The sequence below is a fragment of the Pyrus communis genome, chromosome 14 (assembly GCF_041283825.1).
Source record: "Pyrus communis isolate YQ-2024b chromosome 14, ASM4128382v1, whole genome shotgun sequence".
Classification (NCBI taxonomy): Eukaryota; Viridiplantae; Streptophyta; class Magnoliopsida; order Rosales; family Rosaceae; genus Pyrus; species Pyrus communis.
In genome coordinates, this window is record NC_142578.1 from 20,046,668 (window position 1) to 20,190,846 (window position 144,179).

The 144,179-nt window shown below is 35.7% G+C and overlaps 7 protein-coding genes, 1 long non-coding RNA gene and 1 pseudogene across 11 annotated transcripts; 3 read left to right on the top strand and 6 right to left on the bottom strand.

Annotated features, from left to right (window-relative positions):
- The first annotated feature begins 8,055 nt into the window (after nucleotides 1-8,055).
- LOC137712057 (protein MIZU-KUSSEI 1-like) lies at nucleotides 8,056-9,365 on the top strand. Its single transcript, XM_068451205.2, has one exon. The coding sequence runs from the start codon at nucleotides 8,266-8,268 to the stop codon at nucleotides 9,103-9,105; it is 840 nt and encodes a 279-aa protein (XP_068307306.1). The 5' UTR covers nucleotides 8,056-8,265; the 3' UTR covers nucleotides 9,106-9,365.
- A 10,349-nt stretch (nucleotides 9,366-19,714) lies between these two features.
- Nucleotides 19,715-20,306, bottom strand: LOC148691361 (uncharacterized). The gene is made up of 2 exons (XR_015955487.1): nucleotides 20,127-20,306; nucleotides 19,715-20,038 (listed from the first exon to the last, which is right to left on the bottom strand). It is a non-coding gene; the product is annotated as an uncharacterized LOC148691361 (long non-coding RNA).
- A 734-nt stretch (nucleotides 20,307-21,040) lies between these two features.
- LOC137713940 (agamous-like MADS-box protein AGL18) lies at nucleotides 21,041-26,672 on the bottom strand. 2 transcript variants are annotated; one of them, XM_068453301.2, is made up of 8 exons: nucleotides 26,193-26,672; nucleotides 24,760-24,850; nucleotides 24,573-24,640; nucleotides 22,958-23,057; nucleotides 22,735-22,776; nucleotides 21,958-21,999; nucleotides 21,672-21,823; nucleotides 21,041-21,285 (listed from the first exon to the last, which is right to left on the bottom strand). In XM_068453301.2, exons 1-8 carry the CDS (start codon nucleotides 26,408-26,410, stop codon nucleotides 21,198-21,200), a joined length of 801 nt encoding a protein of 266 aa, XP_068309402.1. In that variant the 5' UTR covers nucleotides 26,411-26,672; the 3' UTR covers nucleotides 21,041-21,197. The 2 variants fall into 2 exon arrangements, with proteins under 2 accessions (XP_068309402.1, XP_068309403.1); XM_068453302.2 differs by having other exon boundaries at nucleotides 24,769-24,850; nucleotides 26,193-26,520.
- A 35,227-nt stretch (nucleotides 26,673-61,899) lies between these two features.
- On the top strand, nucleotides 61,900-69,653 carry LOC137712146 (kinesin-like protein KIN-14L). 2 transcript variants are annotated; one of them, XR_015955898.1, is made up of 20 exons: nucleotides 61,900-62,082; nucleotides 62,198-62,274; nucleotides 62,649-62,806; nucleotides 63,000-63,146; nucleotides 63,234-63,489; nucleotides 64,301-64,404; nucleotides 64,567-64,638; nucleotides 65,068-65,169; nucleotides 65,305-65,379; nucleotides 65,624-65,705; nucleotides 65,812-65,907; nucleotides 66,004-66,177; nucleotides 66,264-66,370; nucleotides 66,561-66,904; nucleotides 67,004-67,254; nucleotides 67,505-67,668; nucleotides 67,852-68,825; nucleotides 68,978-69,153; nucleotides 69,261-69,462; nucleotides 69,604-69,653. XR_015955898.1 is itself a non-coding variant. In XM_088684664.1 (19 exons), the coding sequence occupies exons 2-19, from the start codon at nucleotides 62,208-62,210 to the stop codon at nucleotides 69,335-69,337; spliced, it is 3,426 nt and encodes a 1,141-aa protein (XP_088540790.1). In that variant the 5' UTR covers nucleotides 61,900-62,082; nucleotides 62,198-62,207; the 3' UTR covers nucleotides 69,338-69,653. The 2 variants fall into 2 exon arrangements, 1 of the variants encoding a protein (XP_088540790.1); XM_088684664.1 differs by having other exon boundaries at nucleotides 69,261-69,653.
- Nucleotides 69,654-74,313: 4,660 nt separating this feature from the next.
- On the bottom strand, nucleotides 74,314-77,143 carry LOC137713560 (xylan glycosyltransferase MUCI21). The gene is made up of 3 exons (XM_068452870.2): nucleotides 76,430-77,143; nucleotides 76,278-76,337; nucleotides 74,314-75,800 (listed from the first exon to the last, which is right to left on the bottom strand). The coding sequence occupies exons 1-3, from the start codon at nucleotides 76,668-76,670 to the stop codon at nucleotides 74,485-74,487; spliced, it is 1,617 nt and encodes a 538-aa protein (XP_068308971.2). The 5' UTR covers nucleotides 76,671-77,143; the 3' UTR covers nucleotides 74,314-74,484.
- A 3,321-nt stretch (nucleotides 77,144-80,464) lies between these two features.
- LOC137712145 (xylan glycosyltransferase MUCI21-like) lies at nucleotides 80,465-81,559 on the bottom strand. Its single transcript, XM_068451278.2, has one exon. It carries the CDS (start codon nucleotides 81,542-81,544, stop codon nucleotides 80,465-80,467), a length of 1,080 nt encoding a protein of 359 aa, XP_068307379.2. The 5' UTR covers nucleotides 81,545-81,559.
- A 17,700-nt stretch (nucleotides 81,560-99,259) lies between these two features.
- LOC137712002 (xylan glycosyltransferase MUCI21-like) lies at nucleotides 99,260-103,528 on the bottom strand. Its single transcript, XM_088684678.1, has 3 exons — nucleotides 103,307-103,528; nucleotides 102,786-102,842; nucleotides 99,260-100,692 (listed from the first exon to the last, which is right to left on the bottom strand). Exons 1-3 carry the CDS (start codon nucleotides 103,509-103,511, stop codon nucleotides 99,377-99,379), a joined length of 1,578 nt encoding a protein of 525 aa, XP_088540804.1. The 5' UTR covers nucleotides 103,512-103,528; the 3' UTR covers nucleotides 99,260-99,376.
- Nucleotides 103,529-126,667: 23,139 nt separating this feature from the next.
- Nucleotides 126,668-131,477, top strand: LOC137713534 (transcription initiation factor IIB-2). Its single transcript, XM_068452845.2, has 7 exons — nucleotides 126,668-127,179; nucleotides 127,953-127,977; nucleotides 129,688-129,817; nucleotides 129,910-130,040; nucleotides 130,183-130,271; nucleotides 130,891-130,967; nucleotides 131,176-131,477. The coding sequence occupies exons 1-7, from the start codon at nucleotides 126,827-126,829 to the stop codon at nucleotides 131,307-131,309; spliced, it is 939 nt and encodes a 312-aa protein (XP_068308946.1). The 5' UTR covers nucleotides 126,668-126,826; the 3' UTR covers nucleotides 131,310-131,477.
- A 1,870-nt stretch (nucleotides 131,478-133,347) lies between these two features.
- On the bottom strand, nucleotides 133,348-143,418 carry LOC137712144 (uncharacterized; annotated as a pseudogene). The gene is made up of 11 exons (XR_015955420.1): nucleotides 143,326-143,418; nucleotides 137,851-137,940; nucleotides 137,353-137,563; nucleotides 136,338-136,517; nucleotides 136,011-136,238; nucleotides 135,488-135,672; nucleotides 135,265-135,358; nucleotides 135,100-135,156; nucleotides 134,868-135,002; nucleotides 134,095-134,163; nucleotides 133,348-133,907 (listed from the first exon to the last, which is right to left on the bottom strand). The product of XR_015955420.1 is annotated as an uncharacterized LOC137712144 (transcript).
- Between the last annotated feature and the right edge of the window lie 761 nt (nucleotides 143,419-144,179).

Consider the following 144,179-nt stretch of genomic DNA (forward strand, 5'->3'; position numbering starts at 1 on the left):
TACCTCATCAGGCTTTTTTTCCCTTGGCACCCTTAGCAAGGCCAAGGTGATCACGGGCTCGTGCCTCGGGTACTCTTGCTTCTCCAGCAAAGTTGATGTAAGGGTGGAAGACACGGTAGAAAGAGCTCTTACCTTGCTTCGAGTTGTGACGCCCAAAGTGCCACCACATGCAACAAAGATGTTTTTATTCTTCTCATTGCTTGCGGGAACGGCTTGATCTTTTCTTGATGCCATGTGTGTTTCTTGTGGATTTTAAGATAGAGATGAGAGGCAGAGAGGTCTCACCGAGCATGCTAAATTTGTAAACATGAAAATTATGTAACGAATGAAATGAGAACACGTGTACAAAGTAGATTTGTATTAATAAATTTGTAGGGTTACAATCTCTGTTTACAATTTTCCTCTGATTCAGTTTTCAAATTTGATGTAGATGCGTAGGTTGTTGATCTAAGGGTCGCGATGACTTGAGCAATTGCTTCAAGTTTTGAACTTGAAACAACGCGTGGATAGTCTTCACCTCAAGTTTAGGGCTGCGGCAAAGGTAGTGTTAATGTAGGATTTTGTTCAAGGGTTTTGGCGACTTGATGTTGAATTGAACGTTGTTACAAGTTTTAAGCTTGCAACAAAGTCTTGAAGGAATCAACACAAGTGCTTGTTGATTCTTCAAGGGAGTTCTTCCGCTTTGGTTATGTGTTATTCGAAAAGAGTTTTGGCAGCGTATTAATCTTCAAAGATTTGGCAGATGTTCTTCTCAATGTGAGAATTTCGGCCTTGAATGTAGAAATTGTCAACCCTTTTGTGTGTCTTGGGACCTTGTATTTATAAACTTCTCAAAGTCATGCCTTTGAATGGATTTGGCCTTAATTTGTGTCTTGATTCATTCATAGGAGAATTTAGGCATGTTTTATGTCTTAATTTTAGCCACTTTCCCTTGTTTTGGTCGAAATCTATAGGTTTGTTGCTTATTTTGGGAGCAATATTCAATTTTTGCTTGTTTTGTGAAGATGCTTTAGCTTTCTTTTCATTTTTGGGAGCAATTTGGACCCCTTGCCGATTTTAAGGGATATTTCCCCCATTTTGCCAAATTTTGGGGAAGTTTTAAGCTTATTTTGCTTGATTTGTGCCACATGTTGTCCATTTATGATGAGTCATATGCCACGTGGAGCTTTGTAATGCATCATTTGTATGCAACAAAATTTACATGTCTACAAGAAGATTTAACTCTAGCAGACTTATTCGTTCTGGTAGATAAGCTGCAATTTGGTACTAGGCTTAGTGACCAGACAAGGCACCCAAGTAGCCTCGAAAAGAATCGGCAGTAGCGCAAAAGAAGGAGGACGAGAATCAACACAAGAACAAAAGAAAGCAAAGGCCAAGTGTATGGACTTCAGATTCAACAGATCAAGACATTACACTTTAGCTACTTTAGCTCTCATTAGTGCAGTTAACCTACTTTAGCTCTCATTAACTTAGAAGATGGGCCTGTAAAGCACAATCATAAACCGAGATGAGGTACTCACCGGATTCAACGGACACAACTCGACTACCATCAGCAATATTACACTTGACGTGAGAACACCGCCAATTATCTCAAAGTAGATGTTCACAATAGTAAGCGATCCGTCTCCCTACAATGAGATTCTAGGGCGACCTTGGCTGATAAAGCTGGATGCCATAACCTCCGTCAAGTATCAAAAAATCCAATTTCACAGATGTACTGTGCAAGTACTGAAAGAGTAAAAAAAGAAAACCCTTACCCCCCGTAGAGGCTACCAAGGTCCAAAGGGACGATGAAGCTACCAAATAGCAATTACAGCAGACGAATCAAGAATATGGTGTCTAAATCAATGCGATAGTAGACGAGATGTGATGGAAACTCGAAGAGGACGTCGAACACATTATTTTTATCCGTAACAGCTAGAGAAGACTACTAGAATCGGCTCACATCTGAGCCCGAAGGAAAAAAAGGAACTCACAGCTTTCCTTAGGGAAAATCGTGACATCTTTGCATGTTCACCTTTCGACATGCCCGACATCGACCCTAAGATAGCTTGCCACAAGCTGCATATCGATCCCGTTGCTAAACCAATGATCCAAAAAAGAAGACATTTCGCACCCGAACGAGTGGCAATCATTGAAGCGGAAATCAACAAGCTACTGAAGGCCGAGTTCATAGAAAAGGTAGCACACTCAGCATGGCTTGCCAACGTCATACAAGTAATGAAGAAAGAGATGGGCAAATGAAGAGTTTGCGTGGACTACATCGACCTCAACAAAGCATGCCTGAAGGATCCTTATCCAGTTCCCCGAATCGATTTACTAGTAGATTCAATTTCCAGGAACTAGCTGCTTAGTTTCTTGGACGCATATTCCAACTACAACCAAATAGCCATGCCGGCCACTCCCCTATAAATAGCTTTATTATCGCACTAAAAAGCTAAGTCATTTGCTTCCCACAAACTCCTAAACACATTTTTTCATAATTCTAGCTTTGTCATTGGAGATTCTTCGGCCAAAGGCCCCCCCAATTCATCATGGGTGGGTGAGGCTTTTGGCCTTAATCTTAGGTGTTATTATTTTGTAGGTGCATTTTCGTCAAAGGAGAAGACGGTGGAAATTTCCATCCACACATATCATGGAGATTTATCTCTCCTACACGCCCCGCCATAGGCTTACTCGTTAAGAATGTAGTCCAAAGTAGCACACATCACATCTTCTTTTTTAAAACCACACCCGTGATTTGAATATTTTTTTTCCTAAAGATATGTAGGTAGTCCATCATGAATTCACACCCACCCCAAACAATCCCCGTTCACCCCTTGCTCGTGTTCATGGAGGATTTCAATGTTTATTACAACCATCCGCAATTGTGCGCAAAATTGGTTCCATTACCTTAGTTGGACAAGTGCTCCACCATTGTCTTCTAGTGAATCTCAGCAACGATACCCACATTCAAATCATCCACATAGAATAAGATGATGGGTTGTCATACTTGCTAACAAGATGATGGTCACTTGTAGCAGAATAAGGAGCCATGGATGATATTCTTGCGGTAGGGTTTTTGAGATATGAAAAATCAGGAGCAATAATTTTTTAGAGTTTTTTTGGTTTTCTGCAAATTTCTCCAGAATTGAAGATAGGATTTTCCCAATTTTTCATAGCAACTTACATCATCTTTCACTTCACGGACAACACTATTAAATAGAACTAGACCTAGAGGCTTGAGGTTGGAAAAAGGCAAAAGGGGCCTGGGCATAGGATGCATCCGATTCACAATCAACTGATCAAGGGTGGTTTGATTTAAAACGAGCTCATATTAGAAATGGGTAAAACCAACCCATTTTCAAACAGTTGGATTTTTAGGCTTTTATTGATGCAAAGACCTAATTTCCTCTCTAAGTTAAATTGCATTAGAATATATGGAAATTTATTATAATATAAAAAATTTGACATTACCTTTCCTTTCTATGGGAGATTTTTCAGAGTGTTCAGAACACGGAGTGGTACATTATGTGTCACTATACAAGCAGTGAGATACTTTAGTTGAAAAATTGTACACAACGTTTTACTATACAAGTAGTGAGATAATTCTGTTAAAAAATTAACAACTTCAATTATAAATCTTCTCCCTATTTATTTAATAACATATAGTGTACCACTCGTATACTCACAATGAAAATTTTCTCCATTTTCAGGACTGTTTATAATTCGGTTGAGACAACAATAAACCCAAGGCCACTGACTTCTAGGCTTGTGAATTCATGTCTTAAGTGAAATTCCTCCACTTGCCTTCTGTGGAATCGTGATTCTTGCAATACCTCATTTAAAAAAAAAAGTTAAAAAAATCTCACACATACATAATTAGTTTGTGTTGATGTATGCTATGAACGTAATGACGCTGATTCTGTACACAATGAATACTTTGTGACGAACTTCTGACTCTCAAAAAAATTGTTAGGCCACCAATGTATAGGACATGATTCATGGGGCAACCATTGCTAATTTGGAACTGTCATACTTATTTTAATAAGAAAACTAATGAAATGGAATTGAAAATTTTGAGTCTTAACGATGAGGACAAAATAAAAAGGGTAAAGTGAATAGTACTAGGATTGACTTTTAATGTAAAAATATGATTTTTCGTTAAAATGAATAGTACCAGAAACTTTTCGTTAAAATTCCCTATTTTAATTGGTTGATATATTTAATTGTAGTAATGATGATTAATTAAAAACCCCGCATGTATTGAGGGAGAGATACTTTATATAAAGTATTGTCTGGCTTCCAAATTGATGGGGACAGAGGTGGATTATCTGCCCTCTCATTTCCATACTCTTTTCATGCCTCTCTGTATGTGTTGGTTTCTAAAATTGACATAGTTCTCTAACTTGTTTTGAAATTGAATCAATATAAAACCTTTTCTAAACACAAGTGATATTAAGAGAGTGCAAAATCGAACTATTAGGTTAAGAAGTCTTTATTTTTTTATTTTTTTTGTGGTGTAAGGAGGTTAATAGTTTTTCTATTGTCATTTAATAATTAGGACAGTGTTCCTGTTCCTTTGCACCAGAGTTCGGAGTAGTTTAGTAAAAATGTTATTGACAAATCTACTCTTCATTTGCACTAAAGACCGAAGTAAAAAAAAAAAAAAAAAGTATTAGAACATATTGAAATCATAGGGAACAAACATATAATGAGTGTTCATCTAAGTATTTAACAAGTGTTTTACATTTCATTGGCAAAATAAAATGCAAAATGAAACTTATTAGTTTTTTTTATCTAAATGAGAGTCGCAACCTAGACGGGTTAATTTAGGCAAACTAGGTGGGCTAGGTGGACCCCTAAGCGGGTCGAGGCGCACTTACTTAATTTTCAAACGCCTAGAGACTAATTGGGACGGTGACCAGCCGCCTAATGCCTAGACAGAGCCTAAGCGGCGCTAAGCGGGAATCTTTAGAACAGTAATTATACTCTACCCACCGGCCTCCTGCAGCCTATAACTCAATACAGTGTAGAATCACCTCCACACCTCCATGTTCTTCACAGTTTTTGGTCGACTCCTTCATCCCCAATGCTTTTTACAACACGAATCTTCTTTTAATTAGTTGTATAGTTGAGATTCCTTGTACATATACTCTCACCTACGAACCCTCTACTTCTCCACTACTTGGGCAAACATATCAACGGGTTAGTATCTTCACTATTTGATCATCAAGAGATTAAGAATTAGTTACACAAACTAAAAAAGGATTGAAAAACGATATGATACAAAGAAAGAAAGTTCGTTGGATTTAGACATATTCTGTATGACATATGAGAAGTTTCTTTTGACCAGATATCATACAAGGCTTATAAGCCCTTCTCCAAAATGTCGAAACCATTTAGAAAATTGACACGTTATAAGTACCCTAAAAAAATTCATATTGCTCGCACTACTCTTCAAAGTATAATTTTTCCTACTTATATTTTAAAATAAGGTTTTGTTTGGTGTAGAAGAATAGATTGGAATGAGTAAGACATTGTTAAAGAAAAAAGATGAAAATATTGTGTCCAACTTGAAGAAAACTTATTCATTTCAATCCCTTCCCAAATGGTGGATTTTTTTTTTTAAATTTATTATTTTAAGGGGAGAGGAAGGGTTTGCAATTATTATAATAATATAGGAAATGAGAGAATTTCGAACCAAGACGTATGAGTAGAAACCTACCACATCTATCCGCTAAGATATTGAATCACATGCCAAAAATAATAAGATTAGAAGAAAGAAATTTCATTCATGTCTAATCCTCTCAAAATTAAAAGTGATCTATACTAAACGAGACAAATGCATAATAAACTTCTGGGGTTTAAGGACTGTGCCATGAACTTGGGCCACTACCGCTTAATTAAAAGAAATAAACGAATTAGTGGGTTCCATGAGCATATATTCATTCGAGTTTAGATAAGTTTAGAAAAATGTTTCCTCACTTGACCACTTTTTATTTCTAATTTAAGAAACTCATATCTTAACCAATTTCAATTTAAGCATAGATTTGATTCACACTCCATGTTCTAAGAAATATTTACCATCCGAAAAGGGAAAAAAAAAATCTTTGTCTAAAGAAATGCCTTGAGAAAAGATGAAGATATAGAACCTTTCAATGCGATAGTACTTTTTCAACTCACTTAATCTTCATGATTTTAATTTAGGGAGTTTTAACGAAAAGCCCATGGTATCATTTTAACGAAAAATCATATTTTTACACTAAAAAGTCAATCATGGTATTATTCACTTTACCCTTTATTTTGTCATTATCGTTAAAACTCAAAGTGTCACATCCCGGCCTGGGGCGGATCACTTCCCGGGCCCGCTCCACCACCGTAGCACGATATTGTCCGATTTGGGCTTACCATTCCCTCACGGTTTTATTTTTGGGAACTCACTAGCAACTTTCCAGTGGGTCACCCATCATGGGATGTTGCTCGTGAGTTCCCAAAAACAAAACCGTGAAGGAATGGTAAGCCCAAAGCGGACAATATCGTGCTACGGTGGTGGAGCGGGCCCGTGAAGTGATCCGTCCCAGGCGGGGATGTGACAATTTGGTATCAGAGCCTAACCCTGGTTGTGGTGTGCCGATGAGGATGTCTGGCCTCTAAGGGGGGTGGATTGTGACATCCCACATCGCCCAGTGGAGTGATCCTTATATGTATATTCTCATCCCTACCTAGCACGAAGCCTTTTGGGAGCTCACTGGTTTCGGGTTCCGTAGGAACTCCGAAGTTAAGCGAGAATGGGGCTAGAGCAATCCCATGATGGGTGATCCATTGGGAAGTTCTTGTGTAAGTTCCCAAAAACAAAACCGTGAGGGCGTGGTCGGGGCCCAAAGCGGACACTATCGTGATACGGTGGTGGAGCGGGCTTTGGAAGTGGTCCCCCCCTCCCGGGCCAGGATGTGACACAAAATTTTCAAGTACTTTTCATTAGTTTTTCTTTTAATTTAATCAGTAAACATATAAGCATAAAATCATGAAATATAATATATGTGATGACCATGAAATCATCGAATTCAACCAAGAAAAGATCGTAGACAGCACTCAAATTCAGTATTAAATTTGGGTTGTTTTTAGGATCTATAGTGTTGTTCCACATAAAAAGTTAAGAATCTTGTATTTGCTTATAAAATGTTAGACTTCCTTCTATTGTGACATTAATGTTAAATGAGTTTAAGGTGAAGATCAAACTTCTTTTAGTTGCTTTCTATAAAAAAAACGAAAGGCTTGTTATAAATCGATTATAAATTGAAAAACGAATGGTGTTCAAAAAAAAAAAAAAAAAAAAATTGAAAAAAGAATAGTATTCATTGACACGACAGAAAGGAAAGGACCCATCAATATATAAAATGAAACCAACGAAAAGAAAACAAAAGACGACTAATCTCTTTTGAAGACTTAATTATTTAAGAATATTAAAAAATCTCATTTAATATGTCTTATCTTCTATTCATGTTCAAATACTGGCGGTTGTTCTCTTCCAATGGGAGTCATAAGATTTGGAGACCTATTAATTGATTCTAACAACTGCTTCAACCTGGAGGTGGGATGCTCCATAAGTTCAACTTCCTTCAGTCGCTACAACTAATTATGAACAAAGAAAAATGATAAATATAAAATTGAGAAATCACTTTTTTTCTTTTTCTATTTTTTTTATGAGTAATGCTAGAGAGATTAAATTTGTAAACTAAATTTTGAAAATTAAAGGACATGAAACTTGATAATTGGTTTATTACTTAAACGTTGATAAACGTGCTCATTCTTATGGTAACGCATCATTTAGTTTGCAAATTTAATTTCTAAATTTAGTATCTCTAACATTATTATTTTTTTATTCATAAAAAAGCAGGTAGCTGAAAGTGGTGTGGCTATGAACATATATAATGTGGTGGTTTGTAGGTCCACATGAGGTACACACTATTGAAAAAAAAGTCTAGGATGTGGTCATCATCACAAGCCTCCATCGTCTCCCTTTATATTGGCCACCTCCGAACACTATCATCACTTGTCGGCCAATATTCTCTCTCTCAAAAGAACAGCGCGCTCCCCTCGCCCCCTATTCCTCTCACTCTTTCTATGCAAATTAGGATTAAATGAAATTCATCTCTCAAAAATATTTGTACATTTCGATTTGTATTCATAATTTGTATTCATACTTCAAAGAATTAGAAAGTACAAGCTTACAAAACCTTACGGACAATTTTTGATCATATCAAATTGTAATTTTAAGTCACCATGAAACACCAAGAGCTCAGCCTCCACAGAAGCACCAGTACTACTTCCATATCAAGAAGCACTTCAAGAAAGATCATCCCATCCAACCACTTCAGATCTTCACCATCAACTCTCCCACTTAACCATCTTCAAATCGACGACGTCCCCAACAACCTTTTGATTCCGAAACACCACTCTCCAGTCTCCTTCCACCACATATCCAAAACCCAAACAAAGATCACCTCCCTCCTCCGCTCTTTCCTCAGATTCCTCTCCTTCCCCACCATTATCCCGACATGCAAGTGGCTCGCCCTCCCCTCCAACCTCTCCGTCACCCCCTCCCTAGGCCGAAAAGTCACCGGCACGCTCTTTGGAAACCGCCGTGGTCACGTCAGCTTCGCCGTTCAGCTGGACACCCAGTCGGATCCTGTCTTGCTTCTCGAGCTAGCCATGTCAACGTCTTCACTCGTTAAAGAGATGTCTTCGGGGCTCGTGCGCATTGCTCTCGAGTCTGAAAAGCAACAGAGTTCCGGCCGTGCAGGTATGAATGGCCGGAAGCTGTTTCAGGAGCCTTCATGGACTATGTATTGTAATGGGAGGAAGTGTGGGTATGCGGCGACTCGCACGTGCGGAGAGTCAGACTGGCACGTGCTGAGCACTGTTCGGAGTGTTTCGGTCGGAGCCGGCGTGATTCCGGTGTTGGACGACGGAAAAAAGGGTGGCGCGTCTGAAGGTGAGTTGCTTTATATGAGAGCTAGGTTTGAACGAGTTGTGGGAAGCCGTGACTCGGAGGCCTTTTACATGTTGAACCCTGAGGGTAATGGAGGTCCTGAACTCAGTATCTTTTTACTCAGAATATGAGTGTGAAGAAAAATAAACGGAAAAGAAATTAAATTATTGGTGAACACTACAGAAATATATTGTTTTAAGGAAAAGAAATTAAATTGTTGGTGGTCAGAAATATATTGTTTTTAGGGGATTTAATCGCAACTTGCAAAGTGAATGCTAGCTTAGTGACTACCTTTATCGGTTTATGTGATATTACAGCTTTAAAAATGTAAGAACATGTGATTTTGTATCTTATTAATTATCTTGATATATATACAGTTGGTATGTATACATACATCTTGATATATATACAGTTGGTATGTGTACATACACTGGACTTGATATCATTCACATGATATTATGCATTAGAAAAAGGTGGTGGTGGGTAGCTAATTTTCTCTCTGGTCGGAGCTGTTAATTGGGATCAGACCAAAAAAAAAAAAAAAAAAAAAAGAGATGGATCTTTTATGTTTGTATCCTTCTGTGGGTTTTGTGCGTGCGTGTATGTAGGTTTCGTATGAAAATGAACAAAGTGTTGCATGACTAATTGTTTAATTAACAAAGTATTGCATGACTAATTGGCACGCTTCTCGTTTTGCACTTCCAATACTAAATTTGAAAATTAAGAGGGGGGAAATGTTCTTGAGGAAGGAGAATGGTGTTGGACTCGGAAACCGTGGTCGGTGATCACGCTAAACTATTTTATTTGCAGAACAATTTAGTGAAATTTGGGGTTGTAATTGTTGAGTATAAAAGTATAAATCTTACATATATATATATATATAATTAGATTACTCTTTATATTATTAATTGATTTTAACGTGAAACTTCAACTTCTTCATTAAAGTGATACTCAGATTCAAGTGTATTTTAATGCAGTCCTAATTTAGTTAGGATTTTGATTGTGTAAATCTTAGTAAATTATTATGGGATTTTACATATATTTTAGATAGTGTCCTATTCCAGTTGTAATATCTAAAATATAAGGAATTTACCTTTCTTATTACTATAAATAAAAGTACAATTGGGTGAGATAACACAAATCGCAGAGTTCACCAATTCTCTCTTTTCTCTACTCTTTGCCACACCTTCTCTATAATTCTTCAGTTAAAGAGGCCTACAACACGTTATCAGCACGCTTTTGACGCTACGCTAAAGAGAGTTTGTTCATCTTCAATCATGGGAGTATTACTTTTCAATCATTATTATTATGAATAAAAATTTATTTTATTGAATCAATATACTTACTATTGATTCAATTTTCTCTTTTTACGTTGAACCTGATACAATGCATTGGAGATGAAATTTTGAATTTCCCTACAACTAGCATTCAAAGACTTTATTTCATTTTCAGCCAATTACGTTCTTCTATAACATAGACATTCACCATGATGCATGAACCTACAGTTGATGGAATATAAAATAATAGGTTAGGTTCATGCATCATTAGGAATGTTTTTTATTGTAAACAGGGCCTGATAAAAAAAATCAAGTCTATATTTTAGAAGAACCTGATTAGTTGAAAACGAAATAAAGTCTTTGAATCCTAGTTGTAGAAGATTCTTCTCCAAAAGTCGAGATATCACTTCAAATGTGTTGTACTACATTCAACATAGCCATTGAAAGAATGAATAATTGAATTAATAGCATACGGGTCAATTCAATAAATAAAAGGTTAATCATAATAAGTATGATTGAAACGTAATATTACTCTGATAAGATGGACAAACTCTCTCTACCACAACGACAAGAGCTTTCTGATAAGGTGTTGTATGCCTATTTAACTGAAGAGTTATAGAGAGAAGGAGAGGGGTGTCAGAGGTGCAGAGAGAGATTTGGTGAATTCTGATATTTGATTTATCATCCCATTGTGCCTTTATTTATAATAGTAGGAATGTAAATTCCTCACCAATTTTTTTTAGAAAAATTACGATATTTATTGATGATTAGAAAACCGTACAACTTGGGAATATGGTGCATAATGGGTCTCGATAAAAATCTTGCCGAAAATTTCAACCCAGTCGAAAGAAAAAAGAGCATCCGGCACTAGCGACTTAGAAGTCAACTAAATTAGACTTACATTACAATAAGAAAACTATCTAAAAGATTCTACAAAATCTCGATAGGATTTACACAATCGCATTTCTAACTAAATTAGACTCTAACAAAATCAGATTTTCAAGGTGCACTCCACTATTGTACGTCCCTACAATTAGTGGTGGCTGTCCACATATGAGAAACAAAGTTGACAATTTCAGAAAATTTCAGAAAATTAAGTTTTGGCATAAAAGATAAATTGATTTATTAATTCCGCTAATTTCTACAAATGAAACTAATGATCAAACTAATTAATTGCACCATTGATTAGTTAAAAAAAGTCTCTCCAATAGGAGATATTTTTTAATGTGACCGATACACGGGGTGGTACACTATGTATCACCATACAAATAGTGTGATATGTGTGCTAAAAAGTTAATAACTTAACAAATAAAATTTCCCACCACTTCTATTAAAACACATTGTGTACCACTTATTTTCCCGTCACAATTAAAAATTTCTCCTCGAATAGAATATGTGTATCTTTTCAAACCGAACACACCAATGAAGAAGAAGTGTCACGCCAAAAAAAAATCAAAAGATGACAATATGACACGTCATTTGTTTCTCCTCTCACCAAGAGTAATCAACTACAACATAAGCTAGACTTACCAATCAAAATCAATGAGAATTAGATCAAATGAAGTACCACGGGATGATTAATCCAGACCTAAGATTAATGTAGTGCATCTCTATATGTGGGATTATCAAGTATAATTTACTCTCATTTGTTTATGGATTTGTACTTCATGCATGTGTACAACGCTATTTTCAAGTAAATAAAATTACTTTCGTGTGTTTATGTGTATAACCCCACATCTAATACAAGAGTTAAATTGAAAGAGCGCTTTGTGATTAGAAAATGAAAATACGGAGTAGAAGCACAACACAAAATTATCAGTACTCCATATACCATATTATATCCCACTTTATCCTTTGTGTTCTTCATTTGTGCCCCACTTTACACAATTCCATCATCTGGGTTGTAAAAAGCGTTTGTTTAGTTGACATAGTAGACTGTTTATGTTGTAGGCATAGTTTAATGAACAATTATAGAGATTATAGAGAGAGAAGGGGTGCGGCATATAGAGAGTAGAGAGAGATGTGTAATTGTGAGGTGTGTTTTATCTCACATCATTGTGTCTTTATTTATAGTGGTAGGGAACATTAAATCCTTACTCTAATAGGATTACAACTCTAATAGAATAATATCTAACCCTAGAGAATATTCCAAGATATCCCTAGATACACTATGATTTACACAAACACATTCCTAATCTAATAGGACTGCAACACTCCCCCTTGAGTGTGTAAATACTAAACTAGATGGCACATCAGGTCTGTAGCGATTAAGCAAGTACAGTTGACGAAGTCGTCGGCATAATGAGTGAATGCGAGTCTTAGATCAACAGAAGAATGCATAAAAGGTAAAACTCACAAAACCTCACGAGGTAAAACCTAAGGTGGGAGAAAAACACATAGACTAAGGAGAAAAGTGAGAAGTTGCATTAAGTCAAAACTATACATCTTCTAGACGCAAGTAGAAGAGCTCACAAGGGTATGACCAGCCCAAGATGGGTGCCTCGTCAAAACCTAGTTAGGTAGAGAAAACCCAATGGGAAAAATGCTCCTAATCATAAGGAAAAATAGTACATTAAGATTAAGTGAGTATACTTCTGGATACTCCCCCTGAGTTTGACAGAACTTCCAAATGAGAACTACAAGCATTGCATATGATAGTTAGGTATACCAATTCCTTGGACAAGCTTCTGGAAGGTTGACTTAGGCAATGACATCTTGTAGAGGTCGGCAAGGTTGTCTGGGATTGGCTTGCATGACTTCAATCTCCTGATGCTTTGCTGATGTAGATGTAGACGCAATATGTCTTGGCGTTGACTTCGTTGATGTATCATGTCTAGGTCGGGTTGATACATATAGTATAGTCTTCATGGATCGTCATCGGGACTTAACGATGGATGAAAACAACAAGTACTTCGAATATGCTCAACAAAAGCTCTCAACCATGTCTCATATGTGGCGTAGTGAAGTAAGATGAGTCTTGGAGTAATTCGAAGATTTCTCAACTAAAGTCAAAATTTGGACCTCCAAGATATTGCGATATCCCTAATGGTAAAGACATAGCCATTTAGGGATTTGCCTTATGTGGGTTTGATAAGTAACCAGCGTCAGTATAACAAACAAGGCAAGCATCATTCCAAGGATCAAGGGGGTTGGATATGCTCGAGATGCATGAGGACTAGCCCAAATCCGTAGTACCTTTCAGGGTAGCGAAAAAACGTCTTTAATACAAATTCAGTGGTTGCGTGTAGGCGTAGTGCTGCATTTTTACCAATAGATTAACAGCGAAGGAGATGTCCTATCTAACGCAATAGGCTAAATTCAACAAAGTGCAAAGTTGAACTTAGATATGGAATTTCGGATTCCATAACCTCTTCAAGGGTTTCATTTTCTTATAGCGTATGGAAGATCATAGGTATACTTAAAGGTAACACTTTCGGGGTGTAGTTTGACTAGTAGACCAAAGTACCGTCAGAACAATGCTTGAACTTCAGTTCAAGGTATAAATAAGTTTTTCCAATATCCTTCATCTCAAATTTCATCTTTAAGTGTAAGGCAGTTTTCTCAAGCTCTTCTAGAGTCTTAGTGAGATTCATGTCACCAACATAAACTGCAACTTTAGCAATTTGGAATAAAACTTCATATTTTAACACGCAAGGGCATAATTCAGATTCCTAACTGATCAAATAATCACTTAGACAGGTAATACCACATCCGTCAGATTGCTTCAATCCGTAAGTGAACGCCTCAAACAAGTTGAGAAGGTGTTCCGTGATTTGGAACTATTTGAACTAGTCCATGTAATTTTTCTGGAACTTACATGTCAATCTTTGTATTACTATCTTCATGAAGAACACTAACCACATTTCATAAAGTTGTTGTCAATCATAAGGTGTTTAAGAGAAACCTTGCGTCGTAAGGCGTGCATCATATCGCACTATTTCATTTATCTCATCACACTTCATCTCGCACTTGTAACACAACAAGGTTACCTTCGGCAATGTAGGAACGATAGGTCCAAAACTCAATTTGGTAAGGAATTTAAACTAGATTGTGATTTTTGTTGTCCAATCAGTTCTACGTTGTCACTAATCAGTGGAACACGGTTCGATATCGTTGTTTTCATTTAAGTCGGTAGCTACCATATAAGTGAAAACATCATCGATGATAATCTCATTCTAATTCCATTATCTCATCCAAACTAATATACTGGACCAAGAACTTCAAGTCTCGAGAATAATCTAAATTAATCTCATGAGATGGAAATGATTTGAGACAGCGATCAAGTATAGATTCATTTTGTGTCGTGACCTTCCTCTGCCAGGGAAGTGAATCCTATGAACCGAGTGATCTGTCGTGCTTCAGGTCGAGACAAATTGATTGGCTATCCACCAATGTACCGGGTCGTCCAATAAGGGCAGCCAAACTGTCTAATAGGGGCAGTGCATCATTCGAGGAAGTTGACTCAACCTCTTTTAAGTACGTTTATCCTTGCAGACATGTTTGCAGCTGGTATATGATCTCGTCACTTTAGCTACACCAAAGGAATGCGTTTGGAGCAACATCCTGAAAGCTAGAATTCATTGCACTTGCTTATCACACTTGTACGGTATGGGGATCAAGATGAGATATAGTGGGCAACATTCATGCAAATTCGCGCTATTCTACAGGAATGTTGACGTCCTTATCTCCCCCTAACGGTAGGAAAACTATCTCTTTGAAGTAACAATCCACAAATGAGCGGTAAAGAAATCACTTCCAAAGGCTTTAAAGAGCTAGTGTAAAGGAGAATAGTAATCGACAAAGATTCACAACCTTCTATAAGGACCCATATTGGTACATTGCGGCGACGCAACTTGGCACATGAAATGCATACCCAAAACACGTAAATACGAAGTGTTAGGTTCGTACCTAATAACCAAATGTAACGTCAAAAAGGTTAAGTGGCAATGGGCCTCAAAGCGGACCAACATAGATGCGTACAAGATTGCATAGCCCAAGCCAGAAATCAAAAGCTTGGTGCGTTCACTAAGATTCGGGCGATCATTTAATTTGCGCTTTATGAACACTATGCGAGGCTGTTTTAGGGTGAACATGGGAATTCGATGTCCAATTATAAACCCAAAAGACATGCAATACTTATCGTAAATTGTCGATATAAACTCTCAGGCATTATCTAGTCTTCCAGACTTTATGGGATAAGTGGGGTGGTGAACCCTTAAAATTAGCTAGGAGGTTTAGCAACAATGTGTGTAGGTAAACATGTGAACAGTTTGTTAATTCATCAACCAAAACCATAAGTATTTATATGGTCCACATTTTGATTGAATTAGTCCACATATATTCCCTTGAATCCACTATGAAAAGAGAGTCGTTTTGTATCTTTGCTAGGGATGGTTTAGAAAATCAATTTCCCCAACGAGCAGGCTTGGTAAAGTGTGTTTATAAGCGCAAGATCCTTACTTCGAGTAAGGAGATGCGTCGTGGCATCATTGTTTGACCTAAGTGTCCCAAAAGGTCGTGTCACAACAAGTAGACTACTTGAATCACCCAGCTCCAAGCCAGCCACGTGTGGCGTGTTCCCAGTTGGGAGACAGCCCATTGGCCCAGCAGTAAAGCTTCATGCTCATTTTTGGAGGTAGTGCAAATATATTCCACTCTATTTTCTATCAGTGGTTTAATTCATGATCACTATTCTCTCGAATATTGTTAAAACTCAACGATGTTCTTCTGGAATGGGGAGAATATAAGGTCTCTTAAATGGTAATTTGGTACCATTCATCCAACGAGAAGCATGCCAATGCTCTTAATTAGGTTGGATATACTTGAAGTCATTGCTAGAGATGTGACTTAGGTGTAAAGTTAGTGTGCGTAGTATCGCATTCATCCAGACAACTAACTTTCCCATATTCCTACCTAATCACGTGTTTAATTGAATTCGGTCATATGTATACAAGAAACATGATTCAATTAACTCATATTCAAGAACAATATCACTAAGATTATCCATAACTAAAACAAACACCAAATGTGAATCCAAGAACATAAAAAAAAATGTTCACAAAGTAAATGGTTTACCAAGGGCATTCAACCAACAAGGCCATCTATGTCAAAATACTACTCTTCCAACGATGTTTGGTGGAGCAAAATTAGTCTCACATATTGACTACGAGAATAGTACTCCTCAACAACATTGGTAGGGGCACGAATAGGTGCATAACCAATGATCTATTCCATCAAGATGAAAATAGATTCTGTAGGGTTAAGGTTTGGAAATATTATGACTTATTCTTGAAGTTTTAGGTCTTTTGCACATGTCTATGGTCTTTTGGCAAACAATTATCCTTCAGAAGCATTCTCTTGAAAACCCCCAAAAAGTAATCGAAACACTGGTTCGACATATGATACTTTATTTTTCCGTGCATTAGCTCCATAATGGCCGTGAGAACGGAAAAGCTCTCACACCCCAGGTATAATTCTTGGTTGGTATTTTTTAATAGTTTTTCATATTGTTCGAACTTTACACTATCCATTGGTGTAGGCACGTCATCTTCCCCTTCTTGGTTGGTCTTTGTCGATGCAAATGGAAAAGCATCATTTATAATATCCATGACTTGTTCATTAGGATCTACAATAAGTTCCACAATAGGTTCAACATTGTCTACTCTTGTAGCGTTTGAAGACGAAGCATTGTCTAATTGTTCCTCATGATGGTTCCAAGTTATATGTCTCAATCATTCCATTCCTTACTAAATGAAATCGAACATTTTCAATTGTCTCCCTTAACGTGTTGTTACACCTCCTACAAGGACATCGGAATCTAGTTGCACCCGGGTTGTGTGTACGTGCAAAGTTAATAAAATCCTCGATTCCATCCAAGTATTCATTCGCGCATCTATTCGGTTCTGTATCCACGTCTTGTCCATAATTCTTGGAACCACAATAACAATACAGCAATCACAACAACTTCATACAAAAGGATAATGTCACCTTATGCCTCCAGTAAGGGCCCTATCCTATTCAGGAATGCATAGCCATGTCACGTAATTTACGACTACATCAGATTAGATTTCGACATGGATGAATTTCGGTAGCATCTCGATACAGTTCTTCAGGGGTACGACGCAGATATAAAATACCTATGTACCACCTGAAGAATGTACAGAGATGACATCGAAATCTCCATAACCGAAACCTAATCCTTCAACCATAAACTACGCGTCATAACTGTGCATTCCCAAATTATCCAAATAATGGGACAATTCAAGAATTAATTGAACTACAGTCATGCTTTCGCATCCATGCACGAAATCCAACTAATCATCGAACGGGAAACTAAGTTTTACTAAAAATAAAAAACAAGTACGAAGTTAATTTCAATTAACTCCGTACATCACAATACATATTTGTACGTCACATACAAATTTAACAACATAATATAAATATAATTTCACAACACAATATAAACATAACAAACTAAGTTCAACATAATTTAATTAATTTTATATTTTAAAAAAATAAAACGAAGAAAATACCTTCTCAATCGTTCTCCACCAATCGATAATCACACACAATATCCCTATAGACAACGAAATTAATGGCGTTAGTATGAATTTACATTAATACTTTTACCCTAACGACAAAAAACGCTTACAAGACACACCGAGATAGCTCCATCAACCTAGAGAAGATGGAGGGAGTATTAGATGATGAAATTGAGAGAAAATGGAAATGATGGAGGCTGGATTGAGCAAAATCGAAGGGATGAGTGCAGAGGCACAATCTGCAATTTTTTTTTGCAGTTGGCCTCTGCACATGGCTGAATCCAGATTAAAAGTTCACTTTGGACGAATGGTTTTGCCCGACGAACAAGGTCTTTGTCGCGCAAATGTTATTTGCGCAACAAACAAAGAAACATTTGTCGCCCAGGTTTAGAATTTTTATTTTATTTTGTTTCCTTTACTTTACAATTTATTCTTTTCAACAAATTGCGTGACAAAAACATGTATCGTCGCGCAATACATATTTTTATTTTTTTATTTTTTATTTTTTTCTGTTTTATTTGTATGTATTGTAAATTTTTATTTTATTATAAATAAAAAACTCAAACCTAATTAAACATTAAATTAATTAACAAAACTAATTTACTATCCCAAATAGAAATTATAATTAATGTAAATATTATCCACATAACATAAATTTATTAATTAAATTAAATATGAAGTCCACAAAATCTTATTTAAAAAAAAAAAAAAAAAAACAACCCTCCTTAACTTTAATCGTCCCTCGCTCGTAACACTCAAACTTCCATTGCCGGAAACTTTGCTTGAAAAACCCATCCACATAAACTCGTTGCTTCTCATCGGTTTCATCAACATCCCAATGAACCTACATTAATACCAATAACAATAAATTAGTAATTTAAAAAATATTATGTCACATCCCGGCCCAGACTCCACCGTAGCACGATATTGTCCACTTTGGACCCCTACCACACCCTCACGGTTTTGTTTCTGGGAACTCACACGAGAACTTCTCAGTGGGTCACCCATCATGGGATTGCTCTCGCATGAACTCACTTAACTTCGGAGTTTCGAACTCCGAAGCCAGTGAGCTCCCAAAATGCCTCGTGCTAGGTAGAGATGAGAATATACATATAAGGCTTACATGATCCACTCCCCTGGGCAATGTGGGATGTTACATATTATGTTTTAACAAAAATAATTGTTCATTATTTACTACAAACTTACCGATAAGTCCCTTAACAAGGACTTTTTCAACTCCTCAGGGACCTTTTTCCAAGACTCAAACACGGTAGAACAATCCCTCCACACCAAATTCCCAATGTCATAGCTAAATTAGATGTACGCCTTAGCCATATTTTTGCCTTCAAAGCATGGCACTTGTTTCCGTTGATACCTCTCTGATCGCACTACAAGTTTCTTTTTGCTAGAACCTTCTCCAGAATCGGCCATTTTTTTTAAACAATTTTTTTTTGAAAACTAGTGTTCTACAACTGTGTTTATATAGCACTAGGACACCTTTGCGCGACGAACCCATTCATCGCGCAAATCTCCATGTTCGTCGTGCAAAATGCGTCATAAATGCGCAATAAATGGAAAGGTTTGAACACAGTCTAACCGTGCTTTGTGCAACAAATATATGATGTTCGTCATGCAAAGCTGTCTTACGCGACGAAAGTAGCATCACACAATATATTGTGCGATGAATGAAATGATTGTAATTATAAAGTTTACATAAACATAGATATCTATGTTTACGTAAATTTTATAATTACAAACAAATATTCAGAAAATATTTAATACCTTAAATATTTATTCTAAAAATAATTAATACTTTAAATATTTATTCTATAAATAATTAATACCTGAAATATTATTCTATAAATAATTAATACCTTAAATATTTATTCTATAAATAATTAATGCCTTAATCCATACAATTATTTTTAGCATAAGTACGATATTCATTGAAGATTGAAAACACATATAAACCGAGGACAGGTGCTTACATTAGGTCTTAATAAATAAATAAAACCAACGGAAATTGAAGCCTAATTAAGTTCAAATACATAACTTATATAAAAAATAAAATAAAAACCTAAAATTTAAATATTGTCATACAAAACATAAATTTAAAACTACTATTTGGATGGTCCTGGTCCATTCCGCAAAACTTCATAACGCCACCGATTGTAACCTCTCTCCAACGCATCATCCATCAACTTCATCAACTGTTCGTTCGTATCATCATCAAGAGTATACTTACACTATTACACATATATGCAAATAATTAATTCCAACATATAACTAAAAATTTCACAAACTTAATTATTGATCTATCAACAATATACTTACTAATAGTTCATCCATCACAAGCTTCTTCACATTCCCGGGCACATCTTCCCAAGAACGCCACTCAGCAGTGGGACAATTATTCCCCATGGCTATAGCAATTGCATGCATAAGCTCAAAATGTTCCCTCAAATCATGCGGGTTGGTGTCGCGTACACTCTCATCCTTTTTTTATCCGCCATCCTAGCACGAACAAAATTGTGTAGAATAAGAAGAGCAGAATTGTGAAGAACAAGGACAACAAAAGCGCATATTTATAGGAAGGTTAGTACCTTTGCGCGACGAAGGCTTTGTTGCGCAAACATCTGTATTAAATGCGGTATTTATTTCTCTGATTCACCTGCAGTAAATGGTCAAAACTAACAAAAACTTGCGCGATGAATCATTGGTCACGCAAATGCCCCCTTTTTGTCGCGCAAGTTTTTTGCGCCAAAAAAATTACCCTACGTTTTCTTGCTGACTTTATGCGACGACAACAAGTATTTGTCGCACTAAGTATTCTTATGCGACGAAATATTGTTTGTCGCGCAAGCTATTTTTTCTACTAGTGATAGGGCATATGCTGAGCTCCCTTCACAATATGTCGTGCACTGATATGAGTGCAAGAAGCCTAAAAAACTAGGTTAATTAGCTGGCCTAACCCATATTTTGTTCATATGAAACTTAGTTGTTCATAGTATGTATTGGGCTATAGTGATGGACAAGTGAAGGGTATATGAATATATGAATTTGGGTGTCCAGAAAGAATTCTTTGTTTTTCATAAAAACGCTATTATTTTCCAATATCTGTTTAATATTTTTGCTTATATGTGCGTGTAGCACTCAAGTGCGGTTTGAATCATGAGATCTCATTGTGGAGTGGATATAAATAAGTTGTTAGCGCTTTATTAACTTACTAACCCATTTGCGCTTAGTTATTTTTATGTAGAATCTTTGATGATCTGTATATATGTCTATATGGTTCAAGAAAAAACTTTTAACTCATGAACGGAGAGTTACAAGACTAACAAGGAGAACAACAAAAGTCTAAACTAATGAGAAAAATTGGAATGGGAAAACAACTCTTCAACGGTATTAGTCTGAGGCCACTTGACTTCCTGAATCGTTAGAATTGTGTTCAATCTTAGCTGCCTTCCTCTTGCGATGAACATCTGACGATAACCTATATAACCAATGAAATGTTTGCTAGATAAATATCATGTATTTCTCTGGAACTTTAAACAATTAGAGTTCGTAAAAGTTTGGTATTTTGAGCTCTGTTGTAAAGAGCAAATGTTATATATTTTTTTGTACAATAAAATTTTATATTAAGAACAGAGACTTGTGGTAAGCCGCACACTAACAAGTAAAATATAAAAAAACATGTCTAGCCTTTTAGTCTAATGCAATTTTAATACCAAAGATCTGAATTCTTCCTTTCGTGTATTAGATTTTAGGTTAAATTATAATTTGTCAAAAGAAAATATATTTGTAATAAGAAACTAATATATTTTTAGGAGAAATGTGGGATATGGATGAAGAAATGAAATGAAGAGCATATATACGTACCCTAAATGCAAAGAAGTGTCTGAATGGTCACTTTCTTCTGCTTTGTAACTGGAAACGGCTTTAGAGCTTGTGCAGGAAAACCTCCTCTCCAAAGGATGGGATGCAACCACAATTGGCCAATTCGACCTCTTATTTTGCCGCATCTCCTCAAGCTAATTTATATATCATAAAATTAATTAGTGAAAAATTAAAAAAAAAAAAAATTAAACGATGTAGCAGTTTTATATTATATTCTGTGAAGAAGATTTCGCTATATGTCTATACGTGGATGAAGTTTAATGCTAACCTCTTTGCGCAGATTCTCGCTCTCCTCCATGGCCTTTTGTTCCTGAGAATAATACAAATTTTAATTACAAAAAATAAACATTATTTAACGATGTTTATAAAGGAAGGGAGAGATAAAAAAATAAAAAATAAATAAAAAAAAAAAAAACTTTGGTTTGACCATCGCTTTCTTGTATTGGCCAATATATATCTTCCTGAACTATGCAAATTTCTGTAAATCTTTTGATTTAAGAAAAAGGTACAAAGAAACTAAGAAAGCACAACTAAAAGCACGGAATTCCACGTCGATTATGTGTTGCAAGGTCTAATGGAATGCCACCAATCGTTCCTTACTCTACAACGTAAGGTGGAATTTTTTTTAATGGAATGCCACCAATCGTTCCTTACTCTACAACGTAAGGTGGAATTTTTTTTAATGGAATGCCACCAATCGTTCCTTACTCTACAACGTAAGGTGGAATTTTTTTTTTCTTTTTTTTTGGATGCAAAGAAATTCACTAAAGCATGAAACCTCTAGTACAACCGTTTCCAATATATACAATCAAAATTAAAGATAGGAAGAGCAACATCAGGTGAATAGAAATCCTTCATGGCCGATGTTTAGGATGCATGTCAATACCTTGTCATGCAAGAATGCCAAGGAATAATGAAGAAGGGGAATTTGTGACATCTGAATCTTGCATCCGTACGTCTAGGGTTCTTAAATATGCTGGAGCTAATATTATTGGAAGAAAAAGATAAACGTGCTTAACAGAGATGGTTACTGTGGTTAGTTTACCTGTAATCTGGACTTCTTGAGCTTCTCCATAAGTATTTCCTCCTGCAATGGTAGAAAATGTTCAGTCAAGTCCTATGGATCGAAATACTTATAGTCTTTTCAAATAAAATACAATAAAATGGTTGGCAGGAGTTAAAGTTTGAGACAATCTTGGTAACGTTTCATTTCTCACTAGATAAACAAAGCACTCAAGAATACTTTTCACTTGCTAGGAAAAGTTTACCTTCTTGTCCTTGACACATAATATCCCTTCACTTAGTTGGTCCTCTAGACGCTGCAGGTCTTTCAAACTAACGCCGTCCAGTTCCTTACCCGTCATCCGCCTGTACAAGTAGAAATATCACAAGAGCACGAATTTAAGAGTTTATATTTAAAGCCACTTGTAAGTGAGAGGTTTTAGTTTCGATTTTTGTCAAAAGCAAATTTGAATCACATTATTACTAGTCATTGTGAAGTTTAGCCCACTCCCCCACTCCCTTAGCGTAGACAATATCGTTTGTTAAAAAATAAAAAAATATAAAATAAATATAAAATAAAAAATAAAAAAGCAGTTTACATTCAAATAAAGGGATGTAAATTTAAGATGTAAAAGCTCCATAAATATTCTATCTACAATTTATTTACAATTAAATTTAGTTTTTTTTTAGTATACACGATATTTTACACTAATTTACATTAAGGGAGAGGGATGAGTTGAAAAGAAAGGTAATTCACCACTTGCTTCAATAAAATTTAAATGATCACTTATACCTAATCAACTAAATTTACATATTGAATTAGGAATGCAACTTGGGTTGGGTCAACCTGAAGTGAGTTGATACCTTGCCAGCCCATATCAAGCCAAACTCAACTCTATTATGAGTTTGAATTCAATCATGCACATATTTTTTTCATCCCACTTTATATTATATAAGTTATGTATAAAATTTGAAATGAATATACTTGAAGTTTATTGTCAATTTGAATATGGATAATGAATGATAGTGTTACTTTACACTTTTTTTTTGTTTGTTGAAGCTTTGGTATATGTCTTAACTTTGCATGGTTAAAACATTAGAAATAGTCTCAACTTGTTTACTTTAACTTTTGTGTGGATGATAATGTGAAAATGAAATTTTAATTTAAGATTGACATTATTTGGTTTAAAATTAAAAAAATATGCAAAAATAAAATGGAACTAAATAAAGTTGGTCAAACCCAACCCGAGTAAACACATTAACCTAATTAAAACTCAAACCCAACTAAACCCACATGAAACCATCCCGAATAGTAAATACTAGATTAGAGTTTCCAACCCGCCTAAATTTGTACCCCTATGAGAAACTATTTTCCAAATATAAGAATACATTTTATACTAGCATCACCAGGGCACTGGCATTTTGTGTTAGTGTGTTGTGAATCGTGATTGTCTCGAATATTACTCACCCTAGCCAGACGTTTAATAAGTTGTGTAAACCTACATATATGTTATGAACTAAAGCTTACTCCTACATATCCTTTGCTACATGCCAAACCCATCACTTCAACATATAAAATAAATTCTACTATATCCTATTACTAATAAAACCATAAAAATATCATATGCACAAAATCATACAATACATACTAGTAAATGAGTAAAATGAGTCATTCCCTTTGTATAGTACTGGTCAAACAAGGTTCATCGTTTTGAATTCTAATTAATAGCACATCACATTAATCCAACATGATACTCTGTCTTCAGTATATATAACAGAACCATGACATTTTTTTATTAACCATGAAACATTCAAGTAGTATTAATTCTTAATTTTAATCAGTAAGGTATCTGCAAGTGACAAGATCAAAAAATGACTTACGTGCATGTCAAGCGTAGTGTTGCAATCTCATTCTGTAGTGCATTTACATTACAGTTAGAGTTGGTTGCCTGTTTGTTCAACATCAGAATGTAAGAAATTTCTATTTGTAAAAGTAATAAAAAAATTAAGCACTGTTTGTGCTAAATTTCTAATTGTTGTACACATGCGGCATGCATGCATCGCAAACCTGCATTACAGGTTCATTGTCACCGGAGCGCTCTTTTTGTGGATGCTCTATTAGGCCCCCCTTGTTGTACCTTGAAAGAGTGTGGTCCATGCTACATGAAATAGAAGAGGCGGTAATTAATAATTTCAATCATAAGAAGTAATATTTCCGTAAGTCAAAATATGTGTCTCATTTTATTGGTCACTTGTTGATTAAGGACTCATGATCACCTATTATTGAATTTGATATCATTATATAAAAATTGATATTAAAACGTTAAAAGCAAATCCATTTAGTCATCACCCCCTAATATCAAACTCAAGTATTCTTCACCCCTAATATCAAAACCTAATAGTGTATAATTATAGATTCTTTGGTCACTAGATGACCAAGAGAACATTTCCCCTTTCTTTTTATTTTTCTTTTTTTTTTTTTTTTTTGAAACGAAGGGAACATTTCTTCTAATTAAAACTAGCGTATGGGCACACAAAGTGTGTGAGAAATTTTTTTTATTTTTATTTTTTGAAATAGAAGGAGAGAGGAAGAGAGTGATAGAGAATGTGGGGTGGGAAGTTTTATTTATTTATTTATTTTAATTAGAAATATGTTAGGATTACATGTAGATGAGGCTTTGAAAAAAAATAGTAAAATTTGGTGTTGTGAAATTACATTTTTGTCTCATATTTATTATTCATCTTTTGTTTTAATTAGAGGGTTAAACTGGTAATTTCATAAAATTTTGGTTGACAATGAGTATTTTATTATTTAGTAGAGATATTGTGCGTTACTCAATGTTAATGGGCTTTGATTTTTATAAAACAAAGATTAAATCAGTAATGAGGAGCAAAGCCCCAATCCTCCTCTGCAATCTACGTGCACGATTTATATGTCCCAAAATATATTGGCCAAACAGTCTTTTACTCGATTAAGATTTCTACTCTTGGTGAATTACCAATTTCAGAAAACTTCATCCTCAACCTTATCTTTCCTCCCTAAAATTCAAACTTTTCTAATTTGGGTGAAAACTTCCCAAATTGTTTTGAAATTTTTGTGTTTGAGAGCAGTTTTCGAATTACCAAAAACATTTATTCGTGGAATTTTCAAGAGTATTTGTTGTGTTAATTTAAAGCATTATTAATTGAGAATCGCCAGTGCTTTTAACAATTTTTTTTTTTAAATATTGGTAAATTCCAAGTACCTAAATCTTCTACTGTTTATTGTGCATCCCTAGATCTTCTACTTACGACTGCGAATTTAAAGGGTTTTAATCTTGTTCTTGATGAATACAAAAACTAGAACACAAGGTCATACAAAAGATTAAAGAGAAAATGAAAGGTAGAAAAATCTCACATCGAATCTGTGATTTTTCTATTGATAACATCATTGAACCGTGATAGATAACAGAATAAAAGAAAATCACGAAGTAAAAAATTTATAAAATTCAATAACCAAACCTGGTGCTTGAGAATTCATAAAGTTTTCCGGTGCTGGAGAAAACGATGACAGCAACCTCAGCATCACAAAGAACTGACAATTCTTTGGCCTTCTTGAGCAACCCATTACGCCGTTTCGAGAACGTGACTTGCCTGCTACTCAGATTCTCAATCTTCTTAATCTCAATCCTCCCTCTGCCCAAAGGTTTTCTTGCGGGTGTGCTATTTTCTGTATTCATTGTTTACAGACTTATCAAAGTGCGGGGTCTTTTCACCAAAGAATAAATAAATAAAAGAATGATATAGAGAGAAGAAACGTGTATCTTGTAGATATATAATGCAATTATTACGTTGCTTAAATAGAGAATGGATTTGATAGGGAACTAAGGAAGGAAAGTGGACCAAATTAGGATGCAAAAATATGAATCGGTGACGAATGGAATTACTAAAGGTGGCAAACATCCTAAAAAGGCATGCAAAATCCTTGCCAGAGAAGAAATTACTTCCTTTTTCTTTGCCGACTCTAACTAGAAATATATCAAATTACTTGGGGAGTAAGTTATATATATACACGTATTGCCACTTCCGGAATGTTTCCCAACGAGTTTTGGAGGCTAATGGAATTAGTTACACACTTATCCTTTTCCTCTTATATATATCAAGTATAAGTGATTATCAAAACATAGAAAAAAATATTGAGTAGGATTCTCATCTCCTTCAAATACCCTCCTTTTTCCTCCCCTTGTTTCTCACTTTACTGTTTGTTTTTCTTTCTATATAAAGAATTCAACACAAAATATTGACGTATTTTAATAGCGACCGTTCAAATAAAAGGGGAGAGAAATTTGGAGGGGAGAGAATCATACTCCAAAAAATGCAATCAAAATTGTGCGTGTGCTGAAGTCCTATTAGTTTAAGAATGAGATTGTGTAAATTCTATCATATCTAGGATATTCTTATAGGATTCTACCGTATATCTTAGACTATATATTATCATATTAGAGTTGTAATCATATTAGGGTAAGGAATTTACCTTCCCTACTACTATAAATAAAGGTACAATGAGTTGGAATAAACCCCAGACTACATCTCTCTCTTTTCTCAACCGCTGTCGCACCCTTTTTCTCTGTCCTTTATAGTGATTTAGTAAATTAGACCTTCAACACGTTATCAGCACGCTCTTAACGCTACCCTAAAGAGCGTTTGATCTTCAATTAGGAGAATATTACGTTTTAATCATTCCTTTTATGATTAGTTTATTATTTTATTGAATTGATTTACATGCTATTTATTCAATGTGATTTTTCTTTGTTGAACATGATACAACAGATTAAAGATGCAATTCTGGCTTTCCAGGAAGAATCTTCTACAAATTCAAAGGCTTAGTTGTTTTTTTGCCAATCAGGTTCTTTTACAATAAATTAAGATATTTGAAACATGAAAACATTTCTCATGATGCATGAATCCCTACATTTATGTTTTCCTTCTGATATATATATATATATATATATTGTAAATGTTCATATATTTGTCAATATATATATACACGTTTATACAATATGCAATTATGCTATATGAAATTTTCGAGTCAAAGCATTGAAATAATTTAGAAGCAATTAGGGTGTCCAAACTCTAGATGTCTCTAGATGTCAATAAAAAAAATTTTTAAAAAAATCTTGGATTTTTGCAGCTGAGCCGCGGTTCCACGCCGCTGGCACCAAGCTGAGTTGGCTAGCCTGCAGCCACACCATCACTCTAGACGACGTCGTTTTGATGCCATGGACCACCTGCAGCAGCCCCGTGGGCTTGCTGCACCTACATAAACAACCAATCTTCGGCCTGGGTTAGGTTCCTACACGGGCCTAAAGCCTTGAGCCGACAACCAGTAGGCATGCAGCCTTGCTGGGTTTGTCCACTGCACACTGGTCCACTACCTGCAAGCCTGGCACTTGCTGGGCTTTGTCTCCGCACCTTGGCCTACCTGCAGCAAGCTCGACGCTTGCTAGTTTAGCCCACACCTAGGCTCTCGACAAGAAGCCAGTCTTCAGCTAGGATTCTCGTGTCACAGCCCACTGCCAGCAGCCTTGCATGCTGGGCTTCGCCCCAGACCACGGCCCATAGCCTGCAGCCATATCTGGGCTGCTCTTGTAGTATTCTAGTGGCTCACTGGCTTGCAGACAAGCTGCAAGGCCTTCTCTCGTGTACTGCAGCCAGCCCAAACCAAGCTGGGCTGCATCCTCTTTCGACCCCGATGCCATATTTTGGTATCCCCACTTTATAACCGTACCCATATAATTATTGGGACGTTATTGGTTTACACTTATTAAAATATAATTTTATTGTTGCTTGGCCTAAAGCCAATTAAAGCTTATATGACTAGAATATCATTATTTTGCTCCTGCTATCAAATCTGGATGGTTACGATCTATTGAATTAATTAAAGTGACCAACAATCCACTAATTTGACAAAACATCTAAAATTACTGGCCTGAAGCCCACTTTTTGGCAATTAATGATTCAATAAATTATTTCTTTTTTTTAAACCGTTAACTATCTTTCGTAGTCTCGAAGTACTCACACTTGAGTTCCTGAAACAACCCAAATCCACTACACTTAAATCAGCACCTTGTATTCTGTGTTCTTGCTTAAATCAGTACCTTGTATTCTGTGTTCTTGTAGAAACCTCATTTTTATGAACCGGAAATTCAAACTAAACTCAAACCCGAAGTTTTCATAAAACAATAACACCCATAAAAATCCGAAGATGTTCATATAAACCATGTGTTAGAATCCCGAATGTTCTAACTTTGATGCTTCTGGAAATTTTATTTCTCATAACACCAATCACAATCTTCTTCTCTCCATTTAGTGGATTGTCGAACCATCACAAGTTTGATTTCACTGATTAGAACGTTGCTAACATAAACCACTTTATGTAGGTACAAGACGTGAATCTCCACTTGACCATCACAAAGCTGAAAAACCATTGAAACCAACAGTAGCATGAAAAAGCTGAATAAATATCTGCCATGATCTTCATTCGAAGACTTATGCTCGAAACATTGCAAATGGAAATACCTGTAAAGACCTGTATTTTATATACATAAAAAAAAAAAATTTATTTTGATCAAATAAGTAATAAACTTTTACACCATGATCCTCATCCGCCAAGTATACACACATTTCTTCCTCCAACCTTTTCGTCGATTCTAACATGAATCTTTCCACCAACCTCTCTCTGCGACAAATCTCACACTCTTCCCAGTATTTTCTAGACTTATTCTTTGTGCAGTGCCATTTTTCGTTTGAAAATCATGTTTAGTTTGAAAATCATGTTTAATCAAAGGTCAGGTGATGGTTTGGTTGGATTTGGATATTCAGAAGAAGGCGACGAAGGAGAAGATAGGTTAGAGGGGACGAGGGTGGGTTCAAACAGAGGAGTGAGGTTGGATGAGGAGGTAGGGATGGGATCGGAGGAAGGACTTCAAATATGCAGATTTGCCATGGCAAGGGTAAAGGTAGGTGTATGGTTATCAACATAGCAAAGAGTTTGAGTGAATATTAAATAAACAGGTGTTACAATCTTATTGGGCCACATAATATAGTGAGTAAATTGGGTACTGATTGGTTAGTAACCAGGTATTCAATGATATATTTTTATTAATTAAGCATAGGTCAATGATGATGCCACATAGACTTTAAGTCATTATAAATAGGGAAAATTAGAATGCACTACATATTTTTTTATAGTTGTTAGATTAAACATTCATCCCTTTTAAAGATGGAATTAACTTGGCTGCTGAACATTTCAGCAGCCATCCCTACTTACAACTAATCCCGTGTGGACACGTGTCTAAGTTTTGATTAAAAAAATCAAAACTTAAACACGTGTCCATATGGGATTGTGTGTAAGTAGTCTTTAAAGATTTGATTAAGGTGCTTTGATCAATTGCCACCTCAATAATTTTCTATTTATTTAATTTCCATGTCATTAATTTAAATGCATTTATATAGAGGCATAAGGTAACTTAGCAACTAATTGCCTACAATATAGGAATTTAATTTCGTCAATCCCCTTCTACACATTAAATGAAATTTTAAAAATAAAAAATAAAAAATAAAAAATTAATTAACTAATTCCTCATTACATTATTATCAGTATTTAAAAAAAAAATCTCTTTATATTAAAAATGTCTCAATAAAAAGTCTTCAATACATATTTTTTCATGTATAGATATATAAAAAAATATACTTAAAACTTATGGTACATTTGAGAACAAAAGTATTGACTTTTGGTACGTTTACATTTCAAATGTACCGAGAAATTAAATGTACCAAAAATTTAAATGTACCATAAAACTAAATGTACCCATTGTTATGTAACCCTTTTGGGTACGTTTAGATTTCAAATGTACAGATAAACCAAATGTACCATAAAACCAAATGTGCCCATTGTTAGGTAGCTCTTTTGGTATGTTTAGATTCCAAATGAACCAAAAAAGCAAATGAACAAAAAATCACAAATGTACCACAAAACCAAATGTCTCTATCTGATAACTTTTTTGGTACATTTACACTATAAAACTAAATGTGTCCATATTATAGGTAACTAGATGTAGCTATATAATCAAACAAATCTTTATTATGTGTTGGGCCTTCTAAATAAAAGATTGACAATTTTTTTATTTATAAATATTCTACTATATTCCCAAAAAAAAAGTAAAATTATAACAAACAATAAAAAAAATGCATAGAGATGGATAATAAATGCATAAATATAGCGATAAGAGGAAAAGAAAAAAAAAATGTCTAGGAAAAGTCGTGAAAAACTAAAATTCTAAACAAAATAAACTTATGTGAAAAACTGAAATTAATAACCAAAATTTTAGGAAAATGTTTGATCAATTTTTCAAAAGGATTGTATGTTTAGTTTAAAAAATTAAAAAACGAGGCACCTATATCAAAATGCCCCTTATAAATAGTTAGAATTTGACTACTCTATCATTTTCTCTATTTCTCTCTCTATTAATGTAATATGGGCTTAAGCTTTTATAAATACGGATTTAGATCCTCTCTGGATCAATTTTGTGGGGATCCTCTGGACTGATGAATCCCATCCATTGATACAATTCCAATGTCCAAAATCTCTTATCCTTCCTCTTTTCCCCTCAACTCTCCTATTTCTCCCTCACTTTGAAGCTCTCAACCTCGAACCACCACTTCCCAAATTACAAATTAAATTCAACCCCACCTCAAAATCAACCCCAACACCGCCACAACCCACCCAACCCACAACCACCACTTCCAGGTCCCTCACCTTACCTTTTCCAAAATCAGACCTAGCACCGCCACATCCCTCAATTGCAAATCCCTTGAGCTTAAAATCTGAGTCGATGTTAATGAAACAACAATGAGAGGGATCGTGCAAACCAATGTCTTTTGGTTGTAGAGATTTTTTTTCTTAACTATGGAAGAATTATAAAGAGAGACATCTCAAAGATGAATAAGAAGAAGAAAGAGATGACAAATAAAAAGCTAAACCTGTAAGGGATAGCAAAAAAATAAATCAAACTTAGAGCATGGATGACTTGCAAACGGTGGAGTGTGGGGTTACGAGGGAGAAAAATGAGTGGAGGGGGAAGAGGCTTTGGTCGTTGGATTTCTATTCCAATGGAACTGATCTTGAGATTACATGGAGAAGTCAACTCAACTCAAAAAAAAAAAAAAAAAAAAAAAGGAAATGGACACTGCATTGCAGTGTCAGAATCCAAATGTTAAAAAACATAACCAAGAAACAGACTTTGAATCCAAATGTAAAAAAATAAAATAAAATCAGGAAATAGACACTTCATTACAGTGTCTGAATCTAAATGTAAAAAATAGAGCCAGGAAACAGACATTGCATGACAGTGTTTGAATCTAAATGTAAAACTCAGGAGTTGCATGGGGTGTGAAGTGTGAGAGACGTGTGAGTGATGGAAAAAATGGAACCAGGAAACAGACACTGCAACGCTGCATCTGAATCCAAAAGTGAAAAACAGAACTAGGAATGGATATTGCATAGCAGTGTCTGAATCCAAATGTACAAAGAAACATGTAGGAGGCATGTGAGTGATGAAAAAAATGAAACTAGTAAATGGACAATGCTATGCAATGTCTAAATCCAAATATAAAAAATAGAATCAGGAAACAGACACAACATTGCAATGTCTAATCCGTATTGCCTTATTCCAAATATAAAACTATGAGAGAGAGTGTGTGTGTTAGTTGAAGTCGGTGCCGGTTGTAGTGGCAAATTTTGTAAATTTTTTTTTAATTTTAAATGCATTTGAGTATTGTAATACATGATTGACCTATCTATAATTAATATAAATATTGTTGATCTATTATTAATATTGTAACTTTTTATTATTGTTGACAAAATCACCCTAGATTTTATGTCTTATGAGGTGTCTCAATTTCTAAGGCAGCCATTAGTAGTGCTTACTAAGCACTCTTCCCAGCTGGACGTGTGAAGTTTATAGGTGGCCAAAGAAATATATGGATATGGGTGGCTGGGGTGTTGTCAGCAAGGTGCTCTAAGTGCTTGTTCAGCACCTTATGAAGCTGCTGCCTTCTCCGACTATAAATGGGGAACTGCACATGCATTTCATTTTAGACATTAGTATCTTACGGGGATGGATAAGGGTGGCTGGGGTGTTGCCAGCAAGGTGCTCTAAGTGCTTCTTCAGCACCGTATGAAGCTGCTGCCTTCTCCGACTATAAATAGGGAGCTGCATCTGCATTTCATTTTAGACATTAGTATCTTACGGGAGGGAGGGAGGGATGTAGCATGATAAATATGGGTAAAGAATATTTTCTTTAGTCTTTCCATAGCTCTATATATTGTAGAACTCAGTCGTGTTTCATCTCTGTTGGTTTGTATTATATATGTATGTATATCTGCATAGACGTATGGCTATCAGACTTTACAATTGGGGATCATCTTACCTACACAAAAGTGATAGGACTGAACCTATATATAATTATCACATGCTAAATATTATCTCTTACCTTTATTAGAGGTGGTTGTATAAAAGAGGACTCGAGCATATTAATTCGAACATATATCTTTCTTATTGGTTTTGAGAGAAACTATATATGTATATGCTGGTATTCATGCATGTAACTTTGCACAAGCCTGAGTAAACCGAGCTAGCTTTCTCGGCAAGGAACTATCTGCATATGTTCATAGGTATAGTTTCAACTGTATCAAGTAAAGCATGTGTTTGGAGTTGATCAACATATAGTAACTTGTGGATTAGTATTGCGGAATCGCTAAACTTAAATATGTTAATTAGGATTAGAGTTCATGTCATGCATTTGGTAATTTGCTTATATATGTGGTTTAATATACTTATTCATTAATCATATGAAAGGCTTTATTTAACTGTTGGCTAAAGTTATGTTTCCTCACCCAGCTTATACACCAAGAAGACAGAATGCATATTTATATTTTTATTTCACATGTTCCTTGTTCTCCAATGTTGTACTCATTCAAACGTTCTGTTATGACCATGTGAAATGGGTGTTGTTAAGTTAGTAATCTAAAGTGCTTTGACTGGGATTAAAGTTCTTGTGTTGCATATAGTGATTTGCTTATACTTGTGAATGGGCTTTTATCAAGGGGGTGAATTCCTTAAATAAAGGGTTGGAGCAATGCTTTGGAATCCAAGTAGGGGAAATACGGCAGAGCTTTACAGAGATTGATTATATTAAATTTCATGGAATGCTATATTATTATGGATATTATTGGTTAATTAATGTGATTTGATGCTAATTGGATAAATGTTCCCTTTGGGTGTTTACTTGTTCTTGATTATGGAAACCATTGCTGAGATGTTATTTGTTGGGAATATATTGTGATATGTGTTCGAGATGAATTGAGAATATTTGTGAATCATTCATCATGTGTCATGTGGTTGGAGCTTTCGGTGTGGAGAAATGAATAATGGAATAAGGGTAATGAAAAGGATCTTTTGTATAGTTGAGCCAAACTCTCAGCAGGTACCAACTCTCAGGCGAGCTCACAGTGCACAAATTCTTTAAGCGTAATTTGGGACAGTTGACGAAGGGTTTGGGCAAGATGATTAACAGAGGGGGAAATTTGGGATGATTGAGTTACAGGGGGTTAATTTGTATATTAGAACATTCGAACCACCACTGCAGAGGTAAAATGCACGGTATGAGATGTGTTGGTCCGCATGTTTTATTATGTTAATTAACGGGTAGAGATGAAGAGTATTGCGTTACACTTATGCATTGTTACTAATAATAATGTGATATTTGGTTATGTGATTTCATGACACTTAATTTAGTATTGTCAATTTGTTGTGTTAAGGTTATGTCCCTATTGAGCTTTTGAAGCTCCCCCTCTATTGTTATGCAGGCTTACGAATTAGACCGTTAAAAGGGTAGGCGAGATGAGATCGAATTAGATGTGAGGCTAGAATTTGTATTTATTTATTTTTAGCCTTGTAAAGAATTTTGGATTTCTTTTTATAAGAGGAATTATATTTTTCAGCCGTCATTTTAGCTTCTCTTTATTTATTTATTTTTATTCACACGCCGTATCTGGGTTCGAATTTCTTGTCGACCCTGGGTTCCGAGCGTGACAATATTTCCCTAACAATAATTTCTTGGCTCTTTGGCTCGCTCTTACGGACCATCTAATCATGAAAGATATTGCTTGAAGCACACCATGATTACGTCCATGAATGAGTACGATTATGAAGTTTATAAATTTGATTGAATTTTGACTCGAGAATACTTTTCTCATCCCTCCATGTTTCTAACTCACTCTTGAAACAACATTGTGAAAAGCATAAATTTACCAAATTTTTGGATCTGATTGCTACCACAAATGTAAGCCAACGGTATAGACTCAACTTCCACTGGAGTCTACCAAATGGTGATACCTTGTTTCGGCTAAGGCCAATCGAAAATGGATCATCTACTTCGGCATAGGTGTATTGAACATGCCTCGCCAACTTCGGCCAGAAAGTTTCAAAACCAAGTCTGGGGTTGTCTCTCTCACAAACCAATTTCGAGTTTATTTTCACACATATGGTAGAATTAGGGCCCGCCAAGGGGTGGCATCACAACTCGAAGCGTGATCCTTAGTACCCAAGACCTAAAACTTCAACAATAGGGATAGTATTCCTGAACCTTAACCCTGCAGAATCAACTTCCATCTTGATGGAATAGATCATTGATTATGCACCAGTTCGTGCCCCTACCAATGTCGTTGAGGAGTATCATTTTCGTAGTCAATATGCGAGACTAATTTTGCTCCACCAAACACCATTAAAAGAGCAGAACTTTGACATGAATGGCTTTGTTAGTTGAAATCCCTTAGTAACTTTGGTTTACTTTGTGAACATTTTTCTATGTTCTTGGATTCATGTTTGGTGTTTGTTTTAGTTATGGATAATCTTATCGATATTGTCCTCAAATATGAGTGGGTTTAACAAAGTGTTCTTGTAAGCATAAGATTTTTACTTTGGGTAAAGAGATGCGTCGTAGTGTCATTGTTCGATCCAAGTGTCCCAAACAATCGTGCCAAAGCAAGTAAACTACTCGAATCACCTGCCTGCAGGCTGACCACATGTGGCATGTTTCTAGTTTGGGAGACAGTCCATTGGTCCTAAAATATAGCTTTGGGCTTTGTATTTTGGAGGTGGTGCAAAGATATTTCATTCTATTTTCGTCAGTGGTTTCATTCATGATCATTGTCATCTCGAATATCCTTAAAACTCAACGATGTTTATTCGAAATAGGGAGAATATAAGGTCTCTTAAATGGTAATTTAGTGTCATTCATACAACAAGGAGCCTGCCAATGCTCTTAATTAGGTTGGATAGATCTAAAGTCGTTGCTAGATATATGATTTGGGTAAAAAGTTAGTGTGCATAGTATCGCATTCATCCAAAAAACTAACTTTCCCACATTCATACCTAATCACATGTTAAATTGAATTTGGTCACATGTATTAGAAACATGATTCAATTAACTCATATTTGAGGACAATATCGATAAGATTATCCATAACTAAAACAAACACCAAACATGAATCCAAGAACATAGAAAAATGTTCACAAAGTAAACCAAAGTTACTAAGGGATTTCAACTAACAAAGCCATTCATGTCAAAGTTCTGCTCTTTTAATGGTGTTTGGTGGAGCAAAATTAGTCTCGCATATTGACTACGAAAATGATACTCCTCAACGACATTGGTAGGGGCACGAACTGGTGCATAATCAATGATCTATTCCATCAAGATGGAAGTTGATTCTGCAGGGTTAAGGTTCAGGAATACTATCCCTATTGTTGAAGTTTTAGGTCTTGGGTACTAAGGATCACGCTTCGAGTTGTGATGCCACCCCTTGGCGGGCCCTAATTCTACCATATGTGTGAAAATAAACTCGAAATTGGTTTGTGAGAGAGACAACCCCAGACTTGGTTTTGAAACTTTCTGGCCGAAGTTGGCGAGGCATGTTCAATACACCTATGCCGAAGTAGATGATCCATTTTCGATTGGCCTTAGCCGAAACAAGGTATCACCATTTGGTAGACTCCAGTGGAAGTTGAGTCTATACCGTTGGCTTACATTTGTGGTAGCAATCAGATCCAAAAATTTGGTAAATTTATGCTTTTCACAATGTTGTTTCAAGAGTGAGTTAGAAACATGGAGGGATGAGAAAAGTATTCTCGAGTCAAAATTCAATCAAATTTATAAACTTCATAATCGTACTCATTCATGGACGTAATCATGGTGTGCTTCAAGCAATATCTTTCATGATTAGATGGTCCGTAAGAGCGAGCCAAAGAGCCAAGAAATTATTGTTAGGGAAATATTGTCACGCTCGGAACCCAGGGTCGACAAGAAATTCGAACCCAGATACGGCGTGTGAATAAAAATAAATAAATAAAGAGAAGCTAAAATGACGGCTGAAAAATATAATTCCTCTTATAAAAAGAAATCCAAAATTCTTTACAAGGCTAAAAATAAATAAATACAAATTCTATCCCTCGTAAAGATACAAATTCACCCTCTTTTCATAGTGGAGTCAAGGGAATATATGTGGACGTATCCAACCAAAATGCGGACCATATAAATACTTATGGTTTTGGTTGATGTATCGATAAACTGGTCACATGTTTGTCCACACACATTGCTGCTAAACCTCCTCGTCGATTTTAAGGGATCACCACCCCAATTATCCCATAAAGTCTGGAAGACTAGATAATGTCGAAGAGTTTATATCGAAGGTTTTTGATCATCCCTTTTGGCTTTATAATAGGACATCGAATTCCCATGTTCACCCCAAAATAGCGTCGTAGGTGATCATAAAGCGCAATTTAATTTATCGCTCGAACCTTGGTGAACGCACTAAGCTTTCGGTTTCTGCCTATGCTATGCAATCTTGTACGTAGCTATGTTGGTCCGCTTTAAGGTCCATTACCATCCAACCTATTCGATGTTATAATTGGTTACTGTGTATGAACCTGACTTTTTGTACTTACTCGTTTTGGGTGTGCATTCCATGTGCCAAGTTGCGCTGCCTTAACGCATCAATATGGGTCCTTAAAGAAGGATATGAATCTTTGTCATTATGATTCTCCTTCGCACTAGCTCTCTTAGAGCCCTTGCAAGCAATCTCTTTACCACTCATTTTGGGGATTATCACTTCAATGAAACAGTCTTCCCATCGTTAGGAGGAGATAATCATGTCAACATTTCTGAAGAACGACGCTAATTTGCATGGACGTTACCAACTATATTCTAGCTTTCAAAATGTTGCTCCATATGCATTCCTCTAACCTAGCTAAAGTGACAAGATCTTATATCAGATGTAAACATGCCTACAAGGATAGACGTACTTAATGAACGTCGAGTCAACAACCCTGAAGGGTGTGCCACCCCTGTTAGATGGTCCATACACTGGCGGAGCCAATCAATCTGTCTTGGCTTGAAGCATGACAAATTACTCAGGTCATAAAATTCACTTCCTTAGAAGAAGAAGATCATGGCACAAAATGAATCTATACTCGAACAATATCTCAAATCATTTCCATCTCATGAGATTAATCCAAATTATTCCTAAGACTTGAAGCTCTTGGTCCAGTATACTAGTTTGGATAAGATATGGAATTGGAATGAGATTGTCATCGATAATGTTTTCACTCGCATGGTAGCTACCGACATAATGAAAAACAATGATATAGACCTGTGTTCTGTTGATTAATGACAACATTGGACAATCGAAATTATAATCCAAGTTAAATTCCTTACCAAAAGTTTACTTTGGACTTGTAGTTCCTACACTACCCAAGGTAACCCTGCTGTGTTACTAGTGGAAAAGGAAGCATAATGAGATGAATGAAATAGTGCGATATGATGCACGTATTACGATGCAAAGTTTCTCACAAATGTCATGTGATTGATGCAAAATATGAAATGTAGTTAGTGTTTCTCCATTGGGATATTGATATGAAGATTGACATGTAAGTTCCTAAAGAATTACATAGACTGGTTCAAATAGTTCCAAACCATAGAACACTCTCTCAACTTGTTTGAGGCGTTCACTTATGGATTGAAGCAATCATGTGGATGTGGTATTCCCGTCTAAGTGATTATTTGATCAGTCAGGGATATGAAATTATGCCATTTCGTGTTAAATTATGAAGTCTAATTCTGAATTACTAGAGTTACAGTTTGTGTCAATGACATGAATCTCACTAAGACTCTAAAAGAGCTTGAGAAAACTGCCTCGCACTTGAAGACATAATTTAAGATGAAGGATCATGGGAAAACTCGTTTATGCCTTGACTTGTAGTTCAAGTGTGGTTCTAACGGTACTTTGGTCTAGCAGTCGAACTACACCCAAAAGGTGTTACTTTTGAGTATACCTATGATATTCTATATGCTATATGCAAATGAGACCCTTAAACAGGTTATGAAATCTAAAGTTCCATATCTGAGTTCAACTTTGCGCTTTGTTATACTTAACTCATTTAATTAGACATGACATATCATTAGTTGTTGATCTCTTAGTAAAGATGCAACACCGCATCTAGATGTAACCACTAATTGATATTAAAGACATTTTTCCGCTACCCTGAAGGTACTACGAATTTGGGCCAATCCCAACACATCCTAAGCGGATCTGACCCCCCTTATCCTCAGAATGATGCTTACTTTGCTTGTTATGCTGACGCTGGTTACTTACCAAAACCTGGACAAGGAATGTCCCTAAATGGTTATGTCTTTACCATTAAGGATATCGCAATACCTTGGAGATCCATGATATGACCTTGGTTGCGAAATCTTTGAATCATTCCAAGACTCACCTTACTTCACTACTGCACATGTGAGATATGGTTAAGAGCTTTGTTGAGCATATTCGAAGCACCTGATGTTTTCATCCATTGTTGGTCCCGTCTACGATCTATAAAGACTGTGACATATGTAACAACCTGACCAAGACATGATCTATCAACGACGTCAACGCCAAGACATATTGCCACACCATATCAGCAAAGCCTCAGGAGATTGAGGTCAAGCAAGCTGATCCCAGACAACCTTGCCGACCTCTACACGACATCACTGCTAAGTCAACCTTCCAGAAAGTTGTCCAAGAAATTGGTATGCCTAACTTTTCATATGAATAACTGCAGTTCTCACTTGATCTTAATGTACTATGTTTCCCTATGATTAGGAGCATTTTTTCTACTAGGAGTTTGCTACCTAACTATGAAGGTTTGTGAATGAAGGTATTAGTCATTCATAACTCCTATGCCTTTGTAATAATTATGTAGAGCATCTATCTAACATTTATAGTCCATTCAAGACTAACTTAACCTCATTAATCCCTTGAAATAAGTTCTTTACCCCAATCATTAAAAGGGTGTCAAATACAAATGCAAAAATGAACTCAAATTATTTTCAAAGTCACCAAGTAGAAAGAGACTTAGTTCTCATGGAAGACAACAATAAAGTTGGAAATGATATCATATTACTTCGAAATCACCAACTAATTCAATTCATGTTCTTATTGTTGGACTTGTCTGACATAAATCAACCTAGATATGGTCTACTACACGTAATAGGAGTGTATATTTAGAGAATAATATATATATTGTGATTTGATTACCCAATAGAAATCAATCTTATATATTATGAGTCTTATATAGGAAATAGGATTGATGAAATCCTTATACGATTATGATTATGATATATTACTTGGAGGCCAAGAATGTAGATTTTATGTTTCCTTTATGGATGGAACTTAAAGTTTTTGGCCTATATATATACTGGTCCATATGAACCCTAAAAATACACGACAACAGCTTCCCATAAAGCATTGTGTTAAAGTTAGTAATTCATAGAAGGCTTGGTATTGTTTTCTCTCGGTGCGAGTTATTTCCATTGCTGTTGCAGGCAATACATCAGGTTAGGTTTCTTTCATGTTTACATACTATTATCATGCATGCAGTGTTTTAGTTATTAGTTATATAACCTCAATAAGATAACAATTGGTATCAAAGCCCTAGGTTATATAGTTAAAACCTGCAATCACAGCTATAATCAATGCTTGTATAATCTGCTGAGTGAATGGTACATTGGTGCCTATAAAGTCTGCGTGATCAGTATATATATGTTATCTGGTTAGATCATATAGTCAAGCCCTAGCCGATTATCATGAAATAGCTGAATAATATAATCAAGTTACTGTTCACAATTGCATTCGAAATCCTAACATGGATGCAGTTCATCTGCTTATAGGTGTTGATCGTGTTTTCAAGGTTAGTTTTTGAATGGCATAACATAATATATGCATTACACTGGTTGTGGTTTTTTCTATCTGCTTATATGTGTTAGAAACTACCATGAAGGTAACTAATATAATGTATATGTTAGTGTTAGAAGCAGTTTGATTCATCAGCTCCTAAGTGTTAAATTAATCTTGTCTTATGAAGTTTATTGGGATGTTTAATTTTAAAGTATGCATGTTGTACATTCAGTTATGAATGTTGTGAACACAGTTCAAACCTTAAGTGGTACAAACTACAAAAAGTGGAAGCAAGACATAGACATATGTCTGGGGTTAATGGATCTTGACATAGCTAGAAGGGAAGAATCTCCTTAAGAACCTGTTGCAGATGCAGTTGTTGATGTCAGGGCCAAATACGAAAGATGGTTGAAAGAAAATCGTAATGCTCTTCTGGTGATCAAAAAGTCCATGTCTGACATAGTGAGGGGAGGAATACCGAAATCAGAGACTGTAAAGGAGTACCTGACCTCGATTCATGAGAAGTTTAAGGAATCAGACAAAGCTGAGAGAGGTAATCTCATGAATGAACTCATGACAAAGAAATATAATGGTATGGGATGTGTGAGAGAGCATATACTGGAGCTACTGGACGTTGGTGCGAAGCTGAATGCACTGGATGTTCCTATGAATGATGCATTTCTAGTTCATATAGCACTCAATTCATTGCCTAATGAATACTCACAACTGAAGAGCACATATAATGCACAGAAAGAGAAGTGGAGTATGAACTAATTAATTGCCATATGTGTACATGAAGAACAACATATCAGGTCACAGATTTCTGAGAAGAAGGTCAACATGGTTACTGATTTCAAGAACGATGATCAAAAGACAGATAATGGGAAATGCACATCAAAGCTTGGAGTGAATAACAACTTCAAAAGTGTTAAAGGGAAGTGCTTCTTCTGCAAGAAAACTGGACACATGAAGGGAAATTGTCAGAAATATAAGAAGTGGATTGAAAATGGCAAGGGAAAAGGTAATATTTCAATTTTATAAAGGTGAAGTATTAGTTTGTTTTGAGACGAATAACACTGAATTTGCTAGAGATTCATGGTGGATTGACAGTGGTGTCTCAATACATGTGACTAATTCCTTGCAATGCTTCATAGACAAAAGGGTGCCAAGAAAGGATGAAATCTCAGTGATCGTGGGACATGGTGACAAAGCTGCTGTCAAGCTCATTGGAACAGTTAGAATAAAGCTTGAGTCTGGTTTTATTTTGGATTTGAGAGATGTTTGTTATGTACCTTCAATTAGAAGGAATCTAGGGTCAGTTAGTCAGCTTGTTAAGAAAATTTTTGAATTATCAATAAATGACAGTGGCTTCATTATTTATCAGAATTTGCAAGTTATTGGAAATGGTTCTCATATTGGTGGCATGTTTCAACTTAACTGCAAGGAATCTTGTTACATGGCTAATATGGTTGGACAAAAAGGGCTTAATCTAATTGAGACATCATCCACCCTCTGTCACAAAAGATTGGGTCACATTTCAATTGAGAGAGTTAAGACTCTAAGCAAAACCGGTATATTACCAAAGCTAGAGTTAGATAATTCAGCCACATGTATTGAGTGCATAAAAGGAAAAATGGTTAATTCGCACAAGAAGAATGCAACAAAAAGCACCGATCTACTTGAACTTGTGCACACTGATATATGTGGACCTTTTCCCACTCCAACATATGACGATTATAAGTATTTTATAACTTTCATAGACGACTTTTCAAGGTATTGTCATTTGTATTTGCTCTCTGAGAAGTCTAATGCACTTATGGCTTTTAAAATCTACAAGGCTGAGGTAAAGAAACAGTTGGAGAAAAGGATCAAGGTGGTAAGGTCCGATAGAGGTGGTGAGTACTATGGGAGATACACTGAACATGGCAAAAATCCTGGACCTTTTGCACTTTACTTAGAAAATGAAGGGATAGTGGCACAATACACGAACCCTGGTACTCCACAACAAAACGGAGTATCAGAAAGGAAGAATCGCACATTAAAAGACGTGGTAAGAAGTATGATGAGTGCAACAAGCTTACCTGTGTACTTGTGGGGTGATGCCATTAAGACTGCAAATTATATATCTAATAGAGTGCCTAGCAAATCTGTGATTACAACACCTTTTGAATTATGGTATAAAAGAAAACCAAGTCTACAACACCTTCGAATTTGGGGTTGTAGGGCTGAGGCAAGGGTATATAACCCTCAAGAAAGGAAACTAGATCCTAAGACAGTGAGCTGCTACTTTGTGGGATATCCTTAGGGAACAAAAGGTTACATGTTCTACTGCCCTAACCACTCCATGAGATTTGTCGAAACTGGAAAGGTGAAATTTATAGAAGAAGGATCGATGGAAGCAACAAGTAATGAAATTGAATTTGAAGAGCAAAATGAAGAAATTGCAACTAATTCATTGCATCATATTGCACTAAGTGAAGACAACCATTTAGCCTTGGACCATGTTGCTCCAGTCACAAATGATGGTGTACATGAGATTCAAATGAATGTGAATAATGATGCAGTGAATGACCAAGTGATACATGATGATGCAAATAATGCACTGCAGACACAAAATCAAGTTGTAGAAGGAATTATGGACCAAGTTGCACCTGTACTCAGAAAGTCAACAAGACTGAGAAAACCTGCGATCTCAGATGATTTTGTTGCGTATTTAAATAAGGCTGACATTGACATTGGGGAACCATCGACTTACAAAAAAGCGATGAACAACGTACAACAAGTAGAATGGCTAAAGGCTATGGAATCAGAATTTGAGTCAATGCCGAAAAATGAAGTCTGGGAACTTGCAATTTTGCCAAAAGGATCTAAGCCGATTGGATTTAAATGGGTATACAAAACAAAGAAAAACTCAAAAGGAAATATAGAGAGACTAAAAGCCAGGCTTGTAGCTAAGGTGTACACCCAGCAAGAAGAAGTGGACTATAATGAAACATTCTCACCAGTTTCCACCAAAGACTCCTTCAGGTTTGTAATGGCTTTAGTTGCTCACTATGATTTATTTCTTCATCAAATGGATGTCAAAACAGCTTTTTTTAAATGGTAAACTTGAGGAAGAGATATATATGCGACAACCTGAAGGATTTATCAAAGAAGGAGAAAGGGAATTAGTCTGCAAACTTAAGAAATCCATATATGGATTAAAGCAGACATCTAGACAATGGTATCTAAAATTTGATGAAGTTATGCAATCACATGGTTTTATTGAAAACTCTGAAGATGAATGCATTTATGTTAAGTCTAGTGGGAGAGATTTCATCATCTTAGTACTTTATGTAGATGATATATTAATTGCAGGCACCGATTTGAGTCTATTGCAAGAGACAACAATCTTGTTGAGTGACAATTTTGAGATGAATGACATGGGAAAAGCTTCATATGTCCTTGGAATTGAAATTACACGTGACAGGAAGAGAGGTCTACTTGGTCTTTCACAAAAGGGTTACATTGACAAGATTCTGAAAAGATTCAATATGTCAAACAGTAATGGAAGTGAAGTGCTAGTTACTAAGGGAGATAAATTAAGCAAAGAACAATATCCAAAAACTGAAATTGAGAAGAAAGAAATGGATGACAAGCCATATGCCTCAGTGGTGGATAGCTTAATGTATATGTAGGTATGCACTAAACCTGATATATCTTTTGCATTGAGCTTATTAGGGAGGTATCAGTCAAATCCGAGACAAGCACGTTGGATTGCAGCCAAAAAAGTGATAAGATACTTGCAGAAAACCAAAGACTATAAGCTGGTTTATGGGAAGGGCACAGACTTGGAAATAGTTGGTTATTATGACTCGGATTTTGCAGGATGTCAAGATTCATTAAAATCAACATCAAGCTACATATTTATGATGGCAGGAGGTGATATTTCTTGGAAAAGCATGAAGCAAAAGAACATAGCAACATCCACAATGATGGCTGAATACATGGCATGTTTTGAAGCTACTTCACAAGCTGTGTGGATTGGCAAATTCATAGAAGGGATGAATGTGTTGAGAATAGTTGCTAAACTAATGCAAATCTTTTGTGACAACACTGCAGCTGTTTTCTACTCCAAGAATAATAAGAGGTCTTCAAGTACCAAACACATGCATATCAAGTACAGACTCATCAGAGAGAAGATCAAACAAGGTTTTGTCAAGGTTAGCTACATTGACACTGCATCAATGCTTGCAGATCCCTTGAATAAAGCGTTACCAATTGCAGCTTTTAAGCAACATGTAAAGAACATGGGTTTGATTGCAGATCTCGATATGCTAAGTTAATGGGAGTAGATGCTATTAGTCAGTTTTGCACTGAATATGTGAGTTGTTTTTCATAAGGATTCTGTGGATTGTAGTTTTGTTGTAGTTTTGTTGCCATAAGATTTTTAATTCATAAACATGTTTTCTGATTAAGTGTTCACATAAGGTAATATATATATTCATGCATATAGGCAGATAATATCTGCATTATGTAATTTTAACATACATGTTTTAAATCACATGAAGGATGCGATCACTTATTGAGTGACACATACTTGTATCGACAAGTTTACAGGTTTGTTAAAGCATAAAGTGTAATTTCATGGTTACAATAAAGAGGATCTGAGATGATATAGGGAAAGACAAAATTACAGTTATGAATTCATCTCTCGATCATAATTAGATGGTGTTTTTCATGTAGGTAAAGCATTCAACATGTGTGATTATGAAGATTATGAGTTATGATTACTTTACAATCTTGTTAGTTCCATGTTGAATGGCTTATCTGACAGAAACTTGAATAAGGATGGGATATAATCATTGCACATGGCCATTAAAGTTATATTAGTCTCTAATCTAAGACAAAACATGAGCATTACATTTCGTAGACCAAGTGGGAGAATGTTGGACTTGTCCGACATAAATCAACATAGATATGGTCTACTACATGTAATAGGAGTGTATCATTAGGGAATAATATATATTGTGATTTGATTACCCAATAGATATCAATCTTATATATTATAAGTCTTATATAGGAAATAGGATTGATGAAATCCGTAAACGATTATGATTATGATATATTACTTAGAGGCCAAGAAAGTAGATTTTATGTTTCCTTTATGGATGGAACTTAAAGTTTTTGGCCTATATATATACCGGTCCCTATGAACCCTAAAAATAAACAACAACAGCTTCCCATAGAGCATTGTGTTAAAGTTAGGAATTCATAGAAGGCTTGGTATTGTTTTCTCCCGGTGCGAGTTGTTTCCATGGCTGCTGCAGGCAATACATCAGGTTAGGTTTCTTTCATGTTTACGTACTATTATCATGCATGTAGTGTTTTAGTTATATAACCTCAATAAGATAACACTTATAATAGCTGATTAAATATGAAAGCAAATCTTTCTCTTACAATACTTTGTTCCCATACCAGAGGGCTTGAAGTCACTGTTACTGTCCATACCATTGGCATACTCTACAAATAGTGAGGATTTCATGCATTTGTGCACAGCATTTTTAATGACAATTTTAAGGATGCAGTGAAGTATTTAAGGCTTGCTCTTCACTCCACATCCCCCAGTTTTGTTGGCCTTGCATCCTTTGGTACAGGTAAACATTTGTTCTAGTGAAATAATGTACTTGCAAGGATTGATATTTTTATCTAGTAAAGAAAAATTAATAGAGAAGGGAAGAGGAGATCACGTCATACTTCAGAAATAATCTTCAACTTGCCCTGTAACTTGAGCAATAATCTTGACAGTACTCAAACTTGGGCAAAAAGAAATCAGCTACTCGTTGAACCACCTATCAAAGTTAGTTATAAAGATGTAGTTAATTGGTCCAAGAAACTTGACAAAGGCATATAAAAAGAGAAAGATCATTGAATCTTATATTACCTGCAATGAACATAGAAACAATTTGGTATAAGAATCTCATTCCACAAAACTTCAATTCGAGCCTAAACAACTAAAAGCAAAAAAATTCTCAAGATACATACTTTCATCCAAATCATCCACCGTCATTAACAAAACAACAACCTATATCTTCCTTCAGCTAAGATAAAGCAAAAACTTAGATGCCACAAAATTAACTGGCTGTTCAGTGTTGGCTGGACTGTTTTTAAGAAAACCGTCAATTTGGAACATGCTGAAACTAAGTTTGGTACCGAAAGTGATTTCAAACTCGAATTGTTTGTAAATAGCAACTTTCATCCCTATGAACCTAAAGCATTACAATAAAACACAACTTATTAACCATTTGACATTGGCTTATAGAAAGTTAATAACTTTTCGCAACATTACAAAACCGAAAATTGTAGTACCTTTCAGATATGGGAATCACGGATTTCTTCCCTCTTTCTTCTTCATACACATCCAACACCACTGCAAACTCTCTAATTATTCTCTTATCCTCGCTTTCTGCAATCTAAACTCAAGTAAATTCCAATGCTGAAAAAGCATGGCAAAATAACATAAAAAAATGGTAAGTAAAAAAGCTTCCACTGCAATGTATTGCCAATTAAATTTTACCAATTGGGTAAATATATATAGGGTTCTAAGTTCTAACTGCCAAGAAAGCGTGACGTCTGAAATGGGATTTGCGGAAGTTACAGAGTTTGAGGGAAACTATTTTGTATGGCACGTGGTGCAGTTTTCTCCAGCCTTTTCCCACGTTTCAATTTCTTTTTTTTTCTTTTTTTTTTGTCAATTTTTTTTTGTTTTATTTACACAAATGCCATGGAACATTTAGATTCATTATTTACATCAGTAGTATTTTTTTTTGTTTCAGGGGCTTTTGTGTCCAGTTCTTTTTGGTGAAGCCTTGAGACACAAAAACTCACTTCTGACTTTCTAATACTAGAGATTAGAGATTAGACATTCGAGATTTAGATATCTTTATAGGATTCTACCATATCTCATAGACTAGATATTATCTTATTAGAGTAGTAATCCTATTAGGGTAAGGAATTTACCTTCTCTACTACTATAAATGAAGGCATAATGAGGTGGAATACCAAACATCTCACAATTACACATCTCTCTTTTTCTCTTTACACCCGCCACACCCTCTCTCTGTGTCTTTTATAATGATTCGGTAAATTAGGCCTACAACAGTGTGAATGTTTTTGAACTTTTTCATTTTCGGTTATGTGTGTGTAGGAAGTCCAAATAAACAAACTGAAGCTAACTCTATTGTGTTATTCAACCACTCACATACTAGCATCTTACCATAAATTAAACGTCATACATCAACTAAGAAAATCTATTAAGTTGACCGTTAGTTGAAGATGTGGCTAATCCAGGGTCCATATTTTGTTGTCATGGTAGTCAAATTTGTTCTCATAGATAAAAAATAAATTATAAAATAATTAACATTTTAGAATTTTTGACAGATTTTTAATAGGTGTACGACATTAGTGTATATAATTTGATATATAACAAATCATGAGTCTATGAAATTCAAAAATTGAAGGATGTATGAATACAAAACTGAACGAAAACATGAAGTTGCAAATGTAATTCAAAATTGAAAGATATATATAGGTTTTGTCATACAAACTTATCAAGTATTTTTTCGTATTCAACATCATCAACTTAAGAATTTTGGAAGATGTTTGATTGCATCAGGATTGGATTAAGCCAATGTGACACTATGGGGTTATCCGGTACATGACTCTCGGGTGTTCAGAGGATGTGGAGCGACGATATGGTTTTATCCTTTTAATTTATTTCTATTTACTAATTTTCAAGAATTGTCTTAGAGATTAGTTTTGATTTATTTCTTTAGCAGAGTTTATAGTTTGATTGCTTTTTATAGGAGAGTTGCTTCATTTTAATTTTTCGCTTTGGTGTGCTACATCTCTGTTGGATCTATGTGTGAAGGGGTGAAGCTGTTTGATTTATTGGATCTACTTCACTTAGTGTTCTCGAATATTGGAGGTCATCATGTAACATGATTAGACCCATGGGCATCGTACTCCATGTCCCAATATATGATTTGATATTTTTGTTCACACAAGATGTTAGTGTAACACAAAATTGATCGGTTTTACTTATATGTGTAATTTTACAGTTCCCAATGAGCTTGGATGAGTGCTTAATGTATGCTCAATACTTTGTGAATGGTGATGCTTTATTGTAAGATTTTTAGATCTAGTTTGCAAAAACCCTTTCAGGGTGGAGTTCTTCATGATATGTATTTGTAATACTTGAGATATGAAAGTGAAATGTTTTGAAGATATTGTAAGATGTTGCAATAGACTTAAAATCTGAAATGGTAAAATGTAATTTACCCTTAAAACATTGTAAATTTGGGTCCAGTTAGTTGTATTCAATTCAATTTGTACTACTATAAAACCTCGATAAAATAACAACCTCGATTACATAATAAAATCATCTGGATCCAACTAAGGCCGATGTACTAGATAATAACCTCGCGAAATGCATAAAATAGTTAGTTTTCTTAAAAGCTTTAAGGTCCATAGACTTTATAAAGTAATAACGTAAATAATACATTAAATTCATAATACATAATTAGAGTCATTTCTCTAGTCATACTCACTTTCTCTTGATATTGGATTAATCTCTCATACAATACTTTTTTTAATTAGGAATATTTTGCTGGTTTGTCCGTCTTATCCGACAAATAATATGTTGAACTTTAAGAGTGTTTGATACTGTTGATTGGTTGATAGAGAGCTGAGACTTTTGTTGAATTCATTGATGCAAATCTTTATTTTTTTGTGAATAGAGGGGGTGAAGACACCCCAGATGAAACTAATACATAGCATTAATAACAACAGAGCGGCCCATAGGGGAGGAAATTGAAAAGAATACAACCGAAGGTTCAAATTGTAGCTCCATTTGGCTAGTTGATATGCAACATAGTTCAATTCCCTGAAAATATGCTTTAACTCACAATGCGTAATTCGTCTCATCAAATCCTTGCAACTCGTCAAAAGGGTGGCAATGGGGTGAAAAGTATCTTGCACAGACTGGTTCAACAATAATACAGCATAAGAAGACAGACTGGTTCAACAATGATACAGGAGAGGCAAGGCCGGTCTAGAGATTTTTGAGGCCCGGGGCGACATAAAAAAATGTGCCCTCACTTTATATAAGAAAATTATTTGTTTTCACACTTAAGACATCGATAAAATTATACTTAGAAAAACACTTCAAATTTAATAATTTAGAAACAAGGAAAAACTAATTTATTTTGTATTATAAGAAGGAACAAAAAAACTCTGAGTTTACAAGTAGATAAATATGAGTTTTGTTTTCCATCTGAACTTTTAAAGTGTTTTTGTATAAATCGTGAGATGTTTTTTCTTATTTACTAACCTTGTTAATATGGGACAAAAAAAATAATGATATTTTTTAGTCTTTAATTGATATGTATAAGTAATAAATTGATACTAAATTAAACTTTTTGATGACACGTTATATGATTTGCAAATTTGGTTTAAAAAATTTGGTCAACGCATTACTCTTTGTGGAAGATTAGGAACGAATGTTTAAAAATAACAACCCATATAACTACTAGCTATTAATTAAAAATAAATTAACAACCAAACAAAAATTTGTAAAAATTGAAAAGAATAAACATGCACTTAGCATTTCCAACTTAGAACCTCTCGTTAATTTTAAACAACAAAAACTATTGATTCTAAATAAACTTCTTGATCATTTAGCCAAATTTTATATATTTATACTCTTATTAAATGAAAAGTAAAAATTGAAAAGAAAATAAGCACACATCGTGTTTTGAACTCAAGACCTCCTCATTAATTTCAAATGACAAAACCACTAGTTCTAGTTAAACTTCTTTGTCATTGAACCAAATTTTATATATTTATACTCTTACGAAAACATATACAAATATACCACCCTAATAATTTTGGTGCCCCCAATTATTTTGGGCCCCGAACGGTCGCCCAGCCCGCACTGGGCCTGGGCCGGCCCTGAGCAGAGGAAAAGTTCATCTTGATGATTAACTTAGATATGCCTTTTTTAATAGCAAGGTGGAGTCCGAAATGCAATCCCCAAACTTTAGCATCTAGAATCTGCCCTTGCCCTAGATTAATAGAGAAACCTCCTAAATAATCATCATTTTGGTCACAGAGAATTCCTCCATCACTGATCTTGTTCAAAATTATTTTTCTAGATCTATATACATTCAACTTGTGCCAACCAAAAGCAGGAGGCTCCCATTTCAACATAACATGTAACTGAGAAGGTGGTTTTTCAATTTTTAGAAGGGAATTCATCCATTCAAAGGCAGCTTCAGCAATAACCTTTTTAGGATCACTATGAAGAGAAAAACCCATTTCAAAGATCTGGTGGTTCCTCAATTTCCAAATATACCAGCGAGCAAAGACACATAGACAATTCCATGCTATCTTGTCAGACCACATTGCCTTTGACGTCACATTAGCTATCAACCATGCTTTGAAGTCCGAATTAAAAATATTCCATAATTGGCCGTAGAATAAGCTCCACTACATTCCTTTAGAATATGCAGAATGGTCTCTAAAGGCCAAGAACAAAGATTGCAAGAGGAATCTACAGTTAGGTTTCTTTTGGTTATTTGCTCATTAGTAAGTAACTTACTTTGACCGGTGAGCCAGAGGAAGAATTTAAGTTTGGGGGGCATTTTGAAGTCCAAATCCCAAACTAATCAAAAGCAAGCCTTATTTCACAATCATATAACACTTTATAGGTTGCCTTTACGATGAAAGTTTCGTATGAAATGCATCCCCATATAAGTTTGTCCTTTCCAGCACCAATAGTCCTAGCAGACCAACTATTATTTTTTGGACCAATTTTTCTAGAAGAGCAAATCTTAGCTTACTGACGTCCTACCAACCATCACGAAAGAAAGAAAATATTGGAACGTCCTCCTCAAGAAAGTTATTAGCATCAATATAATTAATTAAGGGAGCATTCAACACCCAAGGGTCTTTCCAAAACTTGACACCATCACCTTTCCCAATTCTCCATTTCATTCCTTTGTGCAACAAATCAGTTCAATAAAAAATTCCTTTCCAAGTGTAGAAGCAGTCAGACTTCTCATGTAATTTTGTATCCAAAATAGAGCTCCTTTGCAAGTATTTCGCCTCATAGATTTTTGCCCAGAGACCTATATCTTTTGCATGAATTCTCCATCCAATTTTATCCAACAAAGCTTGATTCACCTCTGCAATTGACATAAATGAATTTTCTTTTTCTGCTCAGAGTTCCCTCAAAAGAAGTTTTTGTTCAACTTATCCAAATGCGCACAAACACGTGCTGGAAGCATAGTGGTTTGCATAGAATGCACGGGTATTGCAGAGGTGACAACTTGGATTAAGGTAGGCTGGGCATCGGTCAGAGCGATGCAAGTTGAGCCTTTAGCCGTTGACCGATCCGAAGTGATCAAGTTCCAATTTCTTCAAATTGTTTTCGGCCGACAGACGAGAGAGACTGAGCCTGCCAACTTGTCAATATGTGGGTGGGTTGGATGTTTTATTTGGTTGTGCAATTTGTTCAATAGTTTCATGGTTTGTGGGTAATGCCATCGGACATAGACAGCAGGAACACATAGAAGAATTAAGAGAAAGTTTGAGACATTCTATTAAAAATGGCAATATGTAAGATTAATCTAAATTTGGCTTTCTTGCTGGCAGTAATAGGGAGAAAGAGATGGATTTATTTGATAATAAATGAATTGAGCAACAAAAATCATGGAAGCACTGTGCAGACTTCTAATGCGAGATTGCAGGTGATTATAGGATGAAGAAGCCAAGTTGTAAATTGAGGTGCTAAGTACTTGCAGGTGGGTCGGGTATCGACGGGTCTAAGAATTAATAAACCAAATTCTACCCTTGTTTCACATGGTTGAGGGGGTTATGACCCGAAACTCAAAAATTTAAAGACAAAACCTAACCCAACCCAGAGAATTAAGGTGGTTCTTCCAGCCACTGAAAGGACATTACTATTTTAAGAAGAAAGTCTACTCTGAACTTTATCAATCACACCCTTGTACGTTGACTTAGAGACTTTAGATTGGATCAGTGGCATCCTCAAATAATTTCCAAGATTATCAGATAAAGGAGAACCACAAATAGCACTGATTTCTCTAACCTTATTTGCACAAGTATTAGGAGAACAATACAGCATAGATTTCTCAAAGTCAACAGCTTGGCCAGATGTTAAGTAGAATTTGTCAATACATCTCTTCATCACCCTAGCTTGTTTTTGGGGTTGCATCTGCAAAGAGCATAAGATCATATGCGGAAAAAAAAGGTGAGAGACACCGAGACCAAACCGAGCAACTTTGACAAATTTCCATTGACCAGGATTGACTTCATTAGTAATAATGTGAAACAGCTTCTTAATACAAAGTACAAAATATAAGGGGACAAAGGATCGCCTTGCCTGATACCATTACTAGGCTTAAAACTCTCTGTTAATTCACCGTTAACACAGACCTGATATTTAACAGAAGAAATGTAGTCCATAATAAGATGAATCAAACATTTAGGCAGACTAATCTCATAGACCACACTACTGATAAAGCTCCAATTTAAACGATCATAAGCCTTGGACAAATCAATTTTCCAAGCTAAAAAACCTTTCTTACCCTTGTACTTTCTAAACTTATAATAAATCTCTTGCGCAATGAGAATATTATCCATTATATGTCTGCCAAACACAAAACTAGCTTGATTTGGGATTATCAATTCAGGGAGAAGATGCCTAAGCCTAGCTACAATAATCTTAGTTATGACTTTATATAAAGTGAAACATAGACTAATTGGTCTAAAGTTCAGCATCATGTAAGGGTTCTCAATTTTAGGCACAAGAGCGATTAAAGTACTATTCAAACCATGAGGCAATGTATGAGTTTGAAATGCTGTTTTAGCCATATCAACAATATCACTTGCACATCTGCCCTATTGAAATTGATAAAATTAAGCAGGAAACCTACATATACCCAGTGCTTTAGCACCTCCAATACTAAAAAGGCTATCCTTAACTTCGGCATGGTCAATCTCTCTATTAAGTGATCCAATATCGTCCAAATGAATAGAAGAAAAGAGTTTAGGTAGAGAAGTAACATGTCTAGACCATTGCCCATGAAAGAAGAGTGTTTGAAAGTACTACACAACAAAACTCTTCAGGTCATCAGGGTCTACAATCCATTCACCTTGGTAATTCTTTAGTCCTTCAATTCTATTTCTCATTCTTTTCACAATCGTGGTAAGATGGAAAAATTTGGTATTATAATCACCGTCTTGTAACCATTTCAATCTAGGCTTTTGATGCCAAAAGACAACTTCCTGATTTAGAATTTTGTTGAACTTTGAAATTAATTCATGCTCCAAGTTGAGAAGAAAATTGTTTAGGCCTCTACACGGTGCTTTTTGGATACCAGCAATGCATCTAAGGAGCTTCGTTTTCTTTTGCTTTAAGTGCTCAAAGACATGACATTCCATCTTTTCGGGGGCTCAACTTGAGCACAAGTCTTGTCCATGGTAGAATCATGATAATTACCCTAATTTTCTACAATAAACTCATCAATTGCGTCATACCTAAGCCACATAGCTTCAAATCTAAACTGTCTTTGAAGAGGATGGGGGACATGAGTAGATTGAAGACTAATTTTAATAAGACAATGATTAGATTTAGTGCGGGGTAAGTGGAAAACACAAGCTTTCGGGAATAAGTTTCTCTAAGCCATATTACATAAGCTTCTATCACTTCTTTCTAGAGTCTTCTTGTTAGTCCAAGTGAATTTAGGACCTATATATCCCAAGTCTAGCAGACTATTTGCTTCCAACCAAGATTTAAAGTCCTTGATCCTACAAAGAGAAGCACCACCTAGTTTATCACCCACCTCTAACATTTCATTAAAATCCCTTGATAGCAGCTATGGCTTACAAAGGCTAGCATAAATGAATGTAAACAACCAAGGGTTACAACCAGCTCCCCTCACACAAGCCAAGATGGATTGATCAGTTGTGTCAATGACATCAATATGAACCTTGCTGTTATTCCAAAGAAGCCACAACCCTCTAGAGAACTAATTAGCATCCACAATGAAGGAAGCCCAACGATTTTACCATAGAAAGGGCTCTCGTACCACTAATTCTAGGCTCACAAATCGTAATAATCTACATTTTGTGGTTTTGCTTTAAATTAGTAACATTATTATGAAATTTGGTGCAGCCAGAGCCTCTGAAGTTCCACACAATTATATTCATGCTTAAAAATAATACGGATTGAGAAGGCATCACACCTCTAAAAGTGTTGATTGAACGCATACCCATCATATAAAAATTCTGAATCTATCTCCCAATAGATCAAAGGCTAGGATACCCAGAAAATCAAGAACATAGAAAACCCTAGAACTTTGCAGTTATAGATTAACAAAAATGTGGAAAATTACAGAGATTTGAGGTGAATTATCAAATTATCTCAGATAGATTACTAGGCTACAACTATCTGCATAACAACTGAAGGCAGTAGCAAAAAAAAAAAAAGGGATCGAAAGAAGGATTTTCCTTCAATTAGCAACAGAGGCAGTTTGCTTTTTCACTGAGTAGAGAAAAATTCTTGCGGGGAGAGAGAAGCTTCACTGAGGAAGAAGAAATCTCACAAGGGGAGAAGTTCTAATAGAGTAGATGGATACTCTCAAAGGGGAGAAGGAGGTTCTCACGGAGGAGATGGGTAATCTCACGGAGGAGAGGGGTTAAAAAAAAAAAACTTGGTTTTTTCTCTCTTTTGTTTGTGGGAATATAAGAGGGATGCTTATTTTTACTAGAGTTTTTTTTAACAAACAATAGTATCTACACCAAGACCTACTCCAACCCTTGGATTAAAACTCAAATTTTAGGTTCTAAATTTACTTCAACTTGTTCCAACCCTTAGGGGAAAATATGAGTTTTAAACCAAAACTCATTTATGGGGCAAATTTGAGCCAAAATTCCCCTTGGGTTAGTGGGAATGGTCCACCATATATGTTTTTCTTTTACCTTTATATTTATAAATTTATTGAATCCAACGGTTAAGATCCAATATAATCAAATTTAACGGTAAAAAAAAAAAAAAAGGATCAAATGGTCCAAATTTAAATTCAACGGCTAAAATAATTAAAAAAAATTATTTTATGTGTTTCATATTCTTTTATAGTGTTCCACGAGTTTCATGGTATCAGTTTAGTAATTTTTTAATATTTATCGAAATCTAAATATTTTCAAGTAAAAATGTTTATAAAATTAAATTATGATAGTCTACATAATTATTTTTTTTAAAAAGTTAAAAAAAATTATCCTAAATTCATTCTTTAATAATCTTGGGCTAAAAATTTAACCCAAAAGGGTTGGAGGGGAAAAATTGTTTCTTGGTTAAAACCTAAACCTAAATTTTTTGGGTTAAAAATTTTAGTTTTTAACCCAAGGGTTGGAGATGGTCTAAGGGGTGGGGGAGTGAGCTAAGCCTTAAAATGGGTTTGCCATAATAATGTGGTTCAACTTTGCCTTTGGTAAGAATCGAACCTAAACCTCTCACTTACAAGTACAGAAAAATACCACTAGATCGTAGTACTAAGTAACGGAGATGCTCATTTTGATACTCGCACAATGCTCTCCTTGTCTCAGCAGTCAATGCAGGTTTTCCTTTCAAATGAGAAATTATGGAGGAATAAGAAAGGATAATTGTAAGGATTAGGTGTATAAAAAATTAATTATATATATAAAAAAAAAAATTTCTATATACATAAAGCATCTTGAAGTACTTCATCTTCTAGGAGATTAATTTTTTAAAACACTTATCTTCTTGTTCTTAAGTTATCTTTAAAAATTTTAAAACCTAAAGATACATGCATCTTTGCTTTCTAATATTGTCACGTCCTGGCCCGCGAATAAGGACTATTCACAAGTTAGGACGTTAGTCATGTCTTAGCTATAGAAATGAATTCTATAACCAAGACATGATGAAAAAAATAATATTTATAATTGAAATACAGTACACCATAAAACAAAATCTTACATAATAAAAGCTTGAGTTCACCACACATGATTTATCGAATAGGTAGCAAATCACTTCACAACACAAAGTACCAATTAAATAATAGTTAGAATGTAATAGTTCTTTTGAATGCTTAAAATATGTGCAAATGAGATGCATGAATGTACTTACTCCCTTCTAATCCCGCTAACACATACCTAAGGCACCGAAGCCACGTCTTATACCATGCTTATACTACTTGTTCTGAATACCTTAGAATATGAGTTAACTCTTGTTCATCCCTTAAGCTCAAATTTCCATAATTAACTTCTTACTTTCCACTTTCGTATGTAGGCAATTCTCCCGAAGCCCAATTGTATATTCAACCCTTCCCCCAATGCCTGACATATACAAGATTTCATTATTTTATATTCATTCTCAAGCCCTTGAATATCTTCACAACTCAAATACTTTACACAACTCAACTCTCTTTCTTGCTTTGCAATGCATATGTATATGTCATGTTCACATAGATATCAATAATCACATTTTCTCTAACAAGCCTGCAAGCAACATAAATCAAACTAATTAGTAACCCAAATAATATTAGACTACCAATAATAAAGTATTGATAGCCAACAACAATATAAATGGGAAAATATGACTTTCCATTGTCTCCTTCACTCTTCCTTCTATCGCTATTATGATATTGATGCATAACCCAATTTGAGTTTCATAGGTTTCCAACGTGGTTCATATAGAGTGGCTCTCATCCATCGTCTTGTTCATCATGGCTGCCATTGGTGAGTGTGACTAGCCAAGCGTAGCAGTTGTTGCATGGTGGCATGACGACACATCGAACCACTTGCCGATGAGGTTTTGATGGTGTTGAGGGTGAATGATGGCAGCTTATGATGATATGTGGGCTTCATGGTTTTGGCTTGTAAAGATTTGTTCCATGAGAGATAAGATTAAGTTGATGATAGAAACATATGGACTTGGTTGTCCATGGTGAGCTTGACGTGATGATGACCAAGAGAATCCATTTTTGGTTCCTTTGCTTCCTAATGTTGTCTTCTTCCTTTCATTTGTAGTTCACGGTAAATCGACTTGCACAAGTAACTATTTTTGATTGATTGGTGGTGTGTTTTCATAGCTCTTGCTGGGAGAGTAAAGAAGCAGAGAGTAGAGTAAAACTAGTAATAAAATAATCGTACTCCGAGTTTAAGTAGTTCACCAAATCGGCTATGTCTATTAAGATGATGTTTGTATTTCTATTTCACTATATACGGAGGATTTACAAATACAATAAAAGATGGTTTAAAGCCTTAGAATGTAAAGTAAATGTCAAAATAAGGAGCGGTCTGCGAAAGAGAGGAGGTTTTTCTTCTTGTTTTTACTGTGTGTTATTCTTTTCCTTGGCTCTTTTCCTTCATTAATTTATATGGAATGGAATCATATCTCTTGTTGCTACTTCTGGATATTACACAGCCTTCATTTGCACTTCAAAACCACATGTTCTCACCTCATTGGAGAACTTGGAAGCTTGATAGAGTATGAGAATATTGTTCAAATGATTGATATCCTTATAGCTTCATGAGTAAGCACTCTTATTAACCCCAAGACGTTGCCACAAGATACAATGCCAGACTCCTACTTCTTCATTTTAGGTGAATAATCACCAATCATTAACTCCTAATGATTACAAACTTGCCAACTCATCCTTATTTGGTAAAAATATCATTTCAATCCCATATAATCATACTTCTCCAATTCAAGCTAAAAACATCTCTAATTATATATGACCATGAAATAATACTAGCTAGTTTTTGAAATAATTTTGTATCAAAATAAACTTATGTTGAGACTAGTTTACATATGAAAAGTATATGTTCTTGTACACATAACGTATGAAAAGAAACCCAATAAAATCATTACGTAAAACTAACTTTGCACATACACACGCATTATATATAATCATTTTTTTAATACCCTAAATTGTCTTTGTTTTATAAGATACATCATACATGTATCTTTATTTAAAAAAATGAACAAAGCAAGAAAGTCTTTATAAACTAATAAATATTAATATATCACTAAATTAATAAATTATTCATTTATCGATTTAAAAGCACCTTTCTAAAATAATAATTTTTGTCCCAACATTATTCATTTATAGAGGTTTTATTGTATTTGTAAACTTACTACATTTTTTAAATACAAAGTGTATGATTTGGACTAGCCACACAATGGGTTAGACATAATAATTTGGATCGAATTGCCACTTAGTACTACGGTCTAATGGTATTCATCTTCACTTGTAAGTGAGAGGTCTTATGTTTAATTCTAGCCAAAGGCCAATTTGAACCACATTATTGCTAGCCCATTGTAAGGCTAAGCCAACCCCTTTCCCCTTAGTTAGATAATATCATTTGTTCAAAAAAAAAGAAGAAATAAATAAATAAATTTGGCTTGTTTTGGCCTTCAATGATAATTAAACCTAATACCTTTCATTTACAAAGGATGAGAAATATTACTAGACCTTAGTACTTAAGGACATACTGTCTGCATTGATTCCATTATATTTTACATATCAAAATCTAATAGTTTTTTTTTTTTTTTCAGTATAATACATCCGTTACATTTTTCATCCATTAATCCGTTAAGAGCTGACGTGGCTGTCACATTTGTGCCACGTGGCAAAAAAAATAATTTTTTATGCATTAAAAATATTATAATATTGATCCTATTAAAAAAAAAAAAAAAACCAACCTAGAAACCTCTCCCAATCCACCCTCTCTGCTCCCATCGCAATCTAATCAAGCTAAACAGCAATACAAAACCTAAGTTTGTTGACCGACCAATAAGCTTATAGAAAGTGTGCCCGCTTTGTGGCTAAAATTCACTCTGCTTTTGACTAAAGGATCCTTCATGCTTTGTGAAATTTCCAGTCAGCTTCCATATTCTCTCTGAAAAAACCACAAACCCCAACACAATCTCTCTCAAAACCTGTTAACCACAACAAAATCCACTCCCGACTCCACCCTCCCTCGCCGCTCCCACCGCCATCTCCTCCACTAGACTTGGACCCCCCGACTTCTCCACGTAAGCCCAGACAACAAGGTTAATTGGTATGAACCGCAGGCGAGCGGTGCGCACAATTAGTTGGGCAAGGTAAGGGATCAAATGAACCTCGGGGCAGAGGTTTGAATATTGGGTCCGAACCAACTTGAATAGATTGGCTACACGTGTAGTATCAGGAAGACAATGTGGCCATGGAAGCCATATGAAGGTATCAAAAACCCTAGAAATTGTAGAGAACGTGGAAGATGGACTGGGAAGATGGGTGGGGATATCAGACGTGGAAGATGGCTTGGACGAAGAAGGGAGAAAGGGTGATAGGTGTGAAGGAAGGGGAGGGGAGGAACGCCATAGGAGGGAGGTGGAGATGGAGGAAAAGAGGGCGAGAGTACAGAGAGGTGAGGGAGAGGTGAGGGAGAAGGAAGGGGATCTGGGTGTGGGTTTTGGATATATATATATATATATTAATAGGATAAATTATTATAAAATTTTAAATGCATAAAAAAAAAATTTGCCACGTAGCACAAATTTGACAGCCACATCAGCTCTCAACAAACCAATGGATAGAAAATTTAATGGATGTATTATATTGAAAAAAAAATAGTACTTGAGGTATGAAAGTGAAATGTTTTGAATATGTTGTATGAGGTTACAATAGACTTCAAACATGAGGTGGTAAAATGTAATTTACTCATGTTTTAGAATAAAACTTAAACAGATTGCTCATATTGATTTAATTTAGCGAATGACTAAATGTTAATTTGATAATAGGCGTGGCAAAGTCAGATTTTCTCTTCCTACAACTCATATGTTTTTTTGCTATAATAATATTTGTAGGACACATTCTTAAAAAAGAAATCAATTAAACAATTTTTCATGATTCATAATTGATACGTTAATGGAACCCACATAACAATTCAATTAGAAAATTAATTGGCAACACAATTTTTTCATATGTCAAAATTGTCAGCAAAAATTTCTATGTCAATCCATGTAGAAAGAGAAAATGGATTAGAAAATCAATTGAAATTTTTTTCTACCTTCAAATTTAATTGATTTGATTGCATGTCTCTTAACTTTGAATTTAATATTTCCGTTGGAGATGTTTTAAGTATTTTTTTTGCCGGCGACCCATCGGAATCCTCCTAACTGATGTTAGTAGGCCGTTTTATTTTTATCCAACGGTTATAAATAAGAGGACCCTTTAAAAATTATAATAATTATAACTCTAACGGCTCACTAACCTCGCTAAGGAGGATCCCGATAGGTTGCCTCGGAAATGATCCGATTCTGATAAGTTATACCTGAATTAATAGTTTGAAATGTCAAACTCAGCCAGAATCAGAAAAGATCAAATTGATGGGATCCAATATCGTCCTAAAACCAAGAAAGTGGTGGTATTTGATATCTCCCATCCTCCCAAATCCCCAAGTTTTTGGTGTTAACAATTACACACTTTTACCCGCATAAAAAAATTCAGTCACCCACTAATCAATATAGCAGGAAGAAATAAAACAAAAAAAATTTCAAACCAATGCAACACGCGACTGATACTGCGTTTGAACACAACTCCCTGATTACTCACGGTGAAATAAGAGCGTGCTGTTCACGAGCGTGATGTATGATTCTCAACTGTCATAAGCTTCTCGTAGCAATCCGAAGCCCAGAAGCCCAAACCCGAGGCCCAGTACGACAAGAACCCGAACTTCAAAATGTTCTATTTCTGGGAGACCCCATCCGTTGGATGAGGTCAAACAGTCTTCTTACTAGACGGTCGCGATCATCCCCACCTATTTGAATTCAAAAAAATTAAACGTTAGGATTCCGAAGCCTCAGGTCCGGATTCGTATACTTTAGCCCGAAAGCCAAGAACCCCAAGAATGCTGCATTTTCCATACTAGACTCTCTCTGCTATTCTCTCTCTCTCTCTAGATTCTGGGTTTTCGGGGTTTTACAGAAAAACCCAGAAATATTATCGAGTATGTTATTGAATTCTCTCTCTCTCTCTCTCTCTCTCTCATCAACTTTTGTGGGTTTTTTTTCTTTCGGAATGTTATGTGGTTGAATGTTTTTTTTTTTCTCGTTAATTTGCAGGAAAGAACGAATGGAGGACAGTGCAAGAACTGGATTGCATGATTTTGCAAGGGCTTCAAGAAAAGCAGAAGAAGCAGGCACGTTGAAGCGTTAATTCATCTGCATTTTGATTTTTCAATTCGTTTGTTTGCTTGGTCAGGATTGAAATTTTCATATCGAATTTTCCAGAAAAAAAGGATTTAAATTTGGAATTGTTTGTGGGATTAACTAATAGTAATTGGGTTTCCAAGATTTGAACAAATTTCATCAACTAATTGTAATTCGGTTGTGTTTGAGTCAATTGAATTGTGGATTAATTTCTTGGATTGTAAATTACGAAGATCAAGGATTTTATAATATTTTCTCTCCATAAATGTTCAGAAAACAAACAGGGACGTAATTATTGATTTTTTTCAAGAATTGTTCAAAAAATTTAACTTTCTTTAATTTCTGAATTTGGTAACTTTGACAGCTTGGAGGCGATTCCAAGCCGTTGAATGGCTTGAAAGCCTGGTAGGTCCACTCAGCGTACCAAAACAGCCATCGGAGAGAGACTTCATTTCTTGCTTGAGAAATGGTCTGATCCTGTGCAATGCTATCAACAAGATTCAACCAGGAGCAGTGCCCAAGGTATCACGTTTCAATCTCAGACTTTCTTTTTCTTCTGTTTGGTTGACGAAGCGTAGAACGTAGAGTAAAATGATATGTTTGATTCTTATTGCTGATTCGTTTTTACAATAGTAAAAATCGGCATATGTTCTGGTATCTATCCAGTTCTAACTACTGTACCCCATTTTTTAATTTATAATCATTACTACTTAAGGTTGTGGAGAGCCAACTGCCTTTGCAATCATTAAGTCGGGAATCTCAAGCACTGCCTGCATATCAGTACTTTGAGAATGTCCGTAACTTTCTGGTCGCTGTGGAAGAGTTGAAGCTGCCTGCTTTTGAAGCTTCTAACCTCGAAAGGGTAAATCACTTGCTCATGTCTGTATTTTATGCATATGTCAACACTACTGCATTTTCACATTGTATTTGTTGATATTTGTCATCTCAGGATGCAATGGAGGCAGGGTCAGCAGCCAAGGTTGTTGACTGTGTTTTAGCCCTTAAATCGTATTATGAGTGGAAGCAGATGAGCAATGGGAACGGATTTACTAAATATGTGAAATCTCCTCTAGTTATGGTTTCTGCCAATAGACTGCATTCAAGGGCCTCAACTGTAGTCCCATCAGATTCTTGCATGCACTTGGATATGTCTGCCGTATGTGAGAGACAACCACCAGTTGAGGGTGACAACCAGAAAGTTGAAGGTTTTATTGATTTCTCTTTCTTGAGAACTTTGTATATGGAGTTTAGTTTATATCCATACCTGAACTGGAAACTTTTAACAGAAATTACTTAAATTAATAACATATGCGTAATATTGATATTTGTTATGATCATCAATGAGGGAACATTGATATTTTTAGTAGAAATATTGAACATCGAACGAATAATAATATAATTAATCAGCAAACTCTTTGATTGATGTAGAAGCATATATAGTAGGATTTCATAAGAAACCTAGACTCTTGGTACATTAATTTATTTTCATGTTGTGCTATGAAAAGATTACCTTGGATTGTGGACTACGTAGAATAGAAAGTTAATGAGAATTTCCTCTAAGCCAAGTATGATATTTACTATTTAGTGAAACCTGTATATGCCATGGTTACTTCTAGATGCCCCAAATTAATAATAAAGTATCAGTATTGAATATATAACCTCAAAGAAGTAATGTATCATCAGGTATGTGTTCATTGATGTAGCTGCAGGAATACTAAGATTCGAGGTTTAGGGTTCTATTCAAGTTTTGATATAATTTTTTTCCAGGATGGTTGGCTATATAGTACATTAGCTGTATGTTTTGTGGTTATTTCAGATGGTAAGGGTTAAAGATAAAGGATCATTATTGAATGATACAAAAAAAACTCTATTTGTTCTATCTGTTGGTATGTATGTTTCACATCTGCTCCGAAGGGCCATCATTTTATATCGAATCCACAGCTTGGTATCTAGGATATTTGTAATGGTATTCGGTTTCTCTCCCTAACTTTTGTCTTTCTGTTAATTGTGATGTAGTGGATTCCGTAGAATCTGTTGTCAAGTTACTTTTTGACTCTATGGTTGACGTAAAGGAAAACATTGATGACAATGTTCTTGCTTCCTATCATAGTGGAGATGTGGTAATGATCTCTCTCTCTCTCTCTCTCTCTCTCTCTCTCTCTCTTTTTATCCTTCTATGTTTTGAAATAAAGAATGTTACTCTGATTCAGTTAACAAATACTGGAATATGGATTAGATTTGAAGTCAACTTTCATCTATTTTAACCAACTTCTTCTGTGCAGAATGGAGTCAGCCTCTTTCAAAGAATCATGAAAAGTTGTTTGGAGCAACATCTACAGAAGAAGTTTCCAGAGGTTTGTTTGATTTGAGTGTTACAAGATTCTTCAATTATTTTCTCTTCGTAAATAAATTGCAAAAGTATGATGATGTGTTAATCTTGTGAAACAGAGAGAGTCAAATAAAATGAAGAGGGCATCCCCTGTTATTTCCTCTTTTCATAATGATAATACATAATGGGTGAAATTTAAGATGAAGTTGCAGTCTAGGAGGTATTTCGGGGATATTGTTGATATCTAAATGGGATTTCCTTCTGCATCACCTAATGTGCATAATCTTGCGACTTCTTTTATGAACTTAGTATAGCTATTTGAAATGGTTAAGTTTATGTTCCTTTAGATCAGACCTCCTCCCCCTTCCCCCAATCCTGCTCACTCTATACTATGCCAATGTTTTTACTTAAATGAAGTTGCTCTTAACTTGACACTATTCTTTTGTACAAACAGTTAAACTCTAAGTTAAAAGACCCTTTGAAAGAAAAAAGGAGATCAACTGGCCTTTCAACAGCTATGCCTCTAGAGGAGTCATCTGCTCCTGGAAATTCCGGAGTATGTATATTATATTTTAGAAGCACTTTTATCTGTTTTGGTTTTGCCTCTGATGCTTTATGGTATTGGATATTGCACTCAGATTTTTGAATTCCTACTAAATTCTGAAGTGTCCTTATCTTTTCTTTCAAATAGAGCTGCAGAGCTTGTTTAAGAAAGGGTAACTGCAACCACAGATTTCTATTCCAAACGCAAGAGAAAGAACTTGTGGTATGTGTTTATAATGTTACTGTCTTCTAAATCTGTTAAATTTTCATTACAAAGTTAGCTTATATGAATCTCCATCATAATACAACACTAATGCTCACAATGTAGTTATAACAAAGTAGTTAAAGAAGAGCTCCGGGTCGGTCAAATAAAAATTCAATTTAAGTGAAATTACAGTTAGTTTATTATATAATTTTCTCCAGCAATAATAATATGGAAATGGCAATGTATGATTTTCCATTTCCAGGATCTCAAGGCCTTGTGGTTAAGTGCAAAACGGGACTTTGAAGACTTACAGACACAATTGAATAGAGATTTGAAATGCTTGGGTATGTGCTGATGGAAGAATGTCCTAATGTTGTGCTTTTTAACAAAGCTATATATGCACATAAATTTCTTAAAAGTGAAGTCTGTTTGTGCTCTTTGTGGTTTCAGTTAATCAGGTGCAGGAGTTGTCAACTGCCGCACTCGGGTATTACAAGGTGGTGAAAGAGAATCAAAAGCTATACAACATGGTTCAGGATTTGAAAGGTTGCTACTTTTCCCAAACAAAAATGTTAGCTATGCTATCGTATTTTAAGTCAACTACAAAAAATTGTTATCTGATCTTGGTTGAAACGGCTTCAGGTAATATTCGAGTTTACTGCCGGATTAGGCCTTCCTTCAGTTATGAATCTGGAAATGTAATAAGTTTTATTGGAGAGGACGGGTCACTTGTGATCTCGGACCCTGCAAAACCCCAAAAGGATGGAAGGAAAGTCTTCCAGTTCAACCGAGTGTTTGGTCCAACTGCTAGGCAAGGTAGTATTACATCAAAACTTTTTTTTTAAAATCTATTTTCAGCATCGATCTGTTGCATACTGACTCTATTATACATTCATTTACAGATGAGGTCTTTAAGGACACTCAACCACTGATCAGGTCTGTGATGGATGGTTACAATGTATGCATTTTTGCTTATGGTCAAACTGGATCCGGTAAAACACATACCATGGTAAGATACAAGCCTGAGATTTCAGTTTGATAAATGTTTTGTAAGGTTTAGGCTTATGTAGGAGGGAAGGAGTGATTTATTATTGGTTCTCATCTGCTTGCAAGAATTTTTGTATATTATAAGAAATGACACATCAGATTTGTGTATGTACATTTTGAATCTTAACACAAGTTTTTATATATCTTTACAGAGTGGTCCATCAGGTGGGTCAGCTGCGGATATGGGGGTTAATTATCTAGCTCTCAGCGATTTGTTCCAAATGTCAAACAAAAGGAAGGATATCATAGATTATGACATTCATGTCCAAATGGTCGAAATTTACAATGAACAAGTACGAGACCTTCTTGCAGAAGATTCATCCACTGCCAAATTAGAGATACGGAGCTGCGCTGGTGATAATGGCTTGAGTATCCCAGGTGCTACAATGCATTCAGTGAAGTCTACTACTGATGTCCTGAACCTCATGAAATTTGGTGAGATGAATCGTATGGTCAGTTCGACCGCAATCAATAGCCGCAGTAGCCGTTCCCATAGGTCAGTTTTTAGGACCTGAGGCTCTCTTATAAGACATTTTCTTATCATGCCATATCAGTTATTTTCTGCCCACTGATGGTCTTTGGTGTGTCTCTGCAGTGTCCTAACAGTCCATGTGCATGGAAAAGATGCTTCCGGAGGTACTCTACGTAGTTGCCTTCATTTGGTTGACCTTGCAGGAAGCGAAAGAGTGGACAAATCTGAAGTTACAGGAGATAGGCTGAAAGAGGCACAGTATATCAACAAGTCTCTTTCATGTTTAGGAGATGTTATCGCAGCCTTGGCTCGGAAGAATTCTCACATCCCTTACAGAAACAGCAAACTCACACTTCTGTTGCAAGACTCCTTAGGTTTGTAATTTCTTGAATATTCAGCATTTCTGTCTATTATTCGATCTTGTTATATTGGATTTCGAGCAATATCATGCCACATTATAAGGGTGAGGAATTTGGTTAACTTTTGGCTTGGATTTGAAATGATGCCACAATATGATCGGTCAAATGGAACACTTGAGGCTTGTTCTCGAGGAGTTTTAACAATTAAATGTTGATATACTGTGCGCTGAACTAACTCAACCTTCTCTTTGGCTATTTAATTCAGGTGGACGTGCTAAAACTTTAATGCTTGCCCATGTTAGTCCAGAAGAAGATTCCTTCAGTGAAACTATCAGTACATTGAAGTTTGCACAGAGGGTTTCCACCGTTGAACTTGGTGCTGCTCATTCAAACAAGGAGAGCGGTGAGGTTATGAAACTCAGAGAACAGGTGAACAAATTTTATTAATTTGGTTTTTTTCTGCCTATATTTTCACAAATCTGTTTTACTCTCTATACTTGGATTGGTCAATTGTTCTATCTATATTCATCCTGAAACTTTAGAGTATTAGCAAAACATTATAATTGTTTATGCTTACGCATTAACACTTTCGTCATGTTTCAAACTTTTCAGATTGAGAGTCTTAAGAAGGCATTAGCAAACAAAGAAGGTCAGTGTGTGCCAAGAACAATGACTGAGAGAACTCCCCAACGTCTGAGAAGATTAAGCATTGAAAGTTGCAGCACTGTGAAAACCGAGAAGGCAAAAATCCCTTATCTTCCAACTCATTCAAGGAGATTGAGCTTGGAAGGTCCAAGATCAATTAAGAAGGATAATCTGCATATATCGCATGACATGGGGAAAATCCTAACGTCTGAGGCAGTGGCAGTGCAGGAATATGGTCAACTTCAATGTGCAGCAGCAGTCACTACCCCGTTGGGCCATTTCAGTAATGGAGATTCCACATTAGAAGTGTTTTGTCCCAAGGCTCCTCAAAGTCCAACCAGCACTACCTACGAGAAGCAAGTGTTAGAAACACATAGTAGAACACAAGTTCCTTCTCTTCAGAAACCAACAACACCCGAACCTCGTCCCAAGACTCCTCTAAGTCCAGAAAGTGCTACATATCAGAAGCGAGTGTTGGAACCAGGTAGTAGAACACAAGTTCCTTCCCTTCAGAAACCAACAACACCCGAACCTCGTCCCAGGAATCGTCTAAGTCCAGCAAGTGCTACATATCAGAAGCGAGTGTTGGAACCAGGTAGTAGAACCCAAGTTCCTCCTCCTCAGCGACCAACGACACCTGAGCCTCAGACCAAGGCTCCTCGTAGCCCAAAGATGGCTCCTCGCAGCCCAAGGATGGGTAGTTATCAGAAGCAAGGGTTAAAAGCAGATAACAAGGCACAAGTTCGTCCCTTTCAGCTACCAACAACACCCGAACCAAAAAAGCATTCCAGAAATGAGGTACAGATTGTCATGCAAAGTAAGGTCACCCTTTCTACAGATTACCTGACACCTAATTTGACAAGTAGCACAAGTGGAAAAGGGTCTCAGATAAGGAAATCCCTGCGGACTATTGGAAAACTGATCAATGGCTCTGATAAGAGGTGGGTGAAACTCATGTTTTGAATTTTGTTCTCCTGATAGTCTAGGACATTTCGCTATTTTTTGGTTTCTATACATTACATATGTTTTACATTGTTATGATGCCTCAAACATGACATACACGTATGAACATAAATCCCCACTAAATTTGCAGGAACCAGCAAAGTTTGGTGGAAGCACAGTCAAGTGTTAAATGCGCAACCAATATAAATGATGCAAATTCACCGGTAACAAATAGTGCAAGAACTCTGAGGAGGCAATCACTAACAGGCATTTCGCCACCAGGGTATGACAGACGGTCATCTCTAGGAGGGAAGCGAACCAAAACTAGTACGTAAAGCTTATACAAGCTTCATTACATTCTAGAACAATCTTACCAGGTTAGAGCTTTCATATTCATCTATGATTTGAGTTTCTTATGGTGTTTCCTTTTGCAGGTGCAAACGACAACAGAAATGCCAAAACACCTCCGCCAGTCCGTTCATCAACAAAAAGTAACAAGCGGTGGCTATAGATCGTTTGATGCAAAGTGAAAATTTATGTGGTGCTTTGACTCGAAGCATTTGAATTCCGTCATAATCCGGCAATCGCCTGAAAGAGACTCGGTAACGCTTTGGCTCAAAGCATACTGATTTGTGTGTAGCATTCCGAGAATGCTTCAATGGACCTCTGAGTATTTGGGAAGCTAACATGATCTACTTGACTTGAGATCCCAATTTTGGCTACCAAATGTTTCATATATTTTCAAGTGATGATCCTCTTTGTAATTGTAGTACCTAGTTTGGATCCGCATTGTGAATTTCTGTTAATAAAAGTGGTTCATTTTCCAAGTTCTCGTCTTGCTCGGTTCACTAAAATTTGATTTAGGGAAATGATAACTCTCTCACACATCCTAATAAAAAAAAGGTCCATGTTTTTAAGCCCGTTTGATAATTATTTCCTTTTTGTTTTGGTTTTCCCTTTTAGGAAGAGGAAAAATATAATGGAGAAAAGACGGGCGAGCAAAGGTGAAGGAAGAACGGTGGGAAGGAGGCGGAAGAAATATACGTGGAAGAATACACTAAAAATGAAAACTAAAATCAAATTTGAATCGGTTATCTTTTCTAGTTTTGTTTATTACAATTTTCGTTCAGTAGTCTCTCCTCCCTCCCTCCCTCCCTCCACCCTTCATTCACTATTTCAATCCTCATTCCTTCATACACATTCCCTTTATCTATATAAAACGATGGAAACCAAAAACTGAAAGTGAAACGAACATCAACACTTCGTTGTTGTTTTCATTTTTGTGGTCAAGTGGCACGACTCCTCCAAGAATTTACAAGCTTTAGTAATTTTCAAGATGATTTTCTTGGGCAACACCACTTCCAATATGTGTTTCCTTTAATTTTGGTTGCAACTTGGAACTTGATTTTTGCACAATGTGTAATATAATACTTCCTTTTTGAATGCGAAAAAAGGGGCCAAAACCCATGTGGTATAACACTTCCATAATGTGTATTGTATACCTTTTAGGGATTTGGACATGTGCACTTAAATTAGTATAAGTCTTCAAAATCCTTGACATCTTTAAGAACCCAAGAGAAAAGGCATGATCTAGGTATCTAGATTAATATTTTATATAATGTGACTTAGATAGTGTGCTCTTTCCCTATAGTGGGGAGGGGGAGGATTTAAACTTGAAACGAAGTGGATTTAGAAGAAGAAGAAGGAAAAAAAAAAACTCTATCAACCAGTACAATTCACACTTACCATGAGCACGTACTTGTATCCTAATTCTATATTTGTATGAATTGAGGAGGGAATCAACTCGTCACCTACCTCCATCTAGCTTCAATTATGCATTGAAAATTTCCTTGATTATTGTTATTAGACTTTATGTTTGAATCTCGTAGATGACTAGTCCAAAACTAATTTATTCTCGCACCTCTTAGTGTAAATATATCCCTATATCAAAAAAAAGAAAAAAACTCAAACTCCTTAACTAATTGACATTGTCTTTACTATTGAGATAAAATTCTATTAACGGTTCTTGTAATGAGTCTCTAATTTTAAACTGACCTGCAATAATAAATAAATAAAAACTATTAATCAAGTCTATGTAATAAAGTTTGTTAGCAATCACAATCCAAATCGAAATTTTTGATACATGGAGAGCCTAAATAAAATTTGGAAACTTGTATGGGAGATGTGAAATGATGCAAGGTTATCTGTAAAATAAAAAATAAAAAAACACAACGGCTACTATTTAGTCAGGGCATTCTGATCCTCCTTTACGAGAAATTTTTCTAGGTACCGGGAACACCATTGCTTATTGTGTTTCAAACCAATGAGCATCAAACACCTAGCCTTTTTGCTTTTGTTGATAGCCGGATTAATTTATTTTTTTTCAACTTCCAATTTCAGCCCCGTATAACTTATATAAAACTATAAAAAAAAAACAAAAAACAGTTTACCCAGATTCTGAACCTCTGCACCCAACACCCTCACCCCCACCCACCCCTCTTTTGCTCCTCACGGCCTCACCTAGTTCTCTCTCTCCCTTTCCCTTTCTTTCTCCTTTTCTCTTCCATTTTTTCCTTTCGCCTCCTCTCTTTTACGCCGGATAAGTACATACAGGAGGTCAGTGACCTCACTAATTCTTAGATCGGAGATAGCAGATTTAAGAATTGCAGTTGCCGTCGACCATCTTGGGTCCCAAGTCGAAGTAAGAGAAGGAGAAAACGGAGGGAAGATGAGCGAGAAAACGAGGAAGTAAGTGAGAAGAGACCGAATGTCGCCGATGAATTCACCGACCGTCGCTAGAGATGGGTGGTTGCTGGTATGGCGGCGGCGTGGAGGGTTTTATGTGTTTGCTGGTCTGAGTTACTGAGAGTTTTTCGTATTAGGGTTAGATTAGGAATTGTATTTACATAGGACTAACATTTGGCTTTTTTTTATTTAAAAAAAATGAAATAGCTAGGTGTCAAATTGTTATTTGTTAATGCCAACTCATTTAGTGTGCCGGGAGTGCCACTCAAACTCTTAACTAACTGACATTGTATTTACTATTTAGACAAAATTCTATTAATGGTTCCTGTAACGAGTTTCTCATATTAAATCGACCGATAATAAAAAAAATAAAAAAAAAACTATTAATCAAGTCTATGTAATAAAGTTTGTATCACAATCCAAATCAAAACTTTTGATACATGGAGAGGCCTAAACAAAATTTTGAAAATTGTAGAGGAGATGTGAAATGATGCAAGGATATCTGTAAAATAAAAAACACACAACGGCTAGTATTTAGTCAGGGTAATCTGATCCTTCTATACAATGTCAATTGCAAAAGGGTGTGATATTCACGCACTCTATTTTACTTCTCACACATCTTTTTAATTTTTGGTCATCAGATCGGATGAATTGAAGAAGATCAAAGGACATAAATTATCAAAGGGTGTGTGAGAAGTAAAATAAAGTGCGTAGATAACACACTCCATTACAAATTGTAAAACCATGTGGCATGTGCTCCCCCCCCCCCCCCCTATCTGCCACCTTGTGCAGTGTGTGGCATATGAGCTTTTCTGCCGTACTTCTACAAGGGTGTGTTTGGAAGCAACCCAATATTAATTCTTATCATAAGATGGGACTATGTTTTTATAATTAATTAGTTTATAAAAGAGAAACGATACACATATTTTTTTAGACGCTCACACACTTTTGCAGTGGTAGTTTAAACTTACATTAAAGTACGTCATTGATTATTACTGTGCGTAATTAATTATGAATATCGTCATAGTGATATCTTAGTTCGATATTATAAGTCTTCTTTATAAGTAAATAAAAGAAGTCCTAATTAGATTATTAGCCCTCGTGGTGATATAATATTTAAAAAATGGTTTATGTGGTAAAAAAAATAAAGATAAAAACTTCTGTAGTGAAGTTCATTAAGATTTAGGTCCAAAGATAAAAATTTCGTCAATTCTCCGTTAATTGTTAACACGTGAGAATCATGTTCCGATGCTAATTTTATATTTTTATGTCAAAATGGCCTCAATGCAATCATTTTTGTGCATAATGAGTGATGAATTTGCTCATCAGGGTAAAAGATAAAAAGCAGTCGGAAAAGCTGCATGGCCATTTTCAGTTCCAAGAAGAAACACCAGTACAACGTTCCCATGGCTTTGGCACTTGGTTTGGATGGATGCAATAATGCATTCTACTGACTATATTCGCATGCATGGCGAATATGTACGACATCTATATATATATATATATATATATATATATATATATATATACATCTATATATATATATATATATGTATGAATAACTCATAAAAATAGATAGAGAGATCCCAGTTTTCATTATTGTTTCACATGTGATGACGAACTTGTTTGGTTGTTTAGCAAACAGAAAAACAATCATACACGTAATCGTATTGTGATGTGGCCACTTCAATATTTCTATTGTCAATCTGTAAATCTAAATTATGTGTTCATATGACAAAATTATCACATAAATACTTATATTGTCAATCTGTAAACCTGAATCACGTGCTCATATGGGTATCGACTTGATCAAAGGCTCAAATCAATTCAACAACATAAGCATTTTATGTTGTCGGATTGGGAGACGAGAATCTTCTTATTTAGTCAATATTGTTAAGAAAATTAGCAAAAATATAAAAGGAAGATTAGATAGTAAAATCTGGTGGTTTTGCTAACCTTACTTAAGAAAATTTGTATGCAGAAACATTTGATTAGGGATGCAGACAGAAGGGATTACAGACTGCCTAACGCTGGAAGTATGGTGGGTTTAAATGCATAAAGATGTGTAGTTTCCAGTCAATGTTTTTGGCCGAACAAATGCATGTGCCAATCGCAGTAGAGATGCAAACCAATAATATATAGGATCATTTCTCTTGCAGAAAATATAACTAGGGAACATGGTTAAATTCATAAATAAAATTGGTCTCCAAAGTTTAGACAAATAGGAAGCTTTGATCTTGAGTATATCTTTAAACTTATCATTACATGGAGCAACGGTTCTTACATATGATATCGTTAAATCTTTCATCCAAATTAAAAAGACTACCATAAAAGACGGAAGTTCTAACTTCTAACAGAGTTCACCAAAATAACCATTATTCCACTTTGTGACAAATTCAGAATCAGATTAAAACTCCAACAAAATTAAAGTTCAAAACCAATGCTCAAATTATCTCAATTTATGAGCCAACCAATTTTCAGTGTTCATAAGTCAATGCCACCATTATATATACACACACAATGCCCCATAAACTTCTTGCACTTACAGACCAACAGACATATCCACAAAAGAAAATTGCAGAAAGAAACAAAAATTGGAGTCTTGAATTTTCAGCAAAAGTAGACATCAAAGAATAAAAAGTCCAATTAGTTTACAAAAATCACTTAAAAGGGGAAAAAGCTGCTTTTGAGGCAGAAAATTAAATAGTAAAAGTACAAGGGTGCAAGAAGAAAAGAAAAAAGTTGCTCAAAAAAATCATAAGTATTTACCAAAATCAAGTGTCTTTGTGCAATTCTTAATGTACATAGGTCGCATTTATGTCCAACAATAATCTTCCTAGTAGCCATTTCATGCCATCTACAACCTTCAAAATGATTTATGTAAGGTAAAGAATGTAAGTAAAACCATCGGAACTACTGTGATTGAAGATGGGGGTGATAGTTCAACCTGTGGAAGATGTAGCCGTAAGCACGAACCAATCGTTTCCGAAATCTTCCGAGGTCTAATCTCACAGTTTGGCCATCAAGATAGATTTTCTTTGTGTATTCCCATCCCATTTTGTTTACACTCTCTGGATCCCTAAGAACAGGATCATCCTTATGATATTTGGCGTATAACGAGCTCTCCCGAGTTAGAATTTGGTAGCCGATGTATTTTAAGCCGAGCTTCCTTGCAGGTTCCCCATAATACTCCTTGGCTGCCCACTCAGTGCCAAGGGGAACAACTTGGATAAACACAGACCCAGGCTTCATGAACATAAAGTGTGTCATGGCAGCACCATGAACCCCAATCATCACATCACTCGCATTAAGGGCCCGATAAATCTTTGCTAACTCTGTCGTGCGGTCAGGTCTCAAAACGTTAACTTCAAACCCAATTTGCGCAGCCATTCTCACCAATAAATTCTCATTTGTTATCGCTCTTGATCCATTTCGAGATATGATGACCAGTTTAGGCTTCTTGAACTGGTCTTCTTGCACTTCACTCTCAGGTTCGAAAGAGCTTTTAGATGCCAAAGATGCAGACAGCTTTTCCTGTGCTTCCTGTTCCTCGTCTTCAATAAGACTTTTAATTCGAGGCCAGTAGGCTCGGTCTAGAAGATTTCGAAAGTCAACAACGCTCACATTTCCCTCCATCAGTGAAGAATCCACAGTGAGCTCGTCGTGAATCCTCAAACCAACTGTGACCTCTGGGAAGCAATGAGTTCTTGTATCTCCACTAAAGTCTATAGGTGGATAATCTGATAGTTGAGAAACAATGTCACCATATTTCATCACCCACCAATTATGGTAATCGAGAATGACAAACACAACCTTCTTGTTGAAACGCTGGGAAGTAATGAACAATGGCATAATCCCATCATTAAATTCATGATAGACATTGCCGGTATATCCCCCGGTTGAGAAAAACACTGCCGGAACATCGTGCTGCACATCACACCGGTGGTGCATGCCTAGAGTGTCTTTCTTGGCAATGAGCTGTAATTCATCAATGGTGTCCATGACACTTGTTTCCCATTTCCGTGTATACGGTTTGACCTTTTCATGCTCTAGTTCCTCTGTTTCATCTTCTTCATTTTGCTCAACGACATCAGAAACACGATTTTGGAAGCTACTTCCTTCTGTAGATCGGTAGAGGAAGATAGTGGAGGAAGCAGAGTGTGTTCTTACATCCCCTTTCATTACACAAATATCCGAACGAATATTGCTTCGATCGCAACATATAGTTCCTGAAGGCACAGAGACAACTTTTAACTAATTTGTATTACCAAAATAAACATCAAAATCAAAAGCATTTGAAGTTTATGATGGGATTACAATCTCTCATCAAAATCAAAACACATGAGACAGAGAGAGAGAGTTCAAAAAACTCGGTACTAGATTTTATAAACCTATCAATATATTTTCTATCCTTCCCCATTTTTGTTCATTAAATTTTCCTTGTTTCCTTTCCTTCCCCTTTATTTTTCATGAACCAAATTGGGCCTAAGCGAATGCTAAATCAAAACCCAATTTCAGACTTGAACTTAGTTAAGTTGGCTAGAGCAGAGTGCTCTCGCTCGGGACCCAAGCTCAAGTACTTCCCCTTCCCCTTACTATAAATTAGATTAGAAGATCGCTCGAAAAAAAGTGAACACCTTTAGCAGTATATCAATTCTATTTGAGAATACAATAACAAAAGAGAAAGCGAAATGCAGAGCACTCACCGTTAGAGATTGAAGAACACAAGGGAACATTTACATCCATATCTTCCACAGGTGTTGAATCTACAAAAACCCAAAAAACAACACCACCGTCATACACATGCAGGAAGATAAGAACAAAGAAAAGAACAAAAAAAGATGAGAGAGAAAGTTACATAGGAGAGAGAAAGTGGTGGTGGAGCTGAAAAGATGAGGGGCCAAGATGAAGCTGCAAGAGAGGAAAGAGATGAAGAGGAGATAGAGAAGCTTGGGACTCGTTCTCTTGTAATAGTAACCAGAGTTTGCAAACTCCATTAGAAAGGTGGTGGTCTGTGATTCTTCATCTTCCTCTGCGGCTGCACAAGGCTTTTCAACTTTTCTCCACTGGTGGTGCTGGTGCCGCTGATACCGCGCCATTATTTCTTATGCACAACAAAAAAAGCTTTGATCTTTATTTTTCCTGTCCCCTGCTTTTCTGCTTTCTGCGTTTTGTAGACAGAGAGAGAGAGGAGAAAATGAGTTTGATGGGAACAAACCCAGATGAGGAAATGGAGAGAGATTTTCAAATAGCAGGGAAAGCAATGCTATTTTCTTGGATTCCTCCTACGTTTTAAGGAGGGAGATGGGAGATGGGAGATGGGTTTTGGGTTTTGGGTTTTTTATATATTCAGGATTTTGAGAATGAATATCATATTAATAAAATAAAATAAAATATTACATAAGCTTATAATAGGTTAAATTATTTTTTATATTACCGATTGATTTTAGATGCTAATTTTCTTCACTGAGAACCTGCTTGCTTCTTGCTTTCTAGAGAGAGAAAGACGAGTTGATGGGGTTGAGAAATGGAAAGAAGCTGTCAAACGCTTAAATTGAGGGAGTCGGTCTCTGCAAGGTTTGGTATTTTCTATTTTAAATTAATATTGAAATTAGTATTTTAATATAATTAAATTAAATTTGGCAGTCAAATGCGTGTAACGAGCAGCTGGGGCTTCAGACTTGCTATGTAAAGAGAGCTGTGCTTTTTTTCTTTTTCCTTGGTTCTTCCTCGGTTGGCTGCGGCTACTCTTTTTTTTTTCTGGCACCCGTTGAAAATCGTGTAACTCGTTCTCCGACGCGCTTTGTAACACGCTCCTTGGAGAGCTGTGTCCAAGTTGGCAAACTGGCTGCTGCTGCAGGTTTAAGACTCGTCAATCAAGCTCTGACCTCCTGCACTTTAATTAAGTGATTGGGAATAAATTCTTGATATTAATAATACGTACTATTGTAGTTAAAGAGATGCTTAAATACTTTTATAGGCTTTTTTAATTTAAATAAAAATAAATTACAATAATAAAAAATGTTATTATTAACATTTCAAAAATTATATTCTATATTTTTCATAAATATATTTTCTTTTCTAATTATAAAAAATTTAGAATACCAAATAAAGTTTTTAAAATGCTAATAATAATAATCTAACAAAACTATTAACTGACCCCTTTTATAAAAATGAAAAATGATCTGACCTCGTGCTGAGAACATGGTGGGATTGGCCACTAAGGAAAGAATTTTGCAGATAAACAAGCATCATGGTTGCACGTTTGGACTTACATTAGAATAAGACCACCACACGTTTAAAAATAATAAAAACGAGCAATTAACTAAAATGATTCACTTATGTTGTTTGTTTGTTCAAATATCCGCGATATAATAATAATATAATCACATCATAAAAACAGATTATTTCACCAGATGTTAAGTGAATCAATTCAATAAAAGCTTATACAAATCAAATAAAGACTATACAATAATGATACAATCAAGACATTATAAAGGATTATTACAGCAAATACATATCAAAGTGAATCATTTCAATGAAAACAAATACACAAAGATGGCTCTTTGCTTATCTTAGTAGCAATTGATTAGTGATTTTTTTACCTTCTATTTGTCACTTTAACCAACTCTCTTCAGATTTCCAATGTTTTTCTAATTTTTTGTATCTTTTGTTATGTTGCTGAAGCCACGGGACTAAGTTTTTATTTTACACACATATATATTCATATCGATTCTTATACATGGAATATTTAGTATTAAATTATTGATTGTTTATTGTGCTCAATATCGTTGTATGAAAAAAAAATAAAAAACAAAACAAAATGAGATTATGTTGCTGTGTGACAGCATAAATGCTCTCTAACCTAACAACCAAGCTCCTCTAAATGGATTTGTGTCCTACAATAACTAATAAGGCTTTTTATGCAAACTTCGTATGCCTTTAATAGGCTCATTACTAATAGCTATTGACTAATATGAGCTTTTAGGGCAATTAGTTGAAATTATCATTTTTGAACATTAGATTGCAGAAATGATCAATTTTACAATGTCGTCATATATCATCGTTATGCCATCAATATATGATAAAAATATTGTCGTAATAAAAAAACTAATCATTTCTACAACTAAATGTCAAAAACTAATAATTACAATTAGGCTTGACAATTTATGACATGACCCGTTAACCCATCAATGACCCGTTGACTAATCATTCCAATCGTGTAGCATTTGTATCTAATCAATTGAAGAATGTAACTTTAATATTAATTTGTTGGCAATAATTCTTGTTTCTTCATCTGGGTTGGTGATGATATTAGTTTTGAATAATAATTTTTGAAGAACTGAAAAGAATTATAAATATACTTGACTTTGAAAATGTGAGAATACGTATCAAATAATTAATGATGGAATGGAAATCGTTTCTCAATTAAAACAATTTCCAAAGTGCAATATGACAAATAAAAACTCAATTAAATACAAATTATTAAAGCAGGGCCTTAATAATCGCCCCTAAAGCTTTCAACAACCGCACCTAATGTTTTTTCCACGTCACACTTGCCTACATGGCATAATAACTATTAGGGGCGGAAATATGTACCCTTTCGTCTCTATTTATCAATAGCAACGCCTTTTTTAGGTGCAAATTTAATATCTGCCCCTCCTTAGTATTAGGTGCGGAAATCTTCATTTTTTGCCCCTATTTTTAACTAATAGATGCAAATGTTTTAGCCTCTACTTGTTCTAAGTTTTGTAGTGTGCACACTTCTTGTTAATTTCTATTCTTTGATTCTCTTCAATTCATTCGATCTAACGGTCGAAAATTGAAAGAGGTGTGTGAAAGGTAAAAATGGTGTGTAGATAGCCGAACCTAATACCTCTTATTTACAAGTGAATAAAAATACTACTCTTACCACATATTTGTATCATCTCTCTAATAGAAATATGACTCACATTCTGTTGGTGAGCTCTACATCTATTAGAGAGATAGTAAAAATGATAATACAAATATATGATAAGTGTAACATTACTCGTAAAAATATCATTAAACTATATTACTAAGTAATTGTAAGTTGTAAGTTTAGATTTTACGGTTTCAATCCTCTTCGTTGTACAATGTGCCAGACTGTATGTGTGCCCTATGTGTGTGTGTATACTATACATGTACCTCTGTACATTGTGTTATTGAACCATATGTGAGAGATTGTTAATGCACCTTACATGCAAGATTGGTAATGCATTTTCTGGGTAAGATAATTATTGCACTTTACGTGCAAAGCTAATTGCACTTCGTTTGCAAGGTTGCTAGATCATGCCAATGAGGGCTCTATAAATAACTACAAAAGTTGTGAATATGTTCTATTTTAAAGTTTGGGAAATTTTCAGGCTCTATCAGAGAATCTCTTTTAATGGAGGCTATGTATCTTTTTGATGGTATTTGAGGCTATATGTTTATTACATAGTAATTTGATTGCGCATTAATAGATTTTTTGTCAATTGATTTTTTGAAATGTTATCTTAATTTTTATTTTTAAACATTTCAACCTAAAAAAATTTAAATTCTAACAAGGTTAGATTTTATCACTTATCAATTATTGAATTACTTTATTTTATTTTAGTTTCTTCTGTTAATTTATTTCTCTGGTTGACACATTCTCCCTAAAAATAATATTTCATTTCACAATAACAGTTGGATTAAATTAATTTGACCAATTTGAACATTTCCCATTCTTCTTGTGATGACAAGAATTTTAAATGGCTAAAGGACCCAATTAGCCTTATAAAAGCATAGCCATTGACTTTCTTGAGGGCAAATCCCTTTGATAAATACATAGATGCTTAGGGAAGATTGCTGTATTAGTATTGATTTACAAGTATAATATTTTACATAAAAGTCATATTCTATCAATGATGTAATCATAAGCTTCAACCAACTGCTTCCTAAACCTTATGAGATCCAATCTCACAGTTTGACCTTGCAGATATATCTTCTTTGTGATTTGCCATCCTTGTTCTGTCACTCTAGTTGGATCTGCAAGGACGGGATCATCTAATTCATATTCATCATACAGTGAGCTCTCTGTGGTAAGAATTTCATAGCCAACGTACTTTAAACCAAGCTTCTTTGCAGGTGCACCATAATATTCCTCTGCTGCCCATGCAGTTCCAATTGGAATAATTTGGATAAAAACTGAGCCAGGCCTCATGAAAAGAAAATGTGTCATTGCAGCTCCATGAACTCCAATCATAACATCGCTTGAATTCAGGACCCGATAAATCTTCGCTAGTTCTGTGGTGCGCTTCGGCCTCAAAACTTCGACCTGAAACCCTATTTTCACAGCCATTTTCACCAAGAAGTTCTCATTCATTATTGATCTCGATCCGTTTCTAGACATGATCGCGAGTGTAGGCATCTTCAGTTGATGTACTGTTTTATGCACTTTCATCCCCACTTTGAAAGGGATTTTCCATGTGTGGTACATAGACTCAAGGAACTTCTCTCGCGCTTTACGTTCCTCCTCTTCACGAATTAGGGAATGGATTCGAGGGAGGTAAGCTTGGTCTAGAAGATTTCTGAAATCGACAATGCTCTTATTTCCCTCCATCAGTGAAGAGTTTATGCTCAACTCATGATGAATTCTCAAACCAACAATGGCCTCAGGGAAGCAATGAGTTCTCGTATCTTCATCAAAATCTATTACTGCATAATCTGACAGCTGTGAAAGGATGTTTCCATATTTCTTGAGCCACCAGTCATGAAAATCAAGAATGACAAACACAATCTTGCTGCTCAAGTGCTGGGATGTTATGTACAACGGCAAAATTCCATCGTTGAATTCATGAAAAAAGTTACCGGTATAGCCCGATGTTGAGAAGAACACGGCTGGAACTTCATGTTGAACGTCACACTCGTGTTGCATGCTCATCAAACTGTCTTTCTTTGCAATGAGGTTTAATTCAGTGATGGTGTCCATTGTACTCTTTTCCCATTTTCGGGTATACGGTTTGATCTTTTCGTGTTGGAGTTCTTCGACAGTTTCTTCTTCTTCCTTCTCCTTAAGAATGCTTGCAACGTAATTTATGAAGCTAGTTCTGTGTGTGGATTCGTACACAAAGATAGAAGAGGAGGCTGAGTGTGTTCTTACATCCCCTTTCATGATACAAATATCTGATCGGAAACTGCTTCTGTCACATACTATCATTCCTGTAGCCAAACGAGATATTGCAATTCAGTTTTATTATAGAACATAAAATATTACGAAAGATTTAGTTTGGGAGATAGAGAAACGAGAGTTAGGTGGGGCTGTTAATATGTAATGAGTCGTTCAAACTGAATATAACACTTTTTCTAACTCAAAAGGAGCGCATGAAGTTAAAAAAAAAAAAAACAAGTGTTAGCGCACCAATAATCTAAAGAAAAAGGAAGAAAAAAGTACTTACCCTTAGAGATTGAAGAAGATAATTCTCTTGAATCTATAAAAACCAATTACAACTACATGTTAATATAAATAAAATGGAACTACAAAACAAATTACAAAATAAAACCGACAATAATCACAACTATGTTTTCTTTCGAATTTGGCATCGAGACCTCAGCTCGTATGAGAAGTAAGTCAAGCCCAGCTCGAATTTGAAAAAGTTACACAAGAGCCAAGCTTAAGAACATTGATATTCGATTTAGCTCGGCCCTTTACGAATAACTTGCAATCACAAGAATTTAAAATCACCAAAGGGCTCACTTAAGCGGTTAAAAAGAATAGCCATTAACAAATGTTTTTATTTTATTTTAAAAAGACAAGTTTGACAAACAATAATAAATGAGAGTTGGGTCGGTCTGCTAGCATGTAACGGACTATCTTCACTTTAAATTGAATATTTAACAATTACACAAACAATATGAAGAGAATGGATAAAGAGAGTACTAACCCTTAGAGATTGAAGAAGATAATTTTGTTGAAGCTACAAAAACCAATCGCAGTTACATGTTAAATAACAAAACAAGAATATAAATAAATAATGGAAATAAAATTCTAGGGAGACCAACACGAGAGAAAGACTTACGTAAAAGAGACAAACCGGTGTTAGAGTAAAAGAGATGAGGGCTTAAAAATATGAAGCTACAAGAAAGAAGAGAGAGGAAGAAGAAAGAGAGAAGCCTGGGCCTTTTTCTTTTGCAAACACAGAAAATTAGGAAGGTGTGACAATCCTCTTCATCTTCTGCGAGATATTTCTGTTCGCATTTCTTCCTTCGGTGATTGCGCAGATATTGTACCATTTTCTTATGCCTAAGGTTTGGGTTAATGTGTAGGAAAGATACTTAAACCTAGACAAATGTTGATTTGTATGCATATATATACAAATGCTTAATGCATGCTCTTCTTATTATAAGATCTGTATTTGTTGTTAGGAAAGACAATTTACTATTAATTGGTGCACTAATTTGTCTTTAATATATACATTCTAACAAAAAAAAAATTGTATATACATATACTTGGTAGCTTCGGGAGAGGGGAATAGGGACTATTGGTGGGCTTGTGTTTTATTTGATCTGATGAGTGGTCTATTTTTTTTTTGAAGTTTTTTCAGTACAAGCAACATTACTATATATTTTAATTTGGAAAATGCTGGGGAGATCACTTGTTTGTACTACTTTTTGTGTACTATTTGATGTGGCAAGTGATGTGTACATACCATGAGAATTAATGAATTTATCTCATTGAATGATAGTTGTATACATCACTTGGCACATAACACTAATGTGGTATAGAAATGTGGTATTTGTAACATTCCTCTTCTAATTTACAGGAAAGGGAGAGCGGGGGAGGGGGAGAGTTTGAAACCCAATATGCAGTTGGTTAAAGAGGAAAACCCTAACCACTAGAATAACCCACCATGTGTCATTTTTTAAGTCTTAATGCATAGATTATTCTTTCCCAATATTAGTCAAATTGATAAACACTAAAATTTACTTATGAGAGTCAAATAGGTAAATGGTTTAAATTGATGATCTATGAATGAATACTTAAAAGTTATACAATTTGCAATCTAGATTATTATTCATTGATTTTTTTTTGCAGGGTTGATCGTTTAATAATGATCTAAACAATGACTGCTTTAAGTTCCTAGCTCATTAGCGCTTGAACGCTCATGTACACTTGTGTGTACACATTTTGTTTATGCAGGAAGTTATAACTAATAAATCTTAATCTATGAGCAAGCAACTCTGTAAATTGCTTGGATTAGGTTTTTTTTTAATGCATTTAATATTATCTAGAATAAAAGATGAATGAGTAACTTCACAATGAATTAGCCATAATAATTTGATTTGAATTCGCCTTTAGAGTTTAGGGTATGCTATCAAGATTGATTTAAATCAAGCACGCCCAATGATTGAATTTACCACCCACAAACCATCTAAACAGGAAAGAAGACAAATATATCCATAACTTAAGTTTCAAAATAAACATGTTGGTGTTAGCAAGTTATGGGTGTGTTAGGCTATTAACCAATTGTTAATTTTGAAGATTAGTTTAGTGGTTATTTGGTTAAACCTGAACAGTAACCTTAGCCTGCAATCAAAGCTATAAGTAGCTCACTTGTACTGCTTAACTGCTATTCATGTGTTTGTTAATTTACTTCTCAAATACTGATTTCTTAGTAGCTAATTAATTAGGTATTCACCCTATTTTTGCAAGCCCAAAAAATTTAGGGGTGCTTGAGTATGAAATACTCCGAGTTTTTTATTTTTATTTTTTTGAACAAATGATATTATCTACAATAAAGGGGGAAGGGGTGAGCCTAGCCTTTCACCAGTGGTATTCCTTTTCACTTGTAAATGAGAGATTTTAGGTTCGATTCTCACCAAAGGCAAATTTGAACCACATTATTACTAGTTCATTGTGAGACTTAACTCACTCCCCCACCCCCTTAATATAGATAATATCATTTGTTCAAAAAAAAAAATTTGTTTTTACTAAGACAATTAGTATTTTTATTGCTTTTGTTGTAAACTTCTTATTTAAGTGTGATTGTGTAAATCCTAGATTAGATTTGATTCTAGTTATTCTTTTCTATTAGGACTTGTATTTCTTGGAGGAAAAAGATTTCTTCTCCCTCTTGTTACTATAAAGAAAGGCATTTGCGTAGGGGAATAACACACATTCCTCTACACAACCCTATAAACACATTTCTCTCCATTTTCTCTCTGTGTGCTGCTGGCCCACTTCCCCTGTCAGATAAAATAGGCCACAATACGTTATCATCACGCTCCTACCGTTGTACTTAGGAATCTGACGTGGAAGTTTTCTGCATCAAACTAGTTCACCAATATCATCACACAATCATGTTCTTCCAAAACAACGTTTTTTATCTCAATATTTTTGCAGCCCTAATAGCATGAACATTCCCCATAATGCATGACCCAACTTTACCTTTTTCGAATTCTAGATTCTACATAACTTGTGTATGCATTATATCCATAATTGTTGAATTATGTGAATTTGATATTTTCCATGAATTGCATCCTATATCTGCTCATGCATTAAATTATTTGTCAATATGCATTGAATTATACTATGGAAATAAAGAAAAAAAATAAGAAATTTTCTTTTCTAGGGTTCTTCGAACCCACACCAGCGAGCAAGCCGAGACCATGGAGCCCTCTAGTCTCCAAACCTAGAACCCAATGCCATCACCGGCGTCACCACTGATTTTCTGACAAAAGCATAGCTTGCAGCCATGTCCAGCCACCACGACTGCCTTTCCCTATGACCTGAAGTCGTCCCGGTCAAAATCGTGGCTAAGATTTTCGTAATCTCATTAGAGTTCGAAAACCTTAACTTGAACCCAAGGTTTCTTGGTGTTTGTCGACGTTGAGATTTCACTCTCCATCACTTGGGAAGAGGTTCTACAGTGAACCAAAATCGCAGACTGCCACCGGAAGTGACAGGTCTAGTGTTCTTCCTCGACGAGCACACCCAACACACGGCTGGGATGTTTTTCTAGTCCAAAGCCCCAGCCATCTTGAGCTTTGGTAATTCTCTGCCCAATCTAAAACCTAGCATTGGTTTTTGGGTTTGCATGTCGTAACCCACTACAAACCTCATTCTCTCGACCCACTCGCGACACTAGCCCAATTGGGCTTTGGTGTCCCCGTGTCCCCATTGCAGTGGAACCCAACCCACACGACTATTGTGGACTTCTTAAGTTGTGACACACCAGATCCTAGTCTCACCAGTGCATTCGTGCTCCCCGCCGCATTAGATCAGTGCCCTCGCCTAGGCCTATTTTAGGCCCAGCTTTCCTTGGTAGCCCGTTTGCTACCTTGGGCCTGAAACCCTTTGGCTTGATCCGCCCATTCCAACCCAAGTTTGGACCTGGACCTCACGACTTAATTTTTTTCTAGCCCATTATTTTGGGCCCCTAGTGTTTCTTGCCTATTTTTTTAGGTACTTTTGGGTTTTATAATTTTTTCACCCACACTTTAATTTGGTCCGAAAACCAAATAATTAATTCAATTCTAATTATAGAGCTGAAGTTCTATTTGCATATTTTATTGTTGCACATTTCTGTATATATATTTGTGTTTGTCTGCAGGAACATATGAACCTGAAGTTCATAATTATTTCAAAACCTAAAGTTTCTAGAAACATGCCTTGTTTGAAAACCTAAAGTTTTCCTTAAAAACATCACCCATGAAAACCTGAAGCTTTTTTTCATGCGAATTTAAGCAAATACATGTCTATTAGAACCTGAATGTTCTACTCCTATGTGAATGGATTGATATTCTTCTCCATCATACTAATCACATTTTTTCCATTTATTTTGTCCGTGAATAAGTATAATTCTGAAGTTTATTGAATCCGATCACTTCTCAAGTTCTGTAATGAGACCTTGACCAAAGTGGATCTCCTAGAGAAAACCTATTCGACCTTCTTTGCTACTAATATTGTCCAGCAGCAACAATATAGAGCTCAGAAGTTCACTAAGTTTTCGGATTTGATCTATGTTTTACTTCTTGCTGAAAAGCAGAATCAGTTGTGGATTTAAAATCATCAAACTTGACCTACTGGGGCGACTGTTGTACCTAAAGCACACTATAGCACAAATAAGCGCCCAAAACAACAACATAGGCATGGTATGGGTGGCCAGAAGCTACCCCGTCAATTAGACAAACTAGAGAATACCAAGATGGAGGTTTCTGACTTTCAAGAGGCTATCACCCCTATGGAAGATTAAAATCTTAGACATAAACTATATTTCTAGTTGAAATTTAGGCATTGGGGCCGAATTCCACCTAGTGGCCGAACCCCTTGTGTTTTTGGTTTAATTTTGAATAATTTTCCTTTATGTTTGGATTATTTGTTGGGGATTTATTTTTGGATATTAAGTTTTTAATTACTTACCGTCCTTGAATACTTAAAATTATTTTGAAAGGATATTTGTTTTTAGAACTTTTATGCATGTGACCGATTCAAATTACTTTTCATTCTAGGTATGACTAGTGGGGAAGTTAGTTGTTTGGCAGATATTGTAACCACGCACACTGTGTGAACACATCTATTTCACTAACTTCATACCTAAGAATGCACCTCTAACAACCCTCTTAGGCCCATCCAACTTGATCGAAGGATATGATAAGGCACGTATAATGTTGTCTAATGATACAAGTTTGACCATTGATGAGGCACTTTATTCTACACGTTTCGGAAGAACGTTGTTGAGTTTTAAGGACATTAGAGATAATAATTACCATGATGAAACCTATGTAGAAAACAAAGTTGAATTTTTGTGCATAACTTCCTACGAATATGGCCAGAAGTGTATTCTAGAGAACATGAAGTGTATCCCGAGTGGCCTATATACTATGACCATACGCTCCATAAAAAGCCACTATGTGGCTGGCTCTACCTTCAGGACCACGCACGAAATTACACTTTGGAATGATTGTTTGGGACACCTTGGATGAACAGCGATGCGCTATATCCTCGAATTAACACATGGGCATCCACTAACCCGAAGTTTAGGTTCGATTCAAAGAATCCTATGTCAAACCTGCTTCATGTGAAAACTCATTATCAAGCCTTCTTATGACAAGATTCTTTTGAATCCTCTTATTTTTCTACAAAGGATTCAGGGGGACATTTATGGACTGATTCACCATCCATGAGGACCATTTAGATATTTTATGATTTTGGTTGACGCTTCCACATGTTGGTCACATTTGTGCTTATTGTACACAAGGAACGTTGCATTTTCCAAATTGTTGGCTCAGGTTATCAACCTCATGGTTCACCACCCTGATTATCCGATCAAATCTATTTGATTGGATAATGCTGAAGAATTCATATCTAAAACTTTTGATGATTATTGCATGTCAGTTGGGGTTGAAGTTGAACATCATGTACCCCATGTTCACACCCAAGACGACCTGGCAAAAGCATTCATTAAGCACTTACAAATGATTGCTCGATCGTTGGTCATATATACCTAGCTCCCGATCGTTGCTTGGGGCCATGCAATATTGCACGTGGCCATATTGGTCTGCTCGAGGCCTGTTGCGATCCAACCATATAACGCCCTTCAATTGGATACCGGATACGAACCTGACATATTACATATGCGTATTTTTGGTTGTGCAGTCTATGTGCCGATTTCGCCGTCCTTATGTCCAAAAATGAGGCCTTAACGAAAGATGAGAATTTATGTCGGATATGATTCTCCTTCAATTATTTGTTATTTGGAACATTTGACAGGTGATCTGTTTACCGCTTGTTTCACAGATTATCATTTTTACGAGACAGTCTTCTCGTCATTAGGGGGAGATAAGAACATCAACATTCTTGAAGAACAACACGAATTATCGTGGATGACTCCCACTTTATCTCATTTAGATCCTACACCGCACAGTTTGAAACTGAAGTGTAGCGTATATTAGATCTTCAAAGCATAGCTCAAAGCATGCCAAATGCTTTCATCGATTTAGCATGAATAACAAGATCGCATATTCCAGCTACGAATGTGCCTACAAAGATGGATGTACCGAATATACAATAGACTTCCCTCCTGGAGGCCCGGGACGCCAACCTTGGCAATCCACGTACATTAGCGCCTAACCAATCATCTGCCCCTACACATAAATGTGGCAGACCTCTTGGTTCAAAGGATTCACACCCCTAGAAGAGGAAACCCATGGCACAAGCACCTAAAAAGCCTACCGTGAATCTGATTGTTGCTTATTCATTCTATCCAACTCATGAGGAAATTCTAGATTACGAAAGCGTCTTTGAAGATATGAATTCACCTCTCGAGAATTGTGAGATTTTGATCTATTATGCTAGCTTAGATGATGTTTGGTGTAGAAATGAGATGATCGTCGACGATGCATTAGCATATGCAGTAGCTACTGAGATCATGTTGAGCGATGACATTGAACCTCGTTCCGTTAATGAATGTCAACGTAAAATCGATTGGTTAAACTGGAAACAAGCAACTCAAGTCGAACTCAATTCACTTGCGAAACATAAGGTGTTTTGACATATAGCTCCTACTCATCCACATGTGAAGCCCGTTGGTTATAAATGGGTTTTCGTTCGAAAGCGTAATAAGAAGAACGAAATTGTACGTTACAAAGGTCGTCTTGTTGATCAAGGCTTCTTACAACGCCCTAGGATTGACTATGATGAAACTTATTCACCCGTTATAGATGTGATTACTTTTCAACACCTTATCAGTTTAGTTTTCGAAAAACTGAGTATGTAGCTGATGGACATAGTAACTGCGTATCTCTATAGAGATCTTGGTACGAGAATTTATATGAAAGTTCCCAAAGGACTTACATTGACTGGATCAAATATTTTCAAACCCCGGAACACGCTCTGAATTCGGCTGAGGCGTTCACTCTACAGTTTGAAGCAATTCAGAAGAATATGGTATAATCGTCTGAGTGAGTATTTGACTAGTCAGGGATATATGAACAACGAATTATGCCCTTGTGTGTTTATTAAGAAGTCACATTCTAGTTTTGCGATTATTACTGTATATGTCGATGACAAGAACCTTATCGAAACTTCTGAAGAGCTCGCGAGAATTGTCGCGCACCTAAAGTTGGAATTTGAGATGAAAGATCTAGGAAAGACTCGATATTGTCTCGGTCTCGAGATAGAGCATCGTTCGGATGAAATCTTAGTACATCAATTGAACTACACCCAAAAGGTGTTGCGCACTTTAATGAGGATAAAGCGAAGCCTTCGAGTACTTCTATGGTCGTTTAATGAGGATAAAGAGATTTTGGAGCCTGAAGTTCCTTATCTAAGTTTGATAGGCGCTTTATTGTACTTAGCTCAATGCACTAGACCCGACATCTCCTTCGCTTTTAATCTTTTGGCAAGCTACAGTAATGCACCAACACGCAGACACTGAACTGGTGTTAAAGACATTTTCCGCTACCTTAAGGGTACTACGAATCTGAGCATGTTTTATATTTACAGATCCTCGAGTGATGTCGCACCCCCTTATCTCGAGTCGATTCTCGCCTTGTTGGTTATGCCGACGTAGAATACTTATCTGATCAACACAAAACACATTCTTAAACGGGTTATGTCTTTACCATTGGAGGCACTGCAATCTATTGGAGGTCAACTAAACAGACCTTAGTTGCCACTTCATCTAACCATGCTAAAATTCTCGCCTTACAAGAAGCAACTCAGGAATGCTTTTGGTTGAGAGCAGTTGTGGGCCATATTCGAAACTTCTGCGATCTTTACCTCGTCGTTAATGTCCCGACGATGCTCTATAAAGACAATGCAACATGCATCAAACAACTCAAGAAGGGTTACATCAAAGGAGGCAACACTAAGCATATTACACCAATGGTCTTCTTTTCACATCAACAACAAAAGCATCAAAAAATTGAAGTCACGCAAATCCGTTCACAAGACAATCTGGCCGACCTCTTCACTAAATCACTATCGAATGTGACATTTCAGAAGCTTATTCAAGGGATTGGTATGTGTAAACTTTCTGAGTTGTAACATTGCTAGTTCTCTTTGGAATTATGTCAAACTTAGGGGGAGTATCTTGAAGTATACTTGTTTAATCTTAATGTACTCTTTTTCCCTACAATTAGGAACAGTTTTCCCATTGGGTTTTTGCTACCTAACTAGGTTTTAACGAAGCAACCACCTTGGGTTAATCATATCCTTGATGACGTCCCGTGGACGTTTCATTGACTTTGCATTTCTTACGCATTTTTCCTTAGACTATGGGTTTTGTCCTTACTTGGGTTTTTACCATGTCCATAGGGTTTTTTGTGAGACTTACTTTCTTATGCAAATTCCAACCTTATTGAGAATAATGTGTTCCCAGAATCAGTGCCGACGAGTTGACTTCCTCAACCTCTATATGATGCCGAATCTACTTGAGTATTTACACACTCAAGAAGGAGTGTTGTAAACTTCTTATTTAAGTGTGATTTTGTAAATCCTAGATTAGATTTGATTTTAGTTACTCTTTCCTATTAGGACTTGTATTCCTTGGAGGAGAAGGATTTCTTATCTCTCTTATTACTATAAATAAAGGCACTGCGTCGGGGGAATAACACACATTCCTCTACACAACTCTACAAACACATTTCTCTCTATTTTCTCTCTGTGTGCCACCGGCCCCCTTCCCCTGTCAGATAAAATAGGCCACAACAGCTTTGCATTTTTTAAACAAATATTGTTTTAATCAATAAAGTTACCCTCATGCCCTCACAAGGCTCCTAATTAGGAAAAAAAAAAAAAATCTTACTTCAGATTTAATCGACAATGGTTGCTTTTTCCTGAAGTGATTTCTGCACAGATGTTTTATTTTCCACCCTTTAAAGTTTTAAACACCTATGATTGTTTGTGACCGCTTGTTTGAATAAATAAAAAGGCAATTAGCTAAAATAAGCATATTTTGACATTTGGTTGCATAAGTGATTTGATCAATGTTTATTATATCATCATTATATCATTGTTGATTAGTTAAAATCTCTAAATAAAAGAGAATTAAGAGACAAAATCATACAATGGTGTGCAGATAATGAGTATGCGATGAAAATTGTTAAACCTATCAACATTAGTTCAAGGAAATATTGTTACACACATCCAATGAAAACTATGATCATGAGTACAGGAAAATTTTACTTCAAATGGTATTGAATTCCTTTTCAAATTTATGAAAATCGCAATCTTTACGGTTGCAAAATTGCATATGTAGCTTTGGTAAGGTTCTTCGCTTTGCATCGAATTAAACCACAAGTGTCACCGCTTGTGTGAGCCTTTGTCAATTCCTTTGAGTTTTATTCTTGCGAACATACTCCTCAGGCATGATACTTAATGCGTTAGCTACAACACTACATGGGCTGATACGCAAGGCTCCTAGTAACCATCATTTATGGCTAGGGCTACTAGAGCATCTAATCCCATTTTCACCCATAGCTTTCAGCTCTCAGTCTCAGTGTCGGCCCAACAGATCACTTTTACCATTGGTGTTCTTTCTGATCTCTACGCATTTTACTACTCCACCGAAAATTCCCTTTAAACCTACCATGCTCCATCTTGGTAGTTTCCATCGCTTGTCCAAGTTGAGCCCTGGGATTTGAAGATGATCAATTATCTACCCAAGAAGATAGAGAGTCCAACATAAGAGAAAAAGTCACAAATAGAGTTAAACCAAGTAACATTTCAAAGGCATAATGATAGTAGGGTCAGATACTTCGAATAAACCAGAGTACATATAGGATACACCGGTGCTAAAACCTTTTCTGAAGATATCTTCCAAACTGTTGGGGTTGTTGCTCCAAATGTTGTTCCCTAGTGTGAAACCAGTTGGTTTCGTTGTTTTAGAATTTGCTGACGGCATAGAAAAAGAAAAAACGATTGAACAATTCTTAATATTTCTTTTGGGTAAAACTAAACCATTTTTTGCAAGTGTAAAAGACCATGTACATATTTCGACAACAAACGATATTTATCCAACTTCCATGACCATAGCATGTAACTGTATATACCATGTCAAGTATATATCAAACCATTCAGGCATTGGTAGTGCCAGGATTTTTAAATTGGGGTCATAATATCAACAAAAAAACTTCATTAGGCCATTTTGTGGAGCACCTGATAGGCACCTGCCAATGGCTGCCAACAACTGCTGAAAACTTATGCCAAAATATGCTCAGGACTATTATTATTTGTAGAGGCGTGTTGAAGGTGGATGCAGGATAATGTGGAGTAATGCTAAAGATTGCCAAGGCTTGTGAACTAAATTATTTCATCATGCACATAGTACACACAATAGAGTCGCACATAAGAAGAGAGAAAATGAAGAATATGATAAAAGAAAATTGAAGAAGTAGGAGAATGAGGTTGTAATTTAGTTTTCCTTGACTATTTATAGGGATCAAATACATTATACAAACAAATATACATGAGGTTTTTGAAGTTGTTTAGATCAAGGACAATCAATGACCTTATGCTGGCTCCCCCACTATATTCAGGTGTATCTTTTAGCTCTACACTTGATTTTCGGTTTACGAATGTCGTGGCTTTGAAATAATCGAATCTCCAAACTGGTTGACTTGGGATCATGGAACTTTTATAGTCACTAATCGTCCTTTGCAGAAGAGCTTGTAAGTATAGATTGTAAACACAAAACTTGTCAACTATGGTTTTCAAAGAAGGCTTTATTACAACAACCTCGTGTAAATGTCATGCTATACCATGATCAATAGTAGCACGACATGTTGTGGTGTTCCACGCATCATAAAGTAATCAATTTTGTCAAGTTTATTGTATGTTAGACACAACCACGATCCCAAGTCAAGCAGTTTTATTCAATTATGCTCTTATATAATTGAAAGCCAGGATGTGTCTTGTGGGCTCACTCCGCATCGTTTTAGAATTGATCCAAATAGTCTAATTTTTAAAAGTCGATTCATAGATCATCCTTGTGAAAAAATTAATTCATTATGAAACTATTTAGCTATTTGATTCTCATCAAGAAATTTCAGTATTAATCAATTTCCTTGGTCACACAATCATTTTCGATTTAACCGATATTTAGCAAGGATTATCTATGAACCAAAATTTGAAAAGTAGACAGTTTGGATTGTTTGAATACGAAGTAAGCACACCAACATCCCCCATTTCCTGCTCATAAACCTCTCTGGTTTATTAGATTATGCTCTATATGTGTTGATACCTCTAAAGCAGAGTGAGCATCAAGGTGAGTATTTCACTTTTATTATATTCTTTAATAAAGCTATAATAATAGTATTTCAAGATGATGGGGTGGATTATTATGAAGTATTGAAGGTAAACAAAAATGTTATGGAAGACAATCTAAAGAAGGCATATAAGAGGCTGACCATGAAATGACACCTTGACTAATGACTAAAATCCTCCTAACGAGAAGGAAGTAGAAGCCAAATTCAAGATCTCAGAGGCCTATGAGGCATGTTATCTCTCTTTCTGGTACTTCTGTCACATGTTAATTATATATGCATATTTGGTTACTCTCAAATCAATTATGCATACTTAGAAAAATAAATTAGAAAAAAAAGTATAAGAAAAAGCTTGTGTTTATGGGGATACTTGCAGAATTTTTTGGAAGTAGTACTTTTGAATTTGGGTCATCAGGACTTGGCTACTCAACGGATGAGTAGAAGTTCCTACTCAAAATTATTCATCGCCCATTTATAGATGAGTAGGACTTGGCTACTCAACGGATGAGTAGAAGTTCCTACTCAAAATTGTTTGTCGCCTATTTATAGAACTCTGTGTTTATGATAAAAACTGTTCATATTATAAATCACTATATAAAGGTCACATTTGCAAAAAAAAAAAAAAAAAAAAAAATCAATTAAAACTAAGGTCGTTTATTCATCAAATTGTATAAAAAAGTTGAACAACATTGTTAAAAGCATTACGGACTAGTGACAGAGCCATATAGAGGTTAGCATAAGCTGGGGCCTATCCTGGAATTTATCCTTTTATATTTATTATCTACAAGCTTTTACAATAATGAGCATGTGGTTCATTGGTTAATGGGTTTTTATTCCAAATGTTCTTGGGGTCGAGACTTGCTGGTGTATGCCACATCATTTAGATTTTTGTCTTCTTTTTAACCATATAACGAAGCTCCCTTTTTTGTTGTTCTAATTTCCTTTCTATAAAAACTAATGTGGATGCAAATTTCCGCTATCTACTCATTTGACAAAAAATGCACCTGCAAAATAATAACACCTTCAATTAAGGCCAAAAGCCTCACGCGCCCATGATGAATGGGGGGTTTTGACTGAAGAATCTCCAATGCCAAAGTTATAATTATGAAAATAATGTATTAGAAGTTTGTGGGTAACAAATGACTTAGTATTTTAGTGGGATGAGAGGAGTATTTATAGGAGGGTGGCTGACCCTTTTGGTAGAGAGTGGTCAGCCATATATGGTGTATTAGGTGAATAATTGCAAGATATTATGTGAAATAATATCTTACAATTAACATGGTAATTATTCCTAAATTGAATAGGAAGTTTTGGGAGTTACCTTTTGAGTAAAATCAATAAGGGATTGATGAGGAGTGATGAGAGAAATATGAAATATTCCATATTGATCACCTTTGACTTGTCCTTGATTTATTGTCCATTGCATGCTCGTGGGAATTTCGGTATGACTCGAGGGTAATCTCATATTTTAAACCAAAAGTGCACCTATCGCCTCCATAATTTTTTGAATTATTTTTGGCTCCACGAATGCCTCTACACCTGTTAGGTTGCTCGGAAGAAAAAGGCAGTAGGTGTATAGATCTCCAACTGCTTAGGGAAACATAAGATCGTTTCCTAATTTGATGCAGACTCCCACTTTGACTTGGAATGAGATTCTTCTAAGAAAGGGAAATAAATTGCCACCAAAGCCTATTTAAGCCTACCTTAAGTAGGGGATTAAGTCAACTTCGAAAGGCAATTATTTATCCTTACAAGAAAAAGAAAAAGTTAGAGAACATTTGTTCCCCCTCCCCTAGCATTCTTTTTTGCCTACTCGTGTAAAGAACTATCTTCCAATAATTTCTTTGTCTTCTTCGACCAAGGTAAGAAAAAACTTAATTTTCTTTGTCTTTTTCTTGGGTAGTGATGCCGTGAGGCAACCGTCGGGTGGTGCAGCACGTCAGCTGGTAGGGGCCAAGAGTTGGCTCGGAAAGGGGTGAGGAGGTGGTGCGGCAAGTGCTACGGCTTCGGCTGCTTGGTATGATTGGAGCCAAAGGCAGGCTCAGCATGGGCCGAGGAAGTAGCGTGGCATGGGCCACGATTTGGGCTACTCCAAAAGAAACTGTGCGGCTGAGGCTTCATCTTAAGGCGTTAGGGCGCAGTGTTGGTATGTTAGCTTGCTTACTGCATTTTCAGTTCAGAAGAAATCCTTCGGCTGCCTCTGGAAAGCTTGACATTGAGTTATTTCTAGGTCTGGGTCAGGAGATGGAGTGAAGTATCCAATTATAGCTAAGTCTGGATCGGCTTTTGAAAGACTTGCCATTACGAAAAGTAGGGAAGGAAAGTTTGTCACTTGGAAAAGTGGATTTGGCTGTTAAAGAGGCGTCAAAACATGTTTCTTCTGCTGCTGCCATGTCTATGCTACTTGCCAAGAAGGAGGAAATTGCTTAAGTTTGATTTCTTAGTTGTCATAGATGGAGCAATAGAGGATAGAGTTGCCAAGATCGGAGCCTCTAAAGATGAAATGTCGGAGAGTGCGAAGTAGCTGCTGATGGCAAGATGGCTGCTGGAGAGCCCAAGGTCATCCAAGCTGCTTAATAAGTAGTTTGCTCTATTTAGTTTATGTCGGATTTTGGCGACCTTCTTATAAGTTTATCAATTTGCTAGAAATTTAATAAACTGCTTTCTTCACTCTTATAAGTTTATCATTCGTTTTTCTTGAAACTTTGCTTGCTTGAAGCGTTTTGCAAAACTTTTAGCCATAAAACTGTCGGTTGGGCACGTTGCTTCGAAAAAAAAAGCTAACGATCCCCATGTAGTCACTATGGCCGTGAGTTTAGCTTCTTAGCATCGAGCTGTTGAGTTCTTCATCGGCTGCTGCCCCTGACCATTTGCTACTTAGCTGGTCTTCGAGTATTCAATCATTTAAGCTGTGTGGCTTGTATCACAACATGATAAAGATATGTGGAATATGAAAATCATTAACCAATCACATCAAAATGAGTAGTTGTGCAGAAATTCATGGGTAGTTTGCCTTACTTCGTTGAAGAATAGACCCAGATGGGTGTTGGAGAGTTAGTTTACCCTTTCGTACTAGAGAGTGTACCCAAATAGATGTCGGGGAATTAGTTTACCCTCTCGCACTAGAGAGCAATTAGTTTACCCTCTTGCATTAGAAAGCTTACTTAAATGGGTGTCAAGAAATTAGTTTACCTTCTCGCACTATAGAGCATGGAAGTCGTTGTTGTGAGTGAAGTTGAGGAAAGATGGACTGCTGAACAATTGAAATAATCTTCAGCCTGTGACGTCTTGTTGACAATCTGCTTGAGACTTTAAACTGCTTGTGGAACCCGTATAGGGGTGTAAGTGAGGAACGCAGTGAGCTGCTCCCAGACGTTCTTTTAGTATTGCGTTACCTTAGATGTTTCCTCATGTGCTCTTCTGAGGCTTAGTTGGGAGCTGTTGAGCAAAAGTTGGCTTAGTGAAGAACAACAAGGTAAGATCGGCACGGCTGAGAGCCGTGGTGACAGATCAAGGGCGGTTGGGAGTCTTGGAGTAGGTTTCAGCACAGCTAGGAACCGTGGTACATAATAGGCGCGGTTATGAGCCCCATAGCAGGTAAGCACGATTGTGAGCCCAGAGTTAGGGCTGGCTTGGACCAGGTTATGTGCATCATAAGAAATTGGATCACTAGGTCTATGGTGCTTGGCTACTGGCGATGTGCTGCTTCAACATTGAATATTCTAGAATGATGAGAACGAAACCTGTCCCCGGTGTGCCATTAAGCTGAGTTGTTACGTTTTTTGGAACAAAAGTAATCTTTGTATCTGTGGGTGTATATGGGATGGTTCCGTTTGCTTGAACTTGTTAATTAAAAGTGACATGTTTATGTTGGCCATGTCTTGCCAAAGCGCATCGTCAGTAACTTTGTCACGCTAGAAATCGTGCAATCATTTAGTCAAGAACCTCTCAACTTCATCTTAAATTTACCTTTATTGGGGCAGCAGACCTTTTGGTTACCACCTGTTGGTCTAGGCTGTTATTCCCTATGTTTGGCTCATCTATGTTGCGACTACGGTGCATGTGGTACGTTCTTAGCAAGCGAACAGGTTACTCGTAGACTGCCGGTTGAACTAGAGCTGGATTGAGTGATTGTTTTTCACTGTCCGTTGTGCTGCCTACTCCGATATAAGGTGGATGATGCTCCTTGCGGACCTAGCCGCAAATGAACACTTCGCATGGAATGTTGTCCATGTTGATTATCGGAATGTGGCCCCAATTGTGAATGTATACCCGTTCGTGGGCCTAACTAGGAGTGCACGCTCCTCCGTGCACTAAGACTAGGGCATACAATATCCCAAGGGCCTAAGCAAAAGTGTACATTGCCAGAATGCTCAGTTCATGGCTGGTCGAGAAACTACTTTTGGGACGCTGTTAGAGAGGGTCGTTGTCTGCCCTTGTCTTGCTTCGAGACACCTTGTCTAAGACATGCTGTATCTCTGTATGCTACAAAAGCTTAATCACCAAGGTCGTCCGCTGCGCGAGAGCGCTCATCAGATATATGACTTGTTGAGACATGTGTTGTTCGCCATGCGGGATGGAAGAGCTTGGATGGTAAGTTTCTCTACGGGTGGTAGAAGTGCAATAGACTTTAGGTGTAAAAGTTGAGCCGAGGTATGTCAAATCTGCAGAAAATCAGGGTGAAAATACCCCCAGTTCAATTGTCAATCTAGAAATCTGAAGCCGAGACGATTGAGTTGGTCTTGGACCAGTCGTGATCGCTAGGTGGACAGCGAGAGTGGGTTGGGCTGTGGAAATGGGCCAAGCCACGTGTAGGGCACGTGGGCGCGATGCAGTCTGGCTTGCTTGGCCTTGGGCCGAGGGTGCATTAGGCTCACGCTGGGCTTAGAGTGCGTTAGGCTCGCGCTGGTTTTGGGCCTACAAGTGTTGGGCTGCTTCATTTGCGGCAATTATTTTGTCTAATTTCTTTTGTATGGCTTAAAAGCGCCTCCTTGTCTAGATTTCTGGCTCCGCTACTATTACGGACCGTCTATGTATTTTTTACAATAGACTGACTAATCGACCTAAGTTTTAATTCATTTTTTGCAGAGATGATCTTTACAAAGTGATCCATAATACGAACGGTCCTAATCATAAGCACAATGCTTTGTAATTTGAACACGAAGAATTTTGAGTAAGAGTTCCTACTCATGAGTGAATAGCCAAATATTATTCCCTAAGAGGTCATCATCTGATGGAGGGAGGGACGTTCGGGGGATATGGAGGAAACATGGTATTTATCGACCATATAGTGAGGGCCTTACACCAGTGAGCAGTGGAGAGGAAATTGCCTTGCAGCCCTTGAAGAGCTGGGGGTTCTCTTAAATACAGTATAAATAAATAACGAAGTCAGAAGAAATATTTATTCACACGAATAAAGAGTTGCCTCAAACTTCATGGTATATACAAATTTTTAAAAGGTCCCTTCTTCAATCCTTAATGTCTCGACGTTATACATGTTCACCAATTTTTACCACATATGTATGAATCTACAACTTACAAAATGATTGACGCTAGTTTATTGTTGTTCGAAATGCTCAGTCATTCTTTCAGTGGTATAGTCATAAGCACCAAGCAACTGCTTCTTAAATCTTGTGAGGTGTAGTCTCACAGTTTGACCTTCAAGGTAAATCTCCTTTGTGTGTTGCCAACCTTTTTTGGTTACACTAGCTGGATTTTTAAGAACAGGATCATCTTTACCATACTTGTCGTACAACGAGCTCTCTGTGGGAAGAATTTTGTAGCCGATGTAATTTAAATCAAGCTTTCTTGCAGGTTCCCCAAAGTATGCCTCTGCTGCCCAACTAGTTCCAAGAGGAATCACTTGGATCAACACAGAGCCAGGTCTCATGAACAGAAAATGTGTCATGGCGGCACCGTGAACCCCTATCACGACATCACTCGAATTAAGAACCCAATAAATCTTTGCCAACTCGGTCCTCGAATCAGGTCTCAGAACTTCAACTTCAAACTCAATTTTCTCAGCCATTTCCACCAACAAGTCCTCATTGGTTATTGCTCTTGATCCGTTTCTAGACACGATCACCAGTTTAGGCCTCTCTAATTGATGTGCTTCATGGAGTTTTTTCTTGATTTTTAAGGATCCTTCCGATGCAGGAGACACAGAAACAGAAAGTTTCTCTTCTGCTTCTTGTTCATTAATTAGACCTGTAATTCGAGGCCTGTACGCCCTGTCTAGAAGATATTGAAAGTCGAAAATGCTCCTATGTCCCTCCATCAGCGAAGGATCCACAGTGAGCTCGTCGTGAATTCTCAAACCGACAATGGCTTCAGGAAAGCAATGAGTTCTCGTATCTGCACTGAAATCTATTACTGGATAGTCCGAGAGTTGTGAAAGAATGTCTCCGTACTTCATAAGCCACCAGTCATGAAAATCAAGAATGACAAACACAACCTTCTTTCTCAGTTCTTGAGAAGTAATGTACAGTGGTATAATCCCGTCGTTGAACTCATGATAAGCATTGCCAGTATAGCCAGCCGTTGAGAAAAACACTGCCGGAACATCATGTTGGACGTCACACTGATGTTGCATCCCTAGAGTATCGTCTTTCTTTGCAATGAGGTCTAATTCAGTGACGGTGGCCATGGTACTTGGTTCCCATTTCCGAGTGTACGGTTTGATCTTTTCGTGTTGAAGCCATTCCCCGTTTTCCTCTTCATTTTCCTCGACGATGCTCGAAAGATAGAATGTGAAATTACTTTTATCTCTGGACCTGTAGACAAAGATGGAAGAGGATCCGGAGTGTGTTCTTACATTTCCTTTCAGGATACAAACATCTGATCGAAAATTGCTCCTATCACAAAGTATAGTTCCTGCACCCGCAACATATATAGTTACTTAAAGTAATTGCAGATAGAGGAAAAGGTAGAAGAGTCACGTGAGAAAATAAGCAAGTACACTAATACACCCAAGTCAAGCAAGTTTTACATACTAATTAGTGTCATTACAAATGGCAATTACTTTCTCATATTTTTGATATTTTGGGATAGGTCAGTCTGGATTAAACAATGCATTGTAGTTTCTGTTCAGTAATTCTGTAAACTAAAACTCTCTTTGTTGTAGTCTTTATTTTATCATAATTAAAAAAATTATTGAGCTTTAGTATGATTATTAGTTTTACTCATTTTTAAATTATTTTTTACTATCATTTTCAACTTGAAAATATTTTGTATCAAGATAATTGCTTATGACTTAGGACTTGTTTGGTGGACTGGTTGAGATTGGGCATAGGAATAAAATTGGATTAGCAAGGATTTGTAAGACAAAATTTGTATTGTGGATTCATAATCAATCATATACAGTCATGTTAATCTCACATTTTGATACAACAAACAAGAAACTGAACTTAAGTTCATTTTAATTAGTCACAACTTATCCTAATCAGCCTACCAAACGAGTCCTTAGGATTTAGCCCCGAATTTTGTGCTCCGCCCAAACTCGAGACCCAAGCAAATCCTAAGTTAGAAGCTCTACCACAACTCAAAGAAAAAAAACATTCGTAAACCCTAAAACCCAACCACCATGAAACCACTCATTCTAAAATAATCAACCATGCACAAACTAACTTTGTTAAAACCTGAAATAATCAACCCCAAAACCTAAAAGCACACCTAATTTCAAGTCAATCTATTTACAAAACTAATATTATAAATCATGATGCTAAAATCTAATTTAGAGTATGAATCCATAGAAATGCATGAATTAAATTTTAAGAGTGATTCTATTTATACACAATATTGATGACTGGATATCTTTTTTTTATTATAAATCCAATGTGATTTTTTTTTTTTTTTTTTTTTTTTGAAAATGATTCTTTACCTTCCTATTCTTATCCTCTCCTCTCACACATTGTTTTTTGTCTTATTATCTTTATAAAAAATCAATATAAGATGTTGACGTGGCTTAACCGTGACCATTATTCAAAAAGAAGGGCATGGAAGGGTAGAGAGATTAGGAAGGTAGAGAATCCTCCTCTTTTTTTTTTTTTTTTCATTTACTTTACTTAATACTAGCATATGGGCACACACAAAGTGTGTGAGAAAATTTTTTATTTTTGTTTTTGAAATAGAATGAGATAGAGGAAGGGAGTGATAAAGAAAGTGGGAGTGGGAAATTTTTTTTATTTTTTATTTTTTTTATAATTAGAGATATGTTAGGATTACATATAGGTGATGGTTTAAAAAAAACAGCAAAATTTGGTAGTGTGAAATTACATTTTTGCCCTATATTTTTTAAATATGTCCTATTTTAATTAGAAGATTAAACTGGTAATTTCATAGGATTTTTGTTGAAAATAAGTGTTTTATTAATTAGTAGAGATTACATATTTTATGAGGTGAACACCGTTTTTTAACTGGCTGCGGGTTCAACTGGCATGCTCAACTTGCAAGCTCCATTCATTTGACTTCAACCTGATGATCAATGGAGCAACTGGATAATATAAACTTGTGGCGGTTCAACTGGAGCTGAATTAACTATAAACTCACTAAACTAATTATAATAATTAGAATGTAGGGTTTGGGATCGAATTGACCATTCACCCTGTATGAGTTCCACCGTTACAATAAAAATTACAAGGAAAGAGAGAGGTAGCAGATTAAAAAGCAGAGAATTTAAATTTTATCAATATTATCAATATTGTTTCATATTATATTTTTTACGTTATTTTATTAGGAGTTGCTATTAGTAATTAGCAATAACACTCGTTATTTTATCTCTTTTTCAGTATCAACTCGAGTATTATTGTTACTTAGCAATAAAAACTCAACCCTTTAGCAGTGCACTACATAGTACAGATAGTAATACTGTTGAATTAATAAAACTTTGCAAGGTATTTGTTAACAAATTAAAAACACAAACAATCGATCCTAATAGAAGCCATTGAGAAGCAGAGAGCTCTACGTACCGTTGGCGATTGAAGAACCCAAGGGAGCGTATACAACCATATCATGAGCACCAAGGCCTACAAAACCAAAGGGTGCATATTTATATATAGTGGAAAATAAAAACTAGAGGATTCAACTTAAAATCAAGTAGCAATAGATATAGAGTCTATCTATTACTTTCCCTATGTGAGATAACTCTCATAAAAACTGCAGAAGTTTTCAAAGGCAACCTGGAAATCAAATCTTTTTCTATGGCTATATCTTAAAAGGGTACTTGAAGACGGAAAGAGGGGGGATTAGGCCATGTAAAAGCGCTCTTCTAATAAATTATTGGGATTGACACGTGAATAGCTTGGTTCTGATACCATAAAAGAGTCAGAACACCCAACTCAAAATCAATTGCATATAAATGGGGAGACCCAATTGGGGTACTATATGAGCTAGGGTTTACATATGGGGTACTAATAATCTCAGCATACGAGAAAAACTTAAAGATGCAAAAGGAAAACATCAGAATGGGAGAGAAAAGAGAAAAACTTACGTAATAGAGAGAAAGTGGTGTTAGGGTAGAAAAGATGAGGGGCTAATATGAAGCTGCAAGAAAGAAGAGAGAGGAAGACGAAAGTGAGGAGCTTGGGCCTTGTTCTTTTGTAGAAACCAGGGTTTGAAAATTCCATTAGAATGCTCTGACACTCTTCATCCTCTTCCCCTTTTTTCCTTTGCTGGTATCTCTTATAGTATACCATATTGTTCCTTATGCAAATAACAGAGAGAGAGAGAGAGAGAGAGAGAGAGAGAGAGAGAGAGAGAGAGAGAGAGAGAGAGAGAGAGAAATGAACTTGGTGTCTGTTGATTGAGAAGATATTTCTTCATATATATAGCTTCAACTACAAGAGAGAGAAAGATTGAGAGAGGGGAATAAGAAAAAAAAAGGGTACGTGCTGTCAACAAATGAAGGCTAATTCAGGAGAACAACTTACATGGTACCAGTACACTGTCATATGATATATTGTCACAATAAAATAAGAATACATAAACAAAAATGTACACATATTTTTATTTCATTGACAATAGTGTTCCCTATATGATCTTCTGCTGATTTAGAGGTGGTTCTTTCTATTTGCGGTCGCGTCCATGGAATAATTAATTAATAATAATTACGTAGAATAATGCAACATGTTATATATGAATGTATTCAATTATTTGCAGTCGTTTTTATTTTATTTTAGTGAAACCTTAATATTGTTGGATTAGGCATCCTGTCTAGATAACTGAAAAAAAGTTGAGAATCAAGTTGAATATAAAGTGTAGTGGCTGCGTGAACCAATGTCGAGAGACAAATAAGGATTCCGTAGCTGTGTCCTTGAAACTAGACGACATTACATATTATAGATTGACTTTGCATAGGCTTGGCAGTTGGTACTCTTTTAAGAAGTATGACATAACTTAATTTGAATTATTTCTTTCCCATTAGATGCTCGCGACTAACATTAAAATAAAATTCTAAAAACTTAAAGTTAGATATTTGTACATCAACTCTAGCTCAAGTTGTAATACATTCGGGTGATTGTAATTGACTCATCTAAGAATTTTTGTGTGTATCTAAAATACTCGCTACATGATATATTTTTTTCACGTGTTATAATACGAGTGAACGTAAAATAATTGATATGTCTCATTTTCAGAATATATTATTACACCTGCTATACTTTGAGTCTAATTGTACTATGACATTGTTCCAAAGTACACAGAAAAAACTCTCCAATATAAAAAATATTTAGTTACGTATTTATTAGTTTCCAGTCATAATTGGTCCCACTAACGAAGAATTGCCTTTAAGGGTGCTTTTGATATGCGGAAATGAATTCATGGAAAATAATTTTTCATGACCTTTTCTAGAGAATAGGAAATAGACTTGGCAATTTATTACACGATCCGTTAACACGACACGTAAATGATACGAAAATAACGGGTTTCGGATCAACACGATAATTAATCGGGTCATTATCATGTCACACGATAATAACCCGTTAATAACGGGTCCTTAACAGGTTTACACGAGAGTGACACGCAGGTAACCTGTTTCGACATGATAAGAAAAATGTTATTTTGATGATTTTAATTTTTTAAACTACTAAAAAAAACTTACTATAAAATGCAATAGATATAATGAATATGTATATATTGTTTATTAATTATTATTCTATATATTTTTTAAATTTTAAGTTTTATTTATTTATTTATTTATTTTTATAGTATATTATAGGCAAAGATTGAGATTAAAAACCATAAAACACATTAAAAATAAAAATATCAAGTAGTTTAAAAATACCAAAAACATAAAAAAAATTATAATAATTAATTTCCCACCTAATATTTCAAGAGTTTCATTCATTTCCCGCCTAATGTTTGGGAAATTTTGCAGCCTATATCCATCCATTTCCCGCCTAATATTTAACCCAAAGAAAAAAAAAACCAGCTTTTTTTTTTTTTTATCTCTTATAACATTTTAACTTGAATAAAATACGTAATAAAAAACATAAATGTCATTTTATTATTAAATATCATCACATACTAACTGAAACATAGTCTAATTAACACTTAAAAATTTAGAATATATAAATAATTAATATATTTATTCCAAGTCATCAAAACAATTAGATTCACTAACACTTAAAGTTTATTCATACTTTCATTAAGTATAACATCAATGCGTATCCCATCAAAATGATGAAAGTATGAATAAACTCTTAAGTGTTAGTAAATCTATCGTTTTGAAGGGATACGCATCCTACGAAACTAATTTCAACAATCTAACCATCAAACTTGTTTATATATACTTCGAGATTGCATACGCCAAAAATTGCAATAAACAAAAATTCAGATATGAAGTAATGAGACAAAACTTTTCAACGATTATAAACGAAAAATCACGATTTAACGTTTATTTTAACTCCGGTTTTGATGATTTTTGACAGCTACACTCCTTGACCCTATATGAATACAATGAATGAATTCGATTTTAAAATATTTACACTAGTGGATACCACAAAATCTTATGTTATACTTGATGAAAGTATAAATAAACTCGTAAGTGTTAGTGAATCTATCGTTTTGATGGAATACGCATCCTACAAAACTAATTTCAATGATCCAACCGTCAAACTTGTTTATATATACTTCGAGATCGCATACGCCAAAAACTGCAAAAAACAAACATTCAAAGATCAAGTAACGAGACAAAACTTTTCGACGGTTATAAATGAAAAATCACGATTTAACGGTTATTTTAACTTTGATTTTGATGATTTTTTACAGCTACACTCCTTAACCCTATATGAATACAATGAATGAATTCGATCTTCAATTTAAAATATTTACACTAGTAGATACCACAAAATCTTATGTTATACTTGATGAAAGTATAAATAAACTCTTAAGTGTTAGTGAATCTATCGTTTTGATAGGATACGCATCCTACGAAACTAATTTCAATGATCCAACCGTCAAACTTGTTTATATATGCTTTGAGATTGCGCTAAAAATTGCAAAAAACAAACATTCAGAGATCAAGTAATGAGACAAAACTTTTCGACGGTTATAAACGAAAAATTACGATTTAACGGTTATTTTAACTCTGATTTTGATGATTTTTTATAGCTACACTCCTTGACCCTATATGAATACAATGAATGAATTCGATCTTCAATTTAAAATATTTACACTAGTGGATACCACAAAATCTTATGTTATACTTGATGAAAGTATAAATAAACTCTTTAAGTGTTAGTGAATCTATCGTTTTGATGGTATACGCATCCTACGAAACTAATTTCAACAATCCAACCGTTAAACTGGTTTATATATGCTTCAAGATCGCATACGCCAAAAATTGCAAAAAACAAACATTCAGAGATCAAGTAATGAGACAAAATTTTCGACGGTTATAAACGAAAAATCATGATTTAACGGTTATTTTAACTCCGATTTTGATGATTTTTTATAGCTACACTCCTTGACCCTATATGAATACAATGAATGAATTCAATCTTCAATTTAAAATATTTACACTAGTGGATACCACAAAATCTTATGTTATACTTGATGAAAGTATAAATAAACTCTTAAGTGTTAGTGAATCTATCGTTTTGCTGGGATACGCATCCTACGAAACTCATTTCAACGATCCAACCGTCAAACTTGTTTATATATGCTTCGAGATTGCATACGCCAAAAATTGCAAAAAACTTTCGACGGTTATAAACCAAAAATCATGATTTAACGGTTATTTTAACTCTGATTTTGATGATTTTTTTACAGCTACACTCTTTGATCCTATATGAATACAATGAATTAATTTGATCATCAATTTAAAATATTTACACTAGTGGATACCACAAAATCTTATGTCATGATGATCTATGAAAATTGAGAATTTTGTAAAAGGAATAACATTTAAGCTTTGAGTTCCATGGCAAGATTACATAGTCGTTTAGATTTTTAAAACCCTCCAAATCTCATGAACAATGTTATTTATTTGAGTGAAAAATTAATAATAATTATTGTAAAAGTGTGAAAAATGTAATTACTTGTAATGAAAAGCTTTACAACTTTCATTAAGGGGTCAACTCCGAAATTTAGTATGTATATACTAATTTAGTATTATGTTTGACATTTTTTTGGGTCAAATTATGTTTTTCATTTTCATTTTTATTGATTTAAAATATAATTTTCTTAATGGGTAACGGGTCGGGTCATATTACCTGATAATATTAACGGGTTGATTTCGGGTCGGGTCATACTACCCGTTTACTTTAACGGGTATTACATGACACGACCTGTTAAGTTATCGGGTATAACACGAAAATGACACGAACACGAAAAACACGACATGAATGCTAGGTCTGGGAAATACATTTTCCTATTACCCTTTTTCGTAAAGATAGGAAAGTAGATATAAATCTAGAGACAAGTTACTATTTTTAGTTTTTAATAGAGTTAAAATTGGAAAATAAAACTATGAAATTTAATTAATGGCCAAACTCAACCTAAGTTTCAACTCTCTATTATTTTTTGTTGAATCGTTATCGTATATGAAATTTCAACTGATAACCTCTTTCGACAAATTAAGATTAAATTTTATTTGACAAAATGGTCATTTCGCAATCCCATTTTATAGTGAACTCCGACAAGTCTGTTATTGTGTTATCAACTATACATGCAATGGTCATGCAATATTATAAGAAATAGTAATCAATCAGGTACGTGAGGGGGCACATTGTCAATTGCTGGAGTAAATCTTCTATGCAGTAGGTTTGCAAGTAACACATGAGTTTACACAACTTGCGGCGTGGGAAAAGTACAACTTTGTTGCTGTTTGTGAGCTTTTCTAGAGAAAATCTCTATGATAAGTTAATTAAGCAACTTGCTTGCTTTGATGAACATGATGAGATAAAGCACTAACAAAGTTAGAGATTTTTTAATGTGGCCGGAATCGGAGCAGTATGTCATATGCTATTATACAAGTGGAGAAAACTCAGGATTTTTTTTTTTTTTTTTTTTTTACAAATGTCCACTTGTATAAGATTTTTTTAGCCAAAATGATCATAAAGATTTACATAACTCCTCACTTTAGTCCTTGAGATTTGAAATCAATAGAGTTTCGGACCAACCATTATTTAGTTGTGATCTCTAAACAACCATAACAATTGAGTCTTTGAGAAGACATAATTAATAGTTTGGAAGTGCTTAATCAACAACCACCTATGCAATGAAACCAAGTACTGATCAAAACTGATTAAGATGACATGTGACAACCCGTCCCGAATTATAATATAGTTTACCTTCGAAAGCATGGAAATGACGATTTTGCCCTTGTAACGATGTGTGGTGGATGTATAAGTGGGCTAAGGAAATGGACCAATTACTTCACCTCCTACTTTCTTGGGTCCAATTAAAATTGTAGGGTTGTTTTTGGACCAAATGGTTAGCCTAAATTTGCAGCCCAATAGGATTTGAGGCAATTTAAAATTGCCCAATTCCATGAGCCACACACACACGTGCCCTTCTTCCCGTTTCTCTCTTCCTTTCTCGAACTCTCTTCACGTCCATACGACCAAACCCTTTAACCTTCAAACATCGTCACACACTCATAGATCCAGTGTAAGGATAACATTATCGTGCTTCCCTTGACTTCACAAGTTGAGTCGTATCCTTGGTTGGAGGAGAGGATTTGCGGAACTCGAGATACTTGAGCTCCGGTGAGGAGTGTGAAATTCTCCGACGCGATCACGAAGGTTTTAGTTAGTTTTGAGACCTAAGAAGGTATTTTTCTAACTTCTCTAGTACGTTGGAACAATTTTAAAGTAGTTTGACGTCGAAATACTCGGGTTTATCGAGTTGCAGGTTTAGACGGACGATCAAAAGATTTTCCGACCATATTCTGTTGATTTTAGAACCTTTGAAAGGTAAGATCATGTTCTTCTAATTCAGGGCTTCAATTTGATATTGAAATTTGGTTGAAAAATGGCGAAGATATTAAAGTTCAAAGTTTTTCCAGAAACCGACAAGTACAACGGTGGTCGGCGCTTGAATTCGGCGAACCATCGAATAAGACAAGGAATATTCTATCAACTTTGATGGAATATACTAACGGAGTAAGGTAACATCATTAGTTTTTAGACGGTATATGTTGATATTTAACGGAATATTCCCTAACGTCGTTAGGGAATCCGTCTTTTGCTAAGCACGTGTTTGCGCGTGGCCAGCGTGTGGGACGTCGATAAATTATTCTAAACATATGGGGAAGCTGGTAGTTTTGAGTAGGCCACGATGATATACTCAAACACCCCAATTGAGCAACGTATGAGAAGTTATTTCTTAGTGATGGTTATGTGCTTAAAAATAACATTGAAATAGTTGTTTCACATATAGGTGAGACGTTTCTAAAGGACTGAGAGCTGCCAGGTGAGACTTGGAGGTTATGACCCGGCTACATACCAGTGAGTGGGCTTTTTGGTTATATATATATATATTTGTGCATATTACTGCTTGACGCCATGGATGCTCGGGTAAGCTTCAGGTGAGTATATAGTGATGGTTGGGATGGTAGTGTGTATGATTATGATGAATTGCTTTTAGTGAATTATATCCTGCACATCGGTGTTAGTGCTCTGCCCAATTATAGGGCCTAACCTTCACGTGATCGTTCACCTCATGTAACACGCTCACTTTGGATCCAAGGCAGCCAGCCTGTCGTACAAACGACATTAGGTGGTTCCGACTCGTAGGTGACTTGCGATACTTCGCACAGCCTTCACGTGATTGTAGCACTTGAGCATACTTATTTACACCTAGCCTATCGTACAGACCACATAGGTGGTTTCGACTCGTGTGCAGGATTTGATTTGATTGTTGAGTTATTGATTCAGCCATACAGGTCACGTTAGGTGACTACGGCTAAAATGTCACTTTATATTAGTGCAATTCACCTAGCTTACTTATTCATGGTTGAGATAATTGTCATGGCATACACATGGTTTGGTTATTCTTGAGTATAGTTTTCATATATGTTTACAGTATTATTTTCTGGGAAACTTATATAGGTTTTACAGCGATGAGTTATTACATTTGAAAAGATAAATGGTTTTGAAAGTTTTGTTTTTGTCCACTCACACTTCTGTTTTGCGCCCTTCCAGGTTCTAGATAGAAGTTCATGTTGGTGGCTCATGAGGACTTCATGGCAGTTCTGACAGACATCCACCAGTGTAGGGTTTCTTTTATGATCTATATAATTATTACTTAGTCTTCTGGACGGCACTTCGACACCTATGCTCTGGTTGTGTGTGTCTTTACTCTAATCACTTTCACTCGTACTTATAGGCTAATCTAAGGTAAGATAACTAGTGGTTTTTATTTATTCACATTTTCATACCATTACCACTCCTGCACAGCACACATGGTTACGTCACCCTCACATGACGGTCAGCATGCCTCGATTGAGATCGGGATGTGTCATGACAACTGGCAACTGTCAACTAATTAAAATCATATTAAAGTATGCTTTCATTTTCACATTTTCTATAGACCTCCAATTCCCAAATTAACGCCTGTTAGACAAGCAAAATAAAGGTTGTACTTGAATAAAAAAAAAGTTGATTTGAGTGTTCAAAGCGCAATAGATAACAGTAAAAACTTAGTTCATTATTTGTCCAGTTCATCAATTAATGATAGTGACATTATCATATAACATTGATGATCTAACTAATGTCCAATTTTCAAAATGTTAGATAGTGATTTGAAATATTTCAAAGGCTGGGACCAATTTAGTTTTCATTTTGTGTACATTTTCTTGTAGAATTCTTCTACATCTCTCCCAGTCATTCATCAAATCTTCTTCATCCACCGTCTCCTTCATGTGTTTCACCTTCATAAGTAAAAAAAACAAAAACAAAAAAAGGGTTATCAAACAAGTTATTAAATAAATGTGAAATGATGCATGGCACTACAAGAAGGACAAAAATTTGAAACAAGTTTATACAATATTTCTTTTGTAGTCCGGAAAATAAACAGTAAAAATTAATTCTAAAAATTGAATACTTGACCATAAATAATCTAACAGTGAAAATTATTTAAAAATTTAATCCACTCGATACTTGGTAGGATGGGCTACTAACATATGAGCTGCCATGTGGTGGAATTCATACCCGTTAGTCGTAATGTATAATATACATCCCAAGAATAATCAGTTTAATGACAGAACCTAGATACAACTTGAATTTAGTTTAGTTAATTAGCCAACTAATTAACTCTTAAAAAAATATAAATAAGTTTGTTTGTTTAAAAGGTACCTAAAATTTCATTAAGCTTGCTGGCTGATGGCTAACCAAATAAGCTAAACAAATGCAACTTTTATTTTTTGTTTTTCTTTGTTTAATATTGTAGACAATTGCAACGACTGATTGTATTCTTTTATTTTTGCTGTTGTGAATGCAGAAATTTTCATCTCATAAAATAATAAATATATATGTAAAATAGATGACAATGTTGTAGATCATAAGACCAACTTCAATGGTGGGTTAAAAGCCAAATTACCCTCCAAAATGTCCCCCCAAACCCACTCCAACCCAAGAGGAAATTTTAGGTTAAATGCTAAATGTTAAACCAATGCCAAATTCCCTCCAAAATTTGGCCCAAAATCGGAGTGGACTCCACCCAATATTTATCGGAATTTAAATTTTTTTAGATTAAAATGTTTATAAAATTAATTTACGATGGTCTACATATTTACTTTTTTTGTAAAATTTAATTTAACAAAAAAAACAGCCTAAGTTCATTTTTTAATAATCCTGGGCTAAAATTTTAGGCTAGAACGATTGGAGTAAAAAAACTGTTTCTGGGCTAAAAGCTAAATTTTCTGGGCTAAAAAATTTGACTTTTAGCCCAACCAATGGAGATGGTCTAAAGAGAGGGAAGGTGCGGCATAGAGAGAAAAAAGATGTGTAATTGTGATGTGTGTTATATTCCACTCCATTGTGCCTTTATTTATAGTAGTAGGATAGGTAAAATTCTTACCCTTTTAGGATTACAGCTCTTAATAGGTAATCAACTCTTCATAGGAATATAAGAGATATTCCTAGATTCACTAGGATTTACACAATCATATTCCTAATCTAATAGAACTGCAACACTCTCCCTTGAGTGTGTAAATACTCAAGTAAATGACGCATCAGGTCTTAAATGATGAAGTAAGTACAGTTGATGAAGTCGTCGGCACAATGAGAGAATGTGAGTCTCAGATCAATGGAAGAATGCATAAAAAGTAAAACTCACAAATCCTCGTAAAACCCAAGGTGGGTGAAAAACTCATAGTCTAAGGAGAAAAGTGAAAAGTTGTATTAACTGAAAACTATACGTCTTTTGGATGCAAGTAAAATAGCTCACAAGGGAATGATTAGCCCAGGATGGGTGCCTTGTTAAAACCTAGTTAGGTAGCAAAAACTTAGTGGGAAAAATGCTCCTAACCATAGGGAAAAAGAGTACATTAAGATCAAGTGAGTATGCTTCTGGATACTCCCCCTGAGTTTGACATAACTTCAAAATGAGAACTACAAGCATTGCATATGTATAGTTAGGCATACCAATTCCTTAAACAAGCTTCTAGAAGGTTGACTTCGGCAGTGACGTTATGTAGAGGTCGGCAAGGTTGTCTAGGATTGGTTTGCATGACTTCAATCTCCTAATGCTTTGTTGATGTATACACACAATATGTCTTGGCGTTGACTTCGTTGATGTATCATGTTTTGGTCAGATGGATACATGCAACATAGTCTTCATGGATCGTTGTTGGGACTCAAAGATAGATGAAAACAACAAGTACTTCGAATATGCTCAACAAGAACTCCTAACCATGTCTCGCTTATGGCGTAGTGAAGTGAGGTGAGTCTTGCAACGATTCGAAGATTTAGCAACCAAGATCATATCGTGGACTTTCAAGATATTGCGATATCCCTAACCATAAAGGCATAACCATTTAGGGATTTTGCCTTGTGCAGATTTGATAAGTAACCTGTGTCAGCATAACAAACGAGGTAAGCATCATTTCGAGGATTAGGGGGGTTGGATCCGCTTAAGATGCAATGGGATTTGCTCTAATAATACCTTCAGGGTACGTCTTTAACACCAATTTAGTGGTTGCATGTAGGCGCAGTGCTGCATCCTAACAGCGAATGAGATGTCTTATCTAATACAATGAGCTAAGTACACTGAAAGTGCAAAGTTGAACTTAGATATGGAATTTTAGATTCCATAACCTCTTCAAGGATCTCATTTGCATATAACGTATAGATGATCATAGGTATACTCAAAGGTAACACATTCGGGGTGTAGTTCGACTGGTGGACCAAAATATCATCAGAACAATGCTTCAATTTCAGGTCAATGCATAAATAAGTTTTCCTAAGATCTTTTATCTCAAATTCCGTCTTCAGGTGCGAAATAGTTTTCTTAAGCTCTTCTAGAGTCTTAGTGAGATTCGTGTCAACGACATAAATTGTAACTCTAGCAATTCGAAATAAGACTTCATAGTTTAACATGCAAGGGCATAATTCATATCCTTGACCGTCAAATTGTAAGTGAACGCTTCAAACAAGCTAAGAGGGTGTTCCATGGTTTGGAACTATTTGAACCAGTCCATGTAATTCTTTGGGAACTTACATGTAAATCTCCGTATATATATCCCCATGGAGAAAACACTAACTACATTTCATAATGTTGTTATCAATCACATGACGTTTGAGAAAAACCTTACGCCGTAAGACGTGCATCATATTGCACTATTTCATTCATCTCATAACGCTTCCTTTCCCACTTGTAACACAACAGGGTTACCTTGGGCAGCGTAGGAACAATAAGTCCAAAGCACACTTTGGTAAGGAATTTGACTCGGATTGTAATTTCGGTTGTCCAACTAGTTCTACATTGTCACTTAATCAACGGAACACGGTTCGATATCGTTGCTTTTCATTTATGTCGGTAGCTACCATATAAGTGAAAACATCATCGATGGTAATCTCATTTCAATTTCATTTAGCTTATCCAAACTAGTATACTGGACCAAGAACTTCAAGTCTCGGGAGTAATCCGGATTAATCTTATGAGATGGAAATGATTTGAGATAGCGATTAAGTATGGATTCATTATTGTGTCATGTCTTCCTCTTCTAGGGAAGTGAATCTTACAAACTGAATGGCCTATCATGCTCCAGGCTAAGACAGATTGATTGGCTATCCATCGGTGTACCAAACTGTCCAACAAGGAAGTCCAAATCGTCTAACAGGGGCATCACACCCTTTAGAGATGTTGACAAGACGTCTATGTCTATCCTTGCAGGCATGTTTGCAGCTAGTATATGATTTCGTCACTTTAGCTAGATCAGAGGAATGCATCTGGAACAACATTTTGAAAGCTAGAATTTATCACACTTGTGCGGTATAAGGATCAAGATGAGACATAGTGGGCAACTTCCACGTAAATTCGCACCGTTCTCCAGGAACGTCGACGTTCTTATCTCCCTCTAACGGCGGGAAGACTGTCTCATTAAAGTGATAACCTGCAAATGAACAGTAAAGAGATCGCGTGCAAAGGCTCGAAGAGAGCTAGTGTGAAGGAAAAAAATAATCAACAAAGATTCATATCCTTCTTTGAGGACCCATATTGGTACATTGCAGCGACACAACTTGGCACATGGAATGCACACTGAAATATGTAAATACAAAAACGTCAGGTTCATACCCAGTAACGAATTGTAACGTCAAAATGGTTGGGTGGCAATGGACCTCAAGGTGGACCAACATAACTGCGTACAAGATTGCATAGCCCTAGGCAGAAATTGGGATGCTTGGTACATTTACCAAAATTGGGGCGATCATTTAAATTGAGCTTTATGATCACTAGGTGAGGCTATTTGGGGTGAACATAGGAATTCGATGTTCAATTATAAACCCAAAATACATGCAATACTTTATCGAAAACCGTTAATATAACTTCTTTGGCATCATCTAGTTTCCCGGACTTTATGGGGTAAGTAGGGTGGTGAGCCCTTAATTAGCCATGAGGTTTAGCAGTAATGTGTGTGGACAAACATGTGACCAATTTGTCAATTCATCAACCAAAACCATAAGTATTTATATGGTCCGCATTTTGGTTAGATTAGTCCACATATATTCCCTTGAATTCACTATGAAAAGATAGTCATTTCGTATCTTTGCTAGGGATGATTTAGAATCAAATTTCCCAAAATGAGCAGGTTTTGGCAAAGTGTGCTTATAGGCACAAGATTTTTACTTCGGGTAAGGAGATGCGTCGTAGCATCATTGTTCAACCTAAGTGTCCCAAAAGGTCATGTCAAAACAAGTTAACTGCTCGAATCACCCAACTCCAGGCCAGCCACATGTGGCGTGTTTCCAGTTTGGAGACAACCCATTGGCCCCAAATCAAAGCTTCAGGCTCATTTTTGGAGGTAGTGCAAAGATATTTCATTTTTTTCTTCAATGGTTTCATTGATGATCATTGTTCTCTCGAATATCTTTAAAAACGCAACAATAGGGAAAATTTAAGGTCCCTTAAATGGTAATTCAGTACAATTCATACAATGAGGAGCGTGCCAATGCTCTTAATCAGGTCAGATATACCTAAAGTCGTTGTTAGAGATGTGATATAGGTGTAAAGTTAGTGTGCGTAGTATTGCATTCATCCAGACAACTAACTTTCCTACATTCCTACCTAATCATGTGTTTAATTGAATTGGGTCACATGTATTAAGAAACATGATTTAATTAACTCATATTCGAGGACAATATCAATAAGATTATCCATAAGTAAAACAATCACCAAATGTGAATCCAAGAACATGAAAAAATGTTCACAAAGTAGATAGTTTACTAAGGAGATTTAGCCAACAAGGCCATCCATGTCAAAATTCCAACAATGTTTGGTGGAGCAAAATTAGTCTCACAGATAGGCTACGGGAATGGTACTCCTTAACAACATTGGTAGGGGCACGAACAGGTGCATAACCAATGATCTATTCAATAGAGACAGAAGTAGATTCTGCAGGGTTAAGGTTTGGGAATACTATCCTTTATTCTTGAAGTTTTAGGTCTTAGGTACCAAGGATCATGCTTCGGGCATGATGCCACACCTTGGCAGGCCTTGATTCTACCATATGTTGTAAAAACAAACTCGAAATTGGATTATGAGAGAGTATGCCATTCGGTGTATCCCTGCTGAAGCAGTGCATCACCATTCGGTAGGCTTTGACCAAACTTGGTCGAGCCATTCGGTAGACTCCAACCGAACTGAGTTTATACCGTTCGGTAGACTCCAGCCAAACTGGGTCTATACCTTTCTCTCACTTTTGTGGTAGTAATCAAATCCGAGAATTTGGTAAACTTCCGCTTTCTACATTGCTGCTTCAGGGGTGAGTTAGAAATATGGAAGAACGAGAAAAGTATTCTCTTAGTCAAAATTTGATCAGATTTATAAACTTTAGAATCGTACTCATTTATGGACGTAATCATGCTTTGCTTCAGGCAATGTCTTGTACCCCACATAAAGTGGTTTCTATCAGAAACGTTCAAATAAGGGAAATTGAACTTGTGACGGTTCAACAATCCACTTATTTGGAAGGCACAAGATTGTGATTGGTGCTATGGGAATGAATCATCCATATGCATCAAAGTTAGAACATTCGAGTTCTAAGACATGGTTTTCATGAAAAACGTCGGGTTTTCATGGGTGTATTATTTTATGAAAACTTCGAGTTTCAAGGGCACCAAATTTGAAACTACAGGTTCAATTTAGTTTATGAATGTTTAGTCCATAAAAGAGAGGTCCATGCAAGAACACATAATGCAATATGTTGATTTAAGTGTAATGGATTTGAGTTTCTTCGGGAACTCAAGTGTGAGAGTTTCATTACTACGAAAGTAAGTCAATGGTTCAAAGTATAAAAATAAATTATTGAATCGTTAATATCTAAAAACCATCTTCAAGTTAATGATTTTGGATTCATTATCAGATTAATGGACTGCAGGTCACTTTTAATTAATTCAATAGATTGAGACCAAACGGGGTCGATCGTAGAAGCAAAAATAATGCTAAAATAATAGCATTAGGTCAAAAATACATAGCTAAATAATGTAGGGGGTTCATGCATCATGGAGAATGTTTTTATGCTTCATGGTCATTTCAAATATCTTCCTTTATTTTAAGCGTACCTGATTGGCAGAAAACAACAAAAGCCTTTGAATTTGTTGAAGATCCTACATAGAAAGCCGTAATTGCATCTCCAATGCGTTGTATCACATTCAACACAAAAAAATTAAATTGAATCAATAGCATGTAGATCAATTTAATGAAATAATAAATTAATCATAAAAAGAATGATTAAAACATAATACTCCCCTGATTGAAGAACAAACTCTCTTTAGCTCAGCATTAAGAGCGTGCTGATAATGTGTTGTAGGCATAATTTACTGAACAATTATGGAGATCATAGAGAGAGGGAACGTGCGGCATAGAGAGAGAAGAGAGATGTATAATTGTGAGGTGTGTACTATTACACCCCTTTGTGCCTTTATTTATAGTAGTAGGATAGGTAAAATCCTTACCTTTTTAGGATTACAACTCTTAATAGGTAATCAACTCCTAATAGGAATATAAGAGATATTCCTAGATACACTTGGATTTATACAATTATATTCCTAATCTAATAGGACTGCAATAGACAAAACGATCACCAATTTTTTTTTTTTTTTTAAAGATAATATTTAGAAAAGATGATAAAAGAATATATCATTTGTCCCTTATGATATTTGTATCATGAAATAATGTCCCAGTAGTGATAACGGGGACTTTCCTCCTTATTGTAAATGAGGAATGTATTATCATTATATTGTTTAGAGAAATATAACTAACACTCCAAAAATCTAATTGTGTACTAATCATAAAAATATTTTTTGTTTAAATATAAAAGTTTCGAGAGCAATTAAATTTTTAAAGTGCTAATAATAATTCTCTCATTTTAATGTCTTCCATGTTGGTCCTTTTAATCAAATTTCAATCAATTGGTGTGAATGGGGATTCTTAATTTCAATTCACGTGATATTTTTAATTAGAAATTTAGAATGCTTTCAGTCATCTGCTTTTAGGGAAGAAAAATATGTGAACTAAACCTAAAATTGGCTCCACATTATAGTTAACCCTAAAAAATAATTGTTTCTTTTTGGTTTTTGGCTTGAGAGTTGACATGATATCATGTACTATTAATTAAACTAAAACTCAATAATGCACTCATTGACGTCTAGTAACACTTTTTTATTACAAGCTATATATTCTACAGTAATCTACTATACAAAGAGAAGGGAGAATTTAGACCTGAAACGCAGTGAGTTAAAGAGAAAGATCATAATCACCAAAATGATCCACTACTTAAAATATTCTAATTTTTTTATATATTAAGTTTAACATTGTGTTCGTCTAAATCATCTTGTTAACAATTTAATCGCATAACATATTCAAGAGAAGAATAATATATGCTTATTTGACTTTGTTCTTATTTGAACTACTCACATTGGGTTCTGATTTGATTCTGTTCTTTCTTCTGTGAGCTTTCTATATTCATTTATCAAAAACAAAGATCGGATCATTTTGCAACTTTCATATATTGTTTTATTTTCCGGTCTCTTTCAGGCCAGCTGATTAATAATTCAATATGCAGACAAGCTCTGCATAATATTGTAAATTAACAAAGACTCAAATGCATTTTTTTGCCAAAACTATAATAAAATAAAGTGAAAAAAAAAAAAAGAACTCAAATGCGTTTAAAACAATTTCATCACCACATGCAAATCACGTTCACGTTGCCACCAGTTCCACCCTCACCAGTGCCACCATCCTCCTTACTGCCACTATACTATCTTAAAATTTATATTACAAAATCATTATTACTATATACGAATAGGATTATTATTTCAATTATTTGTACCAGACTTTTCTAATATTATCTTTCTAAAAAAGTATTCTTGGATTATACTATCAGAAGCATTCTCTGATTGTAAAAATGCAAAATTCTATTTGTCATTTTTGTTTTACAAAATAATTCTTCAAAAATTGTTTTGTTATACATTATCAAACGAACTCTAAGCTACGATACTTCTCTTCATACATATTCATTCTACTTTCTCCAAATCCATTTTCATCTTACATTGTAGTTTGATGATCGGAAACGCTTATTTTCTAAAACATGCTTTGAAGATTGTATATTAAGTAATTAACCTGGAAATTATTGAGCAATTTTCATGATCTCATGATTAGTGGCTAAAACCCAATGAAACCCAAGAATCTACTGGCGGGTTGCAATTGAAATTCGCAGTAAAGAAGGCAATTTGAGGTGAACACAAAGAAGCTGACATATCTGTGTAGGCTTACCTAGGGATGGAACGACGTCGTCTGCTCTTGGTGTGGGATCGAATTTGAATTTGGAAGTGGAGTGGTCGTCTACTTCTTCTCTGGCTTTACGTGACGATTGATAGCAAGAGGGAGTTGGGAAAACGCTTCGCGATGGAGTCCAGCATGTTGAGTCGAGTAACGTTTTCTTTCTGTTTGGATGTCAGTTTTGTACTTGGATTTTTTACCTGTTTCACGCATTCACTTCACCACATAAATTTACATGCATGCTCCCCAATTTTATGCTCAACTCTTCAACTCGTCCAATCCATTACTTTAATAACTCGTTTACTATTCTGATTGTAGAAAACATTGGTAAACAACTTTAATGGAAATTTGGATTTAATTCCTTCTCAATTTAATTCTTCCTCAATCCAATTCTACATATTCATATATAGAAAACTAGATTTTAATCCTTAAATAAGATGAAATTTAGAAAAATGTCTTATACAAGATTAAAAATTGATTTTAGTCCCTAGATTCAATTTAATGCCAGCATATTAAATGTCTTTTTTTTTTTATTTATAATTTTATGGTGTTCATGAATTAAATTTTATGAAAATATTATAAATTTTAATTCTCATTATGGTAAGTATCTTATATAAGAAAATATTTTCGTAAAGATTTTTTGGTACACATGTTTTTGCATGTTTTCTTATGTGCCACTAATTCATTACAACATGTTTAGGTACGAACATTTCGATACACTAGGTTAGTATAATATGTTTAGGTACGGACATTTCAGTAGCTAATTTAGAAAAATATATTGTGATATAGACGTTTAGGTACACTAATTAGAGGAAGTAAAATAAATATAATGAATTAAAATGTGTATAATAATAAATAATTTTAATTTTAATGTAATACATTAAATAAGATATCTATTAATTATTAAAAAAATATTATATATTTGAATTAAGTACACATTAGAGCACTAAAATCAATATCCAATCTAAAATCAGGTTTTTATTGAATTTTAATCTTCTTCAAGGATTAATTCAAAAACCTCCATTATATACTAGCCTCTCTACATGCATTTACACGCCTGAAAGAGACATTATTTTAACCACAGGTGCTATGTGCCCCTGAATGTCATGAGCATGCTAAATGCTTTTTCTTAATCCCACATGCCACGCACGACCTAAGTGATTATTGTTTAAATATGCTGATCGTTTTACTTGTTTTTATTTCATTTTTATTTTATTTTATTTATCTATAGTAGTCAGCCCGAGCCTAACGTACTTAGAAGATTTAATTTTTTTTTAACTAAGTGCATCCAAGGCATGTCCTGAGTATTAATAAATTTGAAATTTTATACATATTACGATGTAAATAATAAAAAGATATACAATACAACAATTGCTCCATATAATTCTGAATAGTTTTACTTTGATAGCTTAGAAGTTAGAAAATGGTATAATTGAAGAGAAAGCATGCCATGGATTTCTCTCCCTGTGAGACGTCTTATCGGCCTTCAAATCGTATGGAAAGATAGCCAATATCTGCAACGAAATCATGGTTTATGTGGCAGCAAGGGCGTTGCTTTTCACCAAGAAATTTTCCAGAGCGTCAAATGATTCTTTGCAATCTTCTTCGTAAATCTGCAAAGTAACACAGCCATAATTAAGTGCTCATTACGATAACAACTAATAGAAACTAAAAAACTGATATAAAGCAAAATTTAACCAAAAAAGGAATTGAAATTAAAGAACAAAATATTTGAACACAAATTGAATGATTTGAGAATATAAGTGCGTCTGGGAAGTTTGCAGAACACATCAATTATCTATTTTCTCTCTTTTGATATTTTCATTTGCTGCAGAAATTTATTATTTAATTTAAAATATTATGTTTGTTTATTTTTATAACCATTAAATGACTAAACGATTGTCATTTTAACTTACTTTTTGAAGAGATAACCCCTAACATGATGTTGTATGGGATAAACAATTACAATCATCAAGCCGTGTTTCATTATGAAAATAAAATGATTGGCAAGAAACGTTCAGAGAAAAGATAGCTAACATTTTCCTAAAAGAGACGAGAAAAAGTCATCATAGGAAGAGAATTGAAAGAAGAAGCACCTGCAGTACTTTGAGCCACTTAAGCATCTCCAACAACACTAACTAAATTTTTGTTATTGTAATTAGCCAAATGACTTAAATTAATGTTAATTTGGCTAGCCACCACTTTTAACAATACTGGCTATCTTAGCTTATATTAAAATATTTTAAGATTATTTTTTAAAACTTAGTACCCAAGCCCATTTTCTTCCCTTGAAGCCCGCAAACAACGCATTTTTATAGATGTTTAACAAAAATTTAGGTTTTCCCTCTTAGATACATATGGTTAGTTACTATTTACAAAATTAAGATGAGTAGTCATTTAGTAGCCCTTAGGTTTGAATTCATCATCACTTTTTTGGCCCCTTTGTTAATTCAATCTTTCTCCCAAAACTACTCTACCAAGAATTTATCTATTTCTCTATATATTAATATATAAAAAATTCATATAGTCGGACAACCAACAAAATGCAGTTGATTGTCCTAGGGTTTTTCGTTGTAATTTTTTATTGCAATTGCAAACGAACTATGTTAATCTTACTTTGAATGTTGTTGGGATCACTTTTTTAGAGAAGGCTCGGTTGGACTTGTGCCGAAGAAGGTGAAGTAAGTTTTCATGTCCTCCATTTTTTGAGTTGTTGAGAACTAGGCCTAAAACATCTTGAAAGAAAAAAGTAATTTCTCAGGAATGCTGCGTAAAATAGATGATTAAATGATCTCCAAATTGTTAATTTTTTTAAATTCATCTTTGGCGAGAATCGAACCTAAGACCTCTCATTTACAAATGAAGAGGAATACTACTAGAATGTAGTACTAAGTGACGGCACAATTAGATTTTTAAAGTGCCAATAACAATTCTCTCGTTTTAATATCTTTCATGTTGGTCCTTTTCATCAAATTTCAATAAATTGGTGTCAATGGGGATCCTTAATTTTAATTCACGTGATCTTTTTAATTAGAAATTTAGAATGCGTTTAGTCATCTGCATTTAGGGAAGAAACACATGTGAACTAAACCTAAAGTTGGTTCCACATTATAATTAACCCTAAAAAATAATTGTTTCTTTTTGGTTTTTGGTTTGAGAGTTGAGATTATATCATGTAATATTAATTAACAAAAACTTAATTATGCACTCATTTACGTCTAGTAACTTTTTTTTATTACAAACTATACTCTACAGTAATCTACTATACAAAGAGGAGGGAGAGAGTTTGGACTCGGAACGTAGTAAGTTGAAGAGAAATATCATACTCACCAAGACAATCCGCTACTTACAACATTCTTATTTTGTATATTTATAATTTAACACCGTGTTTAAATCATCTTGTTAACAATTTAACAACATAACATATTAAATTGTCAAACAAGACAAGAATGTACGCTTATTTGACCTTGTTCTTATTTGATCTACTGACATTTGAACTAGTTCTTCCCTCTGGGAGCTTTTTATATTCGTTTATCAAAAACAAAGATCGGATCATTTTGCAACTTTCGAATATTGTTTTATATTCCGGTCTCCTTCAGGCCAGCTTGTTGACTAATAATTCAATATGCTCTGCATAATATTGTAAATTAACAAAGACTCAAATGCATTTTATTTTTTTGCAAAAAATAAAATAAAATAAAGTTTGTTTTTTTAAAAAAAAAAAAAAAAAAAAAGAAAATAACTCAAATGGATTTAAAACAATTTCATCTCCACATGCACCCTCGTTGCCACCAGTTCCACCCTCACCAGTGCCACCATCCTCATTACTGCCACTTTCACTATTTTAAAATTTATATTACAAAAAAAAATTAATACTATCCACGAATAGTATTATTATTTCAATTATTTGCACCATACGTTTGTATTATTGTCTTTCTAAAAAATTATTCTTGGATTAAACTATCACAAGCATTTCTCTGACGGTAAAAATGCAAAATTCTATTTGTCGTTTTTGTTTGACAAAATAATTCTTCAAAAATTGTTTTGTGAAATATTATCAGATGGACTCTACACTAGCCATATTTCTCTTCGTACATTTTCATTCTACTTTCTCTAAATCTATTTTCATCTTACAGTGTTGTTTGATGATCAAAATGACCTATTTTTGAAGACATACGACTTTGAAGATTGTATATTAGATAATTAACCTGGAAATTATTTAGACATTTTCATGATTTGTGGGTAAAACCCAAGAATCTACTGGCGGGCTGCAATTGAAATTCGCAGTAAAGAAGTAAAATTGAGGTGAATACAAAGAAGGTGACATGTCTGTGTGTAGCCTTACCTAGGGAAGAAACGGCGTCGTCCGCTCTGGGTGCGTGGGATCGAATTGGAATTTGGAAGTGGAATGGCCATCTACTTAATCTTGTCTGGTTTTACGTGATGATTGATTACAAGAGGGAATTTGAAAAACGCTTCGCGATGGAGTCCAGCGGTGTTGAGTCGAGTGACGTTTTCTTTCTTGTTTGGATGTGCCAATTTGTCCTTCGGAGTTTTTGACCTTTTTTCCCGCATTCACTTCACCACATAAATTTACGTGCATGCTCCGCAATTTTATGCTCAACTCTGCAACTCATCCAATCCATTACTTTAATGATCCGTTTACTAATACATAATCAGATAAGTGAAATTAGACGGAGAAAGAATTAAATAGAGAAGAAAATAAAATTCAAATTTTCATTAAATGACTTGTTTGGAAGTGTTTTTAAAATGATTGAAAGTGCTTTTAGTGAAATTGTTTTTGAGTTCGAAAAACACTTGAAGTGCTTTCTGCAAGAAAGAAACACATAACTGGTAATTCTTACAGGAAGCACTTCAAGTTCTTTTTCAGGATTCACTTATATTTTTACTCAGAATTGGTTCCAAAAGCACTTTCATCAAAAGTGCATTCAGTCCATTTAAAAACACTTTCAAACAAGTCCAAAGTTGTTTACTAAAGTTTTTTTGAAATTAATTAGAATAGAAATGATATTATTCTTTGCTTGAGGAGTCTCAATTTTGATTATTATATACAAGCCTTTCTACACGCGCTTATGCAAGCAATAGAGACTTTTTTTTAACACAGGCTTTGCTTGCCCCTAAGTATGTGTCACAGGAGTGCAAAATGTGTTTTTTTTTTAATCACACGCTTTACGCTCGACTTATAAATTATTATTGTGAGTTATCAATGCTGATCGTTTTATCTGTAGTAATCAAACGGACCCTAAATATTTAGAAGTTTTGAATATTCTTTTTTTTACTAAAGTGCATCCAAGGCATCGTCCCGAGTCTTAATTAATTTGAAATTTTATACATTATATGATGTAAATGTTTTACTTTGATAGCTTACAACATAGTATAACTGAAGAGAAAGCAGCAGCCATGGATTTCTGACGTCGTGGCCTCCAAATCGTATGGAAAGGTAACCAATATCTGCAACGAAATCATGCTTTAGGTCGCGGCGAGGGCTTTTCTTTTCACCAAGAAATTTTCCAGAGCTTCAACTGATTCTTTGCAATCCTTCTTCTTCGTAAATCTACAAAGAAACACAGCCATAACCATATAAGTGCCTATTACGATAACAACTAACAAACACTAAAAACCTAATATAAACCAAAATTTAACCAAGAAAGGAATTGAAATTAAAAAAATAAAATATTTAACACAAATTGAATGATTTGAGAATATAGGTGCGTCTGGTAAGTTTGTAGAACACATCAATTATCTATTTTCTCTCTTTTGGTATTTCATTGCTGCAGAAATTTATTATTTAATTTAAAATATTGTGTTTGTTTATTTATTTTATAACAGTTAAATGATTAAACAGTTTTCATTTTAACTTACTGTTTAAAGAGATAATCCCTAACATGGTGTTGTATGGGATAAACAATTACAGTCATCAAGCAGCATTGCATTATGAAAATAAAATGATTGAAAAGAAATGTACGAAGAAAAGGTAGCTAACATTCTCTCGAAGGAGACGATACAAAGTATCTTAGGAGGAGAATTTGGAAGAAGAAGCACCTACACTTGAGCTAGTCCTAAGCATCTTCAATAATACTAGTTAAATTTTTGTTATTGTAGCTAGCCAAACGATCGCAATGTTAATTTGGCTAGTCAGCACTTCCAAAAATACTAATTATTTTAGCTTAAATTAAAATATTAAAAAAAAAACATATATATATATATGGAGATGACGAGTTGGTGCTGAAAAGGCTTGGTATGAGACCTTGAGGTGTAAGAGTTAAAAACTCACAAATGTAGCAAATGAGAGTGCGTGAGCTGATTATGCTTGAGCAATTGAGCTTAGGAGTGATTTTTGGTGGTTGTCCTTTCAAAGATGAGAAAGAGAGAGAACGTAAAAGGTTAGGTTAAGGCTATACAAGAAAATCCCGAGGTTATGCTTGTGGTTATGGGTTGCAAGGAAAATGATAGAGATTTTAATAGTGGGAAAGGAAGAGAGAAGATTACGAAGACATAAATTAACCACATAAAATGGAAAAAGGACATGTGGACTTTTTGCTCAATACGACGAATTACTCTTGACATCTTGAGTAGACCACACCGGACTTAAAGGCTGAGCATATATCTTGAGCCTTCAGGCTCACACACATATGAAGGCGTCATTCGGGCCCATGATATTCCACTCTTGCCATAGTACCTTTCCTAGCCCAAGGAGAAAGAGGGAGATGTCCAATGCCATAATCCATCCAACCCAAGAATTGGAGCCCAATCCAACGAGAGCCCAAAAGAATAAGGCGTGTCCAAACGGTTGCCGTCACGAAGGCTTCATGACCTTCCTACCAAAAGTCTCTTGAGTACTCCTCTCATCTTTCTATAAATACCCTCCCCTCCCCCTTTCCCCTTCCTCCTCCATCTCAAGATCTTTCTCTCTCAGCCCACCCCACTACAAGAGACAACCAAACAACAACGCCCAAGGAGAGAAAATCTCTCATCCTTCCAATTTTCTCACCTCCCAAACACCATTTTCCCGATAAGATTACTGTGAAATTATTTATACCTAAAAATGTCCGATGCGTATTGCTCCGACTGCAAGCGCCAGACGGAGGTCGTGAGAGACCACTCGGCGGGTGATACCGTCTGCTCCGAGTGCGGTCTAGTGCTCGAGTCTCATTCCATTGATGAGACCTCGGAGTGGCGTACCTTCGCGAACGAGTCGGGCGATAACGACCCGGTCCGTGTTGGTGGGCCTACCAATCCCCTGTTGGCCGATGGCGGGCTGTCCACCGTCATAGCCAAGCCCAATGGGGCTTCTGGTGAGTTCTTATCTTCGTCCTTGGGTCGGTGGCAGAACCGTGGGTCTAATCCGGATCGGGGCTTGATAATGGCGTTCAAAACCATCGCTACCATGTCCGATAGGTATGTGATTGGTTGCTGAAATACTGGGGAAATTGATTCTGGATTAGATTTTGGGTTGTTTGAGGGTTGAGGTCGGATTGGAATGATTATGACGACGAAGACGACGACGTGAAAAGAAATTGAAAATGAATTAAAATGTTTAGTTGAAGGCTGAACAATCAAGTAGTGTGAGTTTGTTAAGTTATATTTTTCATCATTTAGCTGACTGAATATAGGATTGATTTTATTCTTGTTAAAAGCAAATTAACAAATTGATGCGAACCTCTGTAGTGTCTGTCTTGATAGAGGTTTCTTATGATGATCATGGTGCTTATTTCATGAATCCGCATCCAGAGAAATATATGAGGACATGCAAATATCCTTCTTGAGCTTAGTCTAAATGTAGAGGCTCCTAGATTCTCATGCTGAATTTGTAAAGATACTTGTAGTAGAACTTGCTAATCAGCTATTTGGTTGGTCTAGCTTAGCACCTATACAATGCTAATCCAGCGAAAAAAATAAGTTCGATAGTCCTCCAGCTTGAATGATCATTTGTGACTAATACAAAGAGTAAGAATGTTCAGATATCACTATTTTGACACTCATTAGTGGGTGGTTTTTGTTTTACCTTTTCCTATGTTTAATGCCTGCTTCTTCCCTTCCGTACGATTTGGTGATATGGAGATGGTATTAGAAGCTAATATTTTCCTGTTATACTAAATTTCTTTAAAAATGAGACTATTTTTAAACTTGTAACAAAGAAAAATAGCTGATGTGGTAAAATTGTGTTTCAGGTTGGGCCTTGTTGCAACCATCAAGGTATGCTATTTGCGTACTACTAAATGTTTTTTTTTATACGGGGACTACTGTTAGTTCTAGTACACTCATGTCTACAAACTCATGGATAAAGTACATGTAAATTAAGAAGCTCTTTCCATTATTTAATTGGGGTGTGATATCCACACACTCCATTTTACTTCTCACACACCTTTCTAATTTCGGATCGGATGAATTGAAGAAGATCAACGGACAAAAATTAACAATGGGTGTGTGAGAAGTAATTTAGGGTGTGTGGATAGCACACCCCTGTTTAATTATGTGATCATTGATATAAATGAATTCGGTCTGTTATAAAATACTTAAATAAATGCCAGCATAAATTTAGTTATGAATACTTGTTGAAGTATGTTGTTCAAGGTATTCATTGACAAACGGTGGAAATATTTCTCTGGATAAATTCCAAGTAACAGGAAGTCGGTGCGGCTTCGACATATGCAAAAGCACCATTATCTTTATTTTTTCCATAAATATCATTAACGAGTTGATTTGCGAAACAGTAATGGCTAATCCTTAACCTATTTAAGATTTTAGAAGTTCAACAGAATGCTTTTTGATGCAGAAGCATTTGTTACAAGCTTTTGCCATTACGTCTTTTTAATTGAAACCAAGCCTTGAATGGTATTGGTTGTTATAGGCTATTGGTTAGTGATATATGGATGAAATGGTGGACAGTCAGTAGATCATTTACTTTTAAATGATTTGGTGTCTTGTGGTTTAGGGATACTGGGTTTATCCTTTTAGGTGCTGATTGATGAATCTGAATTTTGTTAGCTAGTTGGAGTACAAAATAGGTTTGGTTGCTTTTGCAGATGTTCCATCTTGCTTTGATATGGTACATTTGGTTGGAGATAAAATGTTAGGCTTTTGTGGGAAAGATAAAAGTCAAGTGGGAAGGGTGGGTTCCCTCGAGACTTTGTTGTTGTTGTGTGTGTGTGAGCAAGCAAGCAAGCGATTGAATGCATTTTCTTCACATCAGAGCTAAACTTGTATATCAATAACAAGTTGTTAATACAAAATGTTTGTGCTGATTTTTATCAAGTTGCTTGTTGTTTGGGCAAAATTTTGGAAAAACCTTCAATATTTGAAATGTTTTTGTTGAAAGTAGTGTCAAGAAATTTTTTAGTTGTATTGTTACTTTTAGTTTGGTTGTAGAAGGTTATGATTGTACCTTCGGTGGACTATTTTTTCATTGATGTTGCATTATTTTATTTAATTCACATTGATAAGGTTCTTATATTACCTTCTTTGAAAATTGATAAAAGGGGCGTAAAGACTAAGATTCTGAACCTGATGTTTCAACCCGATAAATCTTTCCTCTTGCTTGATATTAAAGTTATTCTTGTACTACCCTGGCTATGCAAATTAATGTGGCTATTATGGTGTTAAGGAAAAGAAACAGACATCATCTAATTATATTTGTCCCTGGTCCATTTCTGACTAACACAGGACTACCTCTGCTAAAATTGTAGCTTGTCTATAATTTACTCTGTATTTTTTAAGATGTTTGGCTTCTTTTTTTTTTTTTTTTTTTCTTTTTTCAGCCGAGCCCGCTTAGTGGGATAAGGCTTTGTTGTTGTTGTTGTTTGTTTTGGTCTATTTCTTTTCTTGCACAACTATTTTCTCTTATTGTTTGAGCATGCATGGGTTTAGAGTATTATAACTAATGGTACTTTTATGATTGGTTTAAAGGATCGGGCTAATGAGATATATAAGAGGGTGGAGGATCAGAAATCTAGTAGGGGAAGAAATCAGGATGCACTATTGGCTGCTTGCCTGTACATTGCTTGTCGACAAGAAGACAAGCCACGCACTGTAAAGGGTACAACTTATGATTTTTTTAACATCTGGATGCTTCCTGAATTATCTTTGCCTTTGTGTATGAGCTTCCCTGAACCTGTGGATTTCAAATAGAAATTTGCTCTGTCGCCAATGGAGCCACAAAGAAGGAAATTGGCCGAGCAAAAGAATACATAGTGAAACAGCTGGGATTAGAGAATGGTCAGTCGGTGGAGATGGGAACAATACATGCTGGGGACTTTATGGTGAGAAGCGTTTCGTTTTCATTTTAATTCTGATTTGAAGCAAAAAGAAATCATTAAATTACCTTAAGCTAGGCAACAAATCATACATAGCACATTTTCCTATTTTGTTGCTGCCACTGACATAATATCTACTTAATTTCAGAGGCGATTTTGTTCCAATCTGGGTATGATTAATCAAGCAGTCAAGGCTGCTCATGAAGCTGTGACAAAGTCCGAAGAATTTGATATAAGGTAGTGTTTTCAATACATTATGCAGTTATCAGTTTACCGAAAATATGTGTTTCCCCTATGAACGTTCCAACACCTAAGAAGAGATCCAGAAATATGGTAAAACAAGGGAGAACTAACTTGATCAAAATAGCTGATTGAAGTAGTTTGGGTTTTAGCATTTTATTGTGAAGGTCAATGACAAGGCATCATAAAGGATTGGTTGACATATGGTGAAGGATTCTATAGGGGGTCAAATAGAATCATTAAATAGAAATGATCTCCTCTTCGACCACTGAAACCCTAAGTGACTTATAGAATGGCAAATCTCTTTTCAAGTGTTAGGGCATGTTTTGGTTGAGCTTGGCAAATATGTTATAAGGTTAATACAAAGTTTATCATCTGATTCCTTACATGAGATAGAATTGTTACAAATGGCATTTTGTTGGTGCCTTTTAAGGGTTTGTATTTGAATTCTGCTGCCTTATATTATTTCTTGTTGTGAACTAAATTCATTGGTCTTATTATATGCCCTTCGTATGTAAGGCGTGAAGATTCTTTGTTTTAAGATTGCTGCGTTCACTTTTGCCAACCTCCAACAGTTGCTTGTAATGATGGTGGTTTCTTTTTGTCTAAATTTCAGGCGGAGCCCTATATCGATAGCAGCGGCAGTTATTTATATTATCACCCAGCTTTCAGACGATAAGAAGCCTCTCAAAGGTTTGAATCCTCTACCTCTTAGAAACTAGGATTTAGCGTTTGAGAATTGGGGTTGAAAGCTTGTGAACTATGGAGACAAAAAACTTGATGTGTTTAACATCATTCATTTCTGAATCATTTTTTCTCATGCTACTATCTTATAGCTTCCCTTGTAATTTAATTCATTTTGAATAAGAGCTGATTTACGCAATGACAAATATGAGTGCAGATATCTCCGTTGCCACCGGAGTAGCGGAAGGAACAATCAGAAACTCGTACAAAGACCTTTATCCCCATGTGTCAAAGATTATACCGGGCTGGTACGCAACAGAGGATGCTGTCAAGAGCCTTTGCAGCCCTTGAAATGTAGACGAAGCGGATTAATTAAAAACACGGAGAAATTTGAATTGAATTGGGGAGTGTTTTTTCCTTGCGTTGTGTTTAACAGTCGGATGTATGAACGATGCAGAAGGCTTAAATTGTTTTATAGAATTGCTTTTCATAGTAAATTATATCATTCAATTGACTGAATTCAGATTTATGCTTGAAGTAGCAGAATGTTTTCCAGTTTTGTTTAATTTATGAATAATAAAAAACCTGTCGACTACCATGACTGCAAGTGTGATAATTTTAAATCCTGCAGCTGTGACCATTTAAACAGTTTAAAAACTGATAGTAGTATTCAATCAGAATTTTAAATGAGTATATAAAGTTTATGGTATTCAATCAGGATTATAAGAGTATAAAAAAAGTCTTTAAATTTGAGACCTGTTACTAACGTGAAAAAAAATTGATTCTGCAATTTTTGCAAGCATATTTTCCTTCATAAATATAAAAAGTTTGAAGTGCAAATAAAGTGCCAATAACAACCCCTTCTGCAATTTTCGCAAGCATATTTTCCTTCTTAAATATAAAAAATTTGAAGTGCAAATAAAGTGCCAATAACAACCCTCTAAAATTCTGGTATTCAATTTATAACTCCAACCAATATCCACAAGATATCAAAAACGAGTATTGAAATTCATCAAGAATATGCGTACGGAAGCACTTCTTTTATGGATCTGGTCTAGACGGAGAGAAATATCACCTACAAATTTGGAACTAGCGTCCGGCGTTGAGTGGAATCATTTTGAGGATGACCAAATGTATATATAGTCACATTATTGCTAGTTCATTGTGAGATTAAGTCTAAACCTGTAAACAGATCGGGTTCAACCCGACCCGTTAAGTTAATGGGTCATCCGAACTCAACCCGTTAAGCTAACGGATCACCTGTTAACAATTATTATTATTATTATTATTATTATTATTATTTTTTGCATAGAGTTTATTTTTTGTTGTTAAGACTTAGACTAAAATTACTAAAACATCATCAACTAACGGGTGCTAACGGGTTGACCCAAAGTGACCTGTTATTTAACAAGTTGTTAACGGGTTCACCCGTTAGCGATCCGACCCGTTAAGTATTCACCCAAATACTAATATTAACAGGTCGGGTCGGGTCCAAAATGCCAGGTCTAGCTAAGCCTATCTACTAGTGTAGATAATATTGTTTATTAAAACAAAAAAAATAAAATTTTGACAACTTAATAAAGCAAAACTAACTTAAAATCCATGAACCATTAGAAAACTCTTGTTCTTCCTTTGCTTTATTAAGTTGTCAACTATTTTAAGCCTTTGGATATAAACTAATATAATTTTGTGGCCAATAAGCATTTGGTTCTGCCACTTAGTATTACGGTCTAGTGATATTCATTTTCACTTGTATGAGAGGTCTTAGATTCGATTGTCGCCAGAGGTAAAGTTGAACCACATTATTATGACAATCTCATTGTGAAGCTTAGCTCGCTCCCCCACCCCTTAGTGTAAATATTATTGTTTGTATGGAAAAAAATGCATTTGGTCCTCACATGTCCTAACAAATGAGGATCTTAGGAGAGCAGTACTCCCATGCAGCTTCCCAAAAACTAGTACTCGGATGATCAAAATGAGTGCAGCAAAGCTGAAACTCCATTGCTCGATCAGAGATCTGAGATTTGAATATTTGAAATTTGATGAGCAAGAGAAAAATGAGAGATGTGAGATCACTGGAAGATTGAAATGAATGAATGAGAGATTTGAGATCGCTGGAAGATTGAAATGAATGAATGAGAGAGAGAGAGAGAGAGAGAGAGAGAGATAGAAGAGAGTGAGCACGAGAGGATTGGATGAAGGAAATAAGGGCAGGTAGTATGACACACCTGAACCCAAATTCCAGAAGGCACCAAAATCAAGGTGTGCTAGCCATCACCCGGATGGGTGACGAAGTCATCATATGCATAAAAGTATAACTAAAATTATCAACTGATAAAATTTGTCGAAAATTCAATAGAACTTCCCTTAAAATAGGGATAAACCCAAATTAAAACACTCGTAGAAAATAACATATCAACATATCCCCGTAGGGCCACACTTAGTGGGTCTTTGACCCTTAGTTATATACACAATAATAGTCCAGCGCATAGTTGTCTCATACACATGCAAGTTGTGTCCTATGGCCGTGAACGTGGTAAGCGCCCCGTCGCACTTTCCAAGCTTAAAACACTCATTAACCATTATGGTAAAGGTTTCCGAATTCACAGCCTGGAAATTTGGCGGGGTGTGATTATCCAACATCTGGTCGAACAAATCCCAGGCTTCCTTCTTCTTCCCGTACTTCAGCAATACCTCCAAGAGAACATTACAAGTTGCCGGGGCCATCCTAAACTGCCAATCAAGCAAGGACTTGTACGACTCCATCGCCTCCTTCTCCTTCCCCCAGTTGAAAAACCAATCCATAAACGTCGAATTCACGACCCCATCATAAACCAAACATCTCTCCTTAAGCTCATCAAAAATCTCAACAGCTTTCTCCATTGTCATGTATCCAGAAACACTAAATACTATTAACAGATCCATTGTCATGTATCCAGAAAGTTGTACCTGATATTTAGCCTCAAAAGCAAGTACATACAGAAGATTCATAAGGCTCATATTTTAAGTCAGACTCAAAATTCATAGAGAGTAAGCTTGGCAACCTCAACGAGATGGAACAACACAACAAGAGTAATAACAAAGGGATATGTCACAACATTAAGCGAATCATCACTATTCTACAGATAGTTCTTACATCTTTTAGCTTGAGTACGATCTCATTGAGAATAAGAAACCATTTTGAATTTTCCACCTCTGAGTCTATCTGCAAAAATCAATTACAAAGGTTAAACAAACTATTCAATTGACCACTAATCCCACAAAAACTCTCACAGTTGCACATGTGGCAGAAAAAAAAAATACATGTTTACACAGAATAACTACAGGATGCTGACAAAAGTTATCATTAGCATGACTTTAGGATGCCAGATTGACGTATCAGAAAAATAAGGTATTGAGAAACTTTTACTTTGACGAAATGAACAAATTAGAAATAATTATACGTATACGACCATAGCTGGTAAAAAGCTTAAGACCTCAGATACTCAAGAAATTATGCCAAGTTCTTTGATGTAAAATGAAAACAGTCATGGGCTCATGCGCTTGGTTACCAAGATACAAACAGATTTATTATCAAAATACAAACAAGATACAACCATAGCTCGTAAGTCGTAACACAAAAATTTTTAGACCTCGGACACTCAAGGAAGTGATGCAAAGTTCTTTGATGTAAAATGACAAAACTCATAGGCTTGGTTAACAATTTTCCCCTCCACACAAATAGGATCACTGAACAGTATTGCTTCCATGTCATCTTTCCCTGCCTTCTAAAAATGCATATGTGCACGTACATGACGAGGAACGTCTCTGAAACAAACCAAGACTTCTATACGATCTTAAGACAAAGGCATGACTTCAATACTTCTATATGATAGATATGAATGACATTTTTAAACAGATAAATCTGACCTTCAAAGTATGAATCATTAAACTCTGGAAACTAGCGAAACGACTCCTTAGAGATATGATATCAACGGGAGATCTCAAACCAAGTAGCAGATAAATCAATTCAGCAAACCCAGACGAACAGAACCAATCATGCTCCTGTATTAGTTCAAAACAAACAGGGATAAGGAACTTCAGCCGTGAACATAGCAAGAGCATTACCTATGAAAAATTTAACAAAGATGAGAATGCAAACCTGTAGAATTCTGCTCAATGTATGGTATGATTCACTAATGGCGATCTCATCATCGTTCTAAATACAAGGTTAAGTTATAAACTTAGAAATAAAAAAGTAACAGTTACAATACAATGTATGAACAAGAAAACATGCCATGAAACGTTAAAAGAATCAACTGTATACCTGTAAAGTATCTTTAGCAAAGGTATAGATTAAATAAATAAGATCCTCCTTAGCTCCTTCAACAAAAGAAGATGCTAATTCCATCATCACGCATCTGTAGGAATACAATTTAGAAAAGTTATTTAAAAAAAAAAAAAAAAAATTTGATGTAACATCAATACAATTATCACAAGGAAGAAATAGTCATCATAGTTGCCTCAAAACATAGAAGTCTCAAGCTTACCGCAGAGCATCTTCTTCTCTAGTACTTAGGTTGTGTTGTTCTTCACCGGCCAATGCATCAGTCTGACTCTCGACCTTTACAAGCTCATGACTACCATCTTTGAACTGGAACTTCCTAAGCAACGACATGAAAATCTTCTTGGCATTGGAAGAATCAGTTACTGAAGCCAAGCATCCTATGGCATCCTGGAATTAGAAAACAAATAATTTTAGTCAACATGAAGAAAGATGAAAGATGAGAAAAATAATATGTTGTATTATTTGAGTCAGAATGGAGAAAAAGAATGTACATAAGATGACCATTTAATCCAGGTTTGTCAATAGTTGTCCGAAGTTTCTGAATTAACAAAGCACTGCACAAATTGAAGACAATGAACCAAACCTAGTTTTCCAAAGCATTTCACCTAATTGAAGGCATTATTGTTCTTCATAGTAAAACAAACCAGCAAAATCCAAGTTGGTTTGAAGCAAGCTAACAATTTCTGGCTAATTAATGAACTCTAAACAAGGGACGAATGGAGAACCTTTAAATATGAACGCTTCTCAGGGGGTGAATCAAGAAATACGTCTGTGCGAGCTATAAGCAGCTCAGAAGAACATGATGTCAAAGCCTTAATGTTTCTGGTAGCAGTTTTCTTTGAATAAGTGGGTATGTTGCAGAACTCTAGTAAAGATTTGTTTACTGCATAGGAACTTGTGTCACCAGCACCATCTTTTTGATCAAGTACACTTTTGTTCTGATTCACAATAACCTAGACATCAAATATATAAAAATATAATAAGAAACGTGAATACATTAATAAACTTCAAGCAAACCATTTGAATTCTAATTATTATGAAGGAGGCATCACCTGCGAGGCAACTGCAGTCTTTTCATGCATTAAGGAGTCCTGAAGAAATGTTACTAAAATCTCAGCCAACGGCCGAAACTTGTGGCCTATATCGGTTGGAAGATTGGCAGAAAGCAGGTAGTAATCCCAACAGATCACATGCATGAGCCTGTAGATCTTGACTGGTTATTGACTTTTTAACTGGAAAAGGAGGAGCAAAAGAAAATGTAATGTCCAGAAATGGGTGATTTATGTGAAACGACACATTACATTTTATTGAAGCCAATGAAAAGTAAAAAAGGAAAGAAGAAAGAAAAGGGTTTGTGACAGAACAATTTATCCTCACTTCATTGAACTTGTATCCCATAGTTATAAAATCATACCCAAAAAGGGAAAATGCTCATCTCATGAAAGACTTCTAGACTGAAGTACAAAATAAAATGATCCCAGTTCTTGTACGGTTCGACTAAACTCTAGCAAGACTTCCAGTTCACACTGTCTTGTATGGTTAATTTTTCGTTTTATAAAGTTGTCTAGTTTCCAACCTCAAAATGATAAAACCAAAAAACAAAAAAACCTGTAAGCAGGCCCAAAAGTATTTTCATGTTATATCTCTTTATACTCATGTCATTTGGATGTCTCTTCTAATGGGTTGAATGGCTAGGCTTTAAATTGAATTGTATATCACGAAAAGATGAGAATCTAGAGTTGCTGGGAAACATTCTATGAGAGCGAGGAAAAAAAACAATGATAATAAGGGGAAAAAAAAAACACTCAACAGAAACTCTGCAGATTTTAGCAAAGAGGAAAATTTGAAGTTGTCTCCGGGAGCGAGGTGCTTCAAGTTTTACGTTTTTGTACATTACCATTATTCGAAGAGAAAAAATATATGTACGCCAAGAAAAAGCCTGAATAGATGGAGACTTGAATCATAAAACTAAACCCTGTTGTAGCATTTACCACAGCAGCACATAAATCCAAATATGCATGTGTAGACTGTTAATTTTGTCTCAAATATGAAGTCTGAAGAAAATACCTTGACCACTGGCCCGACAAAAGGATTTTGCAAGAGGCATAATATGCTCCATATAGTAACCAAGTGATGCTCCAACAACATAATCTTTCAAAGTAGGTATCAGCCAAATGTTTGAACTGGTGAAATCGCTAGCATTGAGAGATATAGGAACAAGTTCAAGTATCCTCTCAGGTCCAATAGCAATTACAGCAGTTCCAATACATTTCTGAAGCTGCAATGATAAAAGAGACATCAATCATTTTAAAAAATTTCACCATTACAACGAAGGATTATGTAATAACATCCTCAGACATGGCATTGTTTCTCAACCCGATAGATCAAATATAGTTGAATGGGTGAGGACAAGTAAAACAAAAAAATCCTTAAACACATACCATATAGTGGGTAATCATATGCGTGCGACAGTGTGTAAAGATATCAGGCCACTGGAATGGAAGCTAAAATTGCACCAAAGCCCTATCATTATTGCAAATGTCAAATATTTCCATTCAGACTTACATGATCGGTTTTAGATTTATCCCCACTAGCAAGGGTCATTAAGTTGGCAAGGTTGAGAAGAATATTTCTCATGTAGATATTGTAGAAGTTCTGTGTTCTTGCAAACGAGAGAGAGAGAGAGAGAGAAGAAAGAAGAGAGAAGAGAGAGAGAGAGGTTTCTTAAGTATTAAGATATCTGTGTATTCTCATTATCTCAAAAGAATAATACAATTACATATATATAGTCTTTTGACTATTTACATTTAGCTAGTCTAAGCTACCACATAAGATAAACTCATTACATGAATGACACCTTATACAAAACTAATAACTAATCAACTTTAGTTATGATATAGCATCTTCATCTTTACACCCCCTCAAGCTAAACTTGGAAGAATTTAGAATGCCAAGAGAAAGCTTGGACTGCAAAAACTGAAACCGGTTTTTAGATAAGGCTTTGGTGTGAATATCTGCAATTTGATCCTGACTGCACACATACTTGACTTCAACCAAATTTGCAAGGACTAACTCACGAATATAATGATAATCAATCTCTATATGCTTAGTGCGAGCATGAAAAACAGGATTGGAAGCAAGAGATAAAGCAGAGATATTATCACACCAGAGAGTGGGTTTGTGAGAGAGAGGAAAGCCAAAGTCTTTGAGCACCTTGCAAATCCAAGTAACTTCTGCAGCAGTGTGAGCCAAGGAACGGTACTCAGCTTCAGTGTATGATCTTGCTACGGTTGATTGTTTCTTGGCACTCCAGCTAATTAAGTTGGTGCCCAGAAAAACACATGAACCACTGGTGGATCTTCTGTCATAAGAACAACCAGCCCAATCGGCATCAGAATAGGCTGACAGATGCAAATCACCTTTCTTAAACAAAAGACCATGAGTAATAGTGCCTTTGAGAAATCTCAATATACGTTTGGCTGCTTGCATGTGAAGAACAGTGGGTTTATGCATAAACTGACAGATTTGATTGACTGCAAAAGAAATATCAGGCCGTGTCCAAGTTAAGTATTGAAGAGCACCAACAAGTGATCTGTATGCAGTGGGATCAGCAAGTAAGTCCCCACTATGATCTAATTTAGTAGAGCTGAGTGGTGTGGAACAAGGCTTTGCACCAGTCATATGTGTTTTCTGCAGCAGATCAAGCAGATATTTGTTTTGGTGAAGAATCATAGCATCTGTTGTATGATGAACTTCTAGACCCAGAAAGTAATGCAGGGGACCTAGATCTTTAACAGGAAACAAAGTGCTCAATTGAGCTATGAACTGATTGCAGATGTGAGCATCAGGACCACTGACCAGAATATCATCAACATATACAAGTACTATAACCAGAGTTGGATCATGAAGAACAAATAAGGATGCATCAGATGAGGATTGACTAAAGCCCATAGATTGAAGAGCTTGAAATAATTTGTCAAACCAAGCTCTAGGAGCCTGTTTCAGGCCGTAGAGAGATTTTCTGAGCTTGCACACATGAGTAGGCTTGCTAGGATCTTGAAACCCAGGGGGTTGAACCATGAACACATCTTCTTTTAAGTCACCGTGCAAAAAGGCATTGCTGATGTCCAGTTGTTTGAGAGACCAATTAAATTGGACAGCAAAGGATAACAACAGTCTGATAGTAACCGGCTTTGCAACTTGACTGAAGGTTTCTGTATAGTCAAGACCTTCCTTTTGGTGAAATCCCTTAGCAACAAGTCGTGCTTTATATCGCTCAATGGATCCATCCGGATGCTTTTTGATGTGAAAGACCCACTTGCAACCAACTACATTTTGAGAGGGTGAAGAAGGAACCAGTGTCCAAGTGCCAGTGGATAAAAGAGCATTGAATTCATGTTGCATGGCCATTCTCCAATTTTCAAACTTAGAGGCTTGAAGGTAAGTATGAGGAATGTAATCTGTGGATGAAGGAAGAGGATGTTTGGTAGCTGTGAAGACTCTAGGTGTATGAATACCATTTTTTGATCGAGTAACCATGGGATGCAGATTAGAAGCAAATGAAGGTTGAGGGATAGGTTGGTGGACAGATTGAGGGACAGGTTGATGGACAGTTTGATGGATAGGTTGAGTTGGAGACACAGATGGAGAGGAAGAGACAGGTTGAGGGACAGGTTGAGAAGGAATATTAGAGGGGGAAGAAGATGGGAGTGAGGGTGATAAAGTCACAGGTGCAGGGGGTATAGATGGGGGCATGGAAAAGTGAAGATCAATGGATGAAGAGACAAAAGGAGACTGATCAACAGAGGATTGGACAAAGATGACATCTTTAAATGGCAAGGTGGCCTCATCAAAAGTAACATGCCTAGAGACATAAATCCGATTATGTTCCAAATCCAAACACCGATAACCTTTGTGTTGCAAACTGTAACCTAAGAAGACACATCTCTTACTTTTCCCATCAAGTTTAGAAGAAATGTAGGGCTTTAACCATGGATAACAACTACACCCAAAGACCTTAAGTTTGGAGTAATCTGGGTATTTGGTAAACAGCAAGTCCCACGGAGATTTAGTATTTCCTGAGATAGGCAGTCTATTGATAAGATAAACAGCAGTGGTAAAGGCTTCAACCCAATAGAGATGAGGAACACTAGATTCAACTAATAAGGTCTGAGCAGTCTCCACAAGATGTCTGTGTTTCCTCTCCACACAACCATTTTGTTCTGGTGTGTGTGGACAACTAAGTTGTTGAACAATACCGTGAGTATGAAGAAAAGCTTTAAATTGCAAACTGGTAAATTCACCCCCATAATCTGAACGAATGATCTTTATTTTATTACCAACAATATTCTCAACATAAGCTTTGAAGAGTACAAAAGTAGAGTACACCTCTGATTTATTCTTTAAAGGAAAACACCAATTGTACTTGCTAAAGTCATCAACAATAAGAAAGTAATACCGAAAACCACTCACTGAAGTTACAGAAGCAGGTCCCCACAGATCACAATGTAATAGCTCAAGAGACTGAGAAGTGGATGTAGTTGATGAACTAAAGGGTAGTTTATGATTTTTCGCAATAGCACACTTGGAGCAAAAGAAGTCAACAGAGGATGTACCTTTAATAGCAAGCTTATTGCTGGAGATTACTTTTCGAAAGATAGAGGAGGAAGGGTGTCCCAGTCGACTGTGCCACAGTTTGACTGAACCTTGAGCACTGACAAAAGCATAAGTGCATCCAGAAGAAGGAGGAATGGAAGGACAATTTCGCAGAGGATAAAAGCCATCTTTAACGGGGCCCTGCAAAAGCGTCATCCCCGTAGTACGATCCTTTAGAACAGATCCATCAGAATCAAGTGTTAAGGCACAATAGTTATCTTTGAGAAACTGGTATGCAGATAACAGATTGTGTTTCATTTGAGGAACATGAAGTACATTACTCAAATGAAATTTAGCATTAGGAGAATGCAAAGAAGAAGAGCCAATGTGATGGATAGAAAGACCATTACCATCACCGACATAAACTTTGTCCTCGCCAGTGTACGGTGTTGGTGAAGATATGTTGGCAATGTCATTAGTGATATGAAAGGTGGCGCCAGAGTCCAATAGCCAAGATGGAGAAGATTTGGAGTTGTAGTGAGCACACATGGCTGCAAGTTTTGCAGGAGGAATCTTCCCAGAAATACCAGGATTCATGCGATCGAAGCAATCGATAGCTTCATGGCTATGAGAGCCAAAGATTTGGCAAGAAGCATGAGAGCTGCTGGAAGAAGAATTACGAACACCTTGTGGATGACCACGATTGGAAGATGGACCTCGATAATTGCCTCTATATCCACGATTGTTGTTATACCGACCAGAATTGGAATAGTGATTACCGCGATAGTTATTTCGACCACGATTCGAGTTGAATCGAAGAGATTGTTGAGATTGAGCAGCATATGCTTAAGGCGGTGGAGTTGGAAGAAGAGGCGGTTGAGACTGAGCAGAGAACGCTTGAAAGGACTCAGTAGAGGAAGAAGAGAGCTTCTTGCGACGAGACATGGAAAGCTCCTTGGTAAGAAGAAGGCCGTGTAACTCATCCAAAGACGTGGAAGAGAGGCGTAACATTACGGAATCAATAAATGATTCGAATTCATCAGGTAATCCAGCAAGAGTGGCCGCAATGAGATCTCGATCAGAAATAGGTGCACCAGCAGCAGAGAGAGAATCAGAGATTTCTTTGAGTTGTTGAAGATAATCCGCCATGGATTGAGCACCTTTTTGAATTTCTTGAAGACGAGACCGGAGTTGATGGATGTGAGCATCAGAGACACCACCAAAACGTTGTTCCAGCTTGATCCAAAGATCACGAGCAGAAGAGACACCAACAGTAAACGGAATGACATCTTCCGATAGTGTAGAATTCAACCAAATCAACAGGTTATGATCCTTTTCATACCAGATCTCAAAGTCTGGATTAATTGATTGATCTTGAAGAAATGGTGGTGGACATGGCTCAGTACCTTCAACCAGACCGAGAAGTTTGTAGCGGCGGAGAATCGATGCAAACAAAGCACGCCATGGAAGATAGTTAGATCGCTTGAGCTTGATCGGCACCATGCTGCCAATATTCTGAATTGTGAGAGAAGCATACGAATTTGACAAATTAGGGTTTGTCGAAGGATTTGGGGCAGAATTCTGAAGAGATCCAGGAGATGCAGAATCTGACGGAGACGCCATGGTAATCAGAAACACAAATTGCAAGAAATGAACAGCAAAGATCAGAGAAACAAAGCGGAAGAATGGATCGAAATGGCCGTGAGGCAAGCGGCGAAGGATACCATGTAGAAGTTCTGTGTTCTTGCAAACGAGAGAGAGAGAGAGAAGAAAGAAGAGAGAAGAGAGAGAGAAAGGTTTCTTAAGTATTAAGATATCTGTGTATTCTCATTATCTCAAAAGAATAATACAATTACATATATATAGTCTTTTGACTATTTACATTTAGCTAGTCTAAGCTACCACATAAGATAAACTCATTACATGAATGACACCTTATACAAAACTAATAACTAATCAACTTTAGTTATGATATAGCATCTTCATCTTTAGATATGTGGGATTCCTCCTATAACCAAAAATACAAGGTAATAATTAGAAATTGACCTACAAGACAAAGAAACAATGTAAGATACAAATTAGTGAAATAATTCCAACTACTTGGAGAACAAAACCGTAAAGTTTGATTAGTTCCAGAAACAGAATAGCACAACCAGAACAATTAATTGACAAACAATTGTTATAAACCGAAAGAGTGCAAGGTCATGAAATTAGCTGCCAAAACTGCAAATTTATAAATTAAATAACACAAACACTATCAACAAATGCATATGTTTTCAACAAACAAATACGATAACTAACTCAAAAGTTAGCAAAACATCTGAGTTTAGCATTCAACCAAACGAATAAAAGAAATAATAAAGATTTAGCTATGTAGTAGTCCTATAATCATATCGGCTATGTAGTAGTTCTATAAATCATTTGTCAAAATAAATCATGCAAAGCCCTACCGAGCTTGAGGAACAATGCAGATATAACACCCAAAAGATGCTCATTTGGCACTCCTTTACAAGTGCTAAAGGCATCCTAAAAAACAGTACATATTGATATTAGTGCACTTGCTTTCATAGTCTCGTGTCCTTAGTCATCGGATTCACCCACCAGCAAACTTTTTTTGTCCACAAATTGGCTTATCAGATCTCTAAGAATATCTGAAGCGTGTGATGCAGTGCTAGTAGGCTTGGCAATTATTGATACGATCTGATAATCCGACACGACACGATACGAAATTAATAGGTGTTCGGATCGACACGATAATGAATCGGATCGTTATCGGGTAACCCGATAAGCATCTGTTAAGATAACGGGTTGGTTCGGGTATACACGATAAACAAAATATTAATTTTATAATTTTATAACCCTAAAAAAATATTATAATAATTATATATATTAATTTAACAATTTTATACTCCTAAAAACTACAATAATTATATATATATATTAAATTAAATATTAAAAATTGATGACCGGTGGATCGACTTAAATATATATACCATTCAATTTCTTAAGTGTTATACGTATAAAATAAATAAATTTAAATCTACTTAATAAATAAATATGTATATATATAGACACCATGGAACTTGATGGGATACAAATTCTACGAAACTAATTTGAAAAATCCAACCGTCAAACTTGTTTGTATATGCATCGAGATCGCATCAGCAAAAAATCGCAAAAAACAAACATTCAGAGATCAAAAAACTGGACAAAACTTTTCGACGGTTATCAACGAAAAATCATGATTTAACGGTTATTTTAACTCCGATTTTGATGATTTTTTATAGTTACACTCATTG

What these genes read in the sequence shown, in the direction of transcription:
- LOC137712057 (XM_068451205.2), top strand. Translation starts at nt 8,266, where the DNA reads ATGAAACACCAAGAGCTCAGCCTCCACAGAAGCACCAGTACTACTTCC.
- LOC137713940 (XM_068453301.2), bottom strand. Translation starts at nt 26,410, where the DNA reads ATGAATACAGAAAATAGCACACCCGCAAGAAAACCTTTGGGCAGAGGG. An exon ending in TATGAATTCTCAAGCACCAG is followed by an intron (nt 24,851 to 26,192) that starts GTTTGGTTATTG and finishes TATTTCATGTAG; the next exon opens with CATGGACCACACTCTTTCAA. An exon ending in TCAAGAAGTCCAGATTACAG is followed by an intron (nt 22,000 to 22,734) that starts GTAAACTAACCA and finishes TATTATTCTCAG; the next exon opens with GAACAAAAGGCCATGGAGGA.
- LOC137712146 (XM_088684664.1), top strand. Translation starts at nt 62,208, where the DNA reads ATGGAGGACAGTGCAAGAACTGGATTGCATGATTTTGCAAGGGCTTCA. An exon ending in CCGGTAAAACACATACCATG is followed by an intron (nt 66,371 to 66,560) that starts GTAAGATACAAG and finishes ATATCTTTACAG; the next exon opens with AGTGGTCCATCAGGTGGGTC. An exon ending in ATCAATGGCTCTGATAAGAG is followed by an intron (nt 68,826 to 68,977) that starts GTGGGTGAAACT and finishes CTAAATTTGCAG; the next exon opens with GAACCAGCAAAGTTTGGTGG.
- LOC137713560 (XM_068452870.2), bottom strand. Translation starts at nt 76,670, where the DNA reads ATGGCGCGGTATCAGCGGCACCAGCACCACCAGTGGAGAAAAGTTGAA. An exon ending in CACCACTTTCTCTCTCCTAT is followed by an intron (nt 76,338 to 76,429) that starts GTAACTTTCTCT and finishes GGGTTTTTGTAG; the next exon opens with ATTCAACACCTGTGGAAGAT. An exon ending in GTGTTCTTCAATCTCTAACG is followed by an intron (nt 75,801 to 76,277) that starts GTGAGTGCTCTG and finishes CTGTGCCTTCAG; the next exon opens with GAACTATATGTTGCGATCGA.
- LOC137712145 (XM_068451278.2), bottom strand. Translation starts at nt 81,544, where the DNA reads ATGGACACCATCACTGAATTAAACCTCATTGCAAAGAAAGACAGTTTG.
- LOC137712002 (XM_088684678.1), bottom strand. Translation starts at nt 103,511, where the DNA reads ATGGTATACTATAAGAGATACCAGCAAAGGAAAAAAGGGGAAGAGGAT. An exon ending in CACCACTTTCTCTCTATTAC is followed by an intron (nt 102,843 to 103,306) that starts GTAAGTTTTTCT and finishes TTGGTTTTGTAG; the next exon opens with GCCTTGGTGCTCATGATATG. An exon ending in GGGTTCTTCAATCGCCAACG is followed by an intron (nt 100,693 to 102,785) that starts GTACGTAGAGCT and finishes TTGCGGGTGCAG; the next exon opens with GAACTATACTTTGTGATAGG.
- LOC137713534 (XM_068452845.2), top strand. Translation starts at nt 126,827, where the DNA reads ATGTCCGATGCGTATTGCTCCGACTGCAAGCGCCAGACGGAGGTCGTG. An exon ending in CAAGCCACGCACTGTAAAGG is followed by an intron (nt 129,818 to 129,909) that starts GTACAACTTATG and finishes GATTTCAAATAG; the next exon opens with AAATTTGCTCTGTCGCCAAT. An exon ending in TACATGCTGGGGACTTTATG is followed by an intron (nt 130,041 to 130,182) that starts GTGAGAAGCGTT and finishes ACTTAATTTCAG; the next exon opens with AGGCGATTTTGTTCCAATCT.